Source organism: Gossypium raimondii, chromosome 6 (assembly GCF_025698545.1).
Source record: "Gossypium raimondii isolate GPD5lz chromosome 6, ASM2569854v1, whole genome shotgun sequence".
In the NCBI taxonomy this organism is placed as follows: domain Eukaryota; kingdom Viridiplantae; phylum Streptophyta; class Magnoliopsida; order Malvales; family Malvaceae; genus Gossypium; species Gossypium raimondii.
The window spans coordinates 59,680,026-59,811,001 of record NC_068570.1 but is presented as its reverse complement, the minus strand read 5'-3'; the positions used below and the strand labels follow the sequence as shown (position 1 = coordinate 59,811,001).

The 130,976-nt window shown below is 32.6% G+C and overlaps 12 protein-coding genes and 1 pseudogene across 16 annotated transcripts; 6 read left to right on the top strand and 7 right to left on the bottom strand.

Annotated features, from left to right (window-relative positions):
* The first annotated feature begins 2,237 nt into the window (after positions 1-2,237).
* On the top strand, positions 2,238-13,255 carry LOC105773414 (vesicle-fusing ATPase). 2 transcript variants are annotated; one of them, XM_052632645.1, is made up of 22 exons: positions 2,238-2,467; positions 3,233-3,328; positions 3,405-3,486; positions 3,586-3,636; positions 4,002-4,172; positions 4,379-4,533; positions 4,620-4,728; positions 5,074-5,173; positions 5,259-5,314; positions 5,790-5,855; positions 5,993-6,075; positions 6,470-6,603; positions 6,990-7,200; positions 7,365-7,496; positions 7,580-7,640; positions 7,720-7,779; positions 8,496-8,554; positions 8,638-8,725; positions 9,023-9,145; positions 9,527-9,592; positions 10,417-10,553; positions 12,662-13,255. In XM_052632645.1, exons 1-22 carry the CDS (start codon positions 2,283-2,285, stop codon positions 12,981-12,983), a joined length of 2,547 nt encoding a protein of 848 aa, XP_052488605.1. In that variant the 5' UTR covers positions 2,238-2,282; the 3' UTR covers positions 12,984-13,255. The 2 variants fall into 2 exon arrangements, with proteins under 2 accessions (XP_052488605.1, XP_012450763.1); XM_012595309.2 differs by lacking the exon at positions 12,662-13,255 and having other exon boundaries at positions 2,239-2,467; positions 10,417-10,750.
* A 13,961-nt stretch (positions 13,256-27,216) lies between these two features.
* Positions 27,217-31,244, top strand: LOC105774666 (linoleate 13S-lipoxygenase 3-1, chloroplastic-like; annotated as a pseudogene).
* A 1,646-nt stretch (positions 31,245-32,890) lies between these two features.
* On the bottom strand, positions 32,891-37,488 carry LOC105771510 (linoleate 13S-lipoxygenase 3-1, chloroplastic). Its single transcript, XM_012592963.2, has 7 exons — positions 37,055-37,488; positions 36,296-36,802; positions 35,935-36,210; positions 35,770-35,855; positions 35,559-35,666; positions 34,027-34,592; positions 32,891-33,943 (listed from the first exon to the last, which is right to left on the bottom strand). The coding sequence occupies exons 1-7, from the start codon at positions 37,413-37,415 to the stop codon at positions 33,187-33,189; spliced, it is 2,661 nt and encodes an 886-aa protein (XP_012448417.1). The 5' UTR covers positions 37,416-37,488; the 3' UTR covers positions 32,891-33,186.
* A 7,470-nt stretch (positions 37,489-44,958) lies between these two features.
* On the bottom strand, positions 44,959-48,971 carry LOC105771471 (probable hexosyltransferase MUCI70). The gene is made up of 9 exons (XM_052632336.1): positions 48,541-48,971; positions 46,957-47,223; positions 46,663-46,876; positions 46,472-46,581; positions 46,204-46,403; positions 45,998-46,101; positions 45,728-45,915; positions 45,441-45,640; positions 44,959-45,361 (listed from the first exon to the last, which is right to left on the bottom strand). Exons 1-9 carry the CDS (start codon positions 48,791-48,793, stop codon positions 45,263-45,265), a joined length of 1,635 nt encoding a protein of 544 aa, XP_052488296.1. The 5' UTR covers positions 48,794-48,971; the 3' UTR covers positions 44,959-45,262.
* Positions 48,972-59,309: 10,338 nt separating this feature from the next.
* On the top strand, positions 59,310-61,540 carry LOC105772261 (uncharacterized). Its single transcript, XM_012593568.2, has 2 exons — positions 59,310-59,838; positions 61,088-61,540. The coding sequence occupies exons 1-2, from the start codon at positions 59,331-59,333 to the stop codon at positions 61,504-61,506; spliced, it is 927 nt and encodes a 308-aa protein (XP_012449022.1). The 5' UTR covers positions 59,310-59,330; the 3' UTR covers positions 61,507-61,540.
* Positions 61,541-64,119: 2,579 nt separating this feature from the next.
* Positions 64,120-64,482, bottom strand: LOC105771611 (protein RALF-like 4). The gene has a single exon (XM_012593043.2). The coding sequence runs from the start codon at positions 64,480-64,482 to the stop codon at positions 64,120-64,122; it is 363 nt and encodes a 120-aa protein (XP_012448497.1).
* A 4,271-nt stretch (positions 64,483-68,753) lies between these two features.
* On the bottom strand, positions 68,754-69,059 carry LOC128041786 (protein RALF-like 4). The gene has a single exon (XM_052632112.1). It carries the CDS (start codon positions 69,057-69,059, stop codon positions 68,754-68,756), a length of 306 nt encoding a protein of 101 aa, XP_052488072.1.
* A 14,495-nt stretch (positions 69,060-83,554) lies between these two features.
* On the bottom strand, positions 83,555-86,453 carry LOC105772817 (30S ribosomal protein S5, chloroplastic). The gene is made up of 2 exons (XM_012594281.2): positions 85,718-86,453; positions 83,555-84,064 (listed from the first exon to the last, which is right to left on the bottom strand). Exons 1-2 carry the CDS (start codon positions 86,368-86,370, stop codon positions 83,815-83,817), a joined length of 903 nt encoding a protein of 300 aa, XP_012449735.1. The 5' UTR covers positions 86,371-86,453; the 3' UTR covers positions 83,555-83,814.
* Positions 86,454-88,784: 2,331 nt separating this feature from the next.
* Positions 88,785-92,642, top strand: LOC105772814 (protein FRIGIDA-ESSENTIAL 1). 3 transcript variants are annotated; one of them, XM_012594278.2, is made up of 6 exons: positions 89,000-89,136; positions 89,485-89,585; positions 89,681-90,158; positions 90,279-90,508; positions 90,586-92,018; positions 92,231-92,642. In XM_012594278.2, the coding sequence occupies exons 2-6, from the start codon at positions 89,552-89,554 to the stop codon at positions 92,258-92,260; spliced, it is 2,205 nt and encodes a 734-aa protein (XP_012449732.1). In that variant the 5' UTR covers positions 89,000-89,136; positions 89,485-89,551; the 3' UTR covers positions 92,261-92,642. The 3 variants fall into 3 exon arrangements, with proteins under 3 accessions (XP_012449730.1, XP_012449729.1, XP_012449732.1); XM_012594276.2 differs by lacking the exon at positions 89,485-89,585 and having other exon boundaries at positions 88,785-89,136; positions 90,288-90,508; XM_012594275.2 differs by lacking the exon at positions 89,485-89,585 and having other exon boundaries at positions 88,785-89,136.
* Positions 92,643-97,249: 4,607 nt separating this feature from the next.
* Positions 97,250-98,378, bottom strand: LOC105772819 (ethylene-responsive transcription factor 4). Its single transcript, XM_012594283.2, has one exon. The coding sequence runs from the start codon at positions 98,273-98,275 to the stop codon at positions 97,589-97,591; it is 687 nt and encodes a 228-aa protein (XP_012449737.1). The 5' UTR covers positions 98,276-98,378; the 3' UTR covers positions 97,250-97,588.
* A 5,933-nt stretch (positions 98,379-104,311) lies between these two features.
* Positions 104,312-107,783, top strand: LOC105773364 (MACPF domain-containing protein NSL1). The gene is made up of 7 exons (XM_012595162.2): positions 104,312-104,704; positions 105,226-105,464; positions 105,620-105,806; positions 105,974-106,057; positions 106,130-106,313; positions 106,490-106,656; positions 106,786-107,783. The coding sequence occupies exons 1-7, from the start codon at positions 104,435-104,437 to the stop codon at positions 107,476-107,478; spliced, it is 1,824 nt and encodes a 607-aa protein (XP_012450616.1). The 5' UTR covers positions 104,312-104,434; the 3' UTR covers positions 107,479-107,783.
* A 1,902-nt stretch (positions 107,784-109,685) lies between these two features.
* On the top strand, positions 109,686-111,766 carry LOC105773365 (uncharacterized protein At4g28440). Its single transcript, XM_012595164.2, has 2 exons — positions 109,686-110,046; positions 111,344-111,766. The coding sequence occupies exons 1-2, from the start codon at positions 109,788-109,790 to the stop codon at positions 111,559-111,561; spliced, it is 477 nt and encodes a 158-aa protein (XP_012450618.1). The 5' UTR covers positions 109,686-109,787; the 3' UTR covers positions 111,562-111,766.
* A 1,331-nt stretch (positions 111,767-113,097) lies between these two features.
* LOC105772803 (hypothetical protein) lies at positions 113,098-122,477 on the bottom strand. 2 transcript variants are annotated; one of them, XM_012594257.2, is made up of 19 exons: positions 122,041-122,476; positions 121,512-121,949; positions 121,258-121,337; positions 120,633-120,813; positions 120,403-120,551; positions 120,223-120,312; positions 119,975-120,139; positions 119,648-119,870; positions 118,174-118,274; positions 117,928-118,014; positions 117,688-117,840; positions 117,457-117,612; positions 117,111-117,320; positions 116,321-117,025; positions 115,678-116,238; positions 114,911-115,543; positions 114,717-114,821; positions 114,152-114,400; positions 113,098-114,045 (listed from the first exon to the last, which is right to left on the bottom strand). In XM_012594257.2, the coding sequence occupies exons 1-19, from the start codon at positions 122,180-122,182 to the stop codon at positions 113,299-113,301; spliced, it is 5,175 nt and encodes a 1,724-aa protein (XP_012449711.1). In that variant the 5' UTR covers positions 122,183-122,476; the 3' UTR covers positions 113,098-113,298. The 2 variants fall into 2 exon arrangements, with proteins under 2 accessions (XP_012449711.1, XP_012449710.1); XM_012594256.2 differs by having other exon boundaries at positions 120,415-120,813; positions 122,041-122,477.
* Positions 122,478-130,976: the final 8,499 nt, after the last annotated feature.

The following is a 130,976-nucleotide window of genomic DNA, read 5'->3' as shown; positions in this document are numbered from 1 at the left end:
ATCGTTACCAAATAAATATTTTTAATTTCAAAATGTCACATCAATAAATTTTTTAAAAATTTAATAGTGCTAGTAATTGAATCTAAATTTTAATTTTTAAAATAAAGGGACTAAATTTTAATTTTGTGAAAAATAGATCAACTTATTACCTATTTTAACTGATATACTATATACTCTGACTCAAGGGTAAATTTGGAAATAAATAATTAATTATGTCATTTAAGTAGTAACAAGTTTTTCAGTTCATTGATTGAACCACTGATCAATCATTATAGAAAAAAAATGTAACCATTCATTTTAATAAATTTAATAATAAAATTAAATATTTAAATTAGCTTAAATTTGGTATGGTATTAACAAGCTATTTATTCAATTCCATTGATTTTTTATCTGTTCACATGGGCGTAGTTAGGCGTTGATAGTAGAGGTGCTCATGGGCTGGGTCGGGTTCGGGCCGGGCTCATAAAAAATTTTAGCCCGGGTTCTAGGTTTGAGCTCAGCCCGGCTCGAAATATGGGCCTAAAATTTTGCCCAGGCCCAGCCCGAGAAAAAAATTATAAGTCCGGCCCGACCCGGCCCATTTTTTAATAAATACTAAAAATTTATTTTAAAAATTAAAAAAAGTATTTTAAAAATATTTTAAAATTAAAAAAATTAAAAAAATATTTTAAAAATATTTTAAAATTTTAAAAATTTTAAAAAATAAATATATTTATTATATCGGGCCGGGCCTGGCCCGGGCCAAAAAAGTGGTGCCCGAGGCCTGGCCCGTTTTCTAAACGGGCCTCATTTTTTTACCCAAGCCCATATTTCGGGCCTATATTTTTACCCAAACCCTCCCATATTTCGGGCGGGCTATCGGGCCGGGCCGGGCCGCCCGGCCCATGAGCACCTCTAGTTGATAGGGCCTCGGCCCCTAAAGTGGAAAATTTTTTATTTAGATCTTTTAAATTTTTAAAAATTTAAATTAGTAATAATAAAATTTTCTACCTTCGACCCTATCTGTTCAATCTTTTATTTGGTTTTATGGCATGGCTTTTTGAGACCAATCTTAAATTTTTTTAGGGCTAAAATTAAATTATAAAATTTGAAGAGGTCAAGATATAATTTTATTATAAATTTATGATTTCAGTATTTTTAAAAGGTCTAAATAAATTATTTTCATTTGGGTAAAGTATAATTTTACCATAAGTTAACTTCAATTTTAAAAACTAAAGAATTTTCAACATATATTAGCTCACCAGCTTAGGCATTAAATATTAACTTGGATTTAACCTTGAGCATATTTAAAAGGTATAATGACAAATTTAACTCCTAACATTTGATCATTTTGTCACTTTAGACCTTTTTTATTATCATTTTAGTTTTTGTCGCTTTGAACTTGTTAATTTTAATCAATTTAACCTTTAACCTTCAAATTTTAATCAAATTATTTTTATTTTACGAAGAAGCCAAATGAACTATGAAAAATTTAAAGACAACGATGTGGTAAATCATGCGCAGTCTATGTATTCTTCATTACTGACAAATATTTTTAAATATCGTTTACAAAGCTTTTAAAATTCAATGATTTTTAAAATATATTTTTATTATTTCTTTTACGAAGTACACATTGACTGTTAAGGAAGATGTTACAACAAGGTAGTTAAAATTTTAATGTTTTAGCAAAAAAAATTATCTAAAAGAACACACTCGAGTTGATGGCCAAAACAATAAAAAGTAGGATCAAAGTGACAAATGAGTATATATTAGGAGCTAAATTTATCATTATGACTATTTAAATTATGTAGATTAAACTCTAAACATGTTCGTATTTGCATGAACAACTTAGACGCAACATGTTAAAAAATATAATAAAATTATAATAGAATAACAATTTTAACTCCATAAACGGATTAAAATTTTGTCGCATGTCTTGTTTTTTATTATTTTTAAATACATTTTAAGGATAAATATAAAATTTTAACCCTGTTTGTGGACATGTCTTTTATAATTTTTTAAAATACAATTTAAGGATATGTCTTATTTATATATATATATATATATATATTTTTTTCACTTAGTGTACCAAATATTATCATTAAATTGAACTTTTTTTAGTTTAGGATAAAGGTAGAATCTGAGCTATAGTGTAAGGACTTATAATGGAATTAACCCTTTCGTTTTCTAGTCAATTCTTAGATCCGAAGGAAACTAATGTTCTTTCATTTCTTCTATAAATACCAGTAAACAAATTAAAAAATTCATCAACATTTCTCGTACAAACAGCAAACGGGAAAAAAATGGCGGGCTGGTTCGGATCGCAATCATATACGGTTGCCACCATGACTGTCACCAGTACACCGTCTCCAGATCTCGCTTTTACTAATCTTGCTTACTGCTCACCGTCCGATCTTCAGAGCTTCGCCGTCCCTGGCTCCAGACTCTTCCTTGTTAATGTTGGCGATGCCTTTGTTCTTTCCATCTCATATCCCTTTTTTTTTGTTTTCTTTGGTGAATTGATTCAGAGTTTGAATCTCAGTTTATACGATACGTTATTGCTGCATTCTTCATTATTTTTGTTGATCGTCATTTCCATGCATACTTGAGTTCAAAATTAGTTGTTAATCTCTATATATTGTTAAAAATTAAATATGTTCTGCAAGTTCAGTGAAATTATGAATTTGAAGTCATAAAGTTTGTCTATGTTGTTTGCGATGGATAATTTAGTAGATGTAAGTTGTTTATTAATTGTTTTTCACTTAATTAGGAATATGAAATTTTTATTATTTTGCTTTTTCTTTTGATTAAAATGAGATCATTATCCATGTTTGGAAATCTTATTTTTTATTTTAGATGATACGTTATTGTTGCATTCTTCATATTTTTTTATGGTCATTTCCTTACTTACTTGAGTTGAAAATTAGTTGTTAACCTCTATGTATTCTTAAAAATTAAATATACTCTGCAAGTTTGAGTGAAATTATGAAATTTGAAGTCATAAAGTTTGTCTATGTTGTTTGCGATGGATAATTTAGTAGATGTAAGTTGTTGTTTTTTTCACTTACTTAAGAATAGGAATTTTATTATTTTTATTTTTGCTTTTTCTTTTCGATTAAAATAAGATGATTATCCATGTTTGGAAATCTTATTTTCAGTTTTAAGCTTGTTGTTCTTTGTATTCGAATTTTGTGATATTTTTCTTTCTGTAGCTGGTTGTATACTTGTTTTGTTGCCTTTAACCTATAGGTACTCCTCATGAAAGCATTCGCAGTAAATATATTGCCCTTAATGCTATTCATCGTCGGCTTGCGAAGGTTTCTAATGGTGACACTGTATCAGTGAGCAGGTTAATTAACTATACCTTTCAATTTTTGATGCCCAAACTGTTGCTAGTCACTAACAAATTTTTCCTCAAACTGCAGATTTGTTCCACCTGAAAATTTCAACCTTGCACTGCTTAGGGTTGAGTTGGAATTTGTGAAGAAGGGTACTAAAAATGAACAGGTGAATTTCAATGCATTATGATAAGTTTGTTATCTTAGATGATATATTACATTGCTCAGTTGATGCCAGTGGAGTAAATGATGTGTATTGTTTTTGTAGGTTGATGCTGTTCATCTGGCTAACCAGCTTAGAAAGAGGTTTGTGAATCAGGTAGAGTTGTCTGCTGTTTGCTTCTTGTTAATGCTCGCTTGTCAGCTATAGTTTTTGCTTTGATTGGTTGACTGTGAAATTTATATTTCCCTTCATCAATTCCCTGTTTTATAACAAAGGGACTGTCATATAATTTTGTTTGAAATGCAAACATCAAAGTCTTGTTGCTCCTACATCAATTTGAACTTAGAGCACAATTTACTCGATGACATTAGCGCTCTTGTTTTCCTCATATATCAAGGGTAAATATGCTTGTTTGCTGATTCCTTTCTCCTCCATGCATACATGTATAAAACTTTGCTCCTATCCATAGATGACAGGTTGGATGATTTTTGTTAAACTCATGGAAAACTTTCTTTTTGCAGGTTATGACAGCTGGGCAAAAAGTTACATTTGAGTATCATGGTAATAACTATATTTTCACAATCAACCAAGCTCAACTAGAGGGGCAAGAAACTTCTATTGTTCCTGAAAGGGGGATGATTTCCAATGATACCTACTTTATCTTCGAAGCACAAAATTCAAGTGGAATAAAGGTTATTTACTAATATGTTATTAGTTGCTTTGCTTAATGTGTGTGTATATATATGTAGATATATATATTTCTAATATAGTTCTGATCGTTGGACATCATTGATCTTCAGAGATATCAGATTTGTGCGATATTTACATATCAAGATTATAATTTAATCAACTTGATTCAATTTGCTTTGATGGCTCATTGACGTGTTTTGCAATGCAGATCGTCAATCAACGTGAAGCTGCCAGTAGTAGCATCTTTAGGCAGAAAGAGTTTAATCTACAATCATTGGGTATTGGTGGCTTAAGTGCAGAGTTTGCTGATATATTTCGGAGAGCTTTTGCATCCCGTGTTTTTCCTCCTCATGTGACTAACAAGTAATATAACTTATTTTTGAAAGCATATTATTTATGTTTCATATACCTATTTATTTATTTTGATGGGAGAGCTTTTGAGTTTCCAGGTTGGGGATTAAACATGTAAAAGGCATGCTGCTTTATGGACCTCCTGGTACTGGCAAAACTCTCATGGCTCGTCAAATTGGAAAGATGTTGAACGGAAAGGAACCAAAGGTTTGGAGATTAGTTTGCTTTTTTGGTTAACACAATTTATATCTCTTTGAGATTAGCTTCTTGATCATTTTTAGTTCTGATCATTCATGTTTCAGATGGAACCAAATTTATGTTTTTGTCAACATTCATCTCAATATATATGACCATGAACTGCACATAATTCACTGTCGTCTCCATGCTGCTGTTGATGTTTTCATATATGAGTGTATAACTTACTTTTAGCAAATTCTGCTGTATTGTGTCTTGTCCTGTTTTAAGGATTTTTGCTTGCATAAATGTTTCATAGATGCTGCATTTGACTTTATTGACTATTATGTTTGTGAATGTGGTCAATATATACGTTAGATCATTAACGGTCCTGAAGTCCTGAGCAAGTTTGTTGGTGAAACTGAGAAGAATGTTAGGGACCTATTTGCAGATGCTGAGAATGATCAAAGGACTCGTGGTAAGAGAAATTTGCCCACTAGTTTGGTGTTTTGAGTAACTCTTTTAATAAAATAGTGACATTTCACGTTCCTTCAACTTTTCAGGTGACGAAAGTGATTTGCATGTCATAATTTTTGATGAAATTGATGCTATATGTAAGGTACAAATTTGCTTTAATATACTTCTAGGCATCCCTCAGATCAGTAATCTTTCACCTTCTTTTATTTGATGCTTCTAATTTCCTTTACATTGTAATTTTTTTTTTTTGAGAATCTTTACATTATAACTTTCTCTAAGCTGTGTTCTTTAAATAGAAGCAGTGGATGATAAAACTGTTGCAAAGAGCTATAGCTTTTAAGTCCTAGAATTTCTCTCTGATGTTGATAAATAATTATGTTTGTATCCTTATATATATGTTGTTGTGTTTAAGATGCTAATAAAATCAGGGAAATTTCACAAAGGAGTTATTTAAGTTAGATGCAAGCTTATTTCTTGATATGTGAAGGAATATATTATGTGGCCTAGTTATGTATAAAGATTCAATTCTAAAGAGTATTTAGACAATTTATTTGAATCTGTTTAATTGTATTATTGAACTGTCTTAGTGAATGATGTGGTTTACTTGGTCTTTGTAGTCAAGAGGCTCAACTAGAGATGGTACCGGAGTTCATGACAGCATTGTGAACCAGCTGCTTACCAAGGTCAGTAACTAGACCCAGAGACAGCTTCCTAGTCTTAAAAATCATTACTCTTTGTCTTGTGTCATTTTCTTGGTTCTTGTGGTAACCATGTCTTATTGATATGACACTTTTAACTAAAGGAATAATTTGCTTTTCAGATAGATGGAGTGGAGTCTCTAAATAATGTTTTGCTTATTGGAATGACCAACAGAAAGGATCTGCTTGATGAAGCCCTTTTGAGGTTGCTCCCTCCGTCCTCCATCCCTCCTTTCTCTCTCCCGCACACAGACATGCAAAAAGCAAGCTATCTGTCTAGCTCTTTGTCACATTGGATCTTCCTCTATATAAGAAGCTTGATTAACAACCAAAGACTAGAAACAAAATATTGATGCATTTTATAGTTACAACAAACTGTTAGTTATTATGGAGAATTTGATGGCCTATGAATAAGGTTTATACTTATGATCTGGAATAAGCATGCTGCAAGCTCTCAGCATTGCAAGCTAAGTAATTTTTTATGTGCATAATTTTGTGTGCTTTGCGAACTTTTTGGTTTGTTGTAATTGATGCAGTTACATTATGAACTGTCTTGTCTCTTGATCTCAGCTAAATCTTTGAATACTTTTCTTCTGTAGGCCAGGACGTTTGGAGGTTCAAGTTGAGATAAGTCTTCCTGACGAAAATGGTCGTTTGCAGATTCTTCAGATCCACACAAACAAGATGAAAGAGAATTCTTTTCTTGCTCCTGATGTCAACCTTCAAGAGCTTGGTATGTTTGTTAGTAATATATGGTTGTGGGATTTACATTCTTTTCTATTAGGGGAGAATCAACTGTTAGAATGTCAAAAGTGGGTTCATTTATTCTACTGCCCATCTGCTAAAAAAATATGAAGGCTGACGGTTCTTGATGGTTGATTTTTAAAGTTGTCTTTTACTCCTACTTAGGTTTTTTTTCAATAGATTGTGAAATATTCTCCAGGGTCTTCAGGGTGATCAAACTTGGAGTAAAATCTTTACAATTATCTTCTCAATGTGCCTGGCTTGGCTACTACTACTTCCAAAGCATATCAGCACGGTGTTGATGTTGATTTGCCCTGTATCCTGCATTTGATAAGGCCTTACAAGTTTCTAATTACTTTTTTTTTGGTTACTCAGCTGCTCGTACAAAGAATTACAGTGGAGCCGAGCTTGAAGGTGTGGTGAAAAGTGCAGTGTCTTTTGCTTTGAATAGACAGGTAAGTATGGATGATCTAACAAAGCCAGTGGATGAAGAGAACATTAAAGTTACAATGGATGATTTTCTCAGTGCACTCCTAGAAATCGTTCCTGCATTTGGAGCCTCCACTGATGACCTTGAGCGATGCAGGTGATTTGTTCCGTTCAAATTAGTACAAATTTCAGTTCTTTGATTACGAGATGTTGATTTCTGTTCTGTTTGAATCCAGATTTATTATAATTCTCCTAGTAGAAACACATACCTTTTGTTTTTCATATCTTTTCCTGAATTATTTCACATGATATAATTTTTAGGCTTAATGGCATGGTGTATTGTGGTGATCGACACAAGCATATTTATCAGAGAGCCATGCTACTGGTAGAGCAGGTCAAAGTAAGCAAAGGAAGTCCTCTTGTTACTTGTCTTTTAGAAGGGTCAAGTGGAAGGTAGGCATCATACGTTTCTTTTTGTTTTACATTTTCTTGTTTTAACTTTAACTGAACCTAACACACTAGATTGACTTTGACAGTGGCAAAACAGCATTGGCAGCTACTGTTGGCATTGACAGTGATTTCCCATATGTCAAGATAGTAAGCTCTTGCCCTATTGCATGTATGAATATATTGCTTTTATTTTTGGTTTAACGTTCATGTTCTTATTATATGTTAGGTCTCAGCTGAATCAATGATTGGTCTTCATGAGAGTACAAAATGCGCACAGATTGTCAAGGTTTGTGAAAGCAATATGAACATTTTTATTTGAATAATTTTTGGCCTAAGCTTGAACTTTACTTTTTGTGTAAGCTATTTTATGCTCACATATACAAGATTTTCTGGTCTAGATTTGGAAACTGATGAATGTTTATGTATAAGAAAGGTAAAAGATCTCTCTGGTTCCTCTCAATTTCAATATTGAGTAAATTGGTCCCTTTCAAAAAAATTGGAGCAATTTAATCCCTGTCAATTTCAAAAGTGAAATTTTTTCATCAATTTTACATATTTTGATTGGTATAATAATAAATTTAGCCCTCAAAGTTTTACACATTCTATCTATGTTTATATTTTTTTTGAAGCTAAAGTTTTTTTGAGTTTTCTAGATTTTAAAAATTTTATACTTCTTTTTAAGATATTATTTTTTAGAATTAGAACCAAATTTACAGAATATGTAAACATTGAGGGCTTAATTTGTTATCATATTAACCAAAATTATGTACATTTGACTGAAAACGTTAGTTTGTTGTGATTAATTGTCCTTAATTGCTCACTTTTGAAATTGACAGGGATTATATTGTTTCAATTTCTTTGATAGGGACCAATTTACTCAGTATCAAACTTGAGAAGGACTGGAGAAGTGTTTTTACCTATAAAAAATAAAGCTAGAATAATCTGTATTAGGGGACAAAAAAGAAACTTAAGAATGTTATTGACTTTAGTATATGGTGACAGGTATTTGAGGATGCATACAAGTCACCCTTGAGCATCATTATCCTTGATGACATAGAAAGGTAGGGGAACTCGGAAACTTATGCTACTCATCTTGACTTGAAATGTGCAATGTAGACAGAAATAATTCTAACTATTGTTGCAGGCTACTGGAGTATGTTGCTATTGGGCCCCGTTTTTCAAATTTAATTTCTCAGACATTGTTGGTCCTTCTCAAACGTCTTCCACCTAAGGTCTCCTTTTGTTCCCTTGTTTTTCAAGTATTTTATTGTACTCGAGTACTCTGCATGGTTATATGGGGAACGCTTATTTTTGTTGGAAAAAAATGAACCTCTGCTTTTGCACCCCTCTTGATCAAGGAACCCCGTGCTGCTTACTAGTTAAATCATAAGCATAGTTGAAGATATGATACGATTCATACGTTAACCAAATATGATGCCCAACAAGCAATCAAGAATTCTGTTGACTTCAATTTTTAGTTTTTAATCTAATCATTTTCATTTAAATGTGCAATTATTTAATTTTTGCAGGGGAAAAAACTTCTGGTGATAGGTACAACTAGTGAGGTGGGTTTCTTAGATTCAGTTGGCATTTGTGATGCTTTTTCTGTTACCTACCATCTTCCTTCATTGAAGACAGATGATGCAAAGAAGGTAATAGATTTTGTTTCTTTCCAGAAATCATCTAGGGGTATGATATTTTGGCTTGTTGGTGCTCATCTGCGTCAATTAATGCTAATATTTATATACTGCAATGGCAGAAAAATTTAGGGAACGGTACTAAAATGCGCTTAGTAACTTTTAAAGCTGCCTTCTTTTATAAAAGCAGCTGAGACACTTGGGAGTTAATTGAACTGAAAAGTGAAAAAGTATCTTTGCAATTAGATAGTTTTACTGATCACCTCTTCGACCAAAAAGCAGTTGAGTCATTCTGATTCAATGCTTCACTGTCATGTTTGTCCTGAACTCTGAAGCAAAATGATTTTTCTTTTAGTTATGGATTTAAATTTATTTAATCTGCTTTTTCTACCCCAGGTGTTGGAACAACTGAATGTATTTGCTGAAGAAGATATCAGTGAAGCTGCTGAAGCGCTGAGTGATGTGAGTTTAAACATAGTTACCCTCTTGTCACATTTGAGGACATTCTTCGTATTGCAATGTTTTTCTTCAAATGTTTTGTTACTGGTATTTTCCTTCATTATGCAAATGTAATTTAAATGGCAATCTGATGGATCTTAATAAAAATGGACGTTATTCATTTGAAGTTGCATAGTGGATGTTAGTTTTGCATCTTCAATCGGGTGAACTGTTAAGTATCTTGTTTAACAACTTGCCCCATTTTATTTCATTTATAAGCACCTCTTTTCATTTGTTCTTCTTCACATGTGAATGTGCATTTGTGCATGTTTGAAGTGATTGTGGAATTGGAGGAATATAGAATTCAGGTAGGCCCGAGATTAATGTTACTCAAATTCGGGTGTGAGTGTTGAATAAGAGTCATAACTATGATCAGATTTCTTAAGATTTTCCTTGTATTGAACATAAGTGTCGGACATGGGTACTTTGAGAAAAATGAAGAGTCGGTGGCAAAATAGATGGTGGCAAAATAGATGGAGATTAGATGAGTGCATGCTTGCATGTTTAAACATGGCGAGGAAAACATCTGTCAAGTGTCATAATCTGTTTTGTTTCAAAGAAATTTGTGGTTCAGATATATGATCTCCATGATGAATTCCTTTTCGAGGAAATCCGATCCTAGATTCTAGGTGGACATTCTATTTATTGTTTTTTGGAACATTCAATCTACCACGGTGTAGACAATGGTTTGAGCCCATAAACTGAACAGATGAAACTCGGCCTCTCTGTATTGATTTTCTGTGTCAATATACAACTTTCACCTGTTTTCCCGTGTTTCTTTCTTGTAGATGCCTATAAAAAAGCTTTATATGTTGATTGAGATGGCAGCTCAAGGAGAACAAGGTGGAGCAGCGGAGGCAATCTTCTCTGGCCGAGAGAAGATTAAGCTTGCGCACTTTTACGACTGCCTCCAGGATGTCATCCGGTATTAGTTTGAATGCCTTTTATTCATTCTGATAATCTGGTCTTCTGTTCCGTATAGTTATGTATATTTTGAGTGGATGAAATTCTAATTATTATTTGTTTTATTAATGTTTTGATTGTTTGTTAATTCATTAAGTGAATTAGTATCACTCAATTCATGACATGAACCTTAGTTATTTCTTAGGGTTCATTTGGGTAGACGATGATATTTGCTTTAGTCAGATTAAAAATAGCAGTTGCGTTAAGATTAAAATCAATTCTGCCTCGTGTGTTTGAATTTAAACACAATTATAGCAATAAGATTAAAATAGAAAAAGATCATTTAGTATTTTAGGCTAAAAGATTATATATAATACTTTCTTTTTTGGATTATTTGATGTTTGAGAAATAATGAAAAATATGTCAAATTATAAATTTATTAATAAAAAATAATAATGTGTAACATAATATTTGTCTTTGATTTTATTACTATGTAAATTTTATTGTTTATTTTAGATAATTTTTACATTAAACCAAGTATATTGATAATTACTTTATATGTATTATGATATCTAACATATAAAATTTTAATAATGTGAATTTTTGTATTTATATAAATATTTGTAATGATACTAGAGGGAAAACGATTTGTAATAATGAGAAGATTAGAGAGAGAAAAGAGATGACCAGCGGCTCTATTTGGAAAGATCGACATAATTTGTAGTAATTTTGTTAACAACTTTTTTAAATATTTATCTCTCAGAATAGAATCGTTCATCATCTTTTCCTTTTCTCCCTAGTCTTCTCATCTCTTTTCTACCCCCCAACCCCCTCGTTTTAACTTCTCCCTTCCTTTCTCTTTTTCTCCTCACGGGCCATGGCCATCCTCTGGTGCTTTGCCACACACCTTCTTCTTCTGACCTTTATGTCGGCTGCTCTCTCTTTCATGCCCCCTCTTTTCCTCCTTTGTTCTTTTGCTTCCCCTACCTGTTTTATTTCCTTTGCTCCTTTTGCTGTTATCACTAGATGGCTTGAGAGTAGAGGTGCTCATGGGCCGGGTCCATAAAAAATTTAGCCCGGCCTGGAATATGAGCCTGAAATTTTGCCCAGGTCCGGCCCGGGGAAAAATTATAAGCCTGGGCCTGGCCTGGCCCAGCTATTTTTTAATAAAATGCCAAAAAATTATTTTAAAAATTAAAAAAATTAAAAAAAGTATTTTAAAAATATTTTAAAATTAAAAAAATATTTTAAAATTAAAAAAATTTAAAAATAAATATATTTATTATATTGGGCCGGGTCGGGCCGGGCTCAGGCCAAAAAAGTTGTGCTTGAGGCTCGGCCCGTTTTCTAAACGGGTCTCGTTTTTTTGTCTAAGTCCATATTTCGGACCTATATTTTTACCCAAACCCTCTCATATTTTGGGTGTTTATGGGTCAAATTAGGGTTAGGTCGTGTTTAAGCATGATATTAACACATTTTATATAATTTGACCTGGGTTGAGTTTAAGTATGATATCAATACATTTTATGCTTACTCAAATTCGGTTTGATCCGAAATATGGTCTTAAAATTTTGTCAAAATACGTTCATATTTGTAAGTGGTTAACCCAAGCGTATCTTAAGCTAGTCTATCTTTTTAAATTTTTTTAAAATATTTATATCAATTTTAGTTTAATATTTATATGTTTATATGCTTTTTCATTTATTAAAATTTTACATATAGACATGTCAACATTTTTTCAATAATTACATTGTAGTATTATATATTACTATAGATTTAATTATGTGTTATAGATAACATCGTATGATATATCATAAATATTGAAAACAGATCGAGCTAGGTATCAAGCTCGAGCCTTGAATGTTCGAACTTGAGCTTGGCCATATTTTAAACAAACTTTTTTTTCTCGCCAAGCTTGTTTTTCGAGTTTATTATTTTTGCTCAAACCCTTAAAAATTTCGGGGGACCTTTGGCCTTGGACAGATAATCTAGCCCATGAACATGTTACTTGAGAGCCATTGTACGTCTTTGATGGCCTTTGGTAGTCGAAGTGTGGCTCTCATGCCCTCCCTTTCTAGTAGGATTTCTTTAGTTTTTGTTTTGGCTTATCGCCGATGACCTTTTTTGCAGGTTTTCACTTCACCCTTTGTGCCACCAGACAAAGGCAGTGAAATGGCAAGGTCACACACCATTTCTAAAAACTTGGTGGTTGAAGCCTCATCTTATGATCGGTTGGCTCGTGATCTTGTCATTTTTCTTACTAATATCCATGGTGGTTTACGTTGCCTGTCTTTTTCTTGTTGCCATGGAAGTGGTTTCCTTGAACAAAACCATGGGTTTTTCGAGGATGGTTCTTGACGGTTCCTCTTCCATTCAAGATCAGGTTTCCTCTGAACTTAAGATTCTTTGTAAGGGTTTTAAGTTTATATGGACTAGGTTTAGGTTTAGTTGAGCATTGTTTTTAAGAAGCATTTTTGGGACAAAACATTTTTGAGGAAAAAACTAAAATTTATTGTTTCTACTTTTGGTTAAAAATGCTCTTTTGCAAAGATTTTTTTTTCTAAAAACATCTTGTTTAGCAATGTTTTTATCTCAAAAGTGTTTCTTAAAAGTAATGCTAAAATACTCTTAGTCTCAAAGCCCATTATGCCTATTTGTCAAATTGGGGAGGGGGCCTACTCTATTTTCTCTCTCTTAGTAAGAAGAAATTTTAGCAATTTTATATGGTGGGTCATGATTTTTTTTTTACATATTAGGATTAAATTAGAATGTGATTGTAAAAAAAATGTAATATTATAATGTTTGGTAGACATGAAAAAAATTAAAATTCTACCGGTTAGTAAGAATATGATGGTTAGTAATGTAATATTATAACTTAAAATATACATAACAATATAAATACTATAGTTGGGGGGGTCAACTCTTGTGGGAGAAGTTTTTGAAGTGCATCCGTCGGGTAGTCGACTGGTCCTCGAACAATCGAAGTTATTGTTTCCTGGTGGAGGTTGTTTCCTATACTCCATTGAGAGCCAACGTTCCATGAGTAGTTATTTGGTGGGTTTGGTTCATAGAGCCAAGTGCTCTTGGTGAACCTGCAAGACTCAGGAGTAGAGTTAGTATAAGGCGTATGAATAATTATGGAGCTCACTTGGTCATGCAAGGACTCAAACCACCAACCTTAGGTACTTAAGCCACTTACTTGCAATAATGGTACCACTTAAGCTCTTCCAATTGAGCTCACTGGCTGATCACTCACTACATGATGACTCTAAGTACAGTACGAGAGACAAAATTTTCATTGGGGAGATAATGCCTTTTATTATTAGAATGGTCGACGGATCAACGAACGAAACTTCGTAGACTTTTCTTTAAAAAATCAACCTCCTTCAACAACTGTAATATTTAATATCATTGTCACTTTTTTTTTAACATTGTTAAAAGAGAACACTTAATTGAGTTAAACAAAGGTTTAATACACAAAACATTTATAGGCAATTACCTTCGACAAAGCCTCAATACAATTTGGAGGCTTTAAACAGATATAAAAGATATAATTAAAAACAAAAACCACCAAAATTTTTGTACTATTGAAAACTATTTTCTAAGAGTGTGATTGGATGGGTGAAAAAGTGAAAAGAAAATAAATTTTGAGTGTGCTTAGTAGGGAAGGCAAGTGAGGAAAAAATTAGGGGAAGTGTTTATCTTTTATTCTAACCAAGCACATATATGTAAAAAATGTGTGTATATATATATTTCATCTTTTTATTTTTCTACCCTTTCAATTTTTCTTCTTTCCAATTTTATTTCTACTCTACCAAGTAATGCCAAAGGTGTGCTTGGTTGAATGAAAAATGGAAATGAAAGAAAAAATTCAAAATGAATAAAATAAATTTTGAGTATATTTAGTAGGAATGAAATGAGAAGAAAAAAATTAGAGAGATAATATTTTCTATTCTAATGCCTAAAATTAAATTTTCTAAATTAAAACGGTAAGAGTAGAGAAAATGAGAGGTGTTAGTTGAAAATTGTACATTTTTAAATGTTATATTTTATTTTCTTTTATTTTTCAACCCTATTAAGTAACGGATGAAAAAAAATCTCTCAATTTTTCTAGTTTTTCTTATCAAATATATATAGCTATAGAAAGAAAATTTACATTTTCTCTTTCTTTCTTTTTTTCAATTTTATTTTTCCAATTTTTTCACTATGCCAAATAAAACCTTAAAAGTTTAAAACTTATTTTCATCATTCGTTCTCACTACATTTTTAGATATTTTTTCCCCCTAAATTTTCACATATTTAGTGCATTCCAAAAGGAACCTTCGTAGTATAGAAAATATACAAAACAATTAAAAAAAACGTTTTGCTTGTGTAGTTAACATTTATTGAAGTTCATTCTTTTGGTAAGTGTGAAAACGAATGTTTTGTTGATAGACAAAAAATGAATTTTTTGGTTGACCAATTGTGAACCACGTGCTGTTTTTCATTTTGACTCATTTGAGCACCTGTCAAAACCCATAACAATTAAAATTGTTTTAAGAATTGGATTGTTTGTTTAAGTTCAAAGGTTCACACAAAATGTGACAAAATTTAGATCAAGGTAATCGATATCGCATTGATGAAGAAATTAGTGTGTATCGTTATCGGTCTGTTTTGGTGTACTTTTTTGAATTTATCGATATTTTTAAAAGATGTTTAATATACGTATATAAAATTATTTACAAATATCAAACGAATGATATTAAATAAATTTGAAATATAAAATATTCATGTACGAGTCAGTAAAAATTTAGGAATTTTATATATTTTAATATTATTGATGCACCAGCATGTGCACAATGTTTCAGCACCCGCGATCGATGCGAAAAAAGGAGTTGGTTGCACCGGTTTGTTATTGGAATAGTGTGCACCGATTGAAATGATCGGAATCAGTGGGGAATCTATTATACTTGAAAAACAGACTTGAGAAAAAAATTAAGCTCATTTAAAATATGAGTTGAGCTTGATTGCAACATTTAATGCTCAAGCATAACCTGACTTGACCTATTTTCTACTTTGTAATATATATTTATATATTATGTATTTTATATTAAATATACAATTTTATAATGTAGATATTAGAAAGAAAAAAACATGTTAAGTTATTTATGTAAAATAAAAATTCAATACTCTTACTTTTAAAATTAAAAGTTTTACTCTATTCATTATCATTGTTGGTAGTTTTGTTCGAATTTGTTAACTTACTATGTTTATTTTTGTCAATTATATGACACATCACAAGGGACAACTTAATCAATATGTCAACTTGATAAATTTCGACAGTAAAAATACTTATGGTTTCAATTATTAGACTAATTTTAAATTAAATCATTGAAGGATTGAATTTTGAACTTTTTAAGTATTGGGGCTAAATTTTAAATTTTATTAAAATCCACGGACTAACAAAACATTTTAAGCAAAAAATTAAATTTAAATGCGGTGCCGAAAATGATAATTGGTCTAATAAAGGAAAAAGAAACTAGATTAGCTTGTGGGAGGGTACATCAATGATGTTCATGGATGCATTCAACCTAAATATCTAATAGCAAAAATTTATTTTCTCACAATTATTAGAGTTCAATAAGTGTTAGATGTGCCGATAATGAAAAAGATTTCTGGATATATACACAAATCGGTCAATAATATCAGAATTGGGGGAATCGGTCCACGTTAGCTTACTAATGGGATGCCCTAATGTGTTACAAAATTTTACCTTAGAGAATGATCCAATGAGCGAAATAATTGGAATTCTTGTATCCAACGTCTTCATAGCATTATCTATTAGAAATGATTTTTTTTAGCATTTGACTCCGTACCACTGAAGGATTTAATTGCACACTTGAAAGATAGCCTAGAAAGTCGAGAGAACATTTAGAAAATTGATTTATACGGACTCTTCTTGATTGAGACCACAGATAAAAATAATATTGTCATAAATCGATAAAGTAATTGATCAGAAGAGACGTATCCTTTGAGGTCAGAATTGACTTTCCTAAAAAAATGTATGAAAGAGTCTTTAAGTATTAGATGTAACAATAAAGTATATATTTTGGAAAATATGAACATTATATATATAATAAGGATAATTACATGTTATTATTTACTATCATAATAGGTTAGCCCAAATTAAAAGTGATCTAATTTGGTTAAAGTTTATTGGGCTTTAATTATTAAATAAAGTATGGGTCAAATATGTGTAGGTACTCTAGTAACTAATTTCTAATCGATGATGGGTTGATTAAAAATTAGGGCTAATGTGCTAAAGTTACATATATCAGGGTTATGATCCCAAAATTACACAAGAATGTAACTTTTTTCTAATATCCCATCTGTAGAAAAGAGAGAGCCACCTTATCTAGATCTGTAAATTTTAAAAAATCGATGAATTCAAGTACGCTTCTGCATCTTGTTTTGTTTCTGATTTATTCTTGATAATTTGATATGATAGATCCTAGTTTATAGTTCGAATTTATATTAAATATTATTTATGGTTGTTACATATAATACTTTGAAAAGATTAGGAAGACAATAATAATTTCAAATATAAATTATATAAATAAAAAATTATTTATATATTACAGTTTTTTTTTTCCCATATATGTAGAGGACAATGAAAATGGTCCAAGTCTTGTCCATCAATTCCTTTTACCATGAAAAATGGGAATCTTCGTTTTCACGTGAAACACGTAAAAGTTTGTGTTTGTTCTTTTCTAATAATGGTATTAATCTCTTCCTATCCACATTACAGCTCCTCATGGTACAGAAAACGAAGACATTGGGTAAAATATGAACCGCGTTTTTTATTCAGCAATATTTTTTTAGTCCGAGCTTGATCTGATTCGAATATATCTAGTTATAAAGATATTTTATTAATTATACATGTTAAATAAAGTTTATATATATATATTTATGTTTATATTTATATTTATATTAAATTATTAGTCTAATAATAATTAAACGTATTATTCAAAACTTAAAAAAATTACTCAACTTAAAATATAAAATTATAAAAATTATATTTAATACAACAAAATATTTATTATATTTATAGTAATATTTTTATATAAATACTTTTTTAATGTATTAGAAAACTTAGTAATTTTTAGTGCATTTAGTGTATTATATTTTTTAAAAATTTACTTTTAAATAAAATTTAATCTAAAAAAAAATCAAATATGGGATGGGATGGGCTGAGTCTAGTGGGGCTTGAGTTTACCTTTTTTAAATTGGGTTGGGCTTAGGCAGCAAAATAAGCTCATTTTTAGGTCGGGCTCGGTTTTGAAAAATTGATCTAGATACCTTGCATGAGCTCGGCTCAAGCCCAACTCAACCCATGAGCACCTTACATGCAATGTGTAAACGTGTATGTTTTTTTAATAATGCAATCAAGCTTTTCGAGATTCATATTTGACATTACCAACAACGTCGTATTTAGATAGTGTTCTAATTGATTTTTATAAGTTGGGTTGAAAATCGATTCGCATATTGTTTCGGACACAGGGTTGAACTTGAACCAAAATTGAGCAAATTGTTCGAGTCGATAAAAAGCAGGAAAATAAATTGAAGATTGAACTAGTTTTATGAAAATTTTAATTATTTAATTATTTTTATGGGCGGTCAAATTGGGAACTGATGGTTTGGCTAATTCAACCATTGGTCCAGTTATTAAAACATTGCCTATAGGGTTTGAACTTTGAATTTGAGTTTTTTTTTCTTGAAAGTGCAATTTATAATAATAAAAAAAGGGTTTCTTGCGAAAAGTGTTTGAAAAAGTGTTGTTAAAATTTTAATTGTTTAATATTGTTGTGAAAACAAAGTACGAGAAGATAAAATGTTCAATAAGAACATCGTCTTGGAAAGAATATAGGCATAATTACTTCTAATTTTATAAAAATATCATTTTAGTCTTCCATTTAATTTTTCACCTATTTGAACTCTTGAATTTACATTGTTTGTCAAATTATCCCAAAATGGATAGAAAAGTTAATGTTTGTTCACTTAACTAATGTGGCATTCACGTGGCAGTCCACGTGTATGCCGTGTTAGCAAATAATTAATTTTTAAAAAATAAAACTTATTAAAATTATAAAAATATTTTTAATTTTTTAAAAAATAATTAATGACTAATGTGGCATACACATGGACTGCCATGTGGATGCCATGTCAACAAAGTGAACAAGCATTGATTTTTCCATCTATTTTGGGGTGATTTGACAAACAATACAAATTCAATGGTTCAAAGAGGCGAAAAATTAAATGGAGGGTTAGCTTTTTTTTTTTTTTGTAAAGTTGGATGGCCAAATAAGTCATTATGCCAAAAATATATTATTAGATTATAAGTTAATTGCAACAAGCATCCCAAATTATGACTTTCATTTTAAATTGGCCCCCAAACTTCAAAATGTTTCTAATTACATCTCCAAACTATCAATGTTATATCAATCGGTCCTTCCATTATTGAAACATTAATTTAACCATTAAATGACACTAAAATCTTATATGACACAATTTAAAATGAAAATTTTAAAGAAAAGTAAAATGTTGCCCGTAACTTTTAAAATAAAAACTAAAAACAAAGTAAATTAAAAAAAAGAGGAGAAAGAGTGAAAGATTATTTATGTAAAAGCTTGATAACCTCAAAATCAAGATTTTTACATCCATTTTACAATATTTATTTTTCTTTAAATTTTTCATTTTAAATTATGTCACATAGATCGGCGTCTCATTTAATGGTTAAATTAATGATTTTAGCAACAAAATGACCTTATTAATATAACACCAATAGTTTGAAGATGTAATTAGAATATGTTTTAAAGTTTATGAACCAATTTAGAATGAGATTTATAGTTTAAGGATGTTTGGTGCAATTAACTCTTAGTTATTTGTAAAGACAATTAAATGAATGACATAATGACAAAATAAAAGCTTTTAACATTTACACCTTTAAACATTTCAATCCTTATTCTATTTTTCAAGGGCATTTTTGCCCTTTTAACAAGTTTAATTTCGAGCCAAATTGCTTGTTTTTTAATAGAAAAGATAACGATGCTGATGTAGTATGACGGTGTAGAAATTTTGAATTGAAGTATATAGAACGAGGCTGTGTTGGAGATACAAAATTTTAAAGAGTAATATTTGACATGAAATTAAAAAAAAGAGTCATAAAACCTTAAGCTCTGATAACAATTTCTCTCCACAAATATCATAACCTCATTGAATTAAGGAATTAGAAAGGGAAAATATAAGACTTTGAGAAGTAAAAAAGATATAATCAATCGATTTGAGAAAAAAAAACTTATTATCGATCAATTTTAGATGTAAAAATGAGTATATCTTTCAATTTCTGTTAAAGTTGTGCTGCAAAGATATAATCCAACAAATTGAGAAAAAAAAGTTATCACCGGTCAATTTGATAAACAAAAATGAGTGTATCTTTCAAAACACGTAAAAAAACGTGGCGTCGAGATATAATCCATTGATTTGATAAGAAACAAATATTTCTCTCAAAACACGTAAAAAAGCATGTTGTCATATCCATTGATTTGTGAAGTAAAGACAAGTGTATCTTGAACCCCATGTGTTGGCCTAATGACCAAGGTGTTCACCATCTGAGGTGTGACTTGAGTTCGAATCATGCTAGCGGCTTTGCTGTTAGGACTTTGCCCCCTTCTTGTAATTCACCCAAAAAACAAAAAGAAAAAGAAAGAAATGTATCTTTGAAATCATGTTAAAGATATGTTGGCAACATATAATTGATGGATTTAATAAAAAAGGATAAACTATACTAATAATCACTCAATTATAGTTTTTTTTCTTTTCTTTTTTGTCACCTAATTATGAAAAGTTACAAAATGATCACTTAGCTATTCAATTGTCTTTTGGATCTCTGGATGTTTCCATTTTCCATGTTGGCTAACTGATAACCAAAGAAAGATAAAATTAAATAGTTGAATGACCATTTTGTAACTTTTCATAGTTGGGTGACTAGGGGTGAAGCAAGAACAAACTTTTAGGGAGGTCGAATAAAATTTTAATTTTTTATAGTCTATATCTTTATAATTTTTAAAGGATTAAATCAAAATTTTATAATTTTAGGGGGGCCAAAGTGTAATTTTACCTTTACTAATTTAAAATTTTAAAATATTTTAAAAGGCCTAAATAACAATTTTCTATTTTAGGGAGGGGTCAGGGCCCCTGCTAGCCCCCCCTAGATTCGCCTCTGTGGGTGACAAAAAAAAACTCATAGTTAGGTTACCTCTATTAGAGTTTACACTAATAATTAAGTCTAGAATCATCTAGAAGCAATTAATCATTGTTATCCAAGGCCGTATGCTAATAATTAAGTCTAGGATCATATGGAAACAATCAATCATTGTTATGCAAGGACATAGTTAGAGTGCGTGAGCAATGACCTTAGCTCTCTTTAGTTAAGAGGTATAATATTCATTTTAGTCCCTTTTACTTATGAGATATTTAATTTAAACTTTTTTAAATAATTTTTAACTTTATCCTCCAAAATTTTTCAAAATTTTTGACCCCTAATGATAAATTTCTGGCTTTGCCATTGTTGTTATGATTATATATATAGATATATATGAGAAAAAAAAGAGTAAAAAGAGAGAGAAAACATGTGCTAGACAATACAAGTGATCTTTTGTTTGATTCGAGGGCATTTTCAGTAATATTTTTTTATGGATAAAATTTATTTATCCAAAAAATAGTATGAAAATAATTTTAAAATTATATATTTCTAATAATTTTGAATTGATAGATATGTCTTAAGTAAATATCTTATATTTAAAATAAAATAAAATAAAATATTTTAGAAGTAAAAACGAGTGTATCTTTTGAATCCTGATGTGTTGTCAAGATATATAATCCATCGATTTGAGAAAAAAACTTACCGTCGAACAAATTGATAAGCAAAAACGAGTGTATCTTTTAATTCACGTAGAAGATATGCTATCAAGATATAATCCATTTATTTGAGGGGGAAAAAACTTATCGTCAATTGATTTGAGAAGCAAAAACGAGTATTTTCTTTTCCAAAACACGTAAAACTATGTGTTGTCGAAATATAATTCATCAATTTGAGAAGTAAAAATGAGTGTATGATCATCTTAAAGATATGTTGTTAAGATATAATAGATGGATTTGAGAAAAAGAAATTTATAGTTGTTCAATTTGAGAGGTAAAAACATAGTGTACTTTGGGGGCTATTTGGGAAGCAAAAAGTCAACACTGAGACAAAGAAGAGAAATTATTTTTAAATTTCCTGTTCACTTCAATAATTGAAACAATAATTACATACTTCAATTATTGAAATATTGCTGATAATGTCAAAAATATTGGCATAATGATAAATTTAACCATTAAAGTTTATATTTTTGTCCATTTGGCCCTTCAAGAAAAAAAGTCAAATTTTATCGTTAATAGAAATGCTAACCGAAACATTAAATTTTTAGTGATGTTGGCGTGATAACTTGTGTAATAGTCCACGTGCACTCCATGCTAACATCAAGAGCGTAGCTAGGGGGCTGGCAGGGCCCTAGCCCGCTCTAAAATAGAAAATTTTCCATTTAGGTCCTTTAAAATTTTTAAAATTTTAAATTAGTAAAGATAAAATTACACATTGACCCCCTAAAATAATAAAACTTTGATTTAATCCTTTAAAAATTATAAAGATATAGGCTATTAAAATGATAAAATTACATTTTTACTATCGTAAAAATTACAATTTAATTCCTGGCTTCGCTCCTGGCTAACATAGCACTATTTATCTTATATGTCACATCAATAAATAATTTGAAATTTATAAAATAAAAATAAAATGTTTATAATTTTTTTTTAAAAAAATTGCATGAAATGCATGTGAATTGCTATGGTCTATGTAGGTTGCCATGTTTAAAAATTTAACAATTTAGTCCGTATTTCCATTAAAAAAAATCAATTCAACTCTTTTCCAAAAAGTGAATGGTCAAGTTTGATTCTTTTTAAAGGATCGAGAGCCACATTTAACTAAAAAATAAGAATAAAGATCAAATTGATAAAAAATATATTTAATATTATGCCTAAATTTTAAAATTTTTTATTTTCAGAATGGTACATCAAATAAATTTTTTTGTCATACACTTTTGAATTCACATTTACTGATGGATATGATAACCAAACTACCTGTCTTTCCAATAGAAGGCAAACATGGACCCAAAGGCTGAATTGGGTAGTGAATTATTTTTCACTGAGGCTCAATTGAGGTTTGATTGGAAAATTTTCAATTATAAAAGATTGTTCTGGATGGATGGATATAATTTACTTATCCCAAAAAATAGTGTTAAAAATAAAGGGTCGGTTGACTCTTAGCTTAATTGGCATGAATATTGTTGTTAATACAGGAGGATGTGGGTTTAAGTACGCTAAAGCGCATTATTCTTTTATTTAAAAGTTAGGGAAGGGTTGGTCGAGAGTTCGATCCTTGCCTTGGGTATGGAGCAGCTTTAAAAACTCGTGGCCAGCATCTACCCCCTTAATGGGCCTACAAAATGCGGATGATTAGTTATAGAGATCACTCTAGTAGACACTAGACCTGTCCATGGGCCGGGCGGCCCGACCCAACGGCCCGCCCGAAATATGGGAGGGTTCAGGTAAACATATAGGCCCGAAATATGGGTTTGGGCAAAAAAATGAGGCCCGTTTAAAAAATGGGCCGGGCTCGGGCTCAACTTTTTTGGCCCGAGCCCGGACTGGCCCGGCCCGAATATAATAAATATATATTTTTATTTTTATTTTTTAATTTTAAAATACTTTAAAAATATATTTTTTATTTTTAAAATATTTTTTTTGTGTTTATTAAAAATTGGGCCGGGCTTATTATTTTTTCCGGGTCAGGCCTGGGCAAAATTTTAGGCCCATGTTTCGGGCCGGGCCCCGGCCTAAGAGTTGGGCCGAAATTTTTTCCCGGCCCGGCCTATGGACAGGTCTAGTAGATACCTTAAGAAATAAAAAAAATTGGGGAAGGGTAATGAGTAGTTCTAGGCATTGTAACAAAAAAGAGTAGATATTATAAGAATCTATAATGAGATTAATATTAAAAAATATTAATATTTTAATGATCCACCATTGAATTTATCGATATAATTGTATTTACTATGCATGTAAATTTTCGAACCAATCTGATATCCCTTGTGCATTGATCTAAAATATTGTATTTATTGATATTTATTGAACACTTGTAAGTTTTTAACATAAAATAAATAGTTAAAAAAATTAGTTTACACCAAATTTGACATGCATGATCTATATGAATAAAATATAAAATTTGACATGCATGATCTATTTTCTTTTGTGAGAAAACATTCACTGTTCAATAAATATTAATATATACAATATTTTAGATAGATATGATAGATATATCAAATTAATTCAAAAATTTACATGCATGGCAAGTACAATTATATCAATAAATTCAACAGTTGAATCACTAAAATATTAATCGTACAAAAATATACAGAATGGTGTAAAACTACTTTAATTTCACATTGGTACAAGTAAATTCTCCCCGTATCAGGTTTTTTACAAAAATATTATAAAAAAATAAAAATTTACCAAAATATAATCCCTTTTTTTATTTACTAAAATATTATAATTTTTTTTATTTACCAAAATATACCAAAAAAACAGAAAAAAAATGACACAGCCTGATCAGGCCACTGCCATTGGCGGCATCAAAGGTGCCAATGCCATTGGCGGCACCAATGGTGCCAATGCCATTAGCGGCACCAATGTGCCAAAGGATTAAAATGTGACCACTTGTAGTTTCAAGGACTTGACATGAAATTTACCATTTTAAATTTTGAAAGTGAATTGCGGTTGTGCGCACTAAAAGTGAAATGTGGCTAATTGCCTTCTAAGCCCTCCTTATTTATTATTTACTTTTTATTCCTTTCAACTCACTTTTTTATTTAATAAACAAGCCCTCAACCTATTTTTGTAGTTAAATAAGCTCTTAATCTATGATTTTTACTCATAAAAGCCATTTATTTTATTATTAAAGTAAATATATTTTACCTAAAGTAAAGCTATTTAAAAAGTATAAATTAATTCGCATTTTATGTATTATTTTCGTAATTTGATGAGAATAGTTTATAATTATACTTTATTTTTTCTATTTGGGTTACATTTATAGGTGATTAGTTTTATTATTACTTTTAGTTTTTCAATAAGGCATGCCTGGTATTTCTATTAATTTAAAATATAGTTATGGTTTTTCAATAAGATGGTGTTCATGTTAACAACGATGAAGATCTTCTATGTCTTTGATCCAAATGTACAACTATTACTGGAAGCAACACCTACCTACTCTGATGATGTTATCGAAGAAAGAAACAAACAACAAGAAGATGAGTGTATTTGTCGTGGTTACATACTGAATTCTCTCAGAGGTCGTCTTTATGACCTCTACAGAAACATGACTACACCAAAGGAAATATGGATTGCACTTAAGCACTCGTACAAAAATAAGAAGAAAGGCACATAAAAGTTCTTAGCATTAAAATATTTTGAATTTACCATCATTGGCGCTAAATCTATTGCGGATCGAGTGCATGAGTTACAAATTCTAGTTTCAATATGTGCAATTTTATCCACATTGACACACTCTCGAAAATGGATATAAGAAGAAAATATTGCATTCTTCGAAATCATGTACTATACAAAGTTTTCTGACTCATTTATAAATTGCTCGTGATGCTTTTTTTCTTAGTTTAAAATTTTGTTCTGAGAGAAATTAATTTATTCAATTTTAAAATTACGAGAAACCGGAAAATCTTTTTCCCGTTATTTTTCACTGAATACAATCTCACCGTTTATCCAATATTTATAAAATATTTTTCTTTAAAAGGATATTTCTAAAAGCTTAGGCAGGGGTGGGAGGAAGAAGCCAGGCAGTCCATGTTCCATGTCTGTTTGTAAAAAACGTTTTATTTGTGGTTTTTCTGACGTGGATAATTTAATGGCCCAAATGTGTCACTCAGATTTGATTGGTATGGTTGCTAGTTGGTAAGACAAAAAATTAATTCAATTGGACCGCGTCGGCTATGGCAATTATTTTAAGTTTTTTTTTTTTTTTATAATTTATAAATTTTAAATTAGTAATGGTAAAATTGTACTTTTGTCTTTACTAAAAATATAAAAATTTGATTTAACCTTTTAAAAATTATAAAGATATAGGCTATTAAAATGATGAAATTACATTTTTACTAATTTCGTCCCCCCAAAAAAGAATTTTATGGCTTCGCTACTGTGCGTGAGCCTATAAAACGTATGTTCTTTCTACTAAAAAATTGGATAAGTTAGTCTTTGTATATTAAATTAAAGAGTAAAATGATTCATTCTGTTAAAAATTTCATATATTTTTATTGTTAAAAACAGGCGTGGCTGATAGAAAAATCAGACTGTGACGCGCGGTGAGCCATGTATACCTTATTTTGATGTATAAGGAACGATTTCTAATAGTAGAAATGGATTGAATTTTTTTAATGACTAATTTGTTCTTTAATCTAAAGTACAAGGATTAATTTATCTATTTTCAAGAGAATAAACAAAATGCAATACAACCCTAAAAAAAAAAGGTAAACTACGAAAATAGTCATGTTTATTTGCTTGAGTTACATATCTTAAACACTTATATTTGAAATGTTACGTTTTAGTTACTTAGTGATGTGACATATTAAATCATCATTTTAAACGAAAATTTTAGATTAAATTATACAATTGGTCCCTATATATTTTTTCGTTTTGAGCAATTTAATTTTTTATTTATGTTTTTTAACTTCTTTTGTTTTTCTTTATTTTTCATTCTCTTTGCTTCTCCTCTATTTTCCTCCACTCTCCATTTCTTTTAACATAATTTTTCTATTTTTCCATTTGTTAAAACTAGTCCTTATACTTTTATTTTTTGAATAATTTATTTTTCCTTTTTATTTCTTTATTTGTTAAAGCCAAATATAAACTATTTTTAATAAATGGAAAACATAGAAAAACTACATTAAAAGAAATAGAGAAGGGAGGAAAATAGAGAGAGAAGCATATGAGAATGGAAAAAAAAAGTTAAAAGAACATAAAAGAAAAGAATTAAATTGCTCAAAACGAAAAAATATAGGGGCAATTGTATAATTTAACCTTAAATTTTAGTTTGAAATAATGATTTAACGTACCACATCATTTTAGCGTTACATTGTTAATGGCAACAACTTAGTGACTAAAATCTTACAACACGATAACGCAAGTGACTAAAACGTAACGTTTCAAACATAAGTAACTAAAATGTAACTCGAGGCAAATAAAAATGACTATTTTCGTAATTTACCAAAAAAAATGTTCACATATACAAAAAAAAAAAGTAGTAAACCATAAATATCATTTCATCACATGGTTTAGAAAAATAGAATGTTTTAGAAAATAGATTACATCAATTTTTTTTAGAAAAATCAACGACAAATTGGCCTTACACATGAAAATACACTAATTGCAAAAAATATTAAATTAAAATAGAGGGACTAAACCCACAAAAAATGCATAGCCTAAGGACTTCATATAGAATTTTACCTTCAAAATATCAGTTCCCTTCGACTATAAATAGGATTGAACATTTTAAGTTCCGTTCGAAGTCGCAGACAACGAGAAACCATTTCTTCTTAAACTGAAAATATTCTTTAGCTTTTGAACTTGAATTGCTTTATCATCAATGGCGGGAACTAAGATTGAAATTTCGGGTCCCAAATCTTTGTTTTCTAATGAATTTCTTTGCAATTCAACCTCGTTGTTGAATTCAAGGAAGACAAGAACAGTGGAAGTGAGGAAGCCGGTGGCCGCGACAGCGGCTTTAACGGCGGTTCAAATTGTGGCGAAGCTCATTGAGCTTGATTCCGTCAAGGTTATCCCCGAAACTCCGGTGCAATTCACCGTCTCCGGTCAGGTTACGGTGGAATACGATGCGATGGAACAAATGAAGGAGTTGATGTTTAATTGGTGGGATTCTTCTAAAACCACCATTGATGCTCAGAGAGGAGTGTTTCTACAGCTTGTTAGCTCTGATATTGACCCAAGTAAGCATTCTATTCATGAAATGCCATTGGTCATGGCGATTAATGATTGTGACTTTTTTGGTTACAACCTAAGTCCCTGTACGTTTCTAAAATTTATAATTTAGTCCCTAAATTTTTATTTTTAAGAATTTAGTCCCTCTACCTATAGAATTGAATTTAACAGAAACAAATATAGGGACTAAATTACAAGTTTTTGAATATTACAATTTAACTTTTTCCATAATTTATAATATTTTGTACGTTAAAAGCAAAATTGCTAATATGTCTTGAAATAAATGAAGGGACGGGGAAGGCGAAGGTCAGCAAAGAAGCCATATTAGATTGGTCCAGAGATCTGCCCATAAACGCCGATAAATTCGTCACTCACGAGGTTCAGTTCCTCGTCGACGGGAACTTTGGGGTCCCCGGAGCTATCCTCGTCACCAACAAGAACTCAAAGGAGTTGTATTTGAAAAGCATCACCCTTGAAGGCTTCCTTCATTTCGACTGCCAATCTTGGGTTCAACCGGAGAAGCTTCACCCGGAGAAAAGAATCTTCTTCACCAATAAAGCATATTTGCCAAATGAAACGCCAATGGGACTGAGAGAGTTGAGAGAGAAAGAACTAAGGGAATTGAGAGGGAATGGAGAGGGTGTTAGGGTTTTATCTGATAGAATCTATGATTATGATGTTTATAATGATTTGGGAAATCCAGATAAAGGACTTGAATTTGCAAGGCCGGTTTTGGGTGGTCAACGTCGACCTTATCCAAGACGATGCCGTACCGGTCGTCCTTCCACAAAATCAGGTAAAGCTATATTTAAAGATGCTCTTCATTATTGTACGAACGTTGGACGCTAATTAACTTTGATGGAAACGACGCAGATCCCAAGTCTGAGTCTCCGGTAAACGAAACGACACCGATGTACGTACCGAGAGACGAAGCATTCGGTGGAGAGAAAAAACGATCAGTGGATGCCGGAAGCTGGAAAGGGATGATGAATAATCTTTTCCCTTTCTTTAAACATTCAACTGAAAGTGACTCAGTCAATTCCTTTGCCGATATCAATAATCTCTACAAAGAATCTCGAAACCATTCGAATTTCCCAGTTGAATCCACGGCCGATGCTTTCAAATTCGACCCTCCAAATATCGTCTCCAGTAAGTTCTTTTCCTTTAAATTCAGAAATATATAAATATATATTGAAATGAAAATTAATGTAATTTACGAGAAAAAACATTGCAGGGGATGCTTCGTGTTGTTTACGAGACGATGAATTTGGTCGATTCACACTCGCTGGCATGAATCCCATAAGCATTGAAAGGCTCAAGGTATTTACATATACATATATATATATACACTGAAAACTTTGGGAAATTCTACTCAGTGAGTTAATTTGGGGTTGTTTTGGTGCATGTATATGATCAGGTATTTCCACCTGTAAGCAAATTGGATCCCTCCATTTATGGTCCAACTCAGTCAGCTTTGAGAGAAGAACATCTTATCTCTCATCTTGATGGCATGTCCGTACAAACGGTAAGAGAAAAAGCTACGACATTGTGTCTTGTTTGATTTTGCGAGTTGGCCTACGTTGATAGCAACTTTACTATCACTACGTACGAAATATCATATAGGTCATTGTGATAGTAGTTAATTTACAGTTTATCTTTTTTCTCAAAAAATTAATAAATTAGTTTCTATGCATTATATTAAAAGAGTAAATTTATATTTTCTATTAAAATTTTTATTTATTTCTATGATTAAAAATTAAACGTGACTGAAGAAAAACCAAATAGATACATTTGTTCTGCCATGTACATGAATCAATTTTTAACATGTATTTGTGACGAAACCATCATGACAACATTAACATGTCCTTATCAATTCAACATCGTTGTACCTTGCTTGTTACGGCACTTGGATTTCAAATTTAAAAATAATTATAGCAGTTCTATATATAAAAATATGCTTTTACATTTTATTAATTTATGAGTATGTTTTTTTTTTTCTTTTTTCAGGCAATTGAAAGGAAAAAGCTGTTTACATTGGATTATCATGATGCTTTCCTTCCATTTCTCAACAGTATAAATGCTCACCCCGATCGAAAAGCTTATGCAACTCGAACGATTTTCTTGTTGACTCAAATGGGAACTTTGAAGCCAATAGCGATTGAACTTAGCCTACCGTCTACCAACCCTTTTAAGCCTTCGAAACAAGTGGTTACGCCTCCCGTTGATGCCACTACGTGCTGGCAATGGCAATTAGCTAAGGCCCATGTTTGCTCCAATGATTCTGGAGCTCATGAATTGATTCAACACTGGTTGCGAACTCATGCATGCATGGAACCATTTATCATAGCTGCACGCCGACATTTAAGTGCAATGCATCCGGTTCTCAAGCTTCTTCATCCTCACATGCGATATACAATGGATATAAATGCTAGGGCTCGTGAGCTCCTCGTTAGCGCCGGTGGAATAATTGAGTCCCTCTTTTCAACTAAAGAGTGTTCCATGGAGATTACTTCTTTTGCTTACAAAAACTGGCGCTTCGACATGGAATCCCTTCCTGCAGATCTTATTCGAAGGTGCATACATATAGGGATTACTTTGCTATTATTATATATAAGATAAATATGAATGAGAGCTGAATTTTGCTTTTGTAATACAGAGGGGTTGCAGAACTGGACCCAACTGAGCCGCATGGCATAAAATTGCTTATAGAAGACTACCCATATGCCAACGATGGGTTACTTATATAGTCAGCCATTGAGAGACTGGTTAAGGACTACGTCAACTATTACTATCCTGATTCAAATAGTATCCGATCTGACCCGGAACTCAACACTTGGTATTATGAGTCCATTAACGTAGGCCACGCCGATCTCCGCCATGAAAGCTGGTGGCCCAACCTCTCAACACCGAAGGATCTCGTCTCGATTCTAACAACTCTCATCTGGATTTCATCGGCAAAACATGCCGCTCTAAACTTCGGACAGTACCATTATGGCGGATATGTCCCCGTACGCCCCTCATACATGCGGCGGCTGATCCCGAACGAGGATGACCCAGAGTACCAAAGTTTCATTTCTGATCCCGAAGGGTATTTCTTGTCATCGTTGCCGAGTTTACGAGAGATGGCATTCTTGATGTCAATACTCGAAATTTTATCCACACATTCAGAAGATGAAGAGTATTTAGGGGATCGGAAGGAGCTTTCAACGTGGAGAGGGTCCCCAGAGATCATTGAAGCATTTTACAGGTTTTCGATGGAGATGAAGGCTATTGAGAAGGAGATTGAGAAGAGAAATAGCGAGACAAAGCTTAGAAATCGATGTGGGGTTGGGGTTTCACCTTATCAACTACTGGTGCCAGCTTCGGAACCTGGAGTTTCTTGCAGGGGAGTGCCTAACAGCATTTCCATTTGAAAATTGTGAAATTCTAAACCTTCAATTTTTTATTTGGAGCCAACCAATACAACAGCTAAGGTTGAAATATAGCTTAGTATTCCAGTTTTGTGCTTATCTATAAATGTAAAAAATGAAATTGTATATCATATAATTATTTAATAATGGTTTTTAAAAATTTATGCTAAGTGGGAATCCAATAAAATATATTCTACCTGCGGTTAGTGTAAAAACAGCGATGACAGTGAGATTAGATACTGTAGCGATACTGTAACGTGAGACAAAAAGTAAACTAAACGCACCGCACCGCACCGCACCCAGCCGCCCATCCAAACCCACCATTAATTGCAAGTTGAGAGATTATTAGGCCCGTTGAGAAACACCGATGACCGTTGTCAACCCATGACACGCTGTTGATGAATACAAGAGAAACAAAGTAGAAGAGCAAATGTGACAGCTAGAGCATGAAAAAGAGAAAAGAATAATAACTTCCATTAAATGAAAAACAAGTATATTTTAAATTACATTCACGGTTTGAATAACCAATTAACAATTTTTAGTTAGATTACAAGCTAAATCACTAATTAACCAGTAATTATCAGCTAACCTTTCAACACTCCCTCTCAAGTTGGAGGGTGATAAAAATCCTTAACCCCCAACTTGGATATCAAATGCCCATGTTGTTGGACTCCAAGCGCTTTTGTCATCACATGTTGCATCTGAATCAACCTATCTCGTATTTTTTCTCTTACAAAATGGCAATCGATTTCAATATGTGTTTAGTCCGTTGATGGAACACAAGATTTGCTACAATCTAAAGTGCTTCTTGGCTGTCAAAAAATAACAAGGCTAAATCGAACTTATCAAAACACATTTCTTTTAACAGGCCATTCAACCATACTATTTCAGCAACTGTCGACGCCATACTCCTATACTTAGCTTCAACTAACGAATGTGAGACTGTACTTTACTTTTTTTACTTCCAAGAAACAACACAAAACCCAACGATATTTGTTCTTCTAGACATAGGACATGCAGCCCAATTAGAATCACAGTAGGCAACAAGCCGCGTTTTATTTATCGCAGCCAACAAAATCCATTGCCTCGGATTCTTCTTTATGCACCGAACAACCCGAAGTGCTGCTTCAAAGTGGGATTTCTTGAGCTTTTGCATAAATTGACTCAAGTGTTGAACCGCATATGATAGATTTGACCGTGTATTTGTTAAGTTCAGCAATTGTTTACGCCATATGCCATACTCCTATACACCTAAAGATTTATATCTCTCTTCTCTAAGTTTTCTCCCTGAACACTTAGGTTATAAACCAAGCAATACACTTGTTTACAAGCTCAATGCACTCACAGTTACAAATTCCTCAGTGAATAGATAAGTGCTAACAACTCTCAATACATAATAGCCTATAAAGCCCATGATAATATGAAGATATTAGAGATCAGTATTCTACTTAGTCTCAATTTAATTTTCAAGATATATTGTTTCAAATGGATTAATGTTCAAGATTAACTATCACACATCTAATATATCAACAAGAATTACAGTCCAATAATTGTGCTAAAATAGATTATATTATGTGGCATTGTGTAGTGCCAAGAATAGTGGGCACTGCTTAACTACAACAACAAAAACAAAACCCGAGGGATGAGAATGAAAATGAAGAAAAAGAAAAAGAAAATATTAAATTAAAATTTATTCTATGCACTACAAAATGTATGATTAAAGAAATTTTTTTTAAAGGAGCAAATAGTTGAATAAAAACAGTGACAAAACCATAGTTTAAAAATCATTTTGACCCTAAAAAAATGTATAGGTATATAAGTGGGAAATACGATTTAATTTTGAGACGCTTTTTCATTTAAGCCTTAAATATGATACAATTATAGTAAAGAAAACACTTTACATGTAAAATAGAATGATAAAAAGTTCGACATCTTTTAAATAAAGTCTCGAAATTGGATATCATAAATAAAGAAAATAACTCTAAAAAACTTTGCACCAACCCGACTTCACTCCAAATTTAATCAGAGTTATATTAAAGCTTCAGGCTTTGCTGGTTGGCCCCTAGAAATTGCTAATTTGTATTTCTCTACAAAGAAGTCCCAAGATCCAGATCATATCGAAATGCTGTTAGGCACTCCTCTACAAGAAACTCCAGGTCCCGAAAATGGCACCAGTAGTTGATAAGGCGAAACCCCAGCCCCGCATCTATTTCTAAGCTTTGGATCACTATTTCGCCTATCAATCTCCTTCTCAATAGCCTTCATCTCCATTGAGAACCTGTAAAAAGCTTCAATAATCTCTGGGTTCCCTCTCCATGTTGAAAGCTCTTTTCGATCACCTAAATACTCTTCGTCATCTGAATGTGTGGATAACATATCGAGCACTGACAATAAAGACGTCATCTCTTTTAAGCTCGGCAACGATGACAAGAAATACCCTTCTGGATCCGAAACAAAATTTGAATACTCCGGGTCGTCCTCGTTTGGGATCAGACGCCGCATGTAGGGTGGGCGTACGGGGACGTAGCCGCCGTAATGGTACTGTCCGAAGTTGAGAGCAGCGTGTTTTGCTGAAGAAATCCAAATGAGGGTGGCTAAGACCGAGACGAGATCGTCCGGTGTTGAGAGCTTTGGCCACCAGGTCTCATGGCGAAGATCAGCGTGGCCTACGTTGATGGACTCATAATACCAAGTGTTGAGTTCCGAGTCAGATCGGATACTATTCGAATCCGGGTAATAATGGTTCACGTAGTCCTTAACCAGTCTCTCAATGGCTGACCATATAAGTAACCCATCGTTAGCATATGGGTAGTCTTCTATAAGTAATTTTATGCCATGCGGCTCAGTTGGGTCCTGTTCTGCAATCCCTCTGCATTACAAAAGTAAAATTCAGCTCTCATTCATATTTATCTTATATATAATAATTGCAAATTAATCCCTATATGTATATACCTTCGAATAAGATCTGCAGGAAGGGATTCCATATCGAAACGCCAGTTTTTATAAGCAAGAGAAGTAATCTCCATGGAACATTCTTTAGTGGAAAAGAAGGACTCGATTATTCCATCAGCATTAATGAGAAGTTCACGAGCTCTGGCATTTATGTCCATTGTGTATCGCATGTGAGGATGAAGAAGCTTGTGGATCGGATGCATTACACTTAAATGTCGTCTTGCTGCTATGATAAATGGTTCCATGCATGCATGAGTTCGCAACCAATGTTGAATCAATTCATGAGCTCCGGAATCATTGGAGCAAACATGGGCTTTAGCTAATTGCCATTGCCAGTTAGAAGTGGCATCCACCGGAGGTGTAATCACTTGTTTTGAAGGCTTAAAAGGGTTCATCGATGGTAAGCTGAGTTCAATAGCTATTGGCTTTAAAGTGCCAAACTGAGTCAACAAGAAAATAGTCCGAGTTGCATAAGCTTTTCGATTGGGATGAGCATTTATACTGCTGAGAAACGGAAGGAACACATCGTGGTAATCCAATGTAAACAATTTTTTCTTTTCAATTGCCTGCAAAAAAACAAAAACAAAAAAACAAAAATCAAAACAAAATAAACATATAAAATCCATAATAATAGAATGTAAAATTGAAGTGTCTTCACAAACAAGGTAGAATAACGTTCGAATTGATAGGAATGGGAGAAGTGATTGTATGAAATTGTGATCCCAGGTCATTATTATCCATTTTCAATAGGAGAATGACAAATCAAATTTTTCTTTCTAATTTTTAGCATTATTAGGAGGAAAAATCTGATTTGTCATTCTCTTATTAGAAAGAGATAAACATGATGTGAAATCACAGTTTCATACAATCCTTTCTCTGGTTCCATGAAAAATACACGAGAAAGCTAAATAAAAATATACATTAAGTCACTTCAATATATATATATATACATACATTAAGTGGTTAAATATTGATAATTTAATTATAAAATCATTTAAATATTAATATATATTTTCAAATATGAATATAATAAATTGAAAATAAAAATAAATACATTTTATTGTTTTAATTAACCAAAATTCATTTTAAGATAAATGATAAAATGTCAGGGAAAAGTATTATGGAGACTTTGTATTAAGAGTTAAATTGTATTTTGTCCTTTCTATTCAAAAATAGCAAATTAGTCATTGTAAGTTAGATTAAAGAATAAATTAATCCCTCTATTATAAATTCTATCCATTTCTATTGTTAAAAGTCGGTTTATATGCGTCAGCATGAGATACACATGACACATCAAATGTAATTGATTGATTTTTCTGTCAACCACATTAATTTTTAAGTATAGAAATAAACATAAAAGACTATTTATTTTTTTATATATTGTATAGGGATTAATTTATTTTTTTATAGGAAAAAAAAGTAAAATGCAATTTAACCAAACGTTACGTACGTAGTGATAGTAAAGTTGCTATCAACGTAGGCCAACTCGCAAAATCAAACAAGACAGTCAATGCCGTAGCTTTTTTTCTTACCTGTTGCACGGACATGCCATCAAGATGAGAGATAAGATGTTCTTCTCTCAAAGCTGACTGAGTTGGACCATAAATGGAGGGATCCAATTTGCTTACAGGTGGAAATACCTGATCATATATATACACCAAAACAACCCCAAATTAACTCACTGAGTTGAATTTCCCAAAGTTTCCAGTGTATATATATATCTATGTATGTATATGTAAGTACCTTGAGCCTTTCAATGCTTATGGGATTCATGCCGGCGAGTGTGAATCGACCAAATTCATCGTCTCGTAAACAACACGAAGCCTCCCCTGCAAAATTTTTTTCTCATAAATTACATTGTTTTTCATTTCAATATATTTTTCTGAATTTAAAGGACAAGGAACTTACTGGAGACGATATTAGGAGGGTCGAATTTGAAAGCGTCGGCCGTGGATTCAACTGGGAAATTCGAACGGTTCCGAGATTCTTTGTAGAGATTATTGATATCGGCAAAGGAATTGATTGGGTCACCCTCAATTGAATGTTTAAAGAAAGGAAAAAGATTCTTCATCATCCCTTTCCGACTTCCGGCATCCACTGTTCGTCTTTTCCCGTCGCTGAATGCTTCGTCTCTCGGTACGTACATCGGCATCATTTCGTTCGCCGGAGACTCAGACTTGGGATCTGTGCCGTTTCCATCGATATATTAATTGCCTACGTTCACATAATATTCATACATACAGTAATAACTAAACAAATTTAAGCTCACCTAAGTTAGTGGAAGGACGGCCAGTACGGCATCGTCTTGGATAAGGTCGACGTTGACCACCCAAATCCGGCCTTGCAAATTCAAGGCCTTTATCAGGGTTACCCAAATCATTATAAACATCGTAATCATAAATTCTATCAGATAAAACCCTAACACCCTCTCCATTCCCTCTCATTTCCCTTAATTCTTTCTCTCTCAACTCTCTCAGTCCCATTGGCGTTTCATTTGGCAAATATGCTTTATTGGTGAAGAAGATTCTTTTCTCTGGGTGAAGCTTCTCCGGTTGAACCCAAGATTGGCAGTCGAAATGAAGGAAGCCTTCGAGGGTGATGCTTTTCAAATACAACTCCTTTGAGTTCTTGTTGGTGACGAGGATAGCTCCGGGGACCCCAAAGTTCCCGTCGACGAGGAACTGAACCTCGTGAGTGGCGAATTTGTCGGCGTTTATGGGCAGATCTCTGGACCAATCTAATATGGCTTCTTTGCTTACCTTCGCCTTCCCCGTCCCTTCATTTATTTCAAAACATATTAGCAATTTTGCTTTCAACGTACAAAATATTATAAATTATGCAAAAAGTCCCTATTCTTTGATTTTCAGGCATTTAGTCCCTCTACTTGTGTTTGTTAAATTCAATTCCATAGGTAGAGGGACTAAATTCTAAATTTTAAAAACGTACAGGGTCTTATGATAGGTTTTAACCAAAAAAGTCACAATCATTCATCGCCACGACCAATGGCATTCATGAATAGAATGCTTACTTGGGTCAATATCAGAGCTAACAAGCTGTAAAAACACTCCTCTCTGAGCATCGACGGCGGTTTTAGAAGAATCCCACCAATTAAACATCAACTCCTTCATTTGTTCCATCGCATCGTATTCCACCTTTACCTGACCCGACACCGCGAATTGCACTGGAGTTTCGGGGATAACCTTCATGGAATCAAGCTCGATGAGCTTCGCCTCCATTTGAACTGCCGTAAAAGCCGCTGTCGCTGCCACCGGCATCCTCACTTTCACTGTTCTTCTCTTCCTTGAAATCAACAACGAGGTTGAATTGCAAAGAAATTCATTAGAAAACAATGATTTGGGACCCGAAGTTTCGATCTTAGTTGCCGCCATTGATGATAAAAGCAAATCAAATTCAAAGCTTAAAAATGATAATTAATAGTTGCTTTGTGACTATGAATTGGAACTTCAAAAAAATATTATCCAATTTATAAGCAAACAGGAAACTGAAATACTTGAATGTGAATCACATGTTTTTGTTTACGCGGTATTTATTATGGGGTAAATTACATTAGTAGTCATCCAACTATTAATAAATTATTTGTTAGTCATTTAATTATTTAACTTTGTCTTTTTGTCATCAGTAGGCTAAGGAGCTTTTAAAATTGATATAATAGCAACTTTAACCCTCAATGTTTATTCATTGTGTCAATTTAATCTTGATTCTAAAAAATATAACTTTCAACATTTACATTTTATGCAATTTGGTCTCTTTTTTTTTTGCAGGTTTGCTGCTTTTTTTCACATAAAAAGCTGAAAAATAAATTTGATTGAAAATATACAAAAATGAAAAATCCAAAAATTCAATATAATATTTTTTTATCTTTTTCATTCTTTAAAAATTAATCCTTGATGTCACAATAAAATTGAATAATTAGGTGATCATTTTGTAACTTTTCATAGTTGAATGACAAAAAATATTAATAATTAGATAACTACTAGTGTAATTTACCCTTTATTTTATATTAATATTTATATGTTTTTATGAATAATAAAGTTACAAAGAGATATGTTTTACCGTATAAAAATATATGTGAAATAGGTTATGTTTTTAGTTTGATACTTATGATGTAATAATTCTAGATTTAGTCTTTTAACGTTTATATTTTTATCAAATTAGTCCTTATTCCTTTTTTAGCTAAATTTGACTATTAACCTTTTAAAAAAAATCAATCAAATCACTTTTCGTTAACAAAATGCTGACTAAAAACATTAATTTTTTAACGATGTAAGTGTAGCAACCCGTATGATAGTCCACGTGCATTTTCATGTTGACATGACTCTATTTGTCTTATACGCCATGTCAATAAATAATTTAAAAAATTATAAAAAATTTAAAAATATAAAAAGTTCATCAAAATTCAAAAAAAAAAAAGAGTATGAAGCACATGTAGATTGACATACGAGCTACCATGTTTAAAAATTTAACATTTTAGTCGGTATTTTCATTCAAAAAACAATAATTCAACTCTTTTCAAAAGATTGAAAGTTCAATTCGTTTTTTATTTTAAAAGGTTGAGGGCAGAGGCGAATTCAGGGGGGCTGGCAGGGGCCCCGACCCCCCCTAAAATGGAAATTTGTTGTTTTGGCCCTTTAGAAAATTTTAAAATTTTAAATTAGTAAAGGTAAAATTACACTTTGCCCCCCTAAAATTATGAAAATTTAATTTAATCCTTTAAAAATTATAAAGATATAGACTATTAAAAATTAAAATTTCATTTTGGCCCCTCCTAAAAAAATTTTCTGGCTTCACCCTTAGTTGAGGGCCAAATTCAACTAAAAGAAACCAAATTGATAAAAAAATATAAACATTAGGGGTTGAATATGATATTATATCATTTATACATGTTATATTTGTTTAAATTCGATAAATAATTTTCAACCAATAAATCTATCGCCATAATTAACCATAATTAAAACGTTTTAAAGATGGAAAGGGAACCACATAACTTTTGAAGCAAAAAACTAGGAAATACTAGGAGTATAGATGCCTTGCCGTACAGCTAAGGTTAGGTGAATGTCCAGTAGTAGTTGCAAGGTATTTAAATTTGATTCAATAATTATCGAGATAAAATTCGAGTTATTGATGGAGTCAAATTCATGCATCGTAATACTCAATTTGAACAGTTAATAAATCTAATCGAGTTTTTTTTATTTTAATATATTTTATATTATGAAATTATCTTTTTACCCTTATTATATATAAAGAACTTAAGTACGAACTGTTAAAACCATAAAAACTCTGATCTAATACTTAGAATCGTAGCTTAGGATTTGTCATTTCAGATCATCAAGAACAAAAATTAGATGAGGAAGCATACCTGGATCCATCGGTATCTTGAGAACTTCAAGTTTTGTAATTTTGATCTTTCAAATTAACACACAAGCATTTCAGAGAATGTGACTCTTTTTTAAAGATGAGATCATGTAGAAAAGTTATCTATGTGTAATTTGAGCATAACCTGCATTTCTAATCAATCCATCATTAATTACAAATTAAGTATCAGAGTATTTACACATATTTAACTCATATTTTATTTAATGAAATTAAACCCTATTAACTGTATCAGGTTGAGTCGGATATAGATGGCATGCCATAGGATTGGAAGAATTCAGGGATTTCTTCGACTTCGAGTCGATGTGACACTGGGTGTCAATCTATTACTTCGGATTAATTCAATGAGGCATTGGGTGCCAATTTACTTCAGTTTAGCCGATGAGATACTGGGTGTCAAATTATTACTTCGAATTATCCGATGAGGCACTGGGTGCGAAACTGGTGTGTTTGGTTGGATCCGTGTATCTGTCCGAGTTCGAGTAGTGTTAATAGGGTAAATGAATAGTAAAGTTTTATGATTGATATTGAAATGGCATGGTATGAGAAATGAAATGTGAAAAGCTATGTAAATAGCAAGTATGTGAATGAGATATATTTGTGAAACAAATAAAATATGATATGATTGTTGTAATAATTAAATATTATTATGAGTTTATATTTCAATTGTATATTTGTAATTTCTTATCTTTAAATTTTCGGATTATAGAAATACCACTGAGTTTATACTCAGCGTACGATTTTATTTTCGGTGCGCATGTTAGGTACTTAAGTTTGGTCGCTGATTCAACATCCAACAACGATCCCGATCTCAAACGTGGTGATGTTTTTCCTTTTGTGTCGGCATGTACCTAGGGTGTCTAAATAAATCATTTTGTGGATTGATTGTAAATAAGATTATAAGTTAATATTGGTTGGTTACATACATATAAATATGTGTTTATGTTTGAGGTCATATTATGACATGTTTAAGTTAATGTTTAAATGAAAATGAAATAGGCAAAATAGATTGAATTTGACATGTTCATAAATTGGATTTGAATAATGTTTTATTGATTGTTTTGATGCTATAATTGTGGGACATATGAAGGTACATTGGTTAAACACCTAGGATAATTGTTTTGACATGTTTTGGATGTGTTCAATTGTGTTTTAACTGGTTAAATGATTGGTTTTTGAGTTGCTTATTGTCCAAGCTTGCAGGGAATGGTAAACTTGTTGTTTAAGGTACATTTTGAGTCCACACGGCTAGACGCACAGACGTGTGACTGGACCATGTGAGACACACGGCTAGCACACGGGCGTGCGAGGCCATTTCGAAAGGGTACACAATCTGGCACACGGGAGTGTGGCTCGGCCGTGTGACCCAAGTCAGAGAGTTACACGGGTATAGACACGGGTTGGGACACAACCATGTGTCCCTATTTCAAATGCTCACACGACCGTGTGAACCCTGCAGCTTTACATGGTATAAATGAAAGTGGAGAAAGAGGGGGAGGATGTTCTGGTAAAAAAGCAGATCAAATGTACTGCCTAGGCAGTCGTCCCCCTCTGAAGAGGGTCTTTAGAAATTTATATAAGGAAGGGTTTTTCGGATCGAATTTCAGGTCACCGGAGCACATCAGACTTCAATTCAGATTATAATATATTTTATTATAATTCTATATCAAAAGGAGTAACTTTTGATAGTCTTTGAAAAAAATAGAATGACCAAATTTAGATTTAGGTTGTTTTGGTTAATTAATAAAATTGAACACATTTTGTTTGAATTATTTTATAAGAGATAGAAGCTAGAAGTTGTTAGCATATCAAACCTACCTTTGAACATGGATCTTTTACCAATTTACTTAGTTGGGTCTAGAGATGTTTATGAGTCGGGTCGGGCCTAAGTATGATATTAACATATTTTATGCTTGTCTAAATTCGACTCGGCCTAAAATATGGGCTTAAAATTTTGTCCAAACCTACCCATATTAGACTCGCCCATATTATTTTTAATTATTTTTTAAAAAAAATATTTATATTATATTATTTTGATATTTAATAATTTTATACATTTTTTATTTATTGAAATTTTTTATATAGTCATCTTAACATTATTTTAATGTTTATATTACAGTAATATTATATATTTAGTATAGATTTATTTTTTTAATGTGTTCTAAATTACATAATATATAAAAATAACATAATATAAAATATTATAAACTTAAAAATGGGTCAGGCCGAGCTCAGGCATTGAATGTTCAAGCTTGAGCCCAACCCATATTTTAAACGAGCCTAATTTTTTTGCCCAAACTCATTTTTCGGGCCTAATATTTTTACCCAAACTCTCCTAAATTTTGGGCAGGACTTCAGGCATGGGCGAGTAGCCCGACCTATGAAAATGTAATAATTTATCATAATAGAATTTATTTTTAGGAATTTAGTCATTTGTTTTTTAATTTTTAAAATTTAAGCTTAATTATTAACATCGTTAGAATTTTTCTATTAAGATTAGGTTCATAACAATATCTTTTTATATGGCTGCCAAGTGAGTACTTTGTTATTTCAAAAGGTCACAACAGCGAATTTAACTGTAAAATTTTAATGGTGTTAGAAATTAGACATGAATTTTAAAATCTAAAAAGTAGAGAGATTAAATTTCTAAAAATAAAAGCATACAGACTAAATCATTTTTCTTTAATAGAAATGCTAACTAAAACATTAATTTTTTTAATGTTGTTAGCGTGGCAACCTGAATGGTAGTTTACATGCACTTTATGCTGACATGACACTATTTATTTTATATAATACGTCAATAAATAATTAAAAATTTAAAAAAATTAGAATGAAGTACATTGAATTGTCATGCAGGCCGCCACATTTAAAATTTAGCATTTTAGTCAGTATTTTCATTAAAAAAATCATTTCGACTCTTTTCAAAAGGTTAATACTCAAATTTGACTCTATTTTTTTAAAAGGTCGATGACCAAATTTAGCCAAAAATTTAAGGACTAAATTGTTAAAAGTTGTAAATATTAAAGACTAAATTTAACATTATACCATTTATATATATATATATATATGTATGTTGTATTTGTTTAAATTCGATGAATAATTTTCAACCTCGAAGTACATCATAACTAAAACGTTCTAAAAATGGGATGAAAACGACACAACTTTAGAGAAAAATAGACGAAGGTACTAGGAAATAGGAATACAGGTGCCTCGCCCCACAGCTAAGGTTAAGTGAATGCCTTAGAATTATTAAAAAAAAACTCGAATTTGATTGAATAATTATTGAGATAAAGCTCGAGTTATTGATTGAGTTAAATTCAAGCACCGTAATATTTGATTCAAATGGTTTATGAATTTAATAGAGCCTTTTATTTTAATATATTTTATAGTATGAAATTATGTTTTTACCCTTATTATATCAAAAGAACTTAAGTACAAGCAAGCTTGATCGAGCTTGAGTATGAGTTTAAGTATGAAAAATGATAATTCAGATTAATTAAGCTCGAACTTGAGTTCGAGTAGTTCAATTATGCGTTGAACTGAGCTTGAGCTTAAAATTTGATATTCGATCAAGCTTGAGCAGAGTACCCTGAATTTCAAGTCGAGCTCAAGCTTGCTGCTATTTAACCTCGGCTCAACTCAATTATGATGATTTTATGTGATGTTTAATACATATAAAACTTGAATTGATGTCATAGTTACATATTTTATATATTCGTATATTTTTAATTATATTGTGAATTTCATCCTCCGCTTTAAAAAATTGACAACTTAATCAGAATTGGATTTTCACACTCTACGAAAACCGAAAAATTAATCAAATTGTTGATAAACACATGAACTTGAACTATGAATATATATTTTTAATTTGTTGCATATAAATTTCTTTGTATATAAATTGCTCAATTATTGATTTTCAAGGTAGTGATTTAACAACAAGGTTTAATATTGTGCTCCAATTGTCTTCTTCTTCTTTTCAAAAAAGGACCAAATTTTGACAAAATAAAGTAGAAGGGGTTAACTTTTTAGTTTTTTGTAAAGAAATTGAAGGATAAAATTCAAAATTAAACTTTTTTGCTACATGTTAGAAAATAATTGGCCAATGAAATTTTGTTTAACGAAGCAAATGGTTGAACCAAAAAGTGTAACGGAATCATAGTTTAGGTATTACTTTTAACAAAAAAAGTTTAGGTACCTAAGTGGGAAAAGTGTTATAGTTTAAGGACCAACTTTTCATTTAATCCTATTCTTAAATTGCAAGTGACTTACAATATTGGTTAAACTACGGACTAGAGGTGTCCATGGGCCAGGTGGCCTAGCCCGCCCGAAATATGGGAGGGTTCGGGTAAAAATATAGGCCCGAAATATGTGTTTGGGCAAAAAAACGAGACCCATTTAGAAAATGGGTCGGGCCTCAGGCACCACTTTTTTGGCCCGGGCTCGGCTCGGCCCGGCCCGAATATATAATAAATATATATTTTTTATTTTAAAATATTTTTAAAATACTTTTTTTTATTTTTTATTTTTTATTTTTTATTTTTAAAATAATTTTTTGGTGTTTATTAAAAAATGGGTCGGGCTAGGCTTGGCTCAGGCTTAGAAATTTTTTCCTGGGCCAGGCCTGGACAAAATTTCAGTCCCATATTTCCAGCCGGGCCGGGCTCGGGCTTAGGACGCGGGCCGAAATTTTTCTAGGCCCGGCCCATGGACACCTCTACTACTGACCCATAAGAGTAAATTAGTCCAAATTTTGTTCTCGTACATTTAATGGTTAAATATTAGTTTTGGTCCTTTTGCTATGTTCAAATTTGAGATTTAATCTTTATACTTTAATCTCATATAATTTGGTCCATTTTTATAACTTAATTAATTAGTCCAAATAGCTAATCTCGTCTATTTCAGGTTAAAATACTTGATATAATATAGAACTTTCTTTAAAAATACACATTCGACTTATCAAGCTTACGTTAATTGTTTTGTTTTAGAAATGGTGTCCGTAAGAAAAATCCACATTAGTATTTTTAACGAAATAATTAAAAGGGTTAACTATCTCGATTAAGTAATGACATTATAAAAATATAGAAGTCAAAATATAGCAATTTAAAGTATAGAGACTAAATCCAAAATTTGAATGGGGAGCAAAATCATAAAATTTGACAAAAACAAGCAAATTAGTCCTTGCAATATTTTAAAATTTGCTAATTTTTTCACATGTTACTTTTTTGTTTTAGGTCTACTAAAATTTTTAAAAAATTTATAGTTTTACAAAAGAATTTAGAGGAGTCTAAATGAAATTTTCAAAATTATGGAAATTAAGGTCCATTAAAATTTCCAAAATTTTAGAGAGTGCTAATTAAAATTTTCCAAAGGTTCTTAAAAGTATAATGAAAATTTTCAAAAATTTAGGAGTCCCATACTTTATAGTAGTGACTAATTTACTTTTCAACCTATAATACAGGGACTTGACAGGAATTTAACCGATTACATTTATAAGACAAAATGCAGCAAACTAGAAAATAATTAAAAAAGATTAATGTAAAATTCATTGATTTTATTATTATCTTCCAAAGAGGAGACATAAATATGGCTATTAAATTACAATAATTTTGGTGGTAATCATATATATATATATATATAATATCATAATTATAATTATTCGGGGACTATATTTTATATTCAACAAAAAGAAGAATGGAAAATTGGGTGAAAAAAAATGGAAATTTGCCTGGAAAAGGACACTCTTTTTTATTTCTTTTAATTTAAACCCAAATTCTTGCCAACTTTGCCATTTCTTGGTAAGAATTTCCTTTCATCCGAAGTTTTGAGTGCGAAAATCCTTGGTGGATCATCGGACGACAGATCGTGACGATGTCGGTGGTGGCGGCGGATTAATAACCGGAGGAGCCATTTGAGCCAAAAGCGCTAAAACTTCCTTATGATATTGCTACAAGTAAAAAGAAAAAGAATCGGGTCACCGATACACATTAGTGGCATTGTTAAAACGAAAGCCGGAAAATAAATACCTGAACAACAAAGTTACGACGTTCACAATCCAAGAGCATGTTAACCATCCAACCTGTCTTCGCCGCGATCTTGTCTCTAACCGTTGAGAAACTAATTTGGTCTCGGGAAGTAAAACGATCGACTTCGTTGAACCAAAGACAAGAAAAGAGGTTGCTAATCGGAATATGTTCTCGTAGTATCATACATCCTTCGGGAACATCTGCAAAACAGGTCAAGTTCATTAGTTGAAGCTGAAAGAGATACGGGTCGAAACGAAATAATCCGAGCAAAATGTCGTGTACTTTACCACTCGTGATGGGAAGTTTAGCCTCGGAATATGGGATTAGACCCTCCTTTTTATAGAAATCGACTTGAAAGTCGATGGAGGCGTTATCGTATTTGCCAGCAGCTTTATTTGCCTCGGCTTCATCGAATACATCAAAGCGTTTATAATGCCTAGAAATTGCGAAAGTGGCATTCGTTCTCCATAGAAACCTGGAAAAGAAGACTCGGAGTAAACGAATGTTCGCCCGGAAATCAGGCTAACATACAGAAACTGGATGAAAATTCCGAGTACCTCTCAAGAATTTGATATGGATCAACAACAAGCTCAAGTTTCCCATCAATCCATAAAGAAAAACGAGCATTTGGAAATAGCCTATGCGTTAGAAGCTTCGGAATCTATGATAGCAAGGCAGACCATATTCATCATCATCATATACTAAAATTCTATTAACTCCGATTTAAACTCGAAGCCATACCATATATGTTTTAAATGCTTACCTTTCCGTTGCGTCTTCCATCGGTGTAAGGAAGATTACGGACAACAACGATCCTCCACACTCCGATCTTCCTAGTCTCCTCTAGACCACCATTAGCTTTCAAATCGGCTTCGGTTTCTTCATCCACAAACATATAGAAGCATATGGTTCGTTTGGAATATTCGCTGATGTTCTTCGGCTGTTGTATGTCATCGAAAGCTCCTGAAAACAAAAATCGGATTATTCGATAAAAAATCATCGGTTCCAACATAGTAATACGGTTTTGGTACCGAATATTGCCGATGCAACAACCACTCCACGACATTGTTCCATATCGACAAGATCGTTGTCATCGATATCAAACCCTGTCCCATGTCCGGGTTTGCTTCCTTTAACAAATCTGGCAAATGCACACGACACAAATTGATCGATCAAAAACTAAATTGAAAATATAATACCAAATCATGTTAGTGAACCATACCCGCAATGCAGATTCATCGACTCTCTTATATCGTATGAATCATCCCGTTGCTTCAAAGTAGGATACCCACCAAAGTCGGAACCTCCGAACTCCGTCTCTTTATTCAAGTTTTCCTCATAAACATATGTTAAATCCTTAACTACGGGCGAAAATGACGGAAATTTCGGCATCAAGGCGATAGCGTCCTTCATAGGAATGTAACATACAGGACAAGCTGTACGTAAACAATGTTTCAGCAAGGGAAAACCCGAATTCGCAATGTCGAATAAAATCGAGAACCAAAAAAAGACTTACGACGTGGCCCAGTCCGTTTTTTATCGGCCGGTGGAGGGGGTAAACTGAAACTGTTGCAAGGATGCCCTGGAGGAAGAGTGTAGCCTAAAAAATACGAAGGCGGTGGCGGAGGCATTACTCGAGCTTCAGTTCTTTCCACATCGATCGGAAAAGACACCCGCTTTATGATTCCGACAGTCTGCACTTCGTTCATTGGAGGAGTTTCGGAATTGTTTAGAGGCAAACTATCATTTACCTTAAGCCCATTGTGATTTTCTTGATCTTTATCTATAAACAAAGCAATGGAATACACTCAAATTCACAAATAAACAAGAAAATGGAATACATATATATAGCTAGAACTTTTCATTTTTCTTGAAATATTCGTGGCATATGTCATATATCCTCTAAAGATACTTTAAATACATTGAAAATTTGAAAAATCGAATCATATCCGTGTCAAACAATAACACCAGAGTCAAATACATTAACAAACAGTAAAAGTATCATGAAGATTCTTGTACTAGATATTAGATTGCATTTTGCTTCCTCTACTTAAAAATGGACAAATTAATTCTTATACATTAAGTCAATGAACAAATTGATCATTTCTATTAAAAATGTAATCAATTTGTACTATTAAACTGACGTGGTTAACAGAATACCCAGGCAATATTACATAACGCCCTATATGTGTCTTGTGCTAACATACATGGGTTGATTTTTAACAGTGAAAATGAATGAAATTTTTAATAGAATGATCAGTTCGCTCTTTGATCTAACTTACAATGACTAAATTGCTCATTTTTTAGTAGAATGAGCAAAATGCAATCTGACTCTTAGTACGAGGGCCTCCATGGCATTTTTACCATTAACAAATAGCAATTTCAATTGAGTTGAATCATCAAACATAAGGCACTAAATTGGTACTAGTATGGAACATTGTACTAGAAGTCAGATTGCATTTTATCACTCTACTAAAAAAATAAACAAATTTATCCTTATATATTAGATCAAACATCAATTTATATTGTTAAAAACTAACATGGTTAACGAAATAATCAAACAATGATATATGTCATGCCATGTGTCTCATGCTGACATACATACACAAATTTTTAATAGAAAAATCAGGTCGCTTTTGATCTAACATACAAGGGCTAAATTGCAAAAGGACAAGATACAATATAACTCCTAGTATAGAGGACTCCAGGGGAGAAACTAAGGGGTGGCAAGGGCCTCAGCCCCTAAAATAGAAAATTTTTCATTTAGGCTCTTTAAAATTTTAAATTAGTAAATATAAATTTACATTTTGGCCCCTCTAAAAATATAAAATATTAATTTAATCCTTTAAAAATTATAAAGATATAGGGTATTAAAATGATAAAATTGTATTTTTACTATTGTAAAAATTTCAATTTAATTTCGATCCCCTAAAAAGAATTTCTGATTTCACCCCTGGAGGACTCCATGATAATTTTACCAGCAATTTCACTTGAGCCGAATCATCAAACATTTACTAAGCACTAAATTCACAAATCAATACCAAACAATTACATAATTTTCAAGCACAAAGTAAACAAAAAACAGTCATAAAGAACCAACCTCTGCCGACACATAAAACCCAAACAAAAACAGCAGCTGAAATGGCAAAAAGGAGGAACATCCTAACTCTTTTCCGACCAGCAAATTTAGAGGCCCAACGAAACAATTTCTCCTTGTCTTTAAACATTTTCGAATAAGGTTTAGTTTTTGTCGTTGAAGGTGTTTGAATCGGTAACAAGACATCATTTTGGTGCTGTTTTTTATCTAAAGAACTATAACTCCCTGAACGAATCCCCAATGAACCCCCATTCATTGTCTAAAGGAAAAGTTCAAAAAACTGAGAACTTTGAAGAAAAGAAAATCTGGGTTTTAACTGAAGAAAAGTGGGTGTCTTTTGAAAAAGAAAATGGAAAAAGTTTGTGTGGGAAAATGAGGGAAAATTCAAAGTGTTTATACATGAAAAATTTATGACATGATTGTGATAAGTAATAAATTTTATTTGGTTTTTAATTTTTTAATAAAAATAAACCGACAATATTTGTCAAAGAAATTGTTGATGAAAATGTATGAAAATTGCTGGTTTGGATATAAAAACATGAGAAAAGTACACTGAATTGAAACTGAAAAGGGTTGCTGTCTTTTTCGGGTAAATTATACTCAAAGTCTCTAAATTATTAGTAGGTTTACATTTTAGTCACTCAATTTCAAAAAGTTAAAAAATAGTTACTAAACTATTCTAAAGTTTTCATTTAAGTTAATTAACTATTCAAAAGATTATATTTAAGTCATTGGGCTGTTAAGTGTCTTTTTTTTAAAGTTCGACCAGTGAGCTCCAAGCGATAATTCGACAATCGGTACGAGAATCGGGCGATGGTGGTTCTATTTTATTTGGCTTTTAATTTTGTAATAAAAATGAAGCTGACAATATTTGTCAAACAAATTATTGATGAAAATGTATGAAAATTGCTGGTTTGGATTTAAAAACGTGAGAAAAGTACAATGTGAATTGAAACTGAAAAGGGTTGCTGTCTTTTTTGGGTAAATTATACTTAAAGTCACTAAATTATTACTTAATTTCAAACAGTTGCAAAATAGTTACTAAACTATTCTAAAGTTGCATTTAAGTTAATGAACTATTCAAAAGATTTTATTTAAGTTATTAGACTGTTAAGTTTTTTTTTTGAAGTTCGACTAGTGAACTCCAAGTGATAATTCGATAATCGGTACAGTGAATTAGTACCCATCGACAAGTACAATAACATACCTTAAATCCAAGTCGATCTAACAAAAAAAAGTTGTTTGGATTTTGGTTCGCTGATTCGTGACGTTTAAAGTTGTTTCATGAAAAAAAAAAACTAAACTGTAGAAGAGAAGAGGAATGAGAGCTTTTGATTGGTGTAAGCAGTGCGAACAAAGAAGGCTATAAAACAACGATTTTAACAACCCAGTGACTTAAATGAAAATTTTCAAATAGTTCAAAGACCATTTTATAATTTTTTGAAGTTGAGCGACCAAATCAGAAACTTACTAATAGTTTAGCAACCTTGGGGTAGTTTACAATTTCTTTTTATCTTTTTGCTTTTCCGGGGGTTAATCTAGTTATACATCCTCAATTTATGTCATGTAGATACCCAATTTTGGCTACTAACATTTTATCTCTTCTTTGAGATCAATAATATTATATTTCAAGAAATTGTGTTACCAATAACATCATTATTTCACTTAATATCTTTTCCGGAACAACAACTTTTGTCTAGAATAGTCGTCATTCAAAACAACTATCGATCGAGAATAGCTACGTCTAGAACAACCATGTCCAAAACAAAGCTTTAGTTAGAACAATATCATTCGGTGTAGCTGCTATTTGAGAACAACTCTTGTTAAGAACAACTCAAGTTCAAAACAACTATTGTGCAAAATAATGACGTTTTAGGAAGAGCCATGTTTAGCACAACCATCGTTTGGAACAACTTGTATTTAGAACAATTGTGTTTTTCCAAAAAAGTCATTATTCAGAACAAAATCAAGTTCGAGTTGAGTGAAATTACAAAAAAAAAAAAAAGTCATGTCTAACCAGAGTAGGGTTTGAAATAAACCCACTCGCCACGAAATATTTACAAAAATACCATTGATATATATATTAAGTTTTTACTTTCACTAGATAAATATTTTAAATTTTAATTCTAAACTAAAACAATAATCTTATTTTCTTCAAAATAAAAATAAAACAAATAAAAATTGTAATATTATTTGTTTCAAAATAAAAAAATTAAAAAAATTAAAAAAAATTAAATTGAGGTCGAAGTTGGAATTGAATCTCTTATTAAATTTTGGGTTCGGAACAAATTTTTTTCTTAAGAGTCGAGGTCGAATCATTTTCGAGATCTATATTTAAATTTTTTAGTCAAATTCGAGTGAACCAATTCTTCATTGCTTTTGAAAAGTGCTGTGGAAAAGTGCTTTTAATAAGTACTTTTGAAAAGTTTGGTTTAAAATTTGGGTGTTTAGCATTGTTATCAAAAAGTACTTTTGAGAAATAAAATATCCATTTTAGACATGCTATTATCAAGTAACAAATATGCATTTAAATAATATTTAAATTAGTTAATATTATTATATTTTAGTAATAATATAAAAAAATTATTATAACTTGTTGTTAATATTTTAATATATGAAATATAAATGGTAAATATTTTTAAGCAATAAATATTAATTATTTATAAAATTTAATTAGAATATATAAACTATATTTTAAATATTTAAATATAACCATTAAATATTTGTAATTAGTATTTCAAAAAATATTTTTTTATTTTTAATTAATGATTTTAACACAATTGTAATTAAGCACCAAGAAAAAAAAAGAAAAATACTATATTATTGGATGAGTAAAAAAATAATTAAGCACTAAAAGTGCTTTTGGGAGAGGAAAAGCTAAAATTTTTAGCTTCTCCTTTTCAGCTCCTTTTCAAGCACTTCTGAAAAACTAAAAATTTTTAGCCAAAAGCAGTTTGTTCTTCACAGATTTTCTTTCAAAAGTACTTTTGAAGTCAGAAATTCTTTTTTTTAAGCAACGAAGAAGTGGCCTAATTTTCATTGTGGTCATCAACGTAGTTAAATTCCAGCCCACCGAATTCTTTTCCACCTTTGTTTCATGGCTTAATTGCAATTTAAGTCCCTTATTCCAACACTTTAAATACCTTCCTTCTACAAGTAATTATATTAATAATTTTCCACTTTCTTGAACACTTCCAAACTTTTTTTGTTGTTATAATCAGTGCTACGTCAACATAGAGTATACATAAACCGCCATGTATATTGTCATGCCAACGCCGTTAAAAAATTAAAATTTTCGTTAAAAAAAGAGCAATTTAACTTCTTCTTTTTTTAAAAAAAAAAATTCGAAGCCAAATTTAGCTAAAAAATGAATAAACCAAATTGATAAAAGATTTAAAAATGCAGGACTGAATTTAACATTATGCCATTAACATTTTTATTGGGCCTTGAAGCCCGAAACTTTAGCTTAAATGATTAATGTGTTTGGGCTAAGTTGGAGCTCATTTTTTATTATATAAACGAATCAATTCGAGTGGGCTCGAATAGTTTGGGCTCAGTTAGATTTCTAAAAATAATTTATATTTCTGTTTTTTCACCAAAGTTTAGGGGCTTATATACCGCTTTAACCTCGATGGAGCTTGAAATACGTAAAATTGAGGATTTTTTTATAAAAATAATATTAAAAAATTAATTAATTATAAAAATGGAGTGTTTGCTACTGTAATTTTGAGTGTCGCTTGACACACTGGTAATAATGGTGAACATTTAAAAAAAAAAGTTGAAAAAGTGAAAAACGAAAGTTGGATTGTGATGCCGTTGGACATATTGGTGGCATCGGTGGTTTTTCTTTTTAAATATGATAGAAAAAAAAGCTGAAAAAGTGGGGAAAAAAAGTTGGAATGTGATTCCAACACCAGACAATAGTTTTTTTTCTTGCATTTAATGTCTTAATGCCTTTTTCCTGCATTTAATAGCGACGACATCAATTAAATTATATTTTTTTCACTTTTTCAACTTTTTTTTTTCTATCAGACTTTTTTTAAAGTTTACCAATGCCGCCACTGTCAGGTGGCACCAAAAATTACTGTAACAAACACTATATTTTCATAATTAATTTTTTCCCTATCTTATTTTTGTAATTAATTAATTTTTTAATATTAATTTTATAAAAATACCTAAATTGTGCTTAAACATTTTTAGGAGGAACAAATTCAAAAAGTTTACATTTTAAGAGTAAATTACGTTTACGGTAACTAAATTATTAATAAGTTTACATTCTGAACACTCAACTTCAAAAAGTTATAAAATAATACTGAACTATTCAAAAGTTTTTTTAAGTCACTAGACTGTTTAGTTTTTTTTAAGCTCCAAGCGACGATTTGGCAATTGAGACAATAGATCAGTACCCATCGACGAGTAGAAAAACATACATTGGATCCAAGTCAGTCTGACAGTCAGTGTCAAAGATCGAAGAAAAAAATTGTTTGAATTTTAATTCATAGATTCATGAAAAGAATTGAACTGTAGAAAAAAATGAAAAACAAAATTTTCGATTGATGTAAACAATACATTCATAAAAAATCATACAATAGTGATTCTAACTGTTCGTAACTTAAATAAAATTTTTTAAATAATTCAAGAAAACATTATTAAAGCTATGCTATAAAGGCAACTAAGCTAATGACATGATGTGTAGTTGAAAATTGCAAATCCCATCCTATAAAAAGTAACAATGGCGAGTTTACATTTGTATGAGAAAAAGCACCGAAGCTGTCATATATCAGCACATAGCTTGTCTGAAATTATTTTATATTCACATCATTAATAATTAACTTTCCTTAAATAATAATTAACAATAAACTTTCCTATGTACCAAAATAAGACAACAACTTTCATTAAATAAATTTATATTTAATTAACTCAATAATTATTTTTATATCAGGGTCTGAATTTTTTTTAATTTAGGCCTTAAATTTAGTAATTATTTTCATATTGAGAGTCTGAACTTTTCTTTTGTCTAAGTTAGATCCTGAACTTAACAATTGTTCCCACATTGATGCTTGATTTTTTTTTTTGTCTAAGTTGGTCCCTAGTGTTTTTTTTTTGAAAACCCTAACGTTCAAGCTTAAGTATGAGAACAATTAACAAGTTCAGGTCCCAATATGGAAATAATTGCCAAGTTAAAGGATTAACTAGGAAAAAAATGTTCAAGCCCCATATGGGAACAATTGTCAAGTTTAAGTCTTAATATAAAAATAATTGTCAAGTTCATGGCGTAACTTTGACAACAAAAAAAAGAACAAACTCCAATATGAGAATAGTTGCCAAGTTCAACCCCTAAAATAATGGTTTAACCTATATAATAAATATTCATATATGTATATGTTTTGAACATTTATATAAGGGATAAAACAATATTAGGTCCTAAATTTAGCAATTTTTCTTAACTTGGTCCCTTAATTTTTTTTGGGTTCATTTTAGTTTTGGAATTCAGAAGTTTTTCTCAATTTAGTCCACTGAATTTAAATTCCATTAAAGTGTGATGATGTGATACTCGAGATTTTGTCATGTCATAACTTGAAAATTTAAAATATATATAATCTTAAAAATACAAAAAATATTAAAAATTATAAAAAAATTAGATTTTTCAAGTGATGACGTAATGCAATCTCAGAGTACCAGTACCACATCAACATATTTTAACAAAATCTAAATTCAGTGACCAATTTGAAAAAAAAAACTGCCAAATTCCAATATTAATATAGACAAAGAAAAAAAAGTAGAAACTAAGGTGAAAAATTTACCAAGTTTAGAGATTAAAATGTTACTTTATATCTTTTCATATAAATACGAGGCAAAAGTGGATAAAGCAGTTTTCACCTCTATGATTCCATTGCATTCCTATTCCTTTTGTATATATATATATATATATATATATATATATATTAGCTCAGTTGATACATATGATGTTCAAACTTTTCATTTTTTAAAATGTTTTCGTATTAGATATTTATTCGGTATCACGAGGAGGCGAAAGAAGGGGTAGACAAGAGCTTTGCCCCTTTAAAATAGAAAATTATATTTTAAGCCTCTCAAAATTTATAAAATTTTAAGTTAATATGTAGTAAAATTATAATTTAGTCCCAAAAGTGATAAAATTTTAATTTACTCATTTTAAAACTATAAACATATATGTCAGTAAAATGGTGAAATTATATTTTAACTCTCACAAAAATATATAACTTAATTTTACGTGTATAAAAAATTCTGATTTCTTATATACACATTCTATTATAAGTGTGAATATAACAAATTTCTAATTATATTATCATCTATGGATGTTGTTTTATTATTATTTTTCTTAAAAAAAAGAAGAAAAATAAGATTAAAAATAATGCCAATAATGTCACTATCATCATGTTGAACAATAGATAAATTGGAAGACCTAATATTTATCTAGTAAGGAATAAAAAAAGTGCAAATGTCCCAACTTCAATTATTTCTAAGCAGCTGTTTCAACTTTTGTTTTTTGTTTTTAATCCTATTTTTGTCTTGACAACATTGTGGGGAAAAAAAGGAATATATCCATTATTGGATTTTTTAAAAAATAACTTCATTGAAACCTAGCTAGCTATAAATATGAAGAAGGTCTTGGCAGATATGATAAAAATGGGAAAAAAATTTTATTAGGTTTTAATTTGATTGGTATAAGCGTTGTTGGTAATGTAGGAGGATGTGGGTTTGAGTGTACTAAAGCGCATTATCGTCTTATTTATAGGTTGGGGAGAGACTATGGGTAACTCTAAGTACTGTGTAAAAAAAGACGGATATGATCAAACCTGTAATGAGATTATTAAAAAAAATAAACAAAAGAAAATTTAATAATATAAATATTGAACACATGCATTATATGATATGATTATGATATTCACTTGGCCAACATAAAATAACATTATAAGTCATGCAATTAATATATTATATTATGATAACTAAAAATTGATATAAAATAATCACTCGACTATTTAATATTGTCTTTTTTTAATTGAGTAAAAGTACCATGGAGGCCCCTATACTAGGAGTCAGATTGCATTTTACCCATTCTACTCAAAAAATGGGCTAATTTGTCTTGTACATTAGATCAAAGAGAAAACTGGTCAATCTGTTAAAAATTTCATCCATTTCTGCTGTTATGAACTGATCATTGTACGTCAACATGATGTACACGTGGCACGCCACATGTCACTATTTGGTTATTCTGATAACCATGTCATTTTTTAACAATATAAATAGATGAAATTTTTAACAGAAATGATCAATTTGCTCTTTAATCTAATGTATATGGGCTAATTTACCCATTTTTTGAATAAATGGAGCAAAATACAATCCGACTCCTAATACAGGGGTATCCATGATGCTTTTACCTTTTTTAATTGATAAACAATAATTCAAGAAGAATTTTTTTTCCGTGAATTTAGCTCTCTATTGAGTTAATAAATTCTTTAAGGCTTAATATATTATTTAGTCTCCGAATTTGACACTTTTTTAATATGGTACTTGTGTTATTTTTTTGTTTAAACTAGTACTTGTATTTGACAAAAGTTGTAGATTTTGGTACCGAATATAACGGTGATAACTTTTTGTACCTAATTCGGGTTTTACGATTGATTATATGAAAGTCAATTGCTAATCTTATTAAATTTGGTTTTTATGATTTTATTAATAAAATAAATTTAGTATTAATTGTGAATTTATTTAATTTTGACTTTAATTTGTCAAATACAGTCTAATAGAGGTGATCTAATTCGGATTGTAGGATTGATTTGGTAAAAGTTAATCGCTAACATTATTATTTAATTATGTAATTTAATTAAATCAACTCTAAAATCTAAATTAAACACTAAAATTTAAAATTACTACCTTCGTACCAAAGTATATACCTTTTTTCAAATACATGTAGCAAATTGGACCAAAAATAACACAAGTACCATATTAAAAAATGTCAAACTCAAATACCAAATTATGTATTAAACCATTCTTTAATTATGTAAACCTACTACAATAAGAGGTATAAATTATAGGGATCAAATAATAATTAATAAGTTATTTAGAGATCAACAAGAATCTTCAACGAGCCCCGTGCAAGTCATATTAAATCTATTTTAATACTTTTTTATTCTCATAGTAAAATATTTTCAATTTAGTCCTTTAAAATTTTTGTATTTATATTTATCTTGAAACTTGACACTTTAACATTTTTTAACAATTTTCAACTTTTTTTCCAATTTAAAATGATAACCGAGAGTGCTACACCATCATACTTTAACGGAATCTAAGTTTATAGATTAAATCGAAATTCCAAGACTAATAAAGAAAAAAATAAAATTAAATATAAGGGTAAATTTCATTATTAGTCACTTGATTATGTCTTTTTTTTGGTCACCCAATTATGAAAAGTTACTAAATAGTCACTCAACTATTTAATTTTATCTTTTTTAGTCACTTAACTGTCTTGGATTTTTGGGTGTTTTATTTTTACATTAGTCAACTGGTGACCAAAAAATGATAAAACTATATAGCTAAGTGATCATTTTATAACTTTTCATAGTAAAGTGGCCAAAACTAAAAAAATCATAATTGAGTGACTACCAATATAATTTACCCTTTATATAATCATTATTAGCATTTACGTGAATATTTCACGTGAATAGAATATGTTTTCATATATTATACTTTTATATATAATAATTGATTCGACAAATTTTAAGTTGTCAATACAACGCACTTGATCAAATGATTATAATTTTTTCGTTTTTATCTTTTAATTATAATCATTGACTTAAAACTGATCTTACGAGATCTTATTATAAAAATAATTATATATTATTTGTCATACTTTAAATATTTTCCTTTTTCCAACTTAAACTAAAGTTTCTTTTTCAAGTAATATTTAGCCATGACATTTTAGAACATTAAACGTGTCCTAATAAAACAACCCCTAATAAGTATAGCTGTATAGGTGGAATCTTGTATTGTCGGATTCTAAGAAGACAGCAAACCAGTGCCGAAAGGCCGCGTTTTATTCACGACATAACTTTTTTGAGTCTCCACAACTTTTACTTCATGAAATGATATGCGATACAACGGTAACGGTCTTTTCTATTTTAGTCAATGATTGAGGGTTTAAATTTTATTTTAAATTTAAATATAAAATAATTTTAAAATTTATCATTAATATTTATTTTTTAATGAACTTACAAAATGTGGAGCATTTTGATGGACTCGTTTAGTAAATACATTGAGAAATAAATAAATAAATAAAAATAAATATTCAAAATTAAGAAAATAAGTTAGGTAAGATATAAAAAATAAAAGGGTGGGCCATTTTTTTTAAAGAAAAATCAGACATTGAACGTCTAGGATTTTGCCACGTTAGACCTGAAATCATCTCACTTTTGTCTATTTCTAATTTAATCAGATCATGAATTATCAATCAATTCCGGTTGATTAATTGATAATTTTCCACGTTTCCAAAAAGCATAGATTTTTTGTTGACGGTTTTTTTGTTTTTTTTTTGTTTTTATTTTAGAGTTAACACGTGTCTTTTAAGTATAATTTTACATGTATGATGGTGCGAACTCATACAGGCGAATTATATACTTACCGAAGTAATAAGGGTCGGGTCGGTCTTATTCGGATAGTGGACCGGTTATGAAAAACACCATAACAAAAATAAAAGAAATTCAAAATTAAATATTTTCTCACAACTTAAATCTTTAGTAATAAACATACTAGGAAGGTCTTGTACAATATTTTTTCACAACTAAAAATCAGAGTTCAAGTCTTTAGTAATCGAAGATTTAAATATTTTTTTAGAATTAAAAATCAAAGATTTTATCTCCTCTACTCAAAAAATGGGTAAATTAATAATTGCATATTCGATCAAAGAGTAAACTAGTCGTTTTGTTAAAAATTCCTTTCATTTTTACTGTTAAAATGAGTCTCTATATGTTAGCATGAGATATATATATATATAGCATACCACGTGTTACTATCTGGTTATTCTATCATCCACGCCTAATTTAAATAATTCGATTTTTATAACTGAAAAAAGAAGGGTTAAATAACTATTTGGAGTTTGAACTTGACAACTTTTCTCACATTGAGGCTCAAACTTTTTTTTAGTCCAAGTTAGGCCTAAACTTGGCAAATTTTCTCACATTGAGGCCTGGGCTAAGCAACTATTCCCGCATTAGGACTTAAACCTTTTTTGTCTAAGTTAAGCCCTGAACTTGACAATTATTTTTACATTGGGGTCGAAACTTGGTAATTGTTCCCAAATTGTACGATTTTTAAGAACTAACTTAGATAAAAAAGAAGAAGTTCAAGTCCCAATGCAGAAACACTTGCCAAGTTCAGGGCCCAACTTGGATAAAAAAGTTTAGGCCCCAATCTAGAAACAATTGTCAAGTTCAGGCCCCAATATAAAAAAGTTGACAAGTTTAGGCCCCAAAAAATAATTTAACCCAAAAAACTGTGATGTGAAGATTCGAGTATATCCATACGTGGGACCTCGTTATCTGGTCCAAGAATAGTAGACTGGATCAGGTCCTCGCCACGTTGGAAAATTCAATTTCTCGCTCATTTTAGCGGCGGCTCGTTCGACAATGGTAGTTGAATAAAAAATGAACCGGGTCCCGGTTTTTTCCGGAATCCTTGTAGTATAAAAACGGAACTCTCATAAGCCATAAACCAACTTTCTAAATTACCAAAAAATAAAAAATAAAACCCTAAAAATGGCCGGCGTAGGGACAAGAATCTTATGGGATCACCGGAATTTAATGAGTCATCAAGTATTCAAGTTGCCGGAGAATCCGGATTCGGATTCGTCGGGTATGGAATTCAGTTTTCTCGAAGACGGCGACGATGGCGATCAAATCGTCGGAATCCACAACGATGGGGATGAGGACGGTGATGATGATGATGACGACGATGAGAGAAAAGAAAGCGATGGAAGCGGTGGTGAGAATAAAGAGGAATTTTGGGAGATTCAGCACCAGGTTTTGGAAGCTACGGTGTGTAGGATCAGTTCTTTAGAATCGAGGATTAGAATCGCCATTAAAGAAGCTTTGAGAGATATTAAGAGAGAAACGACGACCGTCGTTTGCGGTTGTGGTGGTAAATCAATGGCGGAGGGTTGTAGGGTTTGTTTTATGAGAGAAGTGTTTCGCCGTCTCCAAACCGCCGGTTTCAACACCGCCATTTGCCGGTCTAAATGGAGAAGCACATCACATATCCCATCAGGTAGAAATAATAAAAAATAAAAAAGGTTTAGTTGCACAAATGGTCCCTGGTTCATACAATTTTAACAGATTTGAACTTTTTTAAAATGCTTAGTTTTGGATTAGGTAAATAGCAGTCACCCAATTAGTAATTTTTTCTGACAACCGAATGAAAAATTACAAAATGATCACTCAATTATTCAATTTATTTTTTGTCACCCAATTATCTTAAAGTTTTAGGTTTATTTTATCTTAGCCAGCTGATACCAAAGAAAGATAAAATTAAATAGTTTAGTGTAGAGGTGCTCATGGGCCGGGCGGCCCGGCCCGACCCGATGGCCCGCCCGAAATATGGGAGGGTTTGGGTAAAAATATAGGCCCGAAATATGGGCTTGGGCAAAAAATGAGGCCCGATTAAAAAGCGGGCAGACCTCGGGCACAACTTTTTTGCCTAGGCCCGCCGAATATAATAAATATTTTATTATTTTTTTATTTTTTTAATTTTAAAATACTTTAAAAATACTTTTTTTAAATTTTTTAAAAATACTTTTTTAATTTTTTTAATTTTTTTAATTTTAAAATATTTTTAAAATACTTTTTTTAATTTTTGTTTTAATTTTTAAAATAAATTTTGGTATTTATTTAAAAAGCAGGCGGGCAGGGCAGGCCAGGCTTATAATTTTTCCGGGTCGGGCATGGGCAAAATTCTAGGCCCATATTTCGGGCCGGGCTGGGCTCGGGCCTAGGACCCGGCCCGAACCCGGCCCGGCCCATGAGCACCTCTAGTTTAGTGACTATTTTGTAATTTTTTATAGCAGTAATTAAAAAAAAAGATAATACTAATAGGAGAATTTAAAGGGGCAGGCAGGGCCTTGGCCCTTCAAAATGATTTTCTTTTTTCAATTCAGTCCTCATATAAATAAATAGATTATATATTAATATATAATGAAATTGTATTTTATCCCCTTAAAAATGAATTTTTTTTTGTTTAGTCTCTTAAAAATGATGAAATAATAAATTAATATATAATAAACTTATATTTTGATCTATGAAAAATTATATTTAAATTCGACCCTGCTAAAATAATTTTTGGATTTGCCTATGATATTACTAATAGTTGGGATATTTTGTAACTTTACATAGTCTCATGACAAAAACAAAATAATTGGATGACTATTATTTACCTAAAAAATAAAAATAAAAAGGTTTAATTTCAAACATGGTCCCTGTACCATACAATTTTAACAGATCTGATTTTTTTTTTTTGGCAGGAGAGCATAGTTTTTTGGATGTAATTGAAAATTCAAGTAAAGGTGATGTAAGGGTAATCATAGAATTGAATTTCAGAGCGGAATTTGAGATGGCAAGAGCAAGTGAAGATTACAATCGTTTAGTTCGACGGTTGCCGGAAGTTTTCGTCGGAAAAGTAGAGAGGTTGAATGACGTTATAAAGATTTTGTGTTTGGCTGCCAAGAAATGTATGAAGGAAAAGAAAATGCATATGGGACCGTGGAGGAAACAAAGTTATATGCAAGCTAAATGGTTAAAACCTTGTGAACGGAATACATCGACGAGATCATTGCCAGTAGGAGATTCCGGTCGTTTGCCGAAACCGAGGGCTTCCATGTTAACTGTAGATTTGCTTGAAAACTTTTCCGATGTGTGTTGTACAGCGGTTGAGGTTGTATGAAGGTTGTTAGATAAAATAACCAAAAGTTTTTGTCCTTTTCTTTCTCTGCCAATTCAGTCTGATTTAATCATGAAATATTAATAACTCAAACTTGTTTAAACCTAATCCGAATTTATTTAAATCCAAAACTAAATCGATACTTGAATGCGAAATGATCCGAACTTAAAACAGTTTGAACAAATAATCTAAAATTACCCGAACCTTAAGTTATTAAAACTCGAAATAATGCAAATTTACAATGACTCGAGCCGCAAATTGTCTAGCTCAGAAGGATATGAACTTGGTATGATCTAAATAGGAAATTGAGTAAAATTGAAATTACGTACATATTTTAAAACCCTAAAATGAACAAAATCAACTCAACTCGTCCAATTGACAAGTATACCTGAGGGGTTTAAATGAGACATTTTTACTTGTAAATAATTCAAGTTTAATTAAAAAATAATTTGAATTTGATTCAGTAATTAGACATAAGCTTAAGCATTTCAAGCTATCAAGTGCATCGAATTCGAGCATCTTAATACTCGATTCAAGCAACCCGTAAATCTAATTTAATTTTCTTTTATTGAGTATTATATTATTAGGTTACTTTTTACCCTTAATATTAAATAATTTTAGTATTTAAGATTTTATTTTATTTTATTGTTGGGTAAGAGTTTTAAATTTTATTATTATATCATCTTAAAAAAATAGTATTTATTTTTTTTAAATATCATTTTTATTAAGTGTAATTACTATATATAAACATAAGAAGATAAATCCGAAAATTTTGTTCCAATGTGCAACGCTATGTAATAAACTTTAATTTTATGCAAGTTTATACACGAGAGTATGTTTTGATTCAATTTTCATGAATCCCTAACGCCAATATACATAAATAACTATACTTATTTAAGATAAAAATAAATTGATATATTCATTTCTTTAAAAGTATACATTAATTGAATCAAAATCGACCCTCATTCTAATATGATTTTAAACTTCAAAACGTTACGATTATATCCCCAAACTATCGATGTTATATTAATCAGTTATTTAGTTATTTAAAACCGTTAAATGACACGTCAAATCTTATGTAGCTGAATTTAAAATAAAAATTTAAAGAAAAATAGAATGTTGTCCGTAACTTTTAAAGTAAAACTAAAAATAAAGTAAAATTGAAAAAAGAAAAGAAAAAGACTTAACAATAAAACTTCATAAAGGCTTGAAAACCTCAAAACTAAGATTTTTGAAACATGTATTTTCTTCAAATTTTCATTTTAAATTATCTCGCATAAGATTTGATATGTCAATTAATGATTAAATTAACAATTTTAGTAATGGAAGGACCTAATTGACATAATCTTAATAGTTTGGGGATGTAATTAGAATGATTTAAAATTATATCTTTTGTATAAAATTATATTTCATATAATTTTTTAGAATTAAAAAGTAAAAATAGAAAAATCTTTATAAGAAAAATTGCAATAAGTAATTTTTATAAGAGAAATAACAGATAGTTGCCTCTTAGAAAAGTTAAAATATGTAGTTAGTCCTTGTACATTGATAAAATTTGAGATTTAGTCCATGTTCTTTTTTTATAAGAGGTTAAATGATAGAACGTTGTCATAATCATTAAAATCATAAATATTTTTCGTCAAAATTTATCAATGTGACGTGTTGATTAGATTATCCTCATATGATGTACACAAATAACATTGATAATGAGTAGAGTAGGATTTTAACTTAGAAAAGTAGGAGGATTGAAATTTTAACTTTTAAAGTACATGGATTAAATCTCAAATTTTATAGAAGTACAGGGACTAATAACATATTTAACCCTTATAAATTTTATAAAAGTACATTTCTAGCCTAGTTTTTCTTGTTCTTTATATATATATATAATTATTTCTTCCCTAAAATAGAGACTAAAAAATATAAGAGAAAGTGCAAAAACCCTTAATAATCTTTTGAACCACTCCTTTTTAATGGTTAAAATGTGCCACTAGTCCCTGTACTATGTATAAGTTTCAAATTTAATCATTATACTTTAATTTAGTCATTTTAGTCCCTGTAGTTTTCAAATTTTCTAATTGCAGTCTTGATCTAATGGTAGCTATTAAATTCATTGAGTTAATTTTTTCTATTTCCATAATTTGACGCGGAAAACATATTATCACATGTACATTTTCATATATTACTCACAAAAAAAGCTAATTAATGAATTTAACTGCTATTGTTTGCGTCAAAACCAAAATTTCCAAATTAAAAAAGATGGGACTAATGATGATTCGAGAACAAGGATTAAATCTACAATTTTACGCACAGTACAAAATAATAGTAGAATTTAACCAACCGGATTTAACTGCTACCGTTTGGGTTAGAATTGAAATTTCAAATTTTGCAAAGCACGTGGACTAAAATTGACTAACTCGAATAATACAAGGATTAAACCTCTTCAAATTAAACTATAGGTAAACTATACCAATTATTCCTTAACTTTGATTAAAATTATTAAAACTTTCACTAACACAATAACAAAACGTTGTTACTGGTGTAATGGTCAACTTTTCTTAGACATATATATATATTAGGGTTTTGTAAAGACAAAGCAACAATATGGGTTTCATATCCTCAAGCTGTATACCTTCTGCAACGCGTAGCGTAAGTACAACCACGTGTGTAAGGGTTAACCGGTTTCCCTGTACTGCACTCGTAGTAGGACCGACCCTGTTGGTGGCACGGGACATTATTTCTTTTTAGTGCTTCATAGCTAATGTACCTTCTTTTCGTACCGTTGCGCAACCAGCGGTTGGTCTCGGAATCCATCATCATCGTCGTCTCAGTCTCGATATCTTCGATGTTGACGGTCCACAAGGCTCCGTCACCGGTTCCAAAATGGGCAAGGGTCTTGTTGAACGTGGTTGCGGTGGTGGAACAGTTAGCCACCATTGCTAAGGCCAAAGGCATGAACATGAGCAAGGCCTTGGAAGCCATTAAAGAATAAAAAACAGAAGGTTTTAAAGAACAATGTTTAAAACTATGTGAAAATGAAAATCAGATTAGAAGGTTGAAGCTATTTGAGAGAGAAAAGCTTAAGCTTTGTAGGGAAGATGGTTTATCCGTGGTTTAATATATAATTTGGTAGACACTTTTTTTTTTCTTTTTGGTACCAAAATTAAATTAAGTTATAAATTTTGATAAGGGTTAAAATGCAATTTCACCATTATATTAGTTAATATCTTTATAATTTTTTAAAGGAATAAATTAAAATCTTAACATTTTTGAGGTCAAAGTGTAATTTTATCATTACTAATTTATAATTTTATACATTTTAAAGGGTTAAAAAAAAACAATTTTCCAATCTTTTTGGGGTCAATGCCCATGCCTACCCCAGGGGCAAAGCTAAATCAATTTTTTAGGGGGCTGGATAAAATTTTAATTTTTTATAGTCTATATCTTTATAATTTTTAAAGGATTAAATTGAATTTTTATAATTTTAGGGGGGATAAAGTGTAATTTTACCTTTACTAATTTAAAATTTTTAAAAAAATTTAAGTGCCTAATAACAATTTTCCATTTTAAGGGGTCAAGGCCCCTGCTAGCCCCCTAGATTCTCCTTTGCCTACCCCTCCCGTCGCCCCTAACGTGATATTTATTTCTTCTGTCTAATTTGGTATTTGTAATTGTGTTAACTTTTTAGTGTTTAATTCGGGTTTTGGGTTGATCAATTATGAATTTTTAGTCAAATAAATTCTAAAACTCGAATTAAATTACATCCAACGGATTGTATATTTGACAAATTAAATGTAAAATTAAATAGATTCATAATTAAAACTAAATTTATTCTACTAACAAGATCATAAGAAATTCAAACTACGACACTCAAGGGGCCATGGCCCCTAAAATGGTAAATTTTCAATTTAAGCTCTTTATAATTTATAAAATTTTAAATTAGTAATGGTAAAATTACATTTTAACCCCAAAATGATAAAAAATTTGATTTAACCCTTCAAAATTATGAACAAAATATTAAAATGATAAAATTATATTTTTACTATCGTAAAAATATATAATTTAATTTTAATCTAATTTATTTTAACTTCACCCCGGTGATTTGGGGCATGACACATGCCCATTAAATAAATTTGGAGCATGGCACATGCCCATTTAACAAAGTATATAAATGCATATTTAATAAATTTGGAGCATGACACATGCCCATTCAACTTGTATTCCTTTTGGGATATATGTCGATACAACAACAACAATCGTAAGAATTAACGATACGTAAATGTTGTGAGATAAAAAAAATTTAGAATTAAAATTAAATTGAATGATATAATATATAAATATTTAAAGGATAAAGTTATTATTATACCAATTTTAAAAGTGACACATCATCTTTTTGTTAGCTATTTAATGTAAATATTCGAGTAATTGGAAAACTATTTTGTAACTTTTCATAGTTAGTTAACAAAAAAAAAAAACTTACTAATAGTTGTAGTTTATCGTATCATATTTTATGTTTTTTTCTTTGTTTCTTTTGAAAACAACAACAATATATACATATACACACGCTATATATAAGATGACTAATTGAGTTGGTGTCACGAGTCAACTCGACATCAATTCAGTTATAAAATTATTAAAATACCCTTAATTTAAAGGGTAATTAATATTATTATAATGATTTTTTTTTGTTATTTCACAGTTTTATATAATATTTCAGATAAATTCTTATATATTATTTATTTATATTAGCAGTGGCGTATCTAGGGGGCTGGCAGGGGCACCCGGCTCTCGACTCCCCCTAAATTGGAAAATTGTCTATTTAGGTTCTTTAGAAATTTTAAAAATTTAAATTAATAAAGGTAAAATTGCATATTAACCTCCTAAAAATGTTAAAATGTTGATTTCAGCCCCTAAAATAAAATTTTGACTTCCCTCATGTATATTAGGGTTTTTGTAAAGTCAAAAGCTACATCTTGAAATCAAACTTTATTATATATATTTTTTAATTTCTCAGTTGATCTCACAAGTGTTCAAGTACTTCTCTTGGTTGATAAAATTGTAAAATTGAATTAGAAGGATAAATTTATATGCAGGAAATTTATCGAATCTAATTTCTAACATAACAAACTGTATATGCATCTGAATTATATATTAAGAGAAAAATATTTTTAAGTTGTTGATCTTTTAGAACGTTTAAAATTAACACTAGCATTATCGAATCATTACAAAATGGTAACTCGACTGTTATGTGCCATTATTGTAGTAATATTGGCTGGGTAATCATTTATTATAATTCGAATAGTTGATGATCATTTGTAACTTTTCGTAATGAATAATGAAGTAGTGGTATCGTATTTATATTAGGGTTTTGTAAAGACAAAGCTACAAACATAGGTTTCATATCCTTAACTAAGTAAACCTTTTGTAACGTGTGATAGAACAACCAGGGTTGTAAGGGTTAGCCGGTTTCCCTCTTTGGCAAGCGTAGTAGGACTGACCCCGCTGGTCACATGGGATCGAAATCTCGTGAAGTGATGAATAGCTAATGTACCTTCTTTAAAAGGTGGCTGTGGTGGTGGAAGAGTTAGCCACCCTTGCTAAGGCTAAAGGCGTGAACATAAGCAAGACCTTGGAACCCATTTTTAAAGAACAATGCTTAAAACTATGTGAAAATGAACACGAAGTTAAAAAGAAAGAGAGAAAAAAGTTTGGTCTTGACGAAACTAAAAATACTCAAACACCTATGAGCTCAAGTGAGAACACTAAAGTAAAACAACAAAGGTTCATTTGATAAACAACTCATTCCATTGCCATCAATGCTTGTACTTTGCTCTTTTAGTTTTGGTCCTTTGCATTGAAGTCCCCCCAATTTTATTAAATGGACTGTGCCATGCCCACCAATCACATCCTTTTCTCTCTTTGCTTTTTCATTTTTCATCTCTTTTTAACCCACATTTTCTTAATTATCTAAAATATGTCATATGTCTGTATTCTTTCCCAATTGAAAATTTAGTCTCTGTACATTTCAAATTTCAATGTCCAGATCTAATTGTACAGAGACTAGATTTTTAAAAATAAAAGTATAGGAGATAAATTTTAAATTTGAGATGAGTACACAGACATATGATATATTTTAATTGATTAAGAAAATGTGAGTTAAAAAGAGAGGAAAAAGAACCCCATGTGATGGCCTGGTGATCAAGGGTGTTCACCGCATCGAGTTGCGCTAGTCGCATTTGTTGTTCGAGTTTTATCATGTTATTGTAATTCACCAAAAAAAAAAGAAAAATGAGAAAGAAAAAAGAGAGAGAGAGAGAAAAGGATGTGATTGCCTGATTGGTGGGGCATGGCACAGTCCATTTAATAAATTTGGGGGACTTTAATGCAAAGGACCAAAAGTAAAACAAGTATTAATGGCAATGGAATGGGTTGTTTATCTTGAAATGAAACTTTGTTATTTTATTTTAGTGTTTGTTTTCTTTAATTTCTCACTTGAGCTCATAGGTGTACAAGATCGAGTAGCCCTAGGATCGTGTTGGTCTTTAGTCATAATGTAATCGACATGCCAATAGGAATAGATGGCGCACTTAGTATGACATATGAGGATTTGTACGGGACATGATGTGCATGGGTTTATATTATGGCCCTACGGTGTATTACTATATTGGAGTGTAAGTTGGAGCACTAACCTTGAAATTTATATTTGAGTATAGATTGGAGTAATGGATGGTTAAGTTCACGTTTTAAGTTTAAAGAGTTCCCTAAACTCGTTTTATATTTCGAACATTTCCACTCACATCTCTTATCCGTTTCTGAATATTTCAGTTCGAAATTTCAGGTACATGACAACCAACAAGTACAATTATATTAATCATACAAAAAAACACGAAAAGGTATCAAATTACTTTAGTTTTACACGGGTGTAAGTAGATACCTCCCTTATAGACGTAGATCATGCATATGAAATTTAACGTAAATTAGAAAGAATCTTAACTACTTGTTCTATACAAAAAAGAATTAACAGTTCAACAAATATTAATCTATACAGTATTTCAGTTCGATATGATAGAGATATTAAATTAGTTTGAAATTTTAAGTACATGACAAATACGATTAAATCAATAAATTCAACAGTTTAGATCGTTAAAGTACTAATCATACAAAAAAAAAAGAGTATAAAACTATTAATTTCATACCTATATAAGTGAATACCTCTTCTTATAAATATAGATATTTCATATTAGGGTTTTGTTTCATCTCTTTCTGTACTTAACCCCTTGTGCACAATTGTAATAGGATATACCACGTTTATTGCATGGGACTGTAGTAGCTTGAAGTGATGCATAGCTAACGTATCTTCTCCCTAACCTAACCAACCCGTCGTCGGTCTCGGAATCCATCATCATCTCGGCTTCGATATCGTCGATTTTTTCGACCAACAAGCCTCTGTTACCGGTTCTGAAATAGCGATGACCCTTGTTGAATGTGGCAGCGGTGGAGCAACCGGTCATCATTGCCAAGGCCAATGGCATGAACATAAGCCAAACCTTGGAGCCCATTTAGGGAAATTAAAAATAAAAAATAAAACAAAGTATTAAAAGAATGGGTTTTAAAAAACAATGCTAAAAAGTTAAAATATATATATATATATATATGTGTGTGTGTGTGTGAAGATGAAAATGAAATTGTAGAAAGAAGAAGAAAAGAAAGTTGAAGTTATGTGAGAGAGAAAAGCTTAAGCTTTGCCTTTCCTCATAAAAGGGAAAACTAAAGGCAAAGATGGTGAGAGATTTAGAGGGGTTGATTTGTGGTTTATAATTTTCTTTAGTTTGATTTTTCTTTTGGTTACCCTTGTTTTTCTCTTTGTAATTTTCTCCCCTTTGTTTTAGTTTTATCATATAAATGTATATAATTTATGGGTTAAAATACCATTTTGAGTTGATTGAGTCTTAACTCGATTGGTATGAATATGGTTGCCAATGCAGTAAGATATGGGTTCGAGTGCGTTGAAGTGTATTATCATCTTATTTATGGGTTGGGGAGAGGCTATGGGTAGTTCTAGGCTATCAATTTTAAAAATGTGGTGTTTATCGAATGTCTTTGTTTTATGCTTGGCTTTAATGGGTCAGTTTTTTTAGTATATCTCTATATGCTTAGCATTCTTTCTTTTTAATAAAATTCATGTTTGTTGAGAAAAAAAATTACGATGCTAATATATTTCATTAATTTTACATAATTTTGATCGGTATGATAATAAATTTAACTCTCGATGTTTATATATTCTATGTAAATGTTACGGGATAAAATTATTAAATCAAGATTAGTTTGATAGAATGCGAGAATGTTGCGGGCTAAATTTGTTAAATCAAGATCAAATTGACAGAATGTATAAACTTTGAGGGTTAAATTTGTTATTATGCTAATAAAAACATATGTATAATTGACGAAAAGCATTAACTTGTGATTAATTATCTTTAGGTGCTCATTTTTTAAATCAACAGGGATTAAACTCGGCAAGGGTCAAATTCGACTCTTTTTAAAAGTTTGAGAGACAAATTTAACTAAAAAAAGAATAAATGTCAGATTGACAAAAAAAAATTATTAATGTCAAATTTTCTTTATCTTTCAAATTAAACTCAGCGAATATTCAGAGATATTTTTGTTTTTAAATAAAATGGGATTTACTCTAAAAATATATAAATACAAAATTTTCATTTCATGGTATCACATTTAAATATCGAAATTGAATTCATACTTTTGAAAATTAAAACAATGAGCATTTAATAAGTTATATTTGGGCATTGCAAGGGTGCTAAAATTTTTCTCATGCATAACGACTCTCGAACCCACATATTTCTGGATTTTAACGTACCTAGCCAAAAAATATTAGTGGTGACTGCCCGTTCTTAATCACACAATCAAGATCACACCAAAATTCAATCAGCTATTTTCAACTATTATATATCAGCTTTTCAGCTATTTTTTTTGTCCCCATAGGGTGTTCTTGGTATTGCCATAACCATGAGATTCTAAGCTTTTCAGCTTTTTTTTTTTTTGTTTTATAGTTGTCAGTATACCAATTTACTTATTTACTGATTGACTCTATGTTTGTTTGATTGTGGGAAACTGAAGGCTCCACCTTTACTTGCATGATTATTCATGAAGAATAATATGCATGAAACAACATTCAACAGGCAACAATTTCCAGTGTTGTACAGTCCATCCAGGGTACTGGCTATTCTGGTTCATTGGTGGCTACCAGGTAAAGTGTCTTACAATATTTATTATCAGATGCTGTTTTATTTCTTATTGTTTTGCAATCTCATCTGCAAGCCATTTTTGGTGATACAGAAGAATGCAAGTGAGTAGTGGTGTGGTATTCCTTTCTATTGAGATCTAAATGTTCAAATTTTGTCAGTCACCTTGAACCATGGAATCCATTTGAGACCAATAAAACATGGAAAAGTTGAAGCACACAAGGAATTAATTTCTTTAATGGCAGCTTGTTTAGAAACTGAAAATATATGAAAAGGTAAAGGAAAATTTCTAATAGAAGCTCAAAGTAACATTAATGGGAAACAAACTTTTAAGAAGGCAAAGAGGTTGACTTACATTACAGAAGCCTCGTGCTGTCATGCGCTATATCTGCATTGCAAAGGCGAATGAGGGAGATGCTGGAGTTGCTTCCATGATCATCATTTCCACAGCTCTTCCATGGGAACTCTTCGTTCTCGAGCTACCTCTGGAAACTGCTTCATTTTTTGCACAACAACTGTTGCTCTGGCATTGTTGGCATTTCCGCAATGCGGTCTCAACTCCCATTATTGTCGCAGAGCTCCTCCTGAAATCACTCCGGTACCAGGTGCAGTAGGTCAAAGCATAATCTTTACTGCTCCATAATCACCCCTTGATCTTCCAACCATTTCCCAATGACACCAACAAAGAGCATATTGGCATGCCATCTTTCATCATGATATTAGGCTAAACTGAGATAGCTACTATGTCAATATATATATGATCCTAATGAGTGATCTGTAATTACAGTTAGTTGAGTCAGTTATTCTGTTTACTGCATGCTTAGATACTTGTTATGATCCTAATGAGTGATCTGTAATTACAGTTAGTTGAGTCAGTTATTCTGTTTACTGCATGCTTAAATACTTGTAACAGTCATATAGATAATATGTGAGTATATATATGCATCCCCCCAAAACTTTTCTTTGTTCCTCTTGTTAGCTTTCAAGACCCAACTTCTCCTTTTCTCTGTTCCTCTTGTTAGCTTTCAAGACCCAACTTCCTCTTTTCTTTGTTCTTTTGTTTCGATTCAACTGCTCCTTCAGGCTTAATCTGCATGTGGGTACTCTTTTCTTTCTCCCTAAGTCTATTACCAATGTAGTCCACTTGATGCTTTGATGTTCTTTTCTTTTTCTTGTTTTTACAGTGTAAGTGAAATCTTTTGTTCTCTTCTCTTTTACAAGGTAATCATGGCTTCGGAGGACGTTCAGGACAATGATGAAATACTGTTGAGTTTTCTGATTTTTTTTTTCGCCTATAGGGTGTTCTTGACATTGCCATAATCATAGGTTTTTAAAGCTTTTTAGTTTTATACTAATTTACTAATTGAATTTATGTTTGTTTGGTTGTTCTTACTAAAGGCTCCACCTTTACATGCACGATTACTTCATTAAGAACAATATGCATGAAACTGCTGCATCTCTCAGACAAGAAGCCGGTGTTCCCAACAATTCAGTCCGTATGAACTCTTCACTTTTTCACCATATATTCATTTTTATTAAAGCCTGTTTCCTATTGAATTGATTGTTCACTTTCAACATAAAGTTTCTTGGTGTTGAAATCTCTGGCATGTACCTTTTTTCAACCATGTCTTCACTCTTCAATCTTTTGTTTCTTCTAACGCAAGAAAGCATTAGGAGTTCCAACTTTTTTTTCTTGAGATTATTTAAAATGTTCACATTTTCTATAAATCTTGTAATTTGTAGATTGTAAAAGACATCAATTTTTTTTTCCAGAGATTGACCATCCCCAAGGTATCTTAAAAGAATGGTGGTCATCATGTTCTGACATAATTCTTAAAGAGTTCTCTGAGGCAGAAACCTCTGCTCAGGTGATTGTTTGAGGAATTTAAGGTCATGTTGTGCTATATGCTTCTTAATTTGTGAAAACCATCATAGTCCTTTTCCTCATTAATGACTGATTTGCGATGAATCAGATGAGTAAACAAATGATGCAAACCGAAGAACATCAAAACACAGATGATATGCTACAGCAACAGCAGGTAATATGCGATCAGTCATGAGGTTTCTTTACCAAAGATGGCAAATTCCATGTCAGTGGAAAGTGTCATACAGATTTGCATCAGAAACGTTGGCTACTTAATGAAAATTTCATCTGCAGGATTAATGATTTGTGGAATTTAAGATCATGTACAGCTATATACTTATTAATTTGTGAAAACCATCATAGTTCTTTTCCCCATTAAAGACTGATTTGTTAAATCAGATGAGTAACCACATGATGCAAACCGAAGAACATCAAAACACAGATGATATGCTACAGCAACAGCAGGTAATATGTGATCAGTCATTAGGTTTCTTTACCAAAGATAGCAAATTCCATGTCAGTGGAAAGTGTCATACAGATTTGCATCGTAAATGTTGGCTACTAAATGAAATGTTCATCTGCAGGATTCTGTTGGTAATACAAGCACCCCGGTCAGAAATTTATCTCCCGGCCATTCTGGTGAAAGTGACAATAAAGGTTATTCTGTCAAGACTAGCACAAAAAAGCTTTGCAGCTATACTTTAATTTGTGTGTATGGTACATGGATAAGATCCTCTAAGGACCCTTTAATTCTTGGGGTTGTGTGTACATGTATCGTTATTTGACACTTACACTTGATTCCGTAATAATCATTTTGTCATTACTGGTGTAGCCGCCTTCTTTGGAGAGGGTAATTGCCTCAACTGTAGTACCGAAGAAGTCTTGTGCTGTGATTTCTCCTCAGATGGGAAGCTTCTAGCTATAGCAGGGCGTGAAGCGAAGGTGGTACTTTTTTCTTCACAAGATTTTAAATATTGTATAAGTTTAAAGCTAATTTCATTTTTCTTCTTGCAGGTTATGTTTTGGAATATCGAAGATCATAATAAATTTGTAACTGATGAAAGCCATTCTCTGCCCATCAGCGATGTTCGATTTAAACCAAATTCAACCATAGTTGCAACGTCTTCCTATGACAAGACTGTCCAAATATGGGATTCTGCTGAAGTAACAATGTTCCTCTTGAACTTCACATATTTATTTAGTATTGTCAACACATATCATATCTGGCATTCAAATCATAGACCGAATGTACAACATTTGCTTCCCTTTTGATGATATTTCTTCATTTCTTTGACATGGAAGGCTGGGAAATCTCCTTTAAAGCTTCAGGGTCATGGCGACCATGTCTTGTCATTAGATTTCCATCCTAGAAGGACGAATCTCCTTTGTTCCTCTGATAGAAATAATGAGATTAGATTCTGGGATATCAACCAAGGTTCTTGGACTCATATCTTTAAGGTCAGATGGCATCTATTAGAATATCTCAGAGATATTAAGGACTTAACCCTGATTTTGCTTACCTATATTGCCTTGTGAGGTGATTGCAGGGAGCTACTAAACAAGTCAGATTCGAGCCTCGCAATGGAAATTTGCTTGCAACGTCTTCAGGAAATGTTGTCAAAGTATTTGATGTTCAGACCTACGAGCTCTATGCCGTTTTCAAGGTCGAATATATTTGGATGCTATTATAGCGTCTTCATGCATCTAAGCTAGTATTTTGTGTTCAGATCTACAAGCTTTGCATCCATACCCTGAAGTAACCCGAAAGTTCCAAGTAACTTGATATATTTGCCTCCTAGAATGTATGAAGAAATGTTCTATTTTGTTTCAGGGACATGACAAAGAAGTTCAGTCAATTTGCTGGGATCCAGATGGCACGCGATTTATCTCCATCAGTGAAGACAGTGCACGATTATGGTCAGTGTCTGAACGGAAAAGCTTGCATGAATTGAGTTCAACAGGAAACAATTTCCAGTGTTGCACATTCCATCCATGGAACTGGAAAATCTGGATCATTGGTGGCTACCGGGTAATGTCTCTCAGAATATTTATTATCAAATTCAGTTTTATTTCTTGTAATCTTGCAATCACATATGCAAGCCATTGTTGATGATGCACAAGAATGCAAGTGAGTAATGGTGTGATATCCCTTTCAGTCATTTGAAGTATGGAATCCGTATGAGAGAAATAAAACATTGACAATTGATGCACACAAGGAACTCGTTTCTTCACTCGCAACTTCAATAGATCCTGAAATGGTTGCCTCTACAAGCTATGACAAGTCGGTTAAACTATGGGCCTCTCCATGAGAAATCATGCATTTGCTTGGCCCAGAGCCATGTTTACATATGGAGTATTTTTGAATGAAGTTAATGGCAACTGCAGACAAAAATAAATAGTGAAGACAAGTATATGCATAGACTAAACAACTTACAGACGGAAGTTTACATCCAGAAGAAGATTTTATACACACTGAAGCATAAAATGCTGCTTTCTGTTCTCTTTTCTTGTTGGCTAATCTTTTGGACTTGGATCCTTTTTCTTTTATATGGGAAATGAAAGATCATTACTGATTTCTATTGACAATAATGAAGCTTTTTGGAGGAAGGATTATGGCCGTTTTTTTATGGTTGGTTCGTGCAGTGTTGATGTTTGTATATCTTTATAATATCAAGTTTTACTGTCAACAACCAAGAGTCTATTGCCTGAAAAGGGAACTTGATTGTAAAGACTGTCAGCCAATATCAGGATAAATGGCAAGTCCTCAAGTTCTCAAGTACTTGACTGTAAAGACTGTCAGCCAATATATGAAAAGGAAAAATTCTAATAGAATCTCAAAGTAACATTAATGGGAAACAATCTTTTAAGAAGGCATAGAAGTTGACTTACATTATAAAAACCTTTTGTACTGTATAGATACATTGGAGAGGAGAATGAAGGTAATGGTGAAGTTGAATCCATGAACATCACTTTCACAGCTCTTCCATGGGAATCCCTCGTTCTTGAGCAACCTCTCAAAACTGCTTCATTTTCTGCACAACAACTGTAGCTCTGGCGTTGTTGGCAGTTTTACTTTAAAGTTGGTGCCACAAAGTGTTCCCAACACCTATCATTGTGTTATGCACAGGAAGATGTTTTGACCTATGGTTACTCAAGAGGCAGATTCGTCCTTGACTAAAGCCCCTCCAAATAAAGTTATAAATTGCTTACCTCTTTATTTCATATTGGCAGCCGTCTCCCTTTCTATTCTTTCTCTGATATTGTTTTCCGATAAAAGCATCCACATCAAAATGTTGCACTGCTCCTCCTGCAATCACTTCAGTACCAGGTGAAACAGGTTCTAAGCATAACCTTACTTCCCCAATCACCCTTTGATCTGCCAACCATTTCAGCATAACTTGCTATTATATCTCATCTCATTAAATTTTGGTTAACTTTTGCATGGTACTGTCACTTGCTGCCTAACCACTTCTTGGTGTATATATATATACATATATGCATCCCCCCAGACTTTTCTTTATTCCTCTTGTTAACTTCCAATCCCAACTTCCCCTTATCTTTGCTGTTTCGTTTTGATTTCAACTGCTCCTTGAGGCTTAATCTGCATGTGGATACTCTCTTCTTTCTCCATAAGTCTATTACCAATGTATTCCACTTAATGCTTTGATCTTCTTTACTTTTTCTTGTTTTTATAGTGAAAGTAAAGACTTTTGCTTTCTCTTCTTTTTGAAGGCAATCATGGATTTGGGGGACAACCAGGAATATGAAAAACTGTGAGTTTTCAGATTCTTTTTTCGCCCATAGGGTTTTCTTGGCATTGCCATAATCATTGGTTTTTAAAGCTTTTCAGTTTTATATTATTTACTGATTGAATCATATTTGTTTGATTATGGGGGACTAAAGGCTCAACCTTTATTTACATGATTACTTTATGAAGAATGGTATGCGTGAAACCGCTGCAATTTTCAGAGAAGAAGCTAGTCGTATGAACTCTTCACTTTTTAACATATATTCATTTTTATTAAAAGCCTGTTTCCTAATGAAATGGTTGTGCACTTTTCAACATATCGTTTCTTGATGTTGAAGGTTGTAAGTTGATTAAACTCTCTTTTGAACAACGATTTATAAACACAATTGGCTTATTCTTCTACATGAATCTTTTGTTTCTTCGTTTTGCAAGGCCTGTAATTTATTGATTGTAAAAGAGATCCATTTTTTTTCAGCATTTGACTATAACTCCCCCCAAGCCCAAGGATTCTTACAACAATGGTGGACAGTATTTTATAACCAACTTACCTCTAGTCTACCAAATCTTCAAGAATTATCTGAGGTAGAAACCTCTGCTAAGGTGATTGTTTATGGAGCTTAAGATCATATTGTGCTATACATGTTCATTTTTATTGCAATCTTGTCTAGTGATGTGTTTTTTGTCAATATCACAGGCTGCATAAAATGCTGGTACTGGACATAGATATCTTCCTACTTCCGCAGATTTTCATTCCGATTCCGCTTTCAAATCACTTGCTGAAACTAATCAAGTGTGCCCCCCATATTCTGCTGCATCTAGTTCAAGGTATACATATGTTTTTATTGAACTAATTACAAGGCTTGTATCATTCACAAATAATTTATAGTTTGTTACATATTACATGATTCACTGCCTAGTTTAGCATATTGGTGAAACGTATAATTTTAGATTAATAGTGAAGTGTATATGATTATCCATTCTGGTATCTAATTTGCTTTAACAATTTTTGGAGAGTTTTTCGATTTCTTGATTTTGTTTAACATTTTTTCATGTATCAATCAGCCTTCTGCAACCACAGACAAATCATGCTCAGCATCAAGAACTTGTTAGGATATGTTCTAAACTATCTATTCGTGTATGCAATAACACTGAATTGTTAATAAACTCAGAACCATTCCTACAAATCCATCCACCCTCCATGAGGCACATAACTGCGAACTTCTGATAACCGGACCTTCTGAAATGCAGAACAAAGTCGAGGCATGGGAGAACCATTCCTATAAATGAAACCACCCTCCATGGGGAACAAAACCTCAAACTTCCGATAACTGGACCTCATGCTGATGGTTAGCTTGGCCTTTTATCTGGTTTTAGTTCATTCAGTGTTCCAAAACAGGAGATGAATAATCTGTATCTGCTTTATTTGAGAAGATTTTATACACGCTGCAGTATAAAATGCTGGTTTTTGTTCTGTTTTCTTGTTGGCTAGTCTTTTGGACTTGTATCCTTTTTCTTTTACTTGGGAAATGAAAGATCATTGCTGATTTCTATTGGAAATAATGAAGCTTTTAGGGGGAAGAATTTGTTGGAACAGTTTCAAAACATATATAGTCTTTCAATCGTTGCAAATGAAAAGTTATATCACTTTATTATTAACCAAAAGTGATCAAATCTCATAATGATGAATTATGTCTTTTAAATTCAAAAATTATATCACTTTATTGTCAACAAAGAATCATGATTATTCAAGGATACTTCTATTGAATAATTTGTTAAAAGGTGTGACTATCCATTTAGATAGTCATGTTTCTATGAAGAGACATGAGAGCGGAGTGTTTAGTGGACTGTTTTCGTTAGTGCAAAACGTAGACAGTCATTGGACTTCATTGTATCCTCAAGGTTCATTTGTAGTAACTCTTTTGCACACTAACAATTCTACTTTCTTTAAGTTAATTTTTATCCCCACACCAACAGGATTATGGCTGCTTTATTCATGGTCGGTTCATGCAGTGTTGATGCTTGTATATCTCTATAATATTTACTGTCAACAACCAAGAGTTTTGATGCCTGGAAAAGGGACTTGATTGTAAAGACTGTCAGCCAACATCAGAATATATGGCAAGTTTTCAAGTACTTGAGTTTGGACATGCACCTGTAAATATATGAAAAGGAAAAGGACAAATTCTAATAGAAGCTCAAAGTAACATTAATGGGAAACAAACTTTTAAGATGTCAAAGAGGTTGACTTACATTACAAAAGCCTCATGCACTGTATCTGCATTACAAAAGCTCTTCCATGGGAATCTCTCGTTCTTGGCATTTTCTGCGCTACAAGGCATTGTTGGCCTTTTAACTTAAAAGTTGGTTCCGCAATGCGTTCTCGACACCCGTCATGGTCGCACAGCTCCTCCTGGAATCACTCCAGTACCAGGTGCAGGAGATCAAAGCATCACCTTTACTGCCCCATAATCACCCTCTGATCTGCCAACCATTTCCCAAATGACATCAACAAGAAGCATATTGGCATGCCATCTTTCACCATTATATTAGGCTAAATTGGGTTCGCTACTATGGATATATATATATGATCCTAATGAGAGATCTGTAATTACAGTTAGTTGAGTCTGTTATTCTGTTTACTGCATGTTTAAATACTTGTAACAGTCAGATAGATAATCATTCTTGATTCTTGAATGTACAAACATAACTTGCTAAGTCATCTGGCTTGAAGCAAGATTTGCTTCACTTCATTTCATTATATTTTGGTTTTCTTATGCACGGTATTGTCACTTGCTCCCTAGCCACCTCTGGATATATATATGTATGCATCCCCCTGGACTCTTCTTTGTTCTTCTTGTTAGTTTTGAAGACCCAAATTCCCCTTTTCTTTGTTCGTTCATTTTGATTTCAACTGATCCTTAAGGCTTAATCTGCATGTGGGTACTCTCTTCTTTCTCCATAAGTCTTATTACCAACGTCGTCCGCTTAATGCTTTGATGTTCTTTTCTTTTTCTTGTTTTTACAGTGAAAGTGAAGAGTTTTGTTTTCTTTCCTTTTGAAGGCAATCATGGCTGGGGGGGACGATCCAAACCATGAAAAACTGTGAGTTTTCTGTTTCTTTTTTTCGCCCATAGGGTGTTCTTGACATCGCCATAACCATGGGATTTTAAAGCTTTTCAGTTTTATACTTGTTTAAAGGCTCGAGCTTTACTTGCACGATTTCTTCATGAAGAATGATATGCGTGAAACCGCTGAAATTTTTAGACAAGAAGGCAATGTTCCCAACAATCCAGTCCGTATGAACTCTTCACTTTTCCTAATAAAATGTTTCAACATATAGTTTCTTGATGTTGAAGGTTCTGGGATTTGTGATTTGTTGATTATAAAAGAGATCCATTTTCTTTTCAGCATTTGACTATAACTCCTCTCAAGGTCAAGGATTCTTAAAACAATGGTGTGAACCATTTTATAAGCTACTTACCCCTGGGCCGCCAATTCTTCAAGCAAACTCTGAGGCAGAAATCTCAGATCCGGTGATTGTTTATGGAACTTAAAGATCATATAGTGATTGTTTACGGTGATTTTTATTACAATCTTGTCTAGTTATGTGTTGTTTGTCAATATTACAGGCTGCACAAAATGTTCGAACAAAAAAAAAGAAGACATCCATGATGAATCAGCAATGGACTGGACAGACATATTTTCCTACTTTCACAGATTTCTGTTCCGGTTCCGCTTTCCAATCACATGCTGAAGATAATCAAATGAGGCCCCCATTTTCAAGGTTTACATATGTCCATGCTTCTCATTCTCATTTTCATGTTCATGTATCTCATTTTCTTGTTTTTGTTTTTTACATTCTTTTATTGCATCAATCAGCTTTCTGCCACCACAGATAAATCTTGATCAGGACGTTGAAATGGTATGTTCTAAACTATCAGTTCACCTTTGCGTTAACACCGGGTTGTTATTAATTTCGCTAAACATTTTCAATATGCAGTCGGAAGGTCAAAGCACTAACTTTCCTATAAATCCAACCACCTTCCAATGGGAACAAAACCTCCAACTTCCGGTAACCGCCACTAGACATCATGGTGAAGGTTAGCTTGGCCTTTTATCTGGTTTTAGTTCATTCAGTGTTAAAAAAACAGGAGATGAATAATGTGTATCTGCTTTATTTGAGAAGATATGCATGAGATGCATGCAGTTTTGCCTCGGTTTACTTCATGTATATCATACATTCATGGATCTTTTATTATCTTTTCAGGACCAAGGGAATCAATTGAGCCACCACCAGTCAACACCACTGGACATCATGGTGAAGGTTAGCTTGGCCTTTTATCTGGTTTTAGTTCATTCAGTGTTAAAAAAAAAAACAGGAGATGAATACTGTGTATCTGCTTTATTTGAGAAGACATGCATGAGATGCATGCAATGTTTGCCTTGGTTTACTTCATGTATATGTATATGTATTTGTGTATGTATATCATACATTCATGGATTTTTTATTATCTTTTCAGGACCAGGTGAATTAATTGAGCCACCACCAGTCAACATATTGCATATAATTGTAAGTGGAATGTTAATTATCTTTTTTGCTGGAGCACCTTACACTCACAGGCACTAGGTTTTCTTTGTTTTGATTTTATAGCTGTTTAAGCCCTTATTGTAGATAAAAGTTTCGGATACATTTAGGTTTTTCCATGTATTCAAAAGGGTATTTGGAGGGTCATATCTGAATACTCATGTCCAAACACGAGTGCTTGAGGAAAATGAAAAGTTGAAGCAACATATTGCATGCTGCTGTTTATTAGCAGTTTTATTTGTTAGAATACCTTTCACTCTCATATGAAAACCATCATAGTTGTATTCCTCATTTGTGACTGATTTGTGATGAACTGAACGATGCAAACCAAAGAGCATCATCGAAACTGAGATCAGTAATATGTGATTAGTCATAGAAGAAGAAGATAGCAAATTCAATGTCAGTGGAAAGTATCATAACTGTAATGATATGTTCATCTGCAGGGTAATAAACCAAGCACTTCCTATTTTTCCGGTGAACGAGAAAATAACGGTAATTCTGTCAAAAACTAACAGAAGAAACTAAACATAGTCATGTATCTTTATTTGATAATCACACTTGAGTCCCTAATAATAGATCGGTCATCCATGGTGCAGGCTTCTCCTTAGTAGGGGTTGGTTGCCTCCCCTTTAAAAGAAAGAAGGAAACGTTCTGCAGCCATTTCTCCTCAGATGGGAAGTTCCTAGCTACAGCAGGGCCTGAAAAGGTGGTATTAAGGTGTAATATTAGCTTTTTTTTTTCTTACACAACATCTAATTGTATAAGTTCAAAGCTAATTTCACTTTTTCTTCTGGTAGGTCGCCTTTTGGCACATGAAGCATCGTTCTAAAATTGGAAGTAAGACAGGCCATTCTCTTCCCATTACTGATGTTCGATTTGTACCAAATTCACACGTAGTTGCAACATCTTCCTATGACAAGACTGTCCTAATATGGGAAGATCCTAAAGTAACAATGTTCTTCTTGTAACTTCAGATATTTATTTAATATTTTTTCTAAAATATTCAAAAAGAACTAAACATACCTTGGCCCGACGCTTAGATCCTAGTCCGAGTAACATAATGAGTGTACTACAGCATTTACTTTCCTTTTGATGACATGTCTTCATATGGCAGACTGGGAGACCTCCTGTAAGGCTTGAGGAGCATATCAACCAGGTCTTGTCATTAGATTTCCATCCTAAAAGGGAGAATCTCCTTTGTTCCTCTGACGGGATTGATGAGATTAGGTTCTGGGATATCAACCGAGGCTCTTGTATTCATATCTTTCAGGTCAGATAGCATCTATTAGAATATGGTTAAAATGTGTCTATAGTCCCTGTACTTCTCGAAAATTAAGTATAGACAGGCATATTTTAACCTTAGAATATCTCATAGACGACAAAGGACCGATCCCTGATTTTGCTTACCTATATTTCCTTGTGTGAGGTGATTGCAGGGAGCTAGTAAACAAGTCAGATTCCAGCCTCTCTTTGGAAGGTTTCTTGCAACTTGTTCAGACAATGTTGTCAACCTAATTGATGTTGAGACCAGCAAGATCTGTGCCCGTTTCGAGGTTGAATTGATTTGGATGCTATTATAGCACTCATTTGCATCTAATAATATATTGTCTATTCATGTCAAACACATATCCATACCCGACAGTCACCCCAGAGTTCCAAGTAACATAGTCTATTTGTGTCATTGCATGTATGAACAAATGTTAATATTTTGTTTCAGGGACACGAAAATGAAGTTCAGTCAATTTGTTGGGATCCAAACGGCATATATATTGCCTCCATCAGTGAAGACAGTGCAAGATTGTGGTCAGTGTTTGAGCACAACTGCTTGCATGAATTGCATGCAACAGACAACAAATTCCAGTGTTGCACATTCCATCCAAAGTATTGGCTTCACTGGGTCATTGGTGCCGAGCAGGTAAAGTGTCTTAAGAATATTTATTATCAGATACTGTTTTATTTCTTCATTATTTTGCAATCAGATATGCAAGCCATTGTTGATATCTGAAATACACAAGAATGCAAGTCAGTCATGGTGTGATGATATTCCTTTCTATTGAGATCTAATTGTTCAAATTTTGTCAGTCACTTGAACTATGGAATCCATTAGACACCAATAAAACATGGAAATTTGAAGCACACATGGATGCAGTTTCTTCACTGGCATCTTCTTTAGACACTGAAATAATTGCCTCTACAAGCCATGATGAGTTGATTAAGCTATGGAAATAAAGAAGCCTCTCCATCAGAAATCATGCATTTGCTTGGATCAGAGCCATGTGTACATATGGAGCATTTTTGGATGAAGTTAAGGGCAACCGCAGCCAAAAATAAACAGTCAAGTGTATACATAGACTAAAATGCTGGTTTTTGTTTTCTGTTTTCTTGTTGGCTAGTCGTTTGGACTTGGATCCTTTTTCTTTTACATGAGAAATGAAAGATCATTGCTGATTTCTTTTGACAATAATGAAGCTTTTAGGGGGAATGACCATGGCTGCTCTATTTATGGTTGGGTTGGTTCATGGAGTGTTTATGCTTGTATGTCATTATAATGTCAAGTTCTATATTTCCTTAAACGTAACGGTCAACAACTAAAGAGTCTATTGCCTACAAAAGGGACTTGATTTTTCAGTAATCGATGGCAAGTTCTCAAGAAATTCAGTTTTTACAAACATCAGAGACAAGAAATGAAAAGAAAATGGAAAATTTCTAATAGAAGCTCAGAGTAACATAACTTTAATAATCGAAAAGTTAAATAGATGCTCAAATCTTGTTGGTTGACTTACATTACCAAAGCCTCATGTACTGTATCTACATTTGCAGAGGAGAATTGAGGGTAATGGTGAAGTTGTTTCCACGACCATCACTTCCATAGCTCTTCCATGGGAATTCCTCGTTCTTGAGCAACTTCTCGGAACTGCTTCATTTTCTGCACAGCAACAACCGTAGCTCTGGCATTGTTAAGGGCATTTTTACTTCCAAGTTGCTTGCCCAATGCGTTCTCAACACCTGCCATTTCAAGAACAATTCGCACAGCTCCTCCTGCAATAACTCCGGTACCAGGTGCTGCAGGTCTAAGCATCACCTTTGCTGCCCCATAATCACCCTCCGATCTGCCAGCCATTTCACGATGACATTAATAAAAAGCATTTTGGCATGCCATCTTTCACCATTATATTAGTCTAAATTGAGCAGGCTACCACGAAAATATAATTACATGATCCTAATGAGTGATCTGTAATAGGGATGACACAGTTTTCCGACATGAAATCCTATCTAAATTTCAAGATTATGAAGCCTCCCGAGATTTTACTTCTAGTGACTGCAAAGTATTGTAGGCTATAAATGCTTCAACAAATTTTTGGCCTTCATTAGCAGTCAAGAATAACAGCACCATCATTCAGATATATTTGCTTCATTATGCGGTTAGGCCCTTCCAAGTTCAGCAGAGAACTTAAAGACTAAAATTGCATATAATCCACAGATCACAATCAGAAAACACCGTAGAGGAAAAGCTTAAGAGACCACTTTCAATGGGTTAAAATAAGAAACACTCCTTAAAACATTTTGAAAAGCCCAGATTCTTAAGTACAACAAACTAAGATCATCTCATCACCTTTCCAAAAATAGCTACACAATCCTCAACCAAAAACTGGGAATCACTGAGTAAAAACTTCTACATGTTAAAACTACATTAAATGAAAGTCACTACGTTACTCGGACACTAAGTCTTTCTCTATGTACCCTTGTCCAACACTCATGTGGGACATATGGACAAAGATATGATTTCCAAAGATCCTCCAACTACATAGAAAAATAGAAAAAAATCGGACCATACCCGTCTCATATACATACGCATATCTAACATTCACACTCCAATTCAATAATGTAGCTATTAACCTACCCCATTAATCAGGACCATATACAAGTAGTTCAACATTAGTATGAACATATCCATATCCAAATATGTACCGAACACAATTTTTAAAAAAATTTAAAAGTAAAAGAGACCCTCTACTAAACATGCAACAAGAATCATTCTTATACCCCCAAGAAAGGAAATTTACTCAACTGTTTCATTTAAACACTCATGTGATGTCTAACATATGGACGAAGATATGACATTGAAAGATCATCCGACTATCAGACCATACCCGTCTTATATACATACGCACATGTAACATTCACACTCCAATCCGAATAATATAGCTATTAACCTACCTACCCCCATTAATCAGGATCATGTACAAGTAGTTCATTAGTCTGAGCATCATATCCTGCCCCCATATCCAAATATGTATCCAACACAAATTAAAAATAAAAGGGACCCTCTACTAAACATGCAACAAGAATCATTCTTATACCCCCAAGAAAGGAAATTTAGTTGGACTCTTCATTTTTCTCGAAGTACCCTTGTCCAACACTCATGTCCGACACATGGATAAGGATTTAACCTCCAATGGGGAAAAATCGAACCATACCCGTATCTGACATTGACACCCCAATCCCAATAATATATCTATTAACCGACCCCCATTAATCAGGATCGTGTACAAGTAGTTCATCATTTGTTTGAGCATCATATCCGGCCTCCATATCCAAATATGTATCCAACACAAATTTAAAAACTTTTAAAAAATAAAAGAGACCCTCTACTAAACATGCAACAAGAATCATTCTTATACCCCCAAGAAATGAAATTTACTCAATTACATCATCTAAACAGACTAAAAAAAAACACTTCTTGTATGTAATAAACTCCTTACCGATGTGGGAAAGTCAAATACTTAGTCATAGGAATAGTAATAATATTTCTTCTAGCATTCACAGCTGATTTCTGAACAGCACCAATAACCTCCTTAGCTTTCCCAACCCCAACACCAACTTGACCTTGTTTATCACCCACAACAACAATAGCTCTAAAATGCAATTGTTTCCCACCTTTAACCACTTTAGTAACCCTCCTAACTTGAACCACTCTTTCTTCAAACCCATCCCTTACTTTCTCTTTCTTAACTTTCCCAAAAGCGCTAGATTTCTTCACTTTCGAATCCATTACGTACACATCGTTTCCCAAAACAGAGACTCCGCTGTAAGCCGGACCGTATAGTTCCTCGTAAGCTGCGGCGATTTCGTCTTCCGTTTCTTCTGGACCCTCGTCGAAAGACGGCGGTGGGGTGAATCCTTCTGGTGGTGTTGGTGGGTCGAAAACGATGTCTTCTTCGGGGTTGACGTCGTCGAAAAAGGAAGTGTCGATGTCGGAGGATTTGGCTTGTGGTGTGAGGGAAAGAGGGCGGAATGTGCGGCGGAGAGAAATTGGTTTTGAGGGTTTGGGGAAGAAGAAGGTTTTGGAAGGAATGGTAGAACGAAGGGTAAAGGAAGAAAGGGTTAAGGCTATTGCTGTTGTTGTTGCCGCCATGGATAAGGCTCAAAGAGCAAAATGAAAAGCCAAAAAATATGCTTATCTTATGAAAAAGAAAAATAAGTAAACTGTGTATGTATGTTGGGGGAGACGATGTAAAGCGTAACCCGAACAATACGGATATGGACCGGATTTTTTTAAAGTATAAAATAACATTTAGTCCCTGAACTTTGTAATTTGTTCATCTTAGTCCTTGAATAGTTTCTTGGTTCACTTTCATCCTGAAACTTGGTAGGATTCAAGGAGTCATATTGCATTTTGCTCTCTCTATTCAAAAATAGATAAATTAGTCTTTGCACGTTAAATCAAAGAGTAAATCAACCCTTCTATTAAAAATTTCATCTATTTCTACTCTTAAAAATTAGTTTATGTTCGTCAGCATAATGTACATGTGCAATTGTTTAGTTATTCTGTCAGTCAGGCTAGTTTTTAACAATAGGAAAGGATAACTTTTTTAACAGAAATGATTAATTTGCTCTTTGATTTAACGTATGGAAATAATTTACCCATTTTTTAAGTAAAAGGAGCAAAATACAATCTGACTCTTAGTGCAAGGGTCTCCATGGTACTTTTACTAGAAAAATTATTTATGAAAATGGAAATTTCAAAAAAAAATCAAAAAACCTACATTTGTTGTATTGTCTATAGCAATAAATTAGAACTTAGTATTTGTTGATTCCTTATTTTCTATCAAACGATATTTTCTGCCATTCTTGAATCTTCAGTTGCTACGAGAGTAAACTCTTATCTCAAATTGAACATTGAATGAAAACTAAACTTTCCAATGGGGAAAATTTATAGTAACCAAAACCGAAATAACTATCACAACTACTCACAAAATATAATTTATTTGTAATTTGTTCATCTTGCTCCTTGAATATTTTATTGGTTCAAAGTATGATTATGTTGCACTACCTAAAATTTTAACTTTTAATATAATTTTAGATTTTATATAAAAAAATTAAAAAATTTTGAGTAATAATGTGACATAATATCATAGTATTATGTCAGCAGTACACCTTAACAGAATCCAAGTCCAAGATCGAATTGGAAAAGTCACCAAAATTTGAAACTAATATAAACAAAATAAAATTAGTAAGCAAATTGAAAAAAAAAATTAAGTTCAAGAACTAAATGTTTTTTTACCTTTTTAGGCTGCCTGGCCCGACCCATTTTGACTTCGATCTTTTAGCCTCAGGTCGGCCCAAATTGATTAGTTTTACTCTTTAAAATAATAAAAAATATTATTTTAAAAAAATAGTAAAATGAGACATTTGGACCGGCCAAAATTCGATCCAAGCTTGGATTTTTTTTAGATCGGGTCTAGATCGAACCCGTAAATATTAATTTTTTTAAAGGGTAAACTATATTCAATATTACTAAGCTATTAATATGTTTACGTTTTGGTCATTCAACTTCAAAAAGTTATAAAATGGTTACTAAACTATTCGAAAGTTTTCATTTAAGTTATTGGGATGTTAAAATCACTGCTATATGACATTCTCTGTTCATACTACCTGCACCAATCAAAAGTTCTTATTCCCTTTCTTTTATACAGTTCAATTTTTTTCGTGAAACAATTTTGAACATCACTAATTTTTTTAACCAAAATTCAAATGATTTTTCTCTAATATTTGACATTAACCATCATGCCAAATTGGATCTAAGGCATGTTCGTTTACCTGTATTGATCCTTCGTACCTAGGGAAGCAATTTTCAATTTTAATAGAAAAAATTGATTCGGTTAATTTGGTTTCGATTTAGTCGGGTGGGGTGAGTTGGTTGTTTTTTTACCTCGATTTATTTGATAATTTTATCGGTTTTTTAATCTCGGAACCGAACTGACCAAAAAAATTGACTTCTTTTATATTATTTATATTTTATAATATATAATAGATATATAACCATATAAACTCAATCCAATAACCCAAGATCGATTAATTGACAAAATCGACCGAATCAAAGTCGGTTCGGTTTAGTCAATTTTCTCAACTAAAGTTAATTTGATCGGTGTTCTCAACTAAAATTGGTCAAGTCAATTTTCTTATGTTAAAGTTGATTAGTTCGGTTCGAAAAAAAAAATCCTACCAAACTAACTGATTAAATCGATTACTCTTCCCTAATCGTACCGATTGTCAATTTGCTGCTTTATGCTTGCTATCCAAACTTTAAAAAAAAACTTAACAACCCAAAGACTTAAATAAAAAGTTCTGAATAGTTCAGTGACTTAAATGAAAACTATTGAATAGTTCAGTGATCATTCTGTAACTTTTTGAAGTTGAATGACCAAAATGTAAACTTACTAATAGTTTAATAACCTCATGTGTAATTTATCCAAAAACTAAGTAAGACCAATATGGCCTATTAAAAACACATTTAAAAATCATGGCCCAAAAGTAGTAATAGCTCAATCAATCATCGTTTATCACCATCGAAGCAGGCGCGTGAGTAAGTAAGCGGGAAAGGTTCTCGTTCAGGTGAAATGATCGACGTCCAGATGGCAAACCACGAATAAAGCTCACGCGCAGCTCAGAATCACATCACGACTTTTTTTTTTCACCACTCGCTCTCTCTCTTTTTTTTTTAAACACCGAGGAAGACCGGTAATGTCTTCGTCAACCTCTGCCGCCGTCCCACGCGCCGGTAACGACGACGAAATCCGCGCCGCCTCAATTATGGAACGAGAAATTAACAGTTCCGATATGGAAATCGATGATGATGATGAAAACGAAGAGGATTTGCAAAGCTCTTCGAATCGAAATGGTTAGTCAATTTTTATACCTTCGGTCAATCGATTAGGAGAGATTAAAATTTAAATATTGACATTTGTTATAAATTAAAATTGAATGGCTATTGAAGATGTTAGTGGGAGCTAAGGAGATGAAAATAGAACACATTAATTTTTAAAGTAGGAACAAAGATATATATATATATTCTTTTGTGTACATTTATTCAACAATTGTTTGGCATTCCAGTTGAAACAAAGTATTCTAGTATTTGAGAAATTTTGTATCCATTTTTGTGATTTGCAGTTAGCTTTTAACACTGTTATAGTGTTTCTGACCTCTTAGCATCAGCTGAATTGGTCTTATATTTTACTTGTTGCTGCAGTACTGCCATGAAACAGCAGTGCAAGCACCTGAATTTGTTTACTCTTCGCTTTGGCTGGTGATTAAATATGCTAAAGTCTGGAGATTATAAGAAAACAAGATGTAAAGATTTCATTTGTCGTTAAGTATAATTTCATAGCGTGACTGGAAAATTTGGTTAATTTTTGTCATCTTGATTGAGTTATTCTTTCATGTAGATGCTGGTAATGTTGTGGAGTCCAGGGGGCATGATGGACAACTCGGGTCAGATTTGTCAAGTACTCCTGGAAATTGCGAACCAAGAATACTGGCTAAAACCCTTAATGTAGGAGAGGGTAGTGCTAATTTTGAATTTTCCAGTCTTCCAAATGAGTCGTTAGCGACTCAAAAGGAGGGTCTATGCACAAACTATGTGGCTTCCAAGTATTCAGTATCTGGAAAAGAGCCTGCAAAGGAAAATGGAATTCAAGAATATATGGGCAATGGAAAAGATTCTCGTAACATGTTAGAAAGAAAAGCCTCTCAAGACTACCCTGACCAGCATACTAACGGCAAGGGCCATTTTGTTGTTGATGAGAGTAATTCACTCCCAGTTGGGCATCACTCAGGAGGAGTTAATAATGGTCTAGGTTTCGAGGAAAAAAATAAGCAAATGGATGTGCAAACAGATGATGATAAGAGGAAGATAAAATCAAGGTGTGGTGACCTATATGCCTTTTATAACATAGAATGAATTTAAGCTCTTTATTATGTACTTTTTGCCAGCAAGTTTCTGCCTTCCCATGATTATACATCCATTAATTTACTAATCAATAGGTTTCACAGATCTGCTGCTCCTCAGACTAGTGCCGGAAGTCTATCACCTAGCAGTAATAGTGAGAACAAACGCCCTGCACTTATATGTGACTTTTTTGCTAGAGGTTGGTGTATCAAAGGAAGTTCATGTAGATTTCTTCACATAAAAGATGGTGGGAAAAATCCTGGACAACTGCCTCAAGAAGATACAGCTGCAGCAGATGGGAAAAGAGCTGTTGAGCTTGATGAAGGTAAAAAATATTTTCTGTATTATGGATGATCCAAAATCTTCTCTGAATTGTATTTTGATAAGAACCTTTTGTATCAGGTTTTAGAAGTGCTGCTGAGAGATCAAGATCACCTGCTTCTGCTGATGCACTGCCTTCGTCTGTTGTAAATAAGACTGGATTGTCTTCTCATTTCTTTTCAGAAAGAATCCTGCCGTTGGGGCATGATGAAAACCAAAGATTACACTTATTTCATGAAATGAATAAGTTCCCTCTACTCCAAAGTAAAGATAAATCTTTGGGCACTGCCCCTGCCTCTCAGTGGTTTTCTGCATCTACAGATGATTTTGGACCATCTAAGGATGTAAGACAAAATGGTATAGGTCAGAACTTGCCTGTTTCACTGAGTGATAGATCTACCTTCGGGAATGGTTTTCTTCCTGAATATAAATCATCATTGAGTGGCTCAGTTATATCATTGGGCGATATATATAGTGAGAACCAATCTCATCATGTCTCAACACACCTAGTATCATTGCCTTTAAACTTTTCTTTGAGTGCATGCTCTCTTGGAGCTCAAAAGATGTTGGACAATGACCGCGGGTGTCATACTTCCAAGTTGTCTTCTTTGCTGCAAGGCCCTTTTCCCTTCTCTAGTTCTAAACCAGAAAAATTTCTTGTAAATGATGTTGCCAGTGATCCGTTGCACTTTTCAGAAAATAGAATAAAAATATCTTCAGATGATTGGGAGCCATCAGTACCCTTTCGGCCATCCTTTTTTGTCACCTCTGGTATATCATCCCCACGAGGCGAATATGATCCTCTTCGTGACAGCATTGATGTGTCCAGTGCGGGAGAGAGGCCACTTAAATTTTCTTTCTCTAATCAAGGTCCATCCCTCTTGAATGTAGCAGATCCACCAACATATGGCAATTTTGCATCAAGAAGGCCACTGCTCCCTGAACGTAATGATGATAAAAGAACTGCATCTTGTCATAATGGAGTCCATGAAAACTTGGTCAGCAATAATTGCAACCCTTCTGGAAAAGATTCGCTAACAACTGATGCAAATGATGGAACTTCTGCTGTTGACATGCAAAACGGAACACTAGTGAAAGAAGAGATTTCCTCGGTTGCTTCTCATGTCAAAGACATTTCAAAGGCAAACAAAAATGATAGAGATCATGACGGCAGACATCGAAGAGGCGGGTCTAGATGCAAAAGGGACTTAGAAGTAGATAGGGTTAGAGAAAAGAATGAAATAGATGTTGAGGTTGAGCATAAGGCAGATGGGGATTATAAAGAATCAAAAGCAATGAGGCATTTCCATGCTGCTCTTGTAGATTTAATTAAGCAACTGTTGAAACCAACTTGGCGTGAGGGTCATCTCAGTAAAGATGCTCATAATACAATAGTCAAAAAAGCAGTTGACAAAGTTTTTGGCAGCATACAACCTCATCAGCTTCCAGTTACCTTCGAGTCAGTTAAGCAATATCTTTCTTCATCCCAACCAAAAATAACAAGACTTGTTGAGGTGAGAATCTTTGCTTTGAGATGCATTGTATACTCTATGCAAGATCTAGATAATAAATGCTACCGACCCCCTTCTTCCAACCAAAGATATTTTCTTTTACCGGATGAATATTGCCTTTTTTGTCTATCAATTAAGTGGACAAATATTTACGGTTTGTATATTTTAAATGTAACTCATTAATAAAATTGACATTCTTATTTTCTGTTTTGCAGGGATATATCGAAAAATACAAAAAATCTTGAGATGCTAGGCGGGGGTGCTAATGTATTTATTGCACATTTTATTAACGGAAGTCTTAAACAATTTAAACTGAGTATCATGGAAGTGTATGGATATTTATCTTGAAATGCTTTCGTTCTTTTTTTCCCTTTATTATCTGTATGTAGAAAGAATTTCTACAATACATGTCTTACTAGTAGTTGCTAAGTCTAGGAGAGCATGTTATTCTTCTTAGCTTGCATGTTGGGAAGTCTCCAAAGGAGTTTCAGCTAAACTTTCTTTAGGACAATGGAATAGTTAGTTGCAAGATTACTTGTATGCTAGGTAACATTTTTTATGGATATAAGATATGAATTGTAAAAAGGTTCAAATTTATTTCATAACTCCTTGCAGTTTTTCGAGAAACTTTTCGGCGAGTTGCAATGTGAAACTTAAGCTTTGTGGTGATGGTGATATGAATATTGATATTTATGGTCTCTGTACCTCAAGATAATGGATCAGACTTGTATAAGAATTTTTGTGGAGGCTTACTCTGGTGTGATCATCTCCTTGGCTTGCCTTGCTTTTTTACTAATGAAATCTGCTCATCTCTTTTTGCTTAAAGCATTCTTTTTCTTTAGTGATTATATAGTAGAAGTCCTTAAGCAGTTTTCTTGTAGCTCCTCCCCCTAATGATTTTGCTATTGTATGTTTGTTTATAATCATGTTTATTTGCTGCTGCAAATTTTTTTTTATAAGGTTTAGGAAAGAAGTAGATTTGGCTAATAGGCCATTTTACGAAGTAATGTCTCATAGTCTATTCCAAAGCTTCATGTACAACTTAAAGCACAGTCAATAACATGTCAGGTAGCTTCTCATAAGTCTATATGCTAAATTTATACAATCATGATCGTTAGCATCTGGCAACTCTTGGGAAATTTAGCTCCAAATCATTACATCACAGTCCCTCTGGTATATATTTGTATATTAATGGAGTTGTTAGGACTTTGAATGTGAGAGCTTGGCAACTATACTAGTGAAATTGTTACATTTGTAACTTTTTATTCAACTAACTCTAAAAATCCCTGTTGATTTGGACCAAATTCTTAAAACTCAGGTGCCCGATTTATTTCTGAAAAAAAAAATTATTGGAATAATGTAACTTGATACTTCCTTGTTGGGCAAAATGTGCTTTCTTAGTTGTTCTGGCAGCCATGAGAGAGACAAAGGATTGAAATAATTTCTGGCCAAACCAAGATCATGAGGCAATCTGCTTCAGTATTGTCAAGGCGTGCGCCTAGGCGTGCCTTGTGCCTTAGCACTAGACAAAGTGCCCGAGACCTTTTCAGGCAAAGCCTATTCGATCAAGTACACGCCTGGTGCACTTAGGCACACTTTATTATAAGGCGATAGGCATAGAAAAAGTCTGTCTAATTAAAGTCCTCTTTATTTTTTGCATGTTTGAGTATTCAACAACAAATGCAGATCACAAGTAAATCGTGTATGTTCACCAATAAAATTTTTTGCATGTTTTGTAGATAAACTATATCGCACTTTAGAGTTTATTACATATCTTACTCGTACAAATACATATTGCGTTTTATTTCACACAGGTCACCTCTATTTGTGTGCCTTGCATCCAAGGCAAGACAAGGATTCTAGCGCTTAGAGTATGCCTTACGCCCTTGACAACTCCGATTTGCTTCCTTTTAACTTGCTTTTTTGCATTTTGATTTGATTCATGAGAAACTTATTGTGTTATTATCATGATTAAGAATTGGAATCTTGTTACTACAGCGATATGGTGACCATTATACTCTTTGTACCCTGAAATTTGCCTGAGATTGTTCTGAATATTGGAGTTATCATATTGTGATTGCAATAAAGCTTTCTGATTTCTGTACCAGGTGTTCCCGATACAAACTCGAACCCTTGATCATCTATACTGTTTCGGTAAGTTCTCATGCTCGTAGACTTTTGTTTCTGGTCTTTGAATGCACATGATTATGTTGATTCAACTTTTCATTTCTTTTCGTAGTATTGATGTTTGACATTTATTAGAATATAGAAATACTTGGATAAAAAGGAACATACACATGTGGGACACATACTCATATTCTATAATCACACTTGAGTCGGAGTAATATAGATATAAATCTTGCGAAAGAGAGTCAAGTGAACTGCTGACTTGAAGGTCGGTGGATGTCCAAAAAGAACAATATCTTTAAAATAAGCACACGACGGGGCTATGAACCTGATTGCTACAGCAAACTTCATATGCACTGTTATACTATACGTCAATAATGGTAGTAGGAATGATCGTAAAGCAATAAGAAAGAAAAATAAGAACACGTAGATTTTACGTGAAAAACCCTTATCGGGAAAAAAATATGGGCAGAGGAAAATAAATTCACTAATGTTGAAAAACACCAATACAAGAGATTTTCGGTTATACGTAGTTTTAAAGGGTTAAACAACCCTTCTGATAGAAAAAGTATAGTCCTATACGGGTTTAACTTGTGCGGCAAGGTCCATATTGCAGGGCGGTCAAGATTAGTGGTTCTGTCCAAGGCCGTAGCCTACCATAGATTCTCAATTTTGCCTCTCTATTTTATTTCTTTAACAAGTGAGTTGCACTTCAAACTTTTCAAGCCAGATCAAATGAGATATACAACTCTAACATGCGTTTGGATCAACATTTTTGTTGCTGATTTGTTTGGTTGGCCTTTATATTTTCAGATCCTAACAGAATATGTATAAATGAATTTGATTTCTGTCATTTGATTCAGAGAGATTCTTTCATTTCATTACCCGAATTGCAGACATCAATGATTCTAGATTGCTATTGTTTTTTTAAGAAAAAAATACTTTTATTAGTAGTTATACATAGATATGGCACATAGTATAGATGAATAAAACACTATATCATTGTCTACAATGAGAGTTTAATAGATGAAAAATAAACTGACAATAACCATAACAATAGAAAGTTTAAAATTAATTAGAGATGCATTATCTTGATTAATCACCAATAATTGTATTCTAATTAAAGCAGTCAATATTGTACAGGTAGGCGTATCGTTCTTGTTTTGATATTTGTATATATTGGTATCAGCATGTTTCGATGTATTGTTTCAGGTTTATCGATGTTTTTAAAATATTTTTTACACGTATATTTCTGTAGTATAATTTTTAGTTTCTTAATAAATTATATATAGATTTAAATATTTTTCACATATTTATGATTAATTTTTAGTTTCTTAATAAATTATAGATTATTTGGTATTGTTTAAGACCAAAATGATACGTACTGGCTGATACGATTGGTACCGGTATGGTACCAACTGTCATGATCCTAACTTTGTCATCGTTAAACCATTCTGACGTTGAACCCCATTTAACCACCGTCAAAAACTCTTCAAAGACCTCACCACATTAATGATGCACAAAAAGTCAAGTCTTGACTTATTTCTACCGTCATCATCTCGAAGTCCAATCAAACAATTACGATTAAAATGCTCTATTGCGACAAAATCTTTCAATACCAATTCCTAATAGATCTAAAGAGGCCTCTATCTTAACAAATATTATATATAGGCCAAAAGAAAACTAAAAATTAAAAGAGATAAAATTAAGATCACCACAACTTTTACAGAAAACTGGACTGAAATGAAATCCTACTAAAATTGAAAATTTATAGATAATAGTGAATGGGTTATCTTTTTAAATTGGTAATAATTTTATCTCTTCATTAAAATAAGTGAAACAATGTTTTAAAATAATAAAAAATTGTCAAAAGAAAATTCACAAATAAATATTTGTAAATAAAAGGGAATATAAAAGACACATCTCAAGTCTTAAATAGAATGTGATCATAAAGCGTATATCTTAAGAACTATAGCGAAAGTAGCGTACTATTTTTAAATATAATTTTAAAGTGAAGGAGAAAATATAAAATTTTATAAATTTTAAGGACAATATTTTAATTTTAAATTTTTATTCGATTTTTGAGATTTTAATTCTTTTTCTCTTCTTCTCAATTATCAATTTTAGTTCAATTTTGCATGAATATAATTTTTCAATTACCATAGATGAAGCATATCAAAATATGTTTGATGCAAACGAAATAAGTTAAAATTTGAGTCAATATCATGATTGTTTGAATTGAATCGGATCAATAATTAGATAAAAAATTATTGATAATCTGAAATTTTTAATCAATGATTGGATTGTGAAAATTTTGACCAAAAACAAAATCTATGTCACATGGTTCCGGTTTATATCTATAACGACTGGTCATTCAATTTGTTGCAACAGTAGAAAGTAATTAATTATGGAAAGGAAAACTAAATCTCTAGCATATCAACGGCTACATATCCACTGCCAATGACAATATCCACGTGGGAATCACATCTTCGAAGACATAAACAGAACACACGCGCAAAAATCGGGAAGTGTGTAACAAACACGTGCTGTTCAGGTGTGAAAATATCCCGATAACTTCCAGTCAACTTGGGAGTTTGCCTTTTCCGTCTCCTTTATCCTCTCCTTCACGCGCAACTTGATTAACTCACCGTCACTCGCCTCTTTTATCCACTTCGAAATATTAGTCTTTTTTAACAATAAATAAAATGATAAATATCAATTTTATATATGAATCTTGGTCTAATGTGTAATTTGATACATGAATTTTGATTTGATACAATTATACACATGAAACTTAAATTGAGAATTATATGTATACATGAAACTTTGATTTTGATTCAATCGTATATATTTAAAGAAATAAATACATATATTTATTTTCGTATTAGATTAATATAATTGTTTACGTATGCAACACATGAATGTAAAACGATACTAATTCGACAATAGTATTAGTGATTTGTGAAAATTAAATCAAATCAAAATATTAATATATTTTTTAAATATAAACTAATTACATTTAATATATTTTTTCTAAAATATCTCATGAAATAAATTTTCGGATTCCAGCACGATCGATATTATTCTATACTATAAAATATTAATAATTAATAATAAAAAATTAGAAAAAAATAAATAAATGCTTGAAGGAATTTCTTTTTGTTGTTGTTGTTGTAAATTCATCGGAAAAAAAAAACAGCCGCTAGTTATAGAACAACAAAATAAACAGAAAGTGATGTCTCCGTCGGAAAAAAGAGAGAAGATTATCGGCCAAGTATTTCAGATCTAACGACCGCCGTTGATTTCATGATCGGACGATTATAAAAAAAAGTTTCTTTTTTTTTTCATTTGGTCTAATTTAAAAAAAAATTGGACTAAATAAATTTAAAAAACGGAAGTTAAAAAAAGTGCTTTTCCGGCATTATGATCCACGGTGAGAAAAAAAATCAGGCAATTTCCGGAAGAGCAGGTTTATTGAGATCAATATTAAGAAGTGGACGTGGATTGACGTCGACGACGGATGATGAATCGGAGTCGCTTTGTACTCCGCCGTTGAACGACGCCGTATTAAAATCCTGATGATCGAATCTCATCCATTGATATTGTTGTCCTTTCACTAAACCAGGTCGAACGAAAGCATCAAGGTAAAAAACCTGATTGCTTGCGACGACTGGTACGCCGCCACCGGCGGTAAAAATGCCGGACACAGGCGAAACTTTCTGGGAAGGAAACCTAAAGGCGGGAGATCCGAATCCGGTACTCGTCCCGCGTCCAAGATTGAGATCCAACGGTGAAGATTCGATCACGAGCGTCGGTTCACGGCTCGACGATTCCACGGTACTAACTTGGCTTGGACTCTTGCTATTTATTTTATTACCATTATTGAAGTTTTCAAATGGAAGAGGGAAATTAGTCTTAGCTTTAGCACCGCGAAACTCACGAGCGGCGGCGTCGTAAGCTCTCGCCGCTTCCTCCGCCGTATCGAAAGTTCCTAACCAAACACGACTCTTTTTCCCTGGATCTCGGATCTCCGCCGCATAACGGCCCCACGGACGCTTCCTTACACCTCTAAAATATACCTCCTTACAACTTCCGTTTCCGTTGACGGCCGCCGTTTTATCTCTCGGCGCCATTTGATAAAAGACCGTGGCGTTCTTTTATCCGATTGAGAGAAAAATGTCGCTGGAACTGGTGTGGTGTTAAAAGAGGAATTGGGGGGGGGGGGGAGGGGGGGGAGAAAGGAACTGAGAGCTGAGGTGCTTTATAGAGGGGAAGGAAGAATCGACGAGGAATTAAAGGGGTCAACGAGGGATTTGACTGAAGGGGGCGGCTGAGATGTTAGCGATTTTATAAATATGCTATAAGTCCCTATACTCTTTATAATTTAAATTTTAATCCATATATTTTTATTTCTAGGAATTTAGTGCCTTTATTTTTTAAATTTCAAGTCCAGTTGTTAATACTATTAAAATTTATTTTTTAATTTATTAATGTGACATTTTAAAATTAAAAATACTCACTTGATAGTCATGTAATTAAAAATTAAAAATAATTTTAACAATGTCAACATTTTAACATGAATTTTGAAATCAAAAGTAAAATGACTAATTTTTTTAGAAGTATAGGGACTAAATTTCAAATTTGCAAAGAGTGATTTACTCTTTTATTACTACTAATTTAGTTCCTCTACTTTTCATATTTCATTATTTAGATCCAATTGTTAACATTTTTAAAATTATTTTATTAAATTCAAGTTCATTGCAACATTATTTTCTCAGTTACATTACTACCAACTCAAATTTTTTATTTTGAAATGTCACACCAAATTAAACAAAAAATTTATCAGTGTTAACAATTGGACCTAAATTTTGAAATCTAAAACATATAGGGACTAAATTTTAAATTTGTGAAGAGTAGAAGATCCTATTACAGATTTTAACCTTTTGTAAATTTAGAAAACCGGATTACGTGACATGTGGATGGTTGTCTTGAAGAAACCATATTATATTATTATCACGTTATCATTATCTAACGGCTGCTAATTCGTGCGGTGGTATGGGCTCAATCTCACTCTCTTTCCCCTCATGTCTATCACACGCCTCACTCAAAAGCGTAAGCACTTATTTTTCAAAAATAATAGATATAATGATATTTTTAATTTATTTTCATTAAAATTGTTTAAATTATTAGTTATTGCTATGTTATTATTTTATAAAATAATATATTTAAATTGCGATATAAAAAATAAAATAACAATTTTTTTACAATTTTCATGAAATAAAAAATAGGTAAACTGCATCCAAGGTTATTAAATTATTAGTAAGTTTATATTTTGGTCACTAAACTCTAAATTGTAAAATGGTCACTAAACTATTTAAAAGTTTTCATTTAAGTTATTGAGTTGTTAAAATCGCTACTATATGGTCTTTTTTGTTTGCACCACCTGCACCACTCGAAAGCTTTCATTCTCCTTCCCTTCTACAATTCAATTTTTTTCATGAAGTAACTTTTAACGTCATGAATCTACGAATCAAAGTCTAAACAACTTTCTCCTTTGATCTCCGACATTGACCATCAGATAGATTTGGATGTAATGTATGTTCTTCTACTCATTGATGGCTACTAATCCACTGTATCAATCATCGAATCATAGCGTAAAGCCGCTAGCTGAACTTTTTCTAAAATAAAACTTAACTGAATAATTTAATGACTTAAATGCAAACTTCCGAATAGCTTGGTGACTATTTAATAACTTTTTTAAGTTAAATGACTAAAATAGAAAATTAGTAATAGTTTAGTGACCTGGATGTAATTTACTCTAATAAAATAAGTAAATGAAAATTAGAGCGCGTGAGGTCTTGAGAGTGGAATGAGAGTAGGAAGTTTGAACAAATTGTCGGCATAAACTGCTATTTCGGCGCGTGACTTGGATCGATTAATTTGGTTTCTGATATTGAGGTACGAGGGAAAAGGGCTGCATAGGTTAAGCTTGTCTTAGCTTAAATTGCCTTTTGAATCGTTCGCTTCCATCCAACAATCTATCCGGCGATTGTTGCTCACGCGTGTTAATTGGCACTTAATCCTCATAAACCTAGTAAAATCAGGCTCCATTACAAATTTTGATTAATTTTCTAAAATTTTAAATTAAATAATTCAAGTTTTGAGTGAATTGTTGATTGAGTTATAACTCTATTGATATGTGCTTTGTTGCTAATGCAGAAGGACATGAGTTCGAGTGTGTTGAAGTGCATTATCCTTCTATTTATGGGTTGAGGAGGGACTATGGGTAGTTGTATGCATTATGTCAGAAAAGAGCAGCAGATATGATCAGTTTTTATAATGAGATTGTTCAAAAAAAGTTTTCAAGTGATTTTAAATAAATATTTGAGTTAAATAATTCAGTTCAAATTTAAAATATGCAACTCGAATTATGTAAATAACTTGAATAATTCAAATAAAATAAATTTAACAAGGATTTTGTTTTATTACCATAAAAATAAATTTAGCTCTCCAACGTTTAGAAATTATATAAACTTAGATTGTAAATCTAAAAATTTTAGAAAGTTAACCTTCAATATTTACAAAATTTGTTACTTTAGTTGTAATTAAAATCTAAAATGAATCTCAAAATTAACAAATTTGTAAACCTAGAAAATGGTTGGGTTTATAAATTTGCTAATTTTGAGCTTCTTTTTGGGTTTTAATTAGGACTAAAATGACAAATCTTGTAAACATTGAGGTTAAATTTATTAAATTTTTAGATTTAGGATAAAATTAATATAATGCGAAAGCATTGGAGGGCTAAATTTATTATTAAGGCAATAAAACAAAATCCATGTTAGACTTTCATAACAGAAGAATGACTAAAATATTTAATTTCGAAAAGTTGAGTGACTGAAACGAGAAAATTAATAGTTGGGTGACCAAAATAGAACGGAATGAATAGTTGGGTGACTATTCTTGTACTTTTCCCAAACTATTAATACATATATATATATATATATATATATAACTATTTTTATATTATAGATTATAATAAAAGTTAGGCTTAATGGTATAAAAGACCCTCGAACTTTTTCAAAAAATCAATTAAGTCCCTCCAACTTTTTTGCACCCAATTGAGCCCTTCAACTGAGAAAAATAATCAAATAAACCCTTTGACCAACGTTGAATGTTAAAAACTAATGGAACTGATGACGACGTAGTAGTTATGATTAGTTTAATTTGTTTTTAAATTTTATTTTTTCATAGAATTTAGTTATTAAATATTAAATTTATAAATAAAACAATTACCACATTTATTTTTACTTCTTCAATTTCAAAATTCTTTTCAAAATGAAGAACTTTTCTTTTCTAAACCTAACCGCCGCCGCTCCCCATCTTGTTGGTTCTTATTTTAACATTGGAATAAAGCCCTTTCTCCCATTCTTTCTCTTTCCCAAATAATTTTCTTTGATGGTATTAGAAACTTTGTGAATCTAGACCTTGAGTTCAAAACTCAACACACCTTCGTCGTCATCATTGATATCTAATTTTTTTTCTTTGTAAGTTCAATGCCTCGGAAGAATCAGAGGAACTGAGTGGAAAATTTTAATTACCCAACATGGACCAAGTTTGCACTCCTTTACTCGATTAATGGGTGAATGTATCCACTATAGGATTTTCTAATCAAATATGAGTTACAATGAATTTTTACAACTTTTCTTGATTAGTGTTATTGTAGTTTTTTTAGGAAAATGGTTAGATTTGTTTGTCTATTTTTGTTAACTAGTCACTTTCTTGTTGTTTTGGATTTTATACATTTGAAACATTTGCCTTTGGCTTAATCATTTGAGTTTTGTCAAAGGTATGATTTATGGTTTGTTTTTTGCTAAAAAATGACCATGCTAGTGGTTAACTTTAGCGGTGAGGGTGGAAACAGGTTTAGCAATAGTGAATGAGTTGTTTGGGATGACTTTATCTCAGTTTCAAAATATGCTTTTTATAAGACACGCCTGAATTGTGTTGTCATCGTATGAAAGTAAAATAAATAGTTACATTCGAAATAAAAATATATATAACTTAGAAAATTCAATTTTATTTATTAGAGCCTGCTCGGCTCGACCTGAGCCTGAATCTGAAAAATTCAGACCGAAAGAAATCTAAGTTCGAAATGTAGTCAGTACTATATCGAAAAACACATTATTTTTTTATTAGAATTGGTGCGCATTGGTCTTATAAAAAGCTTTATTTCCTCCTCTTTTACAATTCATTTTTTTTTCATAAAATATTTTTGGATGTCAAAAATCTGTATAGCAAAACTCAAGCAGCTTTTCTCTTTGATCTCCGATACTAACCGTCAAATCGGCTTGAATTTAAGGTATGTTCTTTTACTCGTCGATTGGTACTGATTCACTATACCGATCATTAAATCATCACTTGAAACTCGTTGGAGGAACTTAAAAAAAAAAAAAAACCCTTAACAACCTTGCACACTCAAAATTTGAGTCGAAAATTGACTTGAAATTCAAAATCAAATTTATTGATAACTTTGAAAGAAAATAACAATCTTTGGGTATTTCTTAAATACAAAGAAAAAATATATTTTGATTGCTCTCTTTGGTTTGAATTTGATCCAAGAGCTATTTGGCTTGATTTTGGATGGATGTGGATTGCTTCAAGTGTCGTGACAACTTGCTCTTGAAACGGATTTGGACATCCTTTCTTCAATTGAAACGAATTGAAAGGTAACTTTCTTCATAAATGACTTTTGACTTCTTCTCCATGGTTGAGTTGGATTGGAATACGACTTTTCTTCTGAACTAATGTGGCATTCTTCATAATTTCTTCAAGATATTCGGTTTCTTATGAGAATATAACTGCCCCATTTGATCCAATTATTACACATATATGATTTCATCATTTTTACCATGATAATTTTGGTTTTGACCCACTGTAATCTTAACTTGACATGTGGCTCTTTCTAATTGGTTCGAAAAATTCGTTGTTTACAAGCTTAATGACTCAAATAAAAACTTTTGAATAGTTCGGTTATTTAAATGAAAATTTTCGAATAGTTCAGTGTTCAAATTATATATATATTTAATTAAGTGGCCAAAACGAAAGTTTACCTACAATTTAGTGACTAATGATGTAATTTACCCTTTGATTCAATAAAAGTTGATATTTAAAAATAAAGTTTTAACTAATTTATTGTTAATAAACAAATAATTTCATTCATTATAAGACGATCATTCAGTTATAAGTATTATAATTAAACATCAATTTTGATAATGATATTAATAAAAAGTTGACCATTTTACCTATAATTCATGAGAGCAATAATTCTCTCGTTATTTTTTGTCATTGATTCATTAATCCGGTCAATTTAATTAAAATTTATTAAAATTCATAAAAATGTATAGAAAATCGTTCAATTAATTTGTATCAATTCACGAATTAACTGACTTAATTTCTTATTTCAATTATATTCCAATCAATTTATTATCCAACTGATTCAACAAATTTATCAACTGATTCAACTGACCCACCTGAATTCAAAATGGTATTGCTTCTATTTTAAAGCAACCTTTCATATATATATATATATATATATATATATATATATATATAATATCTTTTAAATAACTATTAATAAATAAATAAATAAAATGGGAAAAAACGTTACAACTTACAAACGATTCTCTTGTTTTCTACTCGGACACGATTAATTGAAAACGCTATCGGAAGCATCATTGAGCCGAATGGAAAATACCCATTTTTTTTAATATATATAAATATTTCGGGTATTATTATTTTTATATTTAAAATATTTTATAAAATTTAAAACATAAAACAATTAATTAAATTTATTTTTATTTAATTGAAAAATAATATATTAATTATAAACATTTTCTAAAATATTCTAAAATATTCTAAACTCTGAAAAAAAATAAAATGATGTCCAAAAATTTAAAAACGTTTGCGTATATTCTTAAGCAAATAGAAATTAAAAAAAAGAAACTATTCAGTACGTCGCCACGTGTCGTAAAAGTAAGCATTTTCAGAGAGTCGCCAGCCGCCTTTTGGTCCTTTCGTTTACATTAGCTGACGTCTGAAGTCAAACGTCAAGAGTTTACTTTTTGAGGTAAATATATTATTATTATTTTTAATAAAAAATAATTAATCGACCCGAAGGCCACTTCAATGGGTAGTCGTCTCCTTCATCAGCTATGGACTAAAAAACCTCAAAATCCAAACTCAGTTTCATTAAACCTTTCAAGCAATTCTAGACATCGTCGATTCCGATATCCATGGCTGGAAACTTCCATCAAATGGATCCTCAATCGGCGGCGGAAAAGGCCGTTTCGGTTATCGGGTATGGGTACGATTTATGTAATGATTTAAGGTTATCGGCTTGTAAACCTGGTCCTTCCGGGTCTAGATTGATTGAACTTGACTCAGTGGTGAGTCGGGAACTGGTTTTTCCGGGTGGGGTTGCTGTTAAAAACGTGCCCAATTCGATTAAATGCGATAAGGGCGAGCGTACTAGGTTTCGTTCCGATGTTCTTTCGTTCAATCAGGTAATTTTTTTTTGTTCATTTTTTTTTTCAATTCTTTTATATATTTGAATTATTTAGTTATGGGAATTTCTGCAAATTTAATAATGATTCAAATTTTTTAATGAAATTTATACAATTTGCTACTGCATATAATGTAGAGTGACAAAGAAAAGCTTCTTTTTTACTGTTTTATAATGAATTTTAGAAAAAATTGATTCGTTCTTGTGAAACAGCATTCAATTGAGCTGTTATGTATATGTATATGGATATGGATATGGATATGGATATACGTATACATATATGTATATATGCCTATGTGTCTATGTGTATGTGTATATGCATGTACATACATATACATATATGTATATGTATATGTATATTTTTCTCATTTCTACTTTTGCTGTTTATTATGCATCTTTGTTCTTTCGAAGTTGTTCTGGAAATAATTGAGGCCGGAGTTCGAGTGTTTTCTTTAGTCTTTGCTTGACGGAATTTTCCGTTTCTCCGAATTTAACTTCTTGTTGGTTTCATTACGTGCTTAGATGTCGGAAAAGTTCAACCAAGATCTCTCATTATCCGGCAAGATACCTTCGGGTTTATTCAATGCCATGTTTGAGTTCAAGGGTTGCTGGCAAAAGGATGCCAGTTCTACAAAATGTCTTGCTTTCGACGGTTGGTTCATAACGCTGTACAATGTCGAGCTCGACAGAGCTCACATAACTTTGTCTGAGCGTGTAAAACAAGATGTGCCCGAGACATGGGACCCTACTGCCATTGCCGAGTAAGTACTTTTTTTTTTACGGATGTTGGGATCGTTTTTGCGTAAAAGACTTGCTTGGACTCGAAGTTTCGTATTTTGTAATGAATTGCAGTCCTCTTTTTTCGGATTATAACACCTGCAAAACAATCCCTGTTTTGTTCGTTTTTTTTTCTCAGGTTCATTGAAAAACACGGTACTCACATTATCGTTGGGGTTAAAATGGGAGGTAAAGATGTTATACACATAAAGCAATCAAACAATTCGAATCTCCACCCGAATGAAGTACAGAAAACTTTAAAGCAATTAGCTGATGAGAGGTTCTCAGAAAATGAAGAAGCTCCCGTATTCTCGGAAAAACCAAAGGTATAAATGATGCATGCGTATTATCTGTTCTATTTTCGCACTCTATGGTAGTTAGACGAATTTCTGGGGAATGTTCACTTTGCACCTAATATATATGGAGTTTATGAAAAACCGTCGCCCATGAGGCTCGGGGAATAATGACAGTCCAACTTTATTTATTGCTTCAGGAAGAACCTTATATGCCGTGGGACCTTCAAGGCATGCCCGCTGCATCGATTAGGCCTCCCGTCGTTACTCGATCAAAGAATAATGTAAGTTTCTCGGTTACATGTACCGATTAAGAAATTCGGTAATGGTGATGACTCTTACATTTAACTTTGTAGGCTATTGTGAATGTTTATATTCGGAGGGGAGGTGTCGATTATGGTCAAAGTCATAGTCAATGGCTTTCAACTATATCGCAGTCGCCCAATGTCATATCGATGAAATTCGTGCCTATTACTTCCCTACTGGGTGGTTCTCGAGGCAACGGATTTTTAAGCCATGCGGTGAATTTATACCTAAGATGTGAGTTTGCATAAATTTTTATACTTTCCGTTTTAAATTTTCCGACTGATAAAGAAAGTCGAATCTTTGAATGACTTAGTTCTATAAACCGAAAAAATTTCCCCATTGCTTGGATCATAGTGAGCTCATTCACATGTTTATACTTGATAAAATGTCGATGTACTATTACCGTGCAGATAAACCACCGATAGAGGAACTTCGTGAATTTCTTGAGTTTCAAGTACCCCGACAATGGGCTCCCGTATATGGCGATCTGCCTCTCGGTCTCAAGCGAAGAAAACAAGCATTGCCGTCGCTTCAGTTCACTTTTATGGGGCCTAAGCTTTATGTTAATACCGTTCCGGTATCGCATTGCACCACGATTTAACATTTTAGTTCATTACGATTGCTTGCTGCTTAAGTCAAAGTTTTATATTCACGGTTTTATTAAAGTCCCACATTTCCGACTTGTTCTCGAATCTGTCATTTACAGGTTGATACCGGAAACCGACCTGTGACGGGGATACGTTTATACTTGGAAGGTAAGAAGAACGACCATCTAGCAATCCATCTTCAGCATCTTTCGACTCTTCCTACAATCCTTCAGCTCTCGGATGACCACAATTACGAGCCTAACGACGAGCCACTTGGACGCGGGTACTTCGAGCCAGTCAAGTGGAGCATATTCTCGCATGTATACACTGCACCTATACAATACAATGGAAGCCACTTTGATGATACCGCTGCCATCGTAACCAAGGCTTGGTTTGAGGTAAAGTCTGTTGGGATGAGGAAAGTTCTATTCCTGAGGCTCGGGTTCTCCATGGTCAGTTTCTCTAAGATACGTCGATCCGAATGGGACGGACCCTCGACATTGTCACGGAAATCAGGAGTTTTCTCAATGTTGATCAGCACTAGGTTTAGTTCCGGACTGACTCAACCGGAGAAACCAACCAAAGTGGATTTAAATTCGGCTGTTTTCCCCGGAGGTCCACCTTTACCTCCAAAAGAACCGAAATTGATCAGCTTCGTTGACACGAACGAGACGGTAAGGGGTCCAGAGGACTTACCAGGATATTGGGTGGTTACCGGAGCTAAACTTTGTGTAGAAGGTGGCAAAATCTCAATCAAAGCCAAGTATTCATTGTTAACAATATTGTCTGAAGATAGTATGATGTTAATGTGAGAGAAACCATAAAAGTACTACGGAAACACTTGGACTAAAAGTCAGATTGTATTTTGCTCCCTTTACTTAAAAAATGGACAATTAGTCCTTGTACAAGGATCAGTTTGCTCTTTAATTTAACGTGTAGAGATTAATTTACCTATTTTTTAAGTAGAGGGGGTAAAATGCAATCCGACTCTTATTACAAGGGCCTCCATGATACTTTTACCAAGAGAAACCATATAATTCATATGCATTATTTGTGCCATTGTAAAAATATTACCATTTGCTTCATTTATTCCAAATTATAAGGTCATTCTTGTCAATTGTGTTTTATACAGAGTTAGTGAATTGAAAAGGTTGGGCCGGGTTCGAGTTCAAGTCAGGTCTGGATTATTCGAGTTTTAAAGTTTTCAAGTAATTTTAATTCGTGTGAGATCCAGGTTTGAGTTGTTATGAGTTTGTTTCATTTGGGTTTTCATGTTTTGGTCACTATAGATTTAAGATGTTTCGGGTTCAAGTTATTGGGTATTGTTGATTTTTTTTTAATAAAATCGAATTGTATCAATTTTGAAGTTGCATTAATTTGATCGGATTCTTGGGTTTGAACCAGAATCGGCAAATTTATGGTGAGTTTAGATGTGCGGTGCGTTTACTTGCGGTTAGTGTAAAAACAGCGGTGGCGGTGAAATTAGATACTGTAGGGATACTGTAGCGTGAGACAAAAAGTAAACTAAACGCACCGCACCGCACCCAATCGCCCATCCAAACCCACCATTAGTTTTATTTAAACTTAAATATAAGGCGTCAATAAAAATTGGCCTTCTAATTTTATTATTTTTCTCATTTAGGCACTTACAAATTATTTTTTTTGTCAAAAATGGTGTCTTAACTATCAATTTGTTTCATTTTACCCTAATTCACAATATCAACCAATAAGAACTTATCATTTGGCACATTATTATCAAATGTTGTTACTTTTTTGGTAAAATGAGGTGGAATTGATAGTTTTTGTACCGTTTTCTAAAAAACAAAACTTTCGATATCTAAGTGAGAAAAAAAAGTATAATTTGAGGGTCAGTTAAGTCATTTTGTCGATGTTATCTTAAATATGACATGAAATATATCTAAAATAGATAAATCAATTTGTGAAGACGTGTATGTTTGTTATGAGGACAACTTGAATCTAACACCCAAGCTACTCATGTGATAAGTACATATGTATTTACAATTTAATCTACATATTTTAAATATACTTCATGTTAGATTTGAATTTATATTTATTGTATAAATATCCACGACTAGAACATAAGTATCTTATTGATGAGATACTATTGAAGATTAAATTAGAACTTTTTTTTTTCAAAATTTGGGGACTATTTAGTATAAAAAACGACACTGATTTTTAAGGACACATTAGTCTTTGAACTTTTTTTTGTCCACATTAACCTCGAAACTTGGAAGCTTTTCACGATTTGGTCTCTGAATTTAGATTTTGTTAACAAATGATAATATGGCAGATTCTCTGAGTGCTATGTCATTATACCTTAATGCAATATAACTTCATGGATCAAATTGAAAAAAAAATTGTCAAATTCTAGGATTAATGTGGACAAAAATATTCAAGGACCAAATTAAAAAAAATTACAAGTGCAAGACTAAATGTTGCCTTTATACCTTTCATTTTTTTGAGAGAAAAATAACCCAAAGTTACTAAACTATTAGCAAATTTACGTTTTGGTCACTCAACTTCAAAAAGTTACAAAATCATCATCTAACTATTCAAAAGTTTTCATTTAAATTATTGGGTTGTTAAAATCGCTATGGTATAGTGTTCTTTGTTTGCACCGCCTGTACCAATTGAAAGCTCTCAATCCCCTTCTCTTCTACAGTTCAAAAAATTTATATCATGAAATAACTTTGAACGTTATAAATACGTGAAAATGTGGATAACTTTCTTCTTCGATTTCCAACATTGACTGTTATCGAATTGAATCTAAAGTACATTATTTTACTCATCAATGGATATTGATTGTCAAATCGTCTGTTTGAAGCTTACTAGTCAGAGCTTTTAAAAAAAAACCTAATAACCTAGTGACTTTAAAAACTTCCGAATAGTCTAGTGATTATTTTGTAACATTTTTAAGTTAAGTGACCAAAAAGTAAACTTACTAACTAGCTTGGTCTAATTTACAAAATAAGAAACGCTTCGATTGCTGTTCTAGGGCTTTCCCATTTCTCAATTCTCCCTCAAATCTCTATAATATATACACACGCATACATAGTGTTAAAAACTATAGAAAAGGAAGAGCTTTACACCATTGAAATCAATGGCGACAGTACAGCAGCAACAACAAGAACAAGAACAACAGATCAAATCAACGGAGAAGAGAAAACCAGTGTTTGTGAAAGTGGACCATTTAAAGCCAGGTAGCAAAGGCCATACCTTAATCGCTAAGGTCTTATCTTCAAACATGGTCCTTCAAAAAGGTCGAGCCGCTTCTCAACATCTCCGTCAAACCCGAATTGCAGAATGCCTTATCGGTGATGAAACCGGCACTGTCCTCTTCACTGCTCGTAATGATCAAGGTCCATTTTTTTAAAACCCAATTTTTTTTATTTTTATTTTTTGCTTTTTATCTTAAGAATTTTTACGATTTACCAAAATGGGCATGTAAAAATTTTGATATTTTCTTTGGGTTTTTTTAAAAAGTTTTGGGGATTGTTTTAAGGATGAAATTAAGTGCCATTTTTTATGATAGTGTGGATTTTATATGATGAAGGATCTTAGGTTTTTTTAGCTGTGATTAAGGGTTATTTTTGTATTGTGATTACAACTTTATGATTTCACTTATCTGATCTTAATTCTTCTCAAAAAGGGTAAAGCTTGGATCTTTAATTTGGGTTTTCTTTTTTCATTTTTGGCTTGTTTTAAAGATGGAAATTCAGTGCAATTTTTGATGATTTTTTATAACTTTTTTGTTTTTGTTACTTGTTAGTGCAAGTGTGAATTTGGGTGCGGTGGTAAGGCACATTGAGTTTCGAACATAGTTCCATAATCTCCGAACATGAACCCTGAAACGGAAATGAACAGTACCAAATAAATCTTTGTTTCTTTGTTTTTGTTAGTGCGAGTGTGAAATTTGGTTTCAGTGTTAAGTCGCATTGTACTTAAAAAGAGTGATAGAGCATAGGTTCGACAATCCCCGAATATGTACTGTAAAACTGCTATTACGATACCAAAAAATTGACTTGTTATTGGATGATGCATTTTGTTTCATCCTTGACACTAAAAGCTGTGATCTTTCATTTTGGTTTTTTATTTTTGGCTTGTTTTAAAGATGAAATCTATTGCAATTTTTTATGAGTTTTATGATATTTTTGTTTTCGTTAGTGCAAGTATGAATTTGGGTGCAGTGGTAAAGCACATTGCATAAATTCGAGCCTTGGAGACTGACATTATTTGGAGGGGCAGTCACAAGCCCCGAACATGAACCCTGCAACAAAAAAATGTATTTGTGATTGAATGATACATTTTATTGATGCTAAAAGCTTTGTTCTTTCAATTTTTGGCTTGTTTAAAAGGTGAAATCCATTGCCATTTTTGATGATTTTCATGTGATCTTTGTTTTTTTTTTTGTTGAATTTGATATAATCAAAGAAAGGATCTTACTTTTTATCTTGTCAATTAGGAGTTATTTAGTATTCTGATAGTTGTTTGATTACATGAATTGAGTTCCTTATTGTGATTAATGTATTGTGATTGAATTGATTTACCATTGTTTGAGTTTCTTTTCTTTTGTTTAAAACCTGTTTCGGGTTTTCAATTTTGTTTATTATCAAGAGAAAGGCGCTCGAATCTGATCATGTTTGAATTATTTTGCAGTTGAGTTGATGAAGCCAGGTAATACCGTAATTCTTCGTAATGCAAAGATAGATATGTTTAAAGGTTCAATGAGGCTAGCTGTCGACAAATGGGGTCGTATTGAGGTCACCGAACCTGCTAACTTCGTCGTTAAAGACGACAACAATCTCTCCCTTGTCGAGTACGAGTTGGTTAACGTTGTTGACGAAGTAGAGGCTGGTATGAACACCAATGACTAGATCCCAAACGAGTTGTTACGAAGTTGGCCTAATGATTCTTTTTTCACATAATGTCGGTACGGAAAACAAGGTTTTCATTGCGAAAAAGTGTCGGGTTTCGGTATACAAATCTTGCTTTGATTTGCTAGTCTTTATGCCATTGTATGTATGAAGAATACTATTTCTCTTATCTTGTGGTTAAATTGCATAGTTTTCAATTCGTATATGTCCATACCTTAGTGTTTTATATCGGCGGCGAAACGGATTAGCGATTATGATCAGTACTCCCAAGATCATTGCTTTGGATACGTCGTATACATCGAGATGTTCTCGGTTTATGGTAATTATCCCGTGATGCGAAGTTCGGTTTAGTTTCGGGAATAGGTATTTGTTTTACATATTTGTATTGGACATCCATGCAAAAGGCCGTTCGTGTTGGATTGCCGAAGTGTTCATATTTGAATGATTGGGGCAACTCTCTCTAAGTGGTCATGTAGTGTTAACATCAGTCAGGACCAGTATTTGCATGAACATTTTCCGAACGTACTTTGGCCCCCTTTGAGACACTAGTGGGGAAGGTTCCATTGCTCGAAAAAGGTGTCGGAGTTTTTTTTAGGCATAATTGATAAATTTAACTCTCAATGTTTAAATTTTTTTTCACTTTGGTCATTTCTTTTAGTTAAATTTGGTCCTTATAACTTTTTAAAAAAGAGTCAAATTGTATTTTTTAATGGAAATAATGACTAAAACATTAATTTTTAACTTGCATAGTATTCCATGTGCACGTATCTTACATAACGTAACTTGCAATTTTGGCCCTTCCAAAGAGTTATTTATTCAATTTAGACCTTTTAACACAATTATTTTTAAAATCTTTTCAACTATAATAGATTAATTTTTCGGATTTCTATATCATGATGCTAAGTTGGATCTTATATATATATTAAATATTAAGTTTCAAAAGTGCATATAAAATTGATAAATTAAATAGGGTTATACAAGATTATCATCTGTTACTATATACAGAAATAATTACACCGAAAATTTTATTATTCAGTTGTAGATACTTTGTTCGAAATCTGAAATCGAGAGGAGATATTTTTCCACTGATGAAGCTCATTCTTTTTTATCAAGTCACTGGTTCTCGATATTTTTCTTGGCCGTTTCATCTTTAATATGTCTATACTTATTTCGAATTGCACATAAATCATATTCATTCCACAATATTAAAAGCAGAAAAAAAAAAGTATAAGAAATAATTTAATGAACCCTACCAATCAAAATGCTGATTGAGTCTTGACTCAATTGGCATGAGTTATGTCCTCAATGTAAGAGAATGTGAGCTCGAGTATGCTGAATATGGGTTGAAACCAAGACTAGTTGACTACTAATATAATTTACCCTATTAAAAATAGAAAAATCGATAATTCAAGTCGAATATTACTAAGGTTGAATTCAAATCGAACTATCAATAGTGTCTAATTTACGTATTAGTGGAACAATCTAATTACAAACCCTAAAGTTCCATTTAATTGTTAAGTTTGATATCATTCAAGATGGAAAAATATGAATCACTAAAACTTTATTTAATAAAATTTCTGTTATACAAACAATTTTAAAAGGTTTCCCGAAAGGAATGCCCTTACATTAGCAACCCTTTAGTAACCAAATTGCATTTAACATCTGCATTAGGGTTCAGTCACCTTTCAAGCTGCAATTTTCCTTAAAAAAAACCATGATGCAGCTCATGCAAACAGTTTAATCACTATAATCTTCGGAATCTGCCGAGTCTGACCCATCATCGTTTCTAGTTTCATTCGGGACATCATCTGATGCATCACTCATCTCCAAATCGCCTTCGGATTCTTCTTCTACCATCTGTTCAAAGCCATTATCATCTTCATAAGCATCGTCATCTTCATAACTAGCTTCGATCGGTTCTCGATTCCACCCATTAGAGGCACCGTTAAGGTCTAGCTCCCAGTTTCCTTGTTCATATCCTTCGCCTTGCCCATTGTCATCTGATTCTTCTTCTGTACTGTTACTATCGGGGGGATTTACTGTTTCCACCATCCCGAATCTTTCAGTCCTCCATTCTTCATCCAAGTCTCGTAAGGATACTGTATTGGACTTAGGTTTAACCATATCACCCATCTGAGTTACAATTGTACTATTAGCAACTCTCCTTTCAGCTCTCTTTCTAACTGTTCGGCGGCCACGTCCAGAACTCTGACCGGTTCTTTGGCTCTGTTGTTTGAGGTGGAAACTTAAATTATTGTTTTCTCTAGCACTTTGCTTGCCAATATCAGATTTGGAACCAGATGCTTTCCTCTGCCACTTTCTACCAGATCCTTGTTCACGAGCGCCTCTTCCCCGTTTATAGCTGCTGCGTTTACTGTTACTGAGGTCAGCAAAGTTTTCTTCTTTCATAGGCCCATCTTGGTCTAGTTCTTTTAATTCAAGCTCTTTATTCTTGATGAAAAGAGTGGTTCTTGAAGGAAGCTTCTGCATATTAGACAAAAACGATTAGCTCACATTTGATAGACCACATTAAAATGTATCTACATATTACAGACTCGAAGAGTGGAGAAAGGAATCGAGAACCACTCACTATATATGATGCTCTAGCTTCCCTGTTCTCTGGAGGTTCAACTTTCTCCTGCTTTACATACATGATGGATGAATCAAGCTCCAAAAGCCTTAAAGCTACAGCTGGAGTGATTTGGGGTATCCATGGAAGCACTGAATCAGTAGAAGAATCATTCTCTGACTGAAAACTAGAACCCAATAACTCCCTCGTTGTCTCAAAGTTGGAAGATAAATAATCTCGCTTTATGGCACTCTCAAGCTGTGTCAACAGCTGCAACACCAACATGACATTCGAGTGAGACCAACATCAAAATTGCATAAAACAAGAGGAAGGAGCAAATGCTATTAATGTCTAAATGCTCGAATTAGGATCCAAAGTTCGCAAAATGTATCGTTTGAGAATGCAATCAAATGGCAGTCTTTAATCTATTAGCAATAACCACTAACTTCTTTATCAACTTCGTTTAATGGCTGAAGCAAAAAAATGTTAAGATCCCAATTTGATCACAGTAATAGGCTAAATCCTCAAATGAAAACCTTAATTAAATGAATCATTTTTGGGATTTGGGCCCTATTTCAAAGAAAACCTTTAGCAGTTCATTTGCAGAAGAAGAAGCATTAAGCTTCCTGCCCCACATCTTTCGTTGGCCCTCTGTCCACATTGAATCAAGGGCTTCTGGGGGAATAGATACCTGCAAAGGGAAAAGTTTGAGACAAAAACATAGAATTTGAATTCCATTTTATATAGGAAATTTGAAAGTGAGCTGTTGTTTTAACTCACCTCAACTAGAGCACAAAAGGACTTTAGTAAGTTGATTCCCATGGGGAGAGAAGAATCAAGAGTATGTTTGTCCTTGTTGTCTAGCTTCCTGTTTTCTTTGCACAGAATCTCATGTTCATAGAAACTAAAATTATTGTTAAAGGCTCGAAACGTCTGGTGGCAGTAACTACAATGCACATCCTCCGGCATATGAGAGCCAAGGCATGTATCACAAACAGCCAATAGCTGTGTACTTCTCTTCTTTTCATATTTCATGGCACATAAAGTCGAGGAATTGCAACATTCGTTCCACATCCACCTCTGGAAATCTTGATACCTTTTCATGGCTGACTTTCTCTCATTTTCATTTGTCCCAAGCTGAATTTTGAAAGCAGGTAATGTCTCCAATGCATCAGAATTCAACCCACAGATCCCACTACGAGGACTGTCATAACTGCCAGTAAAATCAGGACTGGAATCTATTTCAGAAACTTCATTTTCAGAGGAGCTTCCACTTTGGCCCATAGCTCTGGCAGAGTGCAAGTTCCTACGCACGTTTTCTTTGAAGGACGATTCAATCTTTTGCAACATTATCCGTAAATGGGATTCCCTGATTCCTCGTACATCCAAAGATGCCAAGAGAGCATCAAAGGCCTACAAAGAAATTGATTAAATACATTATTAAAAATTACCAGATGTAAGATATAAAAGTTATATTCATTTGTTTGATTAGTATAGCAAATCATTCCCACATATATCAAAGAGTTTCTCTAACGAGTGTAGCATACCTCTTCAGAATCAATCAGCCTCCAATTTCCGTCATGTAGTTCAACAAATATCCGGCCAGAACAAGGATCATTTTTAGAAGCAGAAGCAACAAACTGCCAGTATCTATTACGTCTACGATCTTGGCCAAGAGGTAAAGACCTGTATACATACATCTCTTCTGCTCTGTGGGCTATGTATGATTTCAACTGTGAGCGTGATCTTTTTGAAGCATATCCATGCTGCTGAGCAGAGAAGTTATCTGGACCCATGGAGGCATCTTGAAGTACCAATGCCCTTTCAGCAGGATAACTATTGAGGTCATTCTGAACATTTTGTGAACATAGCAAGGGTTTTTGGTCTTCTGGAATGCTTGGAGATGCCTCATCAATTTTATTATCAGCAACAGGAAATGGACTTCGGCTGCCTTCCACGGCAGAATTAGGCAGTTGAGCTTCAGTCTTGATTCCCATGACAGGTGGAAAATCCATTTTAATTATACACTCTTCCTTCAGACGACTTTTGTCCAGCTGAGCCTCAGCCCACATTTGCTTTTTAAGAGCATTTGCTGCTTCCAGACGGTCCTGCAAATTCATAAATCGAAATTACAAAGAAGAAAATGATAAGGAACAGAACAATCAGACAAAACTGTAGCTAAAGATCTACCTCAAGCACAGCACGAATAGAGTTCCCTTCATTTGCAATACCAATTAAGGCAACAAGGGCATTAAGGCGCTCCTCAACACTAAGATGAGAATATTCGCCTTCTGAAAGACCCTGAATCCACGACTCACCAGATTTGCTTTCATCGATTTCAATATTCTGTTGATCAGGATTGCCTGTTCCATTTTCCTCACCGGCAACATGTTGTCCTGTATTACTTGGATCATTGTCAACCTTCACAGTATTTGAAGGGAAAGATGGAAAATCCTTGTCAAATTCAGCTGGAACATCCAAGTCATCATCAGCTGAAGCAAGGACTTTTTTACTTCCTAAACAAGTATTTACTTCATCCTTAGGGTAGTCAGCATCTTTGTTTGCATTTGAAGGAGTAGCTATATCATCAACTTCGGGATCCTCATCAACATCACATTCAGAGTCTTCATCTCTTTCAACATCATCTCTTTCCACCTCATCTCTTTCAACTTCATCAGCATCTTCTGCACCTAAAAATCCATTCTCAAATTGCCGAATCTTTTTCCTTGCTGTTGCTAGTATGGCCTCTGCATCAGCAGGATCTTTCCTATAGGCAGGTCGTACACAATAAGTTGAAGGAGCTATTCTTTCAAAAAGCTTTGCATCCCTTGTCAAAGCAACTGAAATAGAAGCCTCTGGCGTCTTGCTTGTTGTAAGGTCCCGAAGTCCAGATTTCTTATAGGAAACATATAAATTAAGAAAAGGCATGAAAAACATACAAATTAATTTGACACCTAATAGGAACACAACCCAAACTCACCTGAATCTTATCTGCAAGTTCTAGAACTGTTAATCCTTTGCTTCCCTCCAGTGAAAGAACATGAAAAGCTGCAAATTTGACAGTACCAGGTGTCAAACGATGCCTCGATCTTCTAGGAAGTAACAGACCTTTCTCTCGCATCAATGCAAATGCATTCTCAGCTGCTGAACCATTGCGTAGAGTAGAAACAACATCTGTACAACCTTTACCCTGCAGATACAGATAAAATAAATAAACATACATGCACACGCGCGCGCGCGCACACACACTCTAAATAACTGTTATAGGAGAAAGAAGATGGTCATCATTATGCAGAAAGAGAGGACTGCAATAAAGTTACAACAACCTCATCATTATCACCAGTATAGGTCCACGTTGCATTTTGCTTCTTCAACTGAGGTCCAAAACCAGCAGAGATTGCTAATTGCCGGAAAATTTCAGGCCATGTCAGTGGATTCAAGTGATGCTGCCAATTCCGGATGTCAAAACCCCAGGAATATGCCTGGCAAACACCAAATGAAAAATGGTTTAGCAGCAATGAAAATAAGTAACATGAAAAACCTATAATACCACTTACCCCTTCAACAATCTGAAGGTGTCCACCTTCAGGGTTGGCAGCACAGTACTGATTCATTCCTAATCCAGTTGCTGGTGTTCTTGCAACATCTTCAATATCTTTTATTATTGATCTCAAAAGAGCAACATGAATCTCACCCAACAACCTTGAATCCTGATGTCAAATTTGTAAGAATATCACATATAGGAAGCTGAACAAAAAATGAAAATTAGAAAACAAGGCATTCCAATAGATACTCACATAGTCATGAAAAGCTTGGACAAACTCGTCAAGAGTAAAAGGCCATAGTCTGAGAATATCAGCAAAAGTAATCAAAAATCTCCACGCCTGATAAAGGATACCGTGTTATTAGTCCTTTTACCTTTAGAAATAAAAGTGGCTATATTTATAATTTTACCTTAAATCATTTAGGAAACAAACTCAAAGATATAAAGATCACTAGATGTGTAACTTATAGCAGAAGAAAAACCGGCAAGTATGTTATACCATGAGAAGATTCCCAACATTCTCCTCTGAATCAATCCATGGTTGAATGTCAAATGGTCTTTTCAATTGCACCGACTTGGGGGGGAACACGCTTAAAGAATCTAAAATGGAAATATTCGGGTTATTATCAGCTAAAAGGTGCCAAGGATCAAAATATACAGCGAAAGAACACAACCCATCAAGAAATGGAAAATCAAAGAATTATTTTTTTTTTAAAAAAGAAGAAAAAACAGTAAGAGAAACCTATCACAATCTTTCTGCAAATCCAAGTGATTGAAATATGATAAGTACACCTAGGGTGAGCAAAATCCGACTTGATTTGAAAAATCAATTAAATTTTCAAATTTCAATTGAAATGGTTCAAGTTGTTCGAGACAACTCAAATAAATAGTTAGAGTTAAAAAGTTTAGCTCGGATTTGAAACGTACAATCAAGTTATTCAAATTACTTGAGTAATTCAAGTAAATTAACTATAATTCTACCCTACCTCTTGTGCACAATTTTGATCGAGTCAACAATTGAAAGGTGGTCCGATCAAGCACATTTTTTCCAATTGCTAGAAGACTCGTAAATGTTCATTTTGAATGGTCAGATTAGTAATCTATCTCGTAAAGCTTTTTTTATCTATAGTCTAAATAGATGTTCTATATTTTTTGTGAAATTTCTGCAACTTTCTCAAGTCTCATGGTTTAAACCTTTTTATTAAAGGATTTTCCACTTAAAATTGTGTCTCTCCTGTTATTGATGATTTCTGATTCTTAAGTGGACTTCAATTGTGTAAAATTTTATAGGACTTCCTATATCATGTTAAATATAATTGAATATTTATTTTAACTCGAATGATTTGTTCAACTTGACTTGAATTTCATTTCGTTCGACTTGATTCAATAAAATTTCAATTCAAGTTCAGTTGACAAAATAAAACTCATCAACTCGACTAACTCGAAACTTTTTCACTTGATTTGACTCAACTCAATCAAATACTCAACCCTATGTACACCTAGCATCATATCCCTCCTAAATGTGAAATTATTCTAATTGTTCTTTACAGGGAACATAGAATTGCTCCAACCAACCACATTGCGACATTCATTATATTAGTGCCATCCAGTATTTTCATTCAATCGGTGCTGTTGAGGGCTAAAAAGAAAAAAAAAAAAAGAAAAAGCTTAATAAAATCTGACAACATATTAATTTCTATTGAGAAGTAACATCAGAATTTAAGGGATTTTTCTGCTATCCAAAAATGCTTACCAATCAAAGTACAAATACGCAAATGCAATTCAAGTGAGATTTACCATAGAATGGGCAAAAATAAATCTCACAACAAACTGAAAATATATTATTTTCAACTGTGGAGCAAGTAACATCAGAATTTAATGAGTTTTTATCTCTAATCCAAAAAGCTCACCAAGCAAAGTCAAATTAAATAAATACAAGAAAAATGCAATTCAAGACTTCAAGTGATATTTACCTCTAAATGATTCAAGATTTTGCAAGGTATCGTGATCAAGATGGATAATTGAGTGCATTCCCTTCCTAGCAGCAGCCAACTCCATGAGTTCTAATTGTTCATCTTCAAGAAGATCCATGGACTCTTTAGCAATTTTCCGTGCAGTTGCCTTTTCCCTAGCAACTCTACGTCTCTCCTCCTCTCTCTCTCTGCGAAGCTCCTCCTTTTGTCTTTTTTTCTCAGCCTATAAGGTAAACCCAAAAATAAAAGAAATGACTAGAAGGGAGAGAAAGAAAATATTCATCACTTATGATTTAGGTCAAGACATCATTTGCAAAATATTCTTACTCTTAAGTATTCTTTCTGCAAAAACTTTTGTCTTCTTTCCATTTCACGTTTCTGCTCTCGTTGTGTTCTCTCTTCTTCCCGCTGCTTCTCACGCATCAACCTCTCTTCTTCCTTCCTTCTTTCACGTTCATGCCTTTCCATTTCTTTCCTCATCCTCTCTTCACTCTGAGAAAAACAATTATATAATAAGAGTGACAAAGAATTCTGAGCAAAATTCATGGTCAGTAAAAAATTATAAATCAGAAAACCTTTCGCCTTTTATGCTCTAATTTCTCAAGCTCTTTACGAATCCTGTTCTCATGTGCCTCAACTTCCCTTGCAATTCTATTTTCATCACTCTACAAGGAAAAAACAATGATAAAAGAAACAGATGATATACAGAATTACAATCAAGGAGGAAAATAGATAATGTATATAACAGATTTTACCAAGCTAGACACCTTGCGTTTCCTATCGATCCGTGGTTCAGCATCATTATTCAAGGTTTGCTCAGCAGACAGCATATATGAATCTTCAGATCCCAACACTGGATTGCAAATAGTCGGAGCATTTCTCCCGTTCGTAAATGATTCCCTTTCTGCAAAAGAATCATCAGCCACATGAGATGATGAAGGAATTATTCCTTGCTGAGGTAACACAAGAGCTCGAGATCCTTGACCTTGAATGCCATGAATCCTGGACAATGGTTCCTCTCCATGCACAAATGATGTAGCTCTACCCCTTGAACCACTGACCGGGGATTCATGAAAATGAGACTGAATAACAAGTCCATATGCATCAGATCTAATACTTGAATGCTCTGGAAGAAACTGATACTCATGAAAAGCCCTTGCAGCAGCCTGAGATTATTAGTTTATACGATATCAATAAGTTAACCCATCTAAGTTGGTAAAATAACTTACAGAACAAGAACAAATAAGCATTTTACATATTAAACAAACATAACTTCAAGCTGAAAAAAATATCAAAGATAAAACAGCATATCAATCCAAACAACCTAGACCGCAAAAACAACAACAAAGAGCCAACACAAGAGAGAAGCTACATTATGGAACCGGTTAACCTGTCCAAAAGAAACATGGGTGATGAAGAGAAAACTAGCTTTCCGAAAACAAAAAGTTCCGCAATATATATTGGTGCCAAATTAGAATTTGAACCATTTGGAAAACGTATGGAAAATTCACCCTACCACGGACAAATCGACACAACTACATTACAGTATAAAGTATTCTACTTTCTACATATACTGGCAGTTAAAAGTAAATAGCGTTTGAGAAACCAACTTTGCTTGACCGGCCATCATGTCGCTCATATACTTTGCTCTCGTAAGGATGTCCAGTCCTATTATGTGGTTCAGGAATTGCTGTTTACAAAAGGGGGAAAAAACACAAATTAAACTAAAATTCATGCATTTCCACTTACAAAGCCTACTACATAAACTACACTGAACAAACTATCAAGAAATAACACACTGAGACTTGCAACATAAATGTAGTCAAAATTCAACAAAAATAAATATTATAGAGCTTAGGTATACCTCCGAAAGCATCGGGAGGCAATGGATCGAACTCAATGCCGAGCATAGGTCCATCATCTCGCAATGGCTCCCCCAACTGTGCCTCCACACAAGCAATTGCTCGGAGCTCCATTATTGACTGCTGTGACTCATAATACCTCCTAACTGTCGGCGCATCCTCCATCATTCCCCGAGAAGAGCTTCCCCCCAACTTCCTTGTGTCCATATACGGACTGGACCCCGAACCTGACCCCGATCCATAATCCGGACCTGGCACGGCCCGCAACTCATCGACCGGAGATTCCGGTGGTAAAGCAGCACCTTTTCGCTGTTTTTTCGTAGGATTATCCTTCTTTTCTTTCAATCTCCGGTGACAAAACCACATCTGTAACTGCCGATCCGATAATCCCAATTTCTCCGATAATTCCGCTCGCGTCGCTTCCGATGGATAAGTCTCCACTAACAAAAAGTAACACAAAACAAAAATCACCATAAATTTAAAAAAAAAAAGTTAAAATTTAAAAAGATAGAGAGATTGAACACAACATACGAGCATAAGCTTTCTCCAGAGCTTCGAGTTGAAACGGAGTCTTCATCTGTCGTTTAGGCTTAGCGTTACCTTCATTGGAACTACTGATGTTCTTATTCGGATTGCTGATCTGATTATTCTCACCTTCTGAACCAGCCTCCATTGAAGCAGATCCAAAAAAAATTTTCAAAGGAGCATAAAATTTTAGGGTTTCAACAAAATAAGCTTTTCTTTATCCCTTTTTTTTCTCTCCTTTATTCCTTTTCTCTCTCAAAAAAAACACACCACGAAATATAATAAAAAGTGAAATTATGAACAATACAATTACAACAACAGCAGTATTTCTCGAGGCCAATTACAATTTCAAATTCCATAATAAAATTTCCCTTTTTTTTCCTTTTTTCGGTACGAATAATTAATCTTTATTTTTCTTTTTCTTTTTGTTTCTTTATTGAATTTGATTTTTTTAGTGCCTCAAATGTCCAAACAATGTGTTAAAAGAGAACAAAATTATTTTATTTTATTTTACGATTTTGAAATAAAAAAGTATTTTTTTATTTTTTACTTTTTTAATGTTTAATGTATAATTTATGGTGTACTATATACATATCTAACATTGAATATATAAATAAATGAACTTCAACTTATTTTATTATGCTTTGAATAAACACAGTAACCAAACTAGTGCTGCTATCTTGAATGTGATTTAAAAGCACTCTGCAATAGGAACTATGGATCCAATCTGTTCTTCATTTGATGCTTAATCGTGGGTGTTCTTCAGATTCTTGTGTTTATGGGATTTTTTTCTGGGTTTTGGAGAGTTCGAAAGATTACTGATCGCACACGAGTAGTTCGAAGAAATGACAACGAGAGATTGCTCTTCTTCTGTTGTTTACAGATTCATCCCTTAATACAAATATAAATGAGGCTATGGGATTTGCTTGATGAGATTGTTCTTCTTCAGAAGCCATGGGATTGTTTCGGTTAAGGGGTTGTATCACTGATCGCACATGAATTGTTCGAAGAAACGACGATAAGAGATTGTTCTTCTTCTAATGTTTACATATTCATACTTTGATGCATGGCTTATGCCAGTCAAGAAAAAATGAAGCTATGGGATTGTTTGATGAGATGAAAAAAGCACTGGTGTTGAGCCAAATGATGGGCGTTCTTCAGAAGCCATGGAATTGCTTTGGTTGATGGGTTGTAGTACTGATCGCAGGGGCGAAACTAGGGGTGGCTATGGCCCTGGCCCTTAAAATGAATTTTTTTCTAATTAAGCCCATTAAAATTTTTAAATTTTTTAAATTTTTTAAAATTTTTAAAATTTTAAATTAGTAAATGTAAAATTACATTTTTAACCTCCTAAAAACATAAAAAAAAATTGATTTAATTCTTTAAAAATTATAAAGATATAAGCTATTAAAATAGTGAAATTGTATTTTTACTATTGTAAAAATTACAATTTAATTTCGATCTCCTAATAATATTTTCTGAGTTCGCCCCTAATTGATCGCACATGAGTGCAAGGACGAATCTAGGGGGGCTGGCAGAGGCCTCGATCCCCCTAAAATAGAAAATTTTTCATTTTAGTCTTTTAAAATTTTAAATTAGTAAAGGTAAAATTACACTTTGGCCCCCTAAAAATGATACAAAAATTTTATTTAATCCTTTAAAAATTACATTTTTACTATCATAAAAATTAGAAAGTTAATTTAGGCCCCTAAAAAAGTTTTCTGACTTCACCCCTACATGAGCGTTCGAAGAAATGACAATATGAGATGTACTTATTCTTCATGTATTCTTTAAATGTTCATCCTTTATACATTGATTTGTTCGTTATATCAGTAACGAAGCTATGGGATTACCTGATGAGATGAAAAAAGAAAAAGAAGTAAACTACACTAGTAGTCACTTAACTATTAGTTTATTTTCTTTTTTGACCACTCGACTATGAAAAGTTAGAAAATAGCACCCAACTATTGTAATTTTTTTGTCACCCAACTACGAAATTTACAAAATGAACATCCAACTATTCAATTTTATCTTTTTCTATCACCAGTTGGCCATCGATGGCAGCTTTTAAAATTAGCATAATAGCAATTTTAACCTTTATTGTTTATAAATTATGTCAATTCAGTCTTGATTCTAAAAAAATTAATCCTTAACATTTACATATTGTGTAATTTGGTCTCTTTTTTTTGCAATTTGTTTTTCTTTGTGACATTAAGGATTAATTTAAAAAGAAAAATGAAAATTATTATATAGTACTTTTTGGTGTTTTTTGTATATTTTCAATTAAATTTAATCAATAAATTTATTTTTTAACTTTTTAGGTGAAAGGGTCACAAAGAAAATCAAAGCTACAAAAAAACCAAAATATATCATGTGTAAAGGTTAGCTTTTTAGAATCAATACCAAATTGACACAATGTATAAATGTTGAGCATTAAAGTAGCAATTATGTCAATTTTAAAAGTTGCCACTATTAGCCAAATGGTGACCAAAAAAGACAAAATTGAATAGTTTGGTAACTATTTTGTAACTTTTCATAGTTGAATGACCAAAAAAGAAACATACTAATAGTTGAATGGTCATTTTGTAATTTTTCATTGTTGAAGGATCAAAAAATAAATTTATTAATAAATAAGGGACTACTAAAGTAGTTTACTCGATGAAAAAAGCGATGGTATTGAGCCAAAGGATGGGCTTTCTTCAGAAGCCATGGAGTTTGCTTTGGTTGATGGGTTGTATTAGTGATCGCACACGAGTTGTTCGATGAATTGCCAATAAGAAATTATTCTTTCTTGTAGTAAAAGAAAAGAAAAAAATGAAGTTTTAGTTTCACTATGAATTTTTAGAAGAAAATAATTAAGAAGCATTGATCCTACATTCATTTATTAATTTGATTCACAAATCAAAGTCATAAAGCCCCGACATCTTTCAAAATAGGCACCAATTCACCTGAAATATGAGTTGATATTACTTTCTCTAACCCCCAAATAATTTTCGTCCGACGAAAACAATCGACAACCAATCAATCCTTTCGTCCCTCGAATCCCAATTGATTCTCGACATTTCATTCATCACACCCAATTCCTTTTCTTCCTCGACCTCGCAAACTGCGAATTCACACCGGGCCCTAATAATAATCTATTCATAACATGGCACATACAACAACCATGTCTAGTGAAAACTAGCACCGAGTTCTCTATCGCTAATTTCTTTACGCTCTTTTTGGTATCACTAATCACGAGTATCCCATCACTGTTGCTACCATCAGAGAAGTTGCGAAACAACAATCGACTGTTGGCCGTGGTGGCCGTGTATGATTTATAAGAGATTACTTCTTGCATGGTATACAAGGGTTTTAAAAATAGAATATCGGTAATGACAATATATCGCAAAGAAGAGAAATAAAAATAAAGAACACACCGATTTTTACGTGAAAACCCTTTCGAGAAAAAACCATGGACAAAGGAGAATAAAATTCACTATGTCGAATTTGAATAATTACAAGAGGAGTAGATTATGTCTATTTATAGGTTTGTAAAACCATATTCTAATAGGAGTGTAGTAAGATTGAAACACCTCATTCTAATCAATATCAAATAGATGGAGTTTAATAAGGTTTAAAAAACCTTATTGTAAAATAAAATAAAAGAAGTGTAGTTCTATAGGGATTTTACTTTTATTTTATTTTACCATTGTATTTTATTTAAATAAGGATTTGGGTCACTTAATTCTAACAATCTCCACCTTGACACGAATTCTCAATGAATAAGTTATTCATCGCGAACTCTCAACAAACAAGTTCTCCTTGACACGAATTCTCAATGAATAAGTTATTCATCGCGAACTCTCAACAAACAAGTTCTCCTTGACACGAATTCTCAATGAATAAGTTTTTCATCGCGAACTCTCAACAAACAAGTTCTCCACCTCTTCTATAAAACCCCTTAAGGGTTTAACTTCAACAATGAACACTAATCAAGTCTAAGCAATGCTCAAACTTGGTTATAGGAAGTGACTTAGTCATCATATCTGTAGGATTTTCATAAATACTAATTTTACTTACAACAATATCACCACAAGCAATAATATCACGAACAAAATGACACCGAACATCAATATGTTTTGTTCTCTCATGAAACATTTGATCTTTTGTAAGGAAGACGGCACTCTGATTGTCACAAAATACTGTATTGATTTGAAGGTCTTCATTGAGTTCACTAAAGAGTCTCTTCAACCAAATAGCTTCTTTACAAGCCTCAGTAATCGCCATGTACACAGCTTCAGTGGTAGACAAAGCGACTATTGTTTGCAAAGTGGCTTTCCAAATGATTGCACAACCTTCGATTGTAAAGACATAACCTGTAAGAGATCTTCTTCTATCAAGGTCTCCAGCAAAATCAACATCAACATACCCAATGACTCAATCTCTAGTTCTTCCAAACTGTAAGCAAACATCAGTGGTACCTCATAAGTATCTTAAAATCCATTGAACTACTTTCCAATGTTCTTTACCGGGATTCACCATGTATCTGCTAACTGTATTGACTGCATATGATAAATCTAGACGTGAACAAACCATAGTATACATGAGATATCCCACTGCACTAAAGTATGGAACATGTGACATGTACTCAATCTCATCATTTGATTGTGGAGACAAAGCTGATGAAAGTTTGAAATGGGCTGCTAAATGAGTACTAATAGGCTTAGCACTCTGCATATTGAACCTGCAAAGAACTCTCTCAATGTACCCTTCTGACTTAGGTACAATTTTGTTTTTCTATCTCTAGGAATCTCCATACCAAGTATCTTCTTTATTGGTCTCAAATCTTTCATCTCAAATTCTTCACTTAGTTAGGCTTTAACTTTTCTTATCTTTCATTTATCTTTCGCTGCTATCAACATGTCATCAACATAAATGAGTAGATACACAAAAGAACCATCACTTTTCTTAAAGTAAACATAACTGTCAAAGCTATTTCTTTTGAAATCATCAGAAGTCATAAAGGAATCAAACCTCTTGCACTACTATCTTGGTAACTGTTTCAAACCGTAAATTGACTTTTCAGCAAGCAAACATAGTCCTATTTTTCAAAAACTGTAAAACCCTCAGGTTGTTACATGTAAATATCCTCCTCAAGTTCTCTATGCAAAAATACAGTTTTTACATCTAATTGCTCAAGCTCCAAATCATGCATGGCCACAATACCAAGCAAAGTTTGAATCAAACTATGCTTCACAATTGGGGAGAACACATCTGTAAAGTCCACTATTGGAATTTGACTGTAACCCTTTGCAACAAGCCTTGCTTTATATCTGAGTTCTTCAACTCCTAGAGTCCCCTCTTTCTTTTTAAACACCCATTTACAACAAACAACCTTTTTACCTTTAGAAAGTTTCATAAGATCCCATGTTTTGTTTTTGTGGAGTGATTTCATCTTCTTTTGCATAGCAAACATCGACTTTTCTGAGTCTTCACAGTTAACCGCCTCAGAATAATTAAATGGCTCTTGGTTTACATCTATATCTTCAGCCACATTTAAAGCATAAGCAACTAGATCAGCTTCAGCATACTTCTTTGAAGGTTTAATTTCTCTTATAATTCTATTTTTGGCGATAGAGTATTGTGGTGAAGAAGCAACTCTATTCTAAATTTTGGTATTGGCTTGAAGAGTCGACTCTGTTGTAGATTCTGGATTAATCTGATGTTCCACCTGCTTTTTATTTTCTTTATTGGAAGAACCTTTAAGAGACAAGTTAGGTAGCATAGCAGTTTCATCAAAAATAACATATCTGCTAATCACAACTTTTCTATTTTCAGGACACCATAACTTATACCCTTTTACACCAGCTTTATAACCAAGAAAAACACATTTAATGGATCTCGATTCCAATTTTCCATTATCAACATGAGCATACGCAGGACACCCAAAGATCTTTAAATCAGAATAGTCAGCAGGATTACCAGACTATACCTCTTGTAGAGTATTTTTCTCAATGGCAACAGATGGAGATCGGTTGATAAAAAACATGCAGTAGAGGCTGCTTCAGCCCGAAATAACTTTGGTAAGTTGACATTTGACAACATACATCGAACATTCTCTATGATCGTTCTGTTTATTCATTCTACACCACCGATTTGCTGTGGAGTATGACGAACTGTCAAGTGTCTCACGATTCCTTCTGACTTACACAGTTTATTAAACTCATTAGAACAGAACTCTAAGCCATTGTCTATGCAGAGGTACTTTATTTATTTTCTCGTCTATTTTTTAATCATATTTTTTCAAGACTTAAATGCGGAAAACACATCACTTTTCTGCTTCAGGAAGAACGCCCAAACTTTTCTAGAAAAATCATCAATAAAAGTTAGCATGTAGTTATCCACCTCTCGAAGGCACTTTGGATTGCCCTCACAGATCAGAATGAAAATACTCTAACGTTTTCTTCGTGTTATGGATTCTTCTGGTGAATCAAACTCTCTTTTATTTCCCAAAAGTGCAGTGCTCACAGAACTTGAGTTTGCAAATTCCTTACCCATCAAGAAGTCATTTTTTGCTTAATCCTATCATGCCATTCTCACTCATATGCCCTAGGCGCATATGCCAAAGTTTAGTAATATCATCATCTGACAAAAAAAAGAAAGTGACAACTGCATCACCAGTAACAGTAAAACTCTGCAGAACATATAACTTGGTAGTCTTTCTCTGCCCTTTCATCACAACGAAGGAACTTTTGAAAATCTTCAAAACTCCGCTTTCAACTGTGTATTTGTACCATTTTGAATCAAAAGTACTCAATTAAATTAAATTTTTCTTCAATTATTCTGACAACTCTACCAAACATCTTAACTTTAATTGTTCCAACACTTGCGATTTTACACGAAGTATTATTTTCCATCAAAACAACACCTTCATACATTGTTTCGTAAGTTGTAAACCAATCCTGATTAGGACTCATGTGGAAGGTGCAACCCGAATCAATGATCCACTCCTTGCTCACTTTAGAATTGTTGATAGAAGCGACTAGAAGTCCACCATCGCTGTAGTCTTTTACAACATCAGCTTCACAAGAATTTTCTAGTTATTTTCCTTTTTGATTCGCAGCCTCCCTTTTGATCTTATTCCGTAGCTTATAGCACTCAGATTTAATATGCATTTCTTATTGTAAAAGTTACAAGTTTTACCTCTATTTGAAGATTTCGATCTACCATTAGATTTACCGCAAGGATTCCGTTCCTGTGTCCTTCCACGATCATCATCAGCATTTCGATCTTGTCTCTCACAAATAATGAAACCCTCTCCTTGAGAGTCGGTTTTAACCACAAGATGCTTCATCTTATCATATGAGGTCAAAGAATCATAAACCTCATCAACTATGAGAGACTCGCGGCTATATAAAATCGTGTCTCTAAAGGTTGAATAAGACGGGGGCAACGAACAAAGTAAAATCAACCCTATATCTTCCTTATCATACCCAACCTCCATGGCCTCCAAGTTTGAGAGAATTTCTTTAAACATTGTTAAGTGTTCATGCACAGACGCACTTTTTTTCCAAACGATGAGCATAAATACGTTGCTTCATATGCAACTTGCTGGTTAGAGTTTTCGACATACATATTTGTTCCAGCTTCTTCCATAATCCAGCGGCGGTCTTCTTCTTCATCACATCCTGTAATATTTTGTTAGACAAATGCAGATGTAACTATGTTAACGTCTTTCGATCGTTGCACTTCTTCTCTTCCTCCGTTAATGTCGAAAGCATCTTATCTACCCCTAGCAGAGCTTCCTCTAAGTCTATCTATGCAAGAACTGTCTACATCTTTATATGCCACAACGCAAATCTGGTGTTACAGTCCAACAGCGGAATTTTATACTTCAAATATGCCATTACTGTGATTAAGGTGAACAACCTAGAAGATCTAATACTAATTTTTTTAAAACGTCGGTAATGACAATATATCACAAAGAAAAGAGAAATAAAAATAAAAAGCACACAGATTTTTACGTGGAAACCCTTTCGGGAAAAAATCACGGGCAAAGGAGAAGAAAATTCACTATGTCGAATTCGAATAATTACAAGATGAATATATTATGTCTATTTATAGACTTGTAAAACCATATTCCAATAGGAGTGTAGTAAGATTGAAACACCTTATTCTAATCAATATCAAATAGATGGAGTTTAATAATGTTTAAAAAACCTTATTCTAAAATAAAATAAAAGAAATATAGTTCTATAGGGATTTTACTTTTATTTTATTTTACCACTGTATTTTATTTAAATAAGGATTCAGGTCACTTAATTCTAACAGAGGGTCCTAGTAAAAATGAATGAGAAATGTTAATATTTGTACTAGACAATTTGGGTTTAAGCAAAAACCAAATGGAAGGCTTCTTCTAGTGGCTTGAGAATTTCTTAAATTGCCTTAAGTTTCATGTGGAAAAACTGGTAGACCTAATCTTTTATTATGAAAATGATAAATTGTGTCATATAAATTTTGATATTTTATTAATTATGTCATAAATTTTATTATATTTTATTGTTTATAAGTGCTCATGAGCTGGGTGGAGTCAAACAAAGTTGTTAAAACCAAATTAGATTAGTTGCTCAGAACTGGTGGATAGAATTGGCCGATACACCAATCAGGAGCAAAACAAAGAACCAGTTTTACACTTTTTTATTTTTTATGAATTTTTTGATAATTCATTTAATTGAAACCGATTGGACCAAGAATCGGTAGTCTAACTAATTCGACCACTGATCTAATTCCAAAAACGTCGGAGTCAAGTACAAGCCAAACTTGTAATATACTAGCAACACTATACATAATTGCTCGAGCTTTGATCCCTTAGAGTTTTGTCAAATTTTGTTTGTATTTATTAATGGTTAACCTAAATCTGTTAAAGTCCGCACATAATATTTATTTTAAAAAATATTTTT

Excerpts from the sequence above, each read along its gene's own strand:
- LOC105773414 (XM_052632645.1), top strand. The coding sequence starts at position 2,283 with ATGGCGGGCTGGTTCGGATCGCAATCATATACGGTTGCCACCATGACT. Across the intron at positions 7,641-7,719 it reads ATTTCCCATATGTCAAGATA|GTCTCAGCTGAATCAATGAT; the intron begins GTAAGCTCTTGC and ends ATTATATGTTAG. Across the intron at positions 8,555-8,637 it reads ATCCTTGATGACATAGAAAG|GCTACTGGAGTATGTTGCTA; the intron begins GTAGGGGAACTC and ends CTATTGTTGCAG.
- LOC105771510 (XM_012592963.2), bottom strand. The coding sequence starts at position 37,415 with ATGGCGGCAACTAAGATCGAAACTTCGGGTCCCAAATCATTGTTTTCT. Across the intron at positions 36,803-37,054 it reads TAGCTCTGATATTGACCCAA|GGACGGGGAAGGCGAAGGTA; the intron begins GTAAGCATTCTA and ends AAATAAATGAAG. Across the intron at positions 34,593-35,558 it reads ATGGCATGTCCGTGCAACAG|GCAATTGAAAAGAAAAAATT; the intron begins GTAAGAAAAAAA and ends GTTTTTTTGCAG.
- LOC105771471 (XM_052632336.1), bottom strand. The coding sequence starts at position 48,793 with ATGAATGGGGGTTCATTGGGGATTCGTTCAGGGAGTTATAGTTCTTTA. Across the intron at positions 46,404-46,471 it reads TGTTGCATCGGCAATATTCG|GAGCTTTCGATGACATACAA; the intron begins GTACCAAAACCG and ends TTTTGTTTTCAG. Across the intron at positions 45,362-45,440 it reads GTCGTAACTTTGTTGTTCAG|CAATATCATAAGGAAGTTTT; the intron begins GTATTTATTTTC and ends TTTTACTTGTAG.
- LOC105772261 (XM_012593568.2), top strand. The coding sequence starts at position 59,331 with ATGGCCGGCGTAGGGACAAGAATCTTATGGGATCACCGGAATTTAATG. Across the intron at positions 59,839-61,087 it reads CACATCACATATCCCATCAG|GAGAGCATAGTTTTTTGGAT; the intron begins GTAGAAATAATA and ends TTTTTTTGGCAG.
- LOC105771611 (XM_012593043.2), bottom strand. The coding sequence starts at position 64,482 with ATGGCTTCCAAGGCCTTGCTCATGTTCATGCCTTTGGCCTTAGCAATG.
- LOC128041786 (XM_052632112.1), bottom strand. The coding sequence starts at position 69,059 with ATGGGCTCCAAGGTTTGGCTTATGTTCATGCCATTGGCCTTGGCAATG.
- LOC105772817 (XM_012594281.2), bottom strand. The coding sequence starts at position 86,370 with ATGGCGGCAACAACAACAGCAATAGCCTTAACCCTTTCTTCCTTTACC. Across the intron at positions 84,065-85,717 it reads TATTTGACTTTCCCACATCG|ATCGGAGGGTGATTATGGGG; the intron begins GTAAGGAGTTTA and ends AATGGCTGGCAG.
- LOC105772814 (XM_012594275.2), top strand. The coding sequence starts at position 88,980 with ATGTCTTCGTCAACCTCTGCCGCCGTCCCACGCGCCGGTAACGACGAC. Across the intron at positions 89,137-89,680 it reads AAGCTCTTCGAATCGAAATG|ATGCTGGTAATGTTGTGGAG; the intron begins GTTAGTCAATTT and ends TCTTTCATGTAG. Across the intron at positions 90,509-90,585 it reads AGCTGTTGAGCTTGATGAAG|GTTTTAGAAGTGCTGCTGAG; the intron begins GTAAAAAATATT and ends CTTTTGTATCAG.
- LOC105772819 (XM_012594283.2), bottom strand. The coding sequence starts at position 98,275 with ATGGCGCCGAGAGATAAAACGGCGGCCGTCAACGGAAACGGAAGTTGT.
- LOC105773364 (XM_012595162.2), top strand. The coding sequence starts at position 104,435 with ATGGCTGGAAACTTCCATCAAATGGATCCTCAATCGGCGGCGGAAAAG. Across the intron at positions 104,705-105,225 it reads ATGTTCTTTCGTTCAATCAG|ATGTCGGAAAAGTTCAACCA; the intron begins GTAATTTTTTTT and ends TTACGTGCTTAG. Across the intron at positions 106,657-106,785 it reads TTTATGTTAATACCGTTCCG|GTTGATACCGGAAACCGACC; the intron begins GTATCGCATTGC and ends TGTCATTTACAG.
- LOC105773365 (XM_012595164.2), top strand. The coding sequence starts at position 109,788 with ATGGCGACAGTACAGCAGCAACAACAAGAACAAGAACAACAGATCAAA. Across the intron at positions 110,047-111,343 it reads CACTGCTCGTAATGATCAAG|TTGAGTTGATGAAGCCAGGT; the intron begins GTCCATTTTTTT and ends ATTATTTTGCAG.
- LOC105772803 (XM_012594256.2), bottom strand. The coding sequence starts at position 122,182 with ATGGAGGCTGGTTCAGAAGGTGAGAATAATCAGATCAGCAATCCGAAT. Across the intron at positions 117,026-117,110 it reads AACTTGCAGATAAGATTCAG|AAATCTGGACTTCGGGACCT; the intron begins GTGAGTTTGGGT and ends GTTTCCTATAAG. Across the intron at positions 116,239-116,320 it reads CTATTCGTGCTGTGCTTGAG|GACCGTCTGGAAGCAGCAAA; the intron begins GTAGATCTTTAG and ends ATGAATTTGCAG.